The sequence below is a fragment of the Varanus komodoensis genome, unplaced genomic scaffold (assembly GCF_004798865.1).
Source record: "Varanus komodoensis strain SLA01 unplaced genomic scaffold, ASM479886v1 scaffold50, whole genome shotgun sequence".
NCBI classification, from domain to species: Eukaryota; Metazoa; Chordata; class Lepidosauria; order Squamata; family Varanidae; genus Varanus; species Varanus komodoensis.
The window spans coordinates 5,704,954-5,846,408 of NW_025336088.1; the positions used below are offsets into that span (position 1 = coordinate 5,704,954).

Below are 141,455 nucleotides of genomic sequence, written 5' to 3' on the forward strand. Positions count from 1 at the left end.
CCCCTCCCTGATCCTGTAAATGAATGTTCTGGGGACACCCCCTCAATTCTCCCCCTCTTCTAAGCAGGAACTTCCCTTTCTGAGCAGGTTCTCTTGTTTTGTGGACTGCCAGGAAGTCCCAACTGTCCTGTTGGTTTCTCGGTTTCCATCAAGTGGAGAGCACCTTGGGAAGTGGCAGAGCCAGAGGGAAATCCAAGTTGCAAGGGTGCAGGGTTATGATTTAAAGAGACAAGCCTTCCTCCCTGCGTGGTGGCTTTCCCCATCTTTGAAGTGCACCCACCCCACAGGGAGGAGGGCAAAGCTTTCCCAGCTGTCTCCAAGTGCTCCTTTGGCTGCAACAGCAAGTTTTCTGCCACCCTTGCCAAGAGGCACTTAGTTTTTTGACCTGACAACATCGCATCCTGCCGTTTGGGCCCAAACAATGCAAAAGCCTGGTGAGATTGTTAAACCTTAGAACAAGGCACAACGAGTTGGGGTGGCTTGTACATCCCCCAGCAGAAAGAGTGCTGTATTCAGAAAACATGCTAAACTACCGTGGCTTGTAAACCACCATGACTTAATGTGTTGTGTGAACCCAGCCTTGAGCTGGTCTCTTCCCTCTTTAATTCTCAAGAGAATCCTTTGAAGTCCAGTTCTGTCACTGAACGGATTACAGTCGGAACTCTAAGTAGCAACCCTGCCTGAGAAACTTTACTAAGTCATCTTGAACGTCAAAGTTGGCATCTCTCCTTCGGTCCTCCACCTCCCCTTCAGAATCAGACAAATCTCGTTACAGGCAGCCTGTAAGGAGTGAGAGACAGGCCTGCTCAGTACAGCAACTAATCCTCTCCACAAACCTACCACAAAATAACAGTCAGGACAGAGAAGAAACAACCTTGGCTGACTCTAGGCATGAATGCAAGAAAGTGATTTTCTTCCCTGTGTGTCCACACATTATACAATCCCAGTGATAAAGTGAATAGCTGGACTGTCCATGAATTCCCAGGCAGAATAATCTACCCTTCCTATTTTTGCGGGATTGGGATGTGACCCTTGAGTTACATGGCAGACCTACAGTGCCTTTGTCTAATAAATCTGTAGCGGAAAGAAATTTCAGAGGAGTCTAAACTTCCACAGGTGCATGAACATTGTTATCCTATAAATGTCCTATAAACTAGAATGAAATCCTATTAACTTCAATGGGACTTACTCCTGGATAACTGTATATAGGAATACACTTAGTATCTAACAGCTTTGTAAAGTGTGTGAGGCTTTTAAAAAAGTAGAATGCAAGAGACAAGCATATGGGCTCTGAGCTCGTTATAGTTAGGCTCACCGAAATGAAGGAACACATGTGAATGCTTGCAAAAGTAAATACATGATCAAGGTAGTCCCAGGCTGAAGAGCACATGTGTGAAGGAGCTGTTGCCCAGTGGTCGCAGCACTGTAGCGCTGTGGAGAGGAACTTAAGTTTGGGGAAGGGGCAGCAGGAGATCAGGAGATCAGGCAGGCCTGATGGGCACTTGCCCGTGGGCCCCGTACTAATCTGTGCATGTTAACCCTTGGGAAATTGGGAAACTTCCAACATTAACAGTGGTTGTAGTTGTCCTAGGGGCCCCAGTACACTGCTTCGCCCGGGGCCCATAATGCTGTTAAGACCAATGCCCTGCATGCAGTTAACTTATGCTGTTTCTCTAATCTTGGTCACAAATGCCCTGAGAACTCAAAAAGAGGATGAATCCCTTCCATTAATTACAGCTAAGGATAAAGTTTTCTTTTTCTAGGGTAATTGTCCATGGACCCAATTTGGGTTGGGTCCAGCAGACACCAGCAGGAGTGAGTTAAATCTTCCCTACCATCACCACTAGGTTCCTGAAATATGTGTCCATGCACGTACACACGCCCACACAGAGGGAGATGGGTTTTTTTAAGGAAAAAGGAAAAAAGCCTTCACGGATGCCAAGTGATTTTTTTCCTTCTTTTTAATTTCTCTCCGTCTCTGGGTACATGGTTGGTAGGCATCTTGGAAAACAAATGCGGGTTGCTTGGAGGTTTAATTCTCTCCTTCCAGTGTATGGTGGTCCTCATCCAAATTGGGATTGCATTTACCTATTTTAGAGTAAAAACCAGGAAAAAATAAAAAAGAATCCTCAGCTACATGTTGTGCAATTAACCTATTGTATGGTTCGACACTCCAGCCTCTCTGGAGATCATCTCAAATTGGTATCATTCTGATTTTGAGGCAGGGGCACCCTGATAAGCATGCAAACAAATTCAGTGGTGTCTTTCAGACTCACAAGGCGATTTCTGAGGAAAGTGCCACTGATATCAGAGATACCAACAGAGAGATAGTGACAGGGGTAGATAAAGGAGAAAGCATGCTCTCTGGAGGTGTGTCTTCCGTATCATCTGGGGAGCTTTTAGCAAGAGAAGATCTTCCAGCAGTTTCCCTCTGCAATGGTAGGTGGAGATGTCTTGAGAAAGTCTGGTGCCTTACTACTTCTCCAGTGCAGAGGCTTCTAAGTTTAGATCTTCTTAAGTTTTTTTCTGGTCTCACCAAGATCCAGGTGATCCTACTGAAGGTCCAGACCCAGTCAACCCATGTCAAATTGTTTTCAGTATGCAAGTTTTGTTTAGAGTGGCCAGGAAATACTGCATTGGCACAAAAGAGGGTAGATTTGCATAAAATATGTCTGTGCACTAATCTGTAATGATTGCAAATCTAGTACAGTTGTAATTACTGTTGCTTAAATACAAATACAGCATATATCACCAGAATGGGGGAAATTGTGAACTGTCTAGTCTGCTGTTCAGGTGCTCATTGTTCATGGGAGACTTTCAGGCTCAGGTTTCTTCTGATGATTTGTTATCTTTAAATCGGACAGTGCTTCAGACAGATGATGCCTACAAATAAAGGACTGTATTTCACAATGTAGAACACGTGGGCAAGTTGTTAAGTTGCCTGAGTACTTTCTTGTTGTCCAAATTCAACAGCATGTTTCCATCTGCTCTTCAATTTGAATTAGAGACATTTGTACCTTGAATGATTGCAAACAAATTATGCAGTAGAATTATGCTTATTGTTGTAAGCCGCCCCGAGTCTTCGGCGAATGGGGCGGCATAAAAATGTTTTAATAAATAAAATAAATAATAAATAGAATCTAGTTTCAGAATTTAAATTCAGCTCAATAATCCTTTGCTTTCTGTACTAGCCACTATCAGAGATTGGCCTTAGGGAGCAATTGGTCTGATTCCTTATTTTTGTTCTTACATTTTAATGAGACTGAAAGACACAGGAATGGCAAAGCACATCCAAATGAAGAAAATCATAGAGTTTTTAATTTCGCCACCTCCCAAATGGGTGAATGGCTCCATGTGGGGTGAAGTTCAGAAATGCACTTTTCTTGGCGATGGATTTTTTTTTTTATTGAGAACTGCCTGTTCTATGGCATGCAGGAGGAGAGTCTGCTGTTTTCAGCATGGTCCTAAGTAATTTGCAGAAGCTAATTCCAGAAGCCTTCAGAAATGACTCACTTAATAACAGATACCACAGGCTAATTAGGTTCAATGTTCCAGAGGGAGGAAAAGAACCATGTTGTGACATTATTAAACTGTGGGGCCTGCTTGCTTTCCGCAAATGTGGCAAGCTGTATGACCCTAATGTCAAACTGAACTAGGGAAAAATATATGAGGCACAGAAGTTGTGTAGGAAAGCCACCAGAATTCACAGAGTTCTGGAACAGACCAAAGGCAGTCCAGTCCAGATCCACCACCTCTCCCCTCTTGTCTCCCCTCTCTTGCATATAGCATCATCATCCAGGCCATAGTGGTCCACAAGGACAGAGCAATTGCCTTGTGGAGATACAGGAAGTGCCCAGCACACAGTCAAACCACACATCACAGAGGAAGGCAAAAAAGCAAAACTCAGATTAACCTGCAGGCCCTTTTTGTGCTTCAGGGAAGGCTGCTTCATATACTGCAAATTTTCCTTGAAATTAGAATATGCCTTGCTCATGTGATTCATAGTGTTTGTCATCCTCAAACATGCATATATTGCTACGTGCACTGGGAGACAACATTTAGATACAATGAAAGACACATGTAGACTTTCCATATAGGACTTGTCTGGTGGTTGAAATGTTCCTAAGAACATTTATAACATAGCACAGCACCACTATCCCAATGTCATAGAACATAATTGCAGCCACTGTGGGCTAGAGATGAGGAGAAATGACTAAAATATGGGACAGTGGAACAGTTCTTGTGACTGTGCGCCATCAAAAAGCAAGATGTTTTGGAGCCGCTTACTACAGGTGTTGGCATTTCCACATCAGTGTCTAATTACCCATGGTAGGTAGATGATGCTGGCAAGGAGATGAAGTCACAAAGGTATGGTCATCTTTTATCTTGTTCTCCAGGTGGTGGCCCATTTCAGTGGGGTGAGAAAAGCGTGTGTGTGTGCTTATCTAGCTATGTACCTATATATGTGGAAAGATCAGTGTATTTTAAGTGCTTTGTTTTATTTTTGGCTTATTTTAAATAAGCCACTGGAACAACAGATTATGAAACTCAAACACTGTTAGAAAGGAAGTGATCAGTTTCATAGTGCAGCCGTCCAAAAGTTGGATTGTACAGAGGGGTGAAGGTGTGAATGTTGAGGATCTGCATATGCAATAAAGAGATACCATGCATCTATAAACAAGTCTTGGTATCCCAATTCTTTGGTACATCTCAATCTGTTTGCTAGTTTTTTAAAGAGCAATTTTTCATATTCCATTCAGCCACTTTTCTAATGAGAATTCAGTTCAAGATTTCCAGTTTGATGGAATTTTGTGTCTGGCAACTGCAAACATTAACACAATCAAATCCTTGTGTAAAATTCTCATCTGTAAAGTATAGAAATTGGGCTCTGCAAGCTTTGATTAGTTGCCCAGTTATCTCACATACTGTGAAGAGAACCTTTTCTGAAAGCCATTAATTGATAGGTACAAGTGTGATATATGAAGGAGTCTGTTTGACCATAACTCCCTCCAGCACAAAGGTGAGAGAGGGGATTTAAAGTGTGTGTTTAATTGGGGTGAATTGTCAACAATGAACCACCGTCATACTGGCTTCCCTTAATTAAAGCAAGATGGTGTGAAAAGCGGGAGTTGACCAAATCCTAGACCATTGGTATTCTGTCACAGTCATATTTTAATCTGATTCTCATTTTAATTTTAGGCCCTGTGAGCTCATTTATATAGTCTGGATACTAGATCTTTCATAAAATATTTTCAAAACTTGTTGGTGATCAGATAGAAACTTTTCCTCTAATTAGTTAATTATTTTGGAGCAAAGAAGATCTAATACCTCGTACCTGCATTTCCAAAGCAGGAAGGGGCAATAAGCTGCTCCTTTGTGAAGAAGTCTCTCATATAAAGAGATCCCTTTTTCCATCCTGTCAAGGCACTATATGTTGGTTTACCTCATTCTTTGGTCCAAGATGGGGAGAGATACTGTTAATTAGAGGGGCTTGGGGTTCCCCTTTGAGGAGAGGTTCCGATCTTGCTGCCAGAGGCTTTGCCAAATTTTGCTGTGCTACCCTGTGCCACTGACTGCTATAATTGGTATAGTAGCCATGCGTATAGTGTATGGCTAGCTGAAGCTTTGTTATTTTGTGTCCAAGGAGGCCAACCAGGCCTGGAGGGCCTTGGGGGCTCTGATTGATTGTGAAGCGTATCAGTGCTCTTTTGTTGTTGCTAGTTGCAAAGTTGTCCAACCCATCCTGACCCCATGGGCAACACTCCTCCAGGCCTTCCTGTCCTCCATCCCCCAGAGTCCACTTAAGCTCACACCAACTGCTTCAGTGACTCCATCTAGCCACCTCATCCTCTGCCGTCCCCTTCCTCTTCAGCCATCTATTGTTCCCAGCATTAGGCTCTTCTCCAGGGAGTCCTTCCTTCTCATTAGGTGGCCAAAGTATTTAAGTTTCATCTTCAGTATCTGGCCTTCTAAACAGCAGTCAGGGTTGATCACTCAACTCCCCTTTTCCTCCCCCACCCATTTGAGTATATCCGGTGACTTGTGTGTTTAACTCATTTAGTACCCTCCACCCCTATCTTTTAACTTTTTAATGAATCCCCTTTCCCCCAGGCTGTTGTGTGCTGAATCCAGAGTCTGGTCTGGGTAAGGATTACACTCCTGGGTAGCTGTCCCCTACATTGAGTCTTAAGTTTTCCTTTGGAAAAAAGGGGGCTTTGATATTCCTTATTTCAGTCTTGATGGGCTTTTTTTTTAAAGGAAGTAGGAAGCTACTTGTAGTTTCCATAGAAACCCAGGGTATACTTATATCTTACGATGTTTGTTAATTGTTCAATCTGGAAGGGAGCAAAGTATAATGTTGACTGGGTACCGCAAATTCCCCACTCAGTTGACTGTGATATTGTACAGTTTCAATCAATCTAGACTTTTCCCCTTTTTGATAAATCTCTCTAAAAGTCATTGCCATTTTTTTAAAGTTTATGGCCTGCTGGAGAAATAGAACATGAAAGAAAAGCTTGGGCATGTTTAAAAAATGGGGCAGTATTGCTCAGAATGGATATCTCCATATTGGCCCATGATTTTTAGTTTATATTTCATCAGTACTGTTATTAATATTTAATTCTCTGAACCAGTGACTGCAAGTCTTTCACTATTGTAATATTTGAAACAATAATGCTTCAAAGTTCGATGGGACAGATTTTGACATTTCTTTTGAATGGGTGACTTTGGCAAACAAATCAGATTTTTCACAATTTATTTTAAGAGCGGTACGATATTAGAATGTAGGCTTCTTCAAGCACTGGTATAATCATTTTAAGGATAAAGAGAAAGGAAGAAATCCAGTGTAAAGAGATGGTCAAGTGGGTAACGGGGTCTGGATTAACACCTTTAACGCTTGGGAAGATGCAAACTGTTTGTACCAAAGGGTCTATAGCAATGGCCAATAGCAGAGGGGAGAGTTTGTCTCCTGCTTTGTCTCCCTGCCCAATTGTATAGGAAGGAATCTGTTTTATTTGTGTTGCATACACTCTTCCAAGACATCATAGAACTCAGTTACTGCTGCCTGGAGCCGCTCACCCATATTCATATTTTGTGCTACTTTTCCTAAATAGAGCCACTCCATTCAGTCAAAGGCCTTTAAAGTATCCAGGGATATGACAAAGTCTGGAGATTTAGTAGAATTCTTCTGGTAAACAATATTTAAAACTCAGTATATTGCATTGGCCATTTAATGACCAGGATCAAAGCTACTTTGGTCTGTGTGTGTGTGTTGTGCATTGAATTTATTTAGAATTGGTTCAGACAATTGGGCAGGATGGATGTGAACACTTTGACATCTTGATTACACAGTGTGACTGGGTTGTAGGACTCGGATAATTTAGAATCTTTACTTGGAGCTCCCTATAATTACATTAATGAGGAACATGAGATGCAGTGCCACTGAAGGAGCAAAAGTCTAATTAACTATCTCAGTAAACCCATCAATACTTGAAGATTTGCCCAGTTTCTTGTGTTTAATAATATCTGTCACCATCCATCCATTCATTCAAGTCTTCGATTTTGAAGACTTGAAGTTTTGCCCATTTAGTTATTATTTGGCATAAGTTTGTTTTTAAAATGTTCTGATTATTTGTGATCCCTCATGAGGAATGTCCCTTGTTAATTCTTTGTTTCTATTTTCTCCTCCCTTTTTGAAAAAGGGAAACTTGAAAGGGAGCCCTCCTAGATGAACAATGTTTGGAAAACATTTCTCATTTATCCCTCAAAATGGGGGATTACTCAAAATAGCAGATTACTTAATCCCTCAAAATAGCAGATTACTTATATAGAAATTTGCTCACCTTTTAATAATTCTCTTTTAAGGCTGCCTTGTGAACAAACTTGGATTGATTTTAAAAGTAGTAGAGTAGAAACAAGATCAGAAACTTGGATCAAACTTATACCCATATCTGTTAGAGTCAGTGGAAGAGTAGTAGACTAGACACTGAGTAGATTTCCATGTCACAACATCCCACCATGCAAATAAACCACACAGGGTGGGTTCTTTGTGAAATAACCCCGGTGCATCCCTTCTTCACATTCAGTCTGCCTACAGATATCCCAGGGAATCCGAACTTGGACCGAACTTGTCTGCCATGATTGCAAGTACTTTTCTGATCATTGTGGCTTTCCCTGCTTTTATCCATGATTTTTCTTTTTCTAGAGATTGCTTTTTGCATCTGAGCAGCCATACAACTTTACTTAATTATCAGCACTAAAGTTCATTTTACCTTAACGAGGACAACTAAATAAACCATAGCATCAATCAAACAACTGACCATTACTGGGAGAAGAGCAAACAATCTCAACTCCTTGTACCAAGACTTAGCATTCCCAGTAGTCTTGATGGAAGCGGTGGAGTCAAAGAGGAGAAAATATGTTTCTCTTGCCTGCCCTGGCTGCTCATATTTGAGAAATGTAAAAATGAACCTGACCCTGAACTTGTGCTTTTTAGTAGTATGAATTAGCAGCAGCAGTGGGTCCCTGTGTGTGTGCATGTGCTCTTTGCAAGATGATTTATCTGCTGTATTACATGAAGACCTAGGATGTTGTATGCAAAATAGTTGCCATCTTTACGTTTATAGGTGATGATTTCACTTCACTGGAATTAGTAAATTTTTCTCTAGCATTAGGTGGGATTGGCTTGATGTTGATTATTCAAGTGAATGTCTTGGCTTACTTCTGGGGTTTCAGCGGAGTTCAGTATTGCAGTATCTAATCTGTCACACATGTTTTCTGCTTGTTCCAGGTTTGATGCTGTAGTAAGAGAATAGTGGTTTGGAAAGAAATCTCGTTTGTAGTACCTTTCTCACATTGTCTATATAATGCTTCAGAGCCTTTCATTTGTGAATTGTTTTGGGTGTTAGATGACAGAATAGCTGCACCTTATTGCCTTTGTACTACAGAGAACGAACATGGTTTAGAGCTTGCAGAATTTGGAGCTTTCAGGGATATTTTGCAAAATGAATTATTATGTTCCTGGGGTAGCCTGAAGGTTGAGGCCTAGAAAACAGGGCTTGGTGAGCTCTTTTAATATCCTGGTTTATTAAGTAGAGCTCTAGGTATTTCTCCAAACTACTTACTGCAAAATGCTGTGGAAGTAAATAATCTTAACGGTTATCAAGAAGCAAAGTATAACCAAGGCCTAGGATCTTGCAATGATCTCTATAAATTAAGTTCCAGGTTGGGTTGCGGGACATTTTTTGCAGTTACAAGTTAATGCTTTGAAATCCCCAGACATAAGGCACAGTACAAGTCGCCACTTGACACCTATTTGTGATACCAAGTTCCTTCTTTCCTGTTTGTTTGTGTTTCAAGAAGAGAACAGATGTAACTAATGTGACCTCTAAAAAGCTGTGTTTGTAATAGAAGTGGAAGTTGCTCTTTCCTAACTCCTGTGAGCACTCTGCAATGCTGATGAGCTGGTTTGGGACCCTTCCCTACAACACTGTCGTATGAATGAAGTCTGTCTGGATTGTAACTTTCTCTTAATTGGACTGGAGTTCTTTACATTTACAGGTTTTTTTGCCTTCCACAAAGGTCCTTCTCTTTCTTCTAGCCCTCTGATACATAGGTTGACCTGTGACATCTATTCTCCAAGTCCTACACCTTGGCTTGTAGATTCTGAGTATGTACAGTGAAGTTAAGATAGTTCCTGTTCTGAGTTAGATATAGAAACAGAAATAGAGAGTCAGGGGGGATCTCCCGGGTCATCTAGTCTGACCCCTGGCTCTAACCAGCTCCGCTTATGACATGCCTACCATGTGTTCTGCAGTTTCATTTGTGGTAGATACTAGGTTGTCCAATTTCTTTGATAGTGTCCAGTGGCTGCAGTACATCTGAACAGCCTCTTGCCGTCCTGATCTCAGCTCCTGAAAAAGAGCTTTCTGATTATCTTCTGCAGGGTTTTCATCTTTGCTTTTGGCAGTTTGGAGGAGCTTGGCACCATGTCTCTTACAGCAGGAGTGGTGCAGAGAGCCAAGGATCAGATCAGTCTCGTTTTCTGGCTTGGAGGTTTTAGTGTAAAAAGCTAAAGATTAAATTAGAGTTTGTATGTTGAAGGGAGGGCAGGCAGAAGAGCTCAGAAACTAGGCACCCAGCTTAGTTGTGCACATACACTCCTTTTAAAAGTCTTCCTTATGCAACCTTTTTCTGCCTAAGAATACCTGCAAGCCTGTGGCATGTCTTTCCATTTATTGTTTTCATGTCAATACTCACTCAGCATGTAGAACCAGTAGGCTGGCTGAAGATATAGATGGTTTTGAGGAACAGTCACACATGGTCTGCTAAACCATAATTGCCTTTATTCTCTGCTCATTAGGGACATTCCACATTCATGGAATTGTTTTGTGCATGCTCCTTTTGCAGGATTAGATAACCAAGCTCCTGTCAAACCAGCCTTCCTGCTCTCTAGATGGTACTGACCCTGCAGGTAGGTGATACCAGAATTAGAATTTCTGCTAATTTTTCTCTGCTTCTTTTCCTGCAGGTCCCCAGTGCAGCGCTTTAGTGGACCTAATAGGGACTTGTTGGCCTTACAGTGCTGCAGGGCAGCTGGTGGCGCGTCCCTGTCCCGAGTATTTCTTTGGAGTGCGATACAACACTACAAGTAAGCCGGAAGAGGGCTGGGCCGGAGCAAGAGCTAGGAGGAGGGGGGGGGGGGGGGGGTCCTCAATCAGCTATGAGCAATTCACAAGAAAATTAAGTGCATTAAAATGTAAATGTATTCAAGTACATCATCATTGCTAAAACATCTACAACAAATATTAATCCAGTAATGCAAACCAAAGCAACAGTATGATTACAAGCAAGCAAACTGGGCAGCACATTTACTTAGGAAGATCTAGGTGGGACTTGCCCCGCTTCTCTTGCATATGGTGCTGGGGCGATTTTCTTTTTTGTCTGGGGCAAATGTCACAACTGAAGACTGGATGCTAGGTGTTGTACAGGTGCACAGGTGCACCCCCTCTGTATCTGACTGATCGCCTAGCTCTCTTTGCATAATGGGAAATCACGGCCATGAACACCAATTCCTGTGCCAGTTTAAAAATCAAACAATGCTTTGTGGCTTAAGTTTTTTGGGGTAGATTTTGTTTTGTGTAAATTGATGTCCCAAGGGTAGTACAACTTCCTGTGAGGTTGATAGATTTCCATTTCATACAGGTACATACACTGCCTTCCAGAGGGAAAACCTACCAATGCTGAAGCTATTCTGTTGTAAAGCTGCTCTCCTCCCACATTCAGTGAGGTGGAATAAAGCCTTCTGCCCCTGGTGGAACGGTGGGAAGGGCAGTGATCTGGGGTCAGTTATTGCTCTGCTGCCACTGCTGAGCTGTCCTTCCATCCTGACGGATTCGGCTGCTTTGTGGCATGCGCTGTGCTTATGGTGCAGCACTGGCGGGTGTGGGCATTCCAGCAGGATTCCCAGGCAAGCACAAGAAGCTGACCATTTTGGCCGGGCTGACAGCTCAGATTCAGAGAATGAGGTGTGTGAAGGGGAGTTGGCCTGTCCAGGCGGAGCTGCCAGCTCAGGCTCAGATAACGAGATGGTTGTTGAAACGGACTCAGCTGCAGCTGCCGTCCAAGGCCCTGGGTTCCGGTCTGTGCTTGCTGGGGAAGTAAGAGATTAGTTCCAGGGCAGCCGAGGGGTCCAGTCAACTTATCCGTGGGAATGAAGAAGAGCAACCGGGGGGTGGGGGGAGAGATTCAGAGATGGGGAGTCTATCGGATGGAGAGCTCCAGCCTCCTGAGGAGCTGGACCCAAAAGTCTGTCGTCACAGTCGCAGGGTGGCCCAGCTGGGGTCCCAGGGGAAGGAACACACGTGCCCATTTCCACAGCGGTCCTCCCTCCAGAGACAGGCGCAGAAGGATTCATAAGCAAAGCTTTGGGTAAAGGGGGCCAGAGAGGGTTCAACACTTGGCTTTGTGCATGCTCAGAGACTCACAAGTAAAATAAAGACATTTGGCAAGAAGTGCTAGTGAGTCCGTTACTGCTGGGAGGGAGAACTCAGCTCACAACAAGCATCTGCCCACTAGTCCCCATTGCCACCTGCCCCTAAGGCCACCTACCCAGTTGCCATCTCTACCTGTGGCCCTTCATTGTGGCACACACTTTCCTGTCATCTTCAGGTTTGCTTAACAGTGTTTCTTTATACGCACAACTTATTGTGCCTTACCACAAATCCCACTGTGCTCCTTTTTTTCAAGACATAAACATGTACAAATTATCATTTAAAACACATTAAAATGATAACGACAGTAACACAAACATATTTAAAGCTCCTGTTCCAAGTCACTCATATAGACTGAAGTAGGTCGACCAAGTGTCAAAATGTGTCTTAAATTAAAATTGTCATCGGTAGTATATTCTGTTAAAAGATGCCAATGTTATGAGGTCTTCAGACCAGGGCACAATTGATGGGGACACTTTGTCCTTCCGACCCTTTAATGTGAGTCTTTTTGCCACAATGAGACCTCATATAGTCCATTGATAATGGCCAAAGACAGCTTCCAGAGTGTGGGAATATAATTAAGCAATATATGAACACCCTTAAAAAACAATGTGTCCAAAGAGAAGTTGATGCACCTAATCACATATGTCCAGAAGGGAGCCACCATTGTATGCATCCACATCATACACACCAAAAATGCATCAGTTTTCCCAAAGGATACACATTTATCAGAGGGCAAGAGGCCTCTCCAGAACAGACACTATACTGTCCGGTACATCCAGAAGAGCAACTTTTCCCAAATAAACTGCAGCTTCAAATCAGGGTGTATAGAAGATACAGCTGTCTTCCTTGGAATGGTTGCATGTGGCATTCTGGTTCTGTGTGCCACTCCTCTCTGCATGCCTGGATTTCAAATTGACCATACGTTACGGGTGCTTTGCAAGTATGAGTCCTTGGCTTGGTCACCTGCATAGAGCTAATCGGATCCCCAGAAATGCTGGGGGCGCCGAAGCACTGGACCCAACCTTCCCCAGTCCTTCCCCACCCCCATGCACATAATCTTCAGGGGCTCCGACTGGTTGTCCTCAAGGGTTGACTCCAGACCAAGATCTTGCCTGTTCTGCAGGAGCTAAATGAAGGAGCCAGGCCAGGCCACTGGGCAGAATGAGCCCCCCCTCAAGTGGTCGATGCTGGTGAGGTAGGAGAAGTGCTAAGTCGTTGAAGGACGACCTTGTGTGTGTGTCCTTCCATCAGCCCCACGCCTCTTAAGGCAGCTTCCCCCAGTGTGCTGCCCCATGGCCAGCTAAGGTGCAATTGCCACTCCAGTTGGGCTCCGTATGTGCAATGGGGTGGGGAAAGGGGCATCTTGTCCTTGGCCTCAGGCAGCAAAAAGTGCTGGGCTGGCCCTGCGCCAGCTGGGTCTGCCCACCCTGCGGCTTTGAAGCCTGTCAGCATTTCAATAGGCTGCTCTCTGCTGAAACAGCTGTGGCTTATATCACCCTTCTTATCTGACCTGACAGCTTTGATTTGCAAGGAGAGGGAAGAGTGTCATCATTTCTGAGGAGGTAAACGGCAGTGATGAAGCCATTATGTGAGTGAAAATGATCCTGTCACACCATTTTAAAAAGGCTTCGCTTCCCCCTTCCCCTCATTCGTCCCAGTGAGGGGAGGCATCAGTACTCCCCCCACACCCGACTCGGCCCGCTCAGTCTCCAGGGGTGATGCCAGTGAGAGGCAGTTGCAGCTCACTCCCATTTCTGCTCGCATTATCTGCAGAATTCCTGAGGAAAATTGCATGTGCCAAGAATTTATTCTGAAGAGGAATCTGCTAATGCGGGAAGAAAGAAGTAAACAGAAGATGCTGAGAAGAAAGAGCAAAGGATTGCTCAAGAAAATAAAAGGCCATCTTTTCTATCCTCTTTCTTCCTGGCAACAGTTGTGAACAGTAGAATTGTGTATCTCAAGAATGTCATTTTAGGCTCATTTTTCTCCATGTAGATTACAGTATATCCCACTGGATCGCAGAGGAAAGGCTCATTGAATTCAGTGGAAATTGCTTATGAGTAGACATGTGCAAATTGCCAAAATAATTAATTTCTCTCAATTCGATTCTCTCAATTTGGCTTCTCATCCCTTTCTGCAGCCAAAACAGCTCCCTTGTCCTTAAAGACCCATCCCTTCTACATTAAGCTTCCTTGCCTTATTTATGCAACCTATTAGATCGAGTCTCCATCCCAGCGCCTTCCAGATGTCTTGGGTTACAGTTCCTCTCACTCCCCCAGCCAGCAAAGCAATTGGTTCGACTAAGAAGGCCAAGGATAATTTTCCTTGCATGGTCAGTGAATCTTACTCTGTGAGATGCCCGCCGGAGCTTCAGTCTTTTACGTTGCCCGCTTTGTGCTCCCAGCCCACTCAGTCTCCTCTGCATTTTTTCCCCTTTCAGACAATGTGTACAGAGAATGCTTTGCGAATGGAAGCTGGGCCACCCGTGTCAACTACTCCCAGTGTCAGGAAATCCTCAACGAAGAGGTATGGGGTGCCATCCATTTCAGGCAGCGAGGGCTGGGTTTTCTGGCGACTGCATGCTTATCAGATCAAACTGAGTATATGGAGCGTAGTCTGTGATGTTGTCTCTGAAGGGCCTAACACAGCAACCTGGAACCGCTTTGCCACTTTCATGGCTTCTGAGAATATGTTTATTATTAGAGAGCTCATCCATGAAATGTGTTTTAGCTTTACACTTGACTGAGCTAAAGACGGTTAAACCATTATGGACCTACTGACATAAAGCTGCCTTTTGACCTTAGCCTTCAGGTGTAATTTTAAGGGGGGGGGGCAGCTTGTACAGGAGACCTTCCTTGAATCAAGGCCCATAAGAGGGAATTGGTTTGTCTTCCAGCCTTCTGCCATTAATGCAATGCTGGGTGACCTCTTTCAGCTCTGAGATCCAAGTTCAATTTCAGAGAAATTCTCAGGGGAATGTATCATGGATGGATCCAAAGACAAAAGGAGCAGGGCCAAAGGCAAAGTCACCCCCACACACATGCATATGTGAATGTACAGATGATAATATTAGCTCTATGCCAACTTCTTCGGTCTACTTACTTTCAACCATTTGAGTGGGGGAAGAAATTGCACCTGAAAATTGTGGGAAAGAGCAAGGCATTTCAGAGGAAAGTTGCAGAGAATTTCATCAGGGTGCTTCAGTGCTTACCTTCCTGTGAGGAGGTGGCTGAGGGGTGAGCGTGATCTTTCTTTGACTGTCCTTTTCCCATTCTCCCCATCACCCTGCTCTCTTGCAGCCTCTTTTTGCAGGGCAGGTTCTTGAAAAACCTCCTCTGCATTTTCCTGTGCCGCTGCCTGATGAGTGTTAGAAAACTGAATGAGTTCTTCTCCATCTTCTTGTTGTTTAGAAGACTTCCAGTAACAACAGATACAAAACCAAAACTGCCTCTCTGATTTCAGGAATTCAGCAGGCAGCTGTATTGGAAACCCTGAGAGGAGGAAATTTCGGCTAAGTCCTCTAAGGCAGTGGTTTTCAACCTTTCCACAGCTGGGGACCAGCGAAAACAGGAAACCACCTTGGGGACTGCTGAGCCAGAAACAAAAAGCACCACACACACAATACAGTGTTCTCTGTGTTAGTTTCCAAACACAATTCCAAAAAAGTGAAAATTCTCAAAAACTATCAGAAACCGAGTAACAAAAAAAATGCCAACAAAAGAACGAAATACCAAAATCAAGGCTAGGCTAGACATGCACATGTTAGGCATGTCATGAGTGGAGCTGGCTAGAGCCAGGGGTCAGACTAGATGGCCCCGGAGACCGCTTCTGACTCGCTCTGTTTCTATATTTCTAAATTGGCACAGTGTGGCTCCTAGCTGGCTCCCACTGAGCCGTCTCTCCCCTCCCTGCCTGCCCAGGTGGTACCAGCGCACCCCCTGCAAATGCGATGCCAACCAGGGAAGAGGTGGTGGAGCACAGCCAGCCCCCACGCCAGTCTGCGGCAAGTGCGATGCACTCCCCCCCCCCCATGGACTGGCAGAAGATCACCCATGGACCAATGGCTTGAAACCACTGCTCTACGGGGCTTTCCACATAGTTTGAGCACCTGGGAAGGCTGTACCTTGTAAGGACAGAATGCAGGTAAGGGCAGAGGGGGCTGGTACAAGCAGGACACCCATGCACCCTTCAGCCACCCACCTCCTTACAGTAGGGCAAGCACTGAAGCCCTCCACCCTGTGAAAGTTCCCTGAACAGCCCAAGGGAAAAGGCAGACTGCTTCTTTCTCAGGGAGTTGAAAGGCCACATAGGGTTTTGGCACAACGCTGCTTAACACCACTGACTAAGTGGTCTTTTCCCATCCTACAAGGCCAAAATGCCTCTCTTAAGGCCACCTCATGATGGCTCACTGTAGGGGTATCTCTGCCTTGGGGTTCCATTCTAAATCAAGCTCCGTCTGACTTGGGCCACTCCTTTCAAGCCGGGCACAGGAGATCTGCCGTGGTTTGAATATCACCACCGTTCCAGCAGCTAGTCATTGGTGCAAACATTTCCTGGCCTCGCAGCTTAGGTGTGTGCGTGCGTGGTGGAAGGGAAGGGGCAGCAAGCAGGCATGCAAGAGGCATGCTGCACTTTCCATGGTGTAGCCATTATCTGGAAAATCCCAGAAGGCTGTCACTTAATTAGAATTTAGCAAAGGTTCCTGGAAACATGATATATCTGCAGCAGCAATTAAATTTGGATGTCCCTGGGGGCTTGGGTAGAAATCACAGGAGAGGATGGCTGACTAATTAAATTAGCCAGCTGCCTTGCATCCACCCTGTGACTTAGCAATTAATGGGGAGAGAAATAGCTGCCCCTTCCAAGAGCATTGCAGCATCTTAAATAGCAGAGGGCTGCACATGGTTCCTTCTCATGTAGCCTTACTTCCCCTCTCTCAGAGGATCTCTTCCCTTACATAGCTTTTCAAGAATTATCGAGCAATTCTGCACTGCTCCCGGTCAGCTTGCCCTTCCTGAGCACTGGGGTTGTTCCCCAAATGGCCCTTTTAGCAAAGCTTTGACCTCTTTCTGTGGTATGATGCCATGTATTTAAGCATGAGCCCCCTGTCAAATTTCACCAAAGCTTGGGATAATCCTCCAAAAGTATCGGTGCCTTTGGAAGTGGCAAGAGGAAGTACTTCTTGTCTTGTCACAGTGTGGGCCTTCTATTATCTCATGTAGTGAGGATGGCTATTAGCCTAATAGGTATGTAATGATAGGAGGGCAATTATTCACATTGCTCCTTATAAAAGATTGCCTGTAAAGGCACTTCAGAGAAGAGCGGATAAAAGGAGGAACATGGCAGCATTTTCTTAATGGCTCGCCTAAAGATGTGGGAGGGAAGCTTTCCCATTGAGAGAAGATAAAGCCGTAAGCTCAGGGCTGTAGCAAAGATCGCAAATGGGTATTGGAGAAGGTTCCTTCATGGCAGGGAAAACTGATTAGTGGGGAAAAACTAGTCTGGGCACATGGTGGCACTTTGGAGCATTGGCCATGGCTGAAATCTTGAGGGAATTAAACTGCAGATGTGGATTTCCATAGGTTTGCAGTGGCGTGGCCAAAGCTGAACCTTGCATGAGATAACAGATGCACATGACCCATTTGTCCTGCATCCTCAGCCCTTCTTTTCAGGCCCAGAGCATTGCCAGCCTCCCAGGGCAGCTGTGGGGCTTGAGTAGGCCTCACTGGGCAGGTGACTTTGGTCCCTACAAAAAGGGACCGTACTGTGAGCCACCACATTTAAATGTCCCAGAATGTCTTGGAGCGATGCTGTGGGCTGGATCCAGGTTTAAAACAGACTCACTGAAATCCACGGGACTTAAGTTAGTCATGCTATGTTAGCCAATAGTTAGAGTAGACTATCACAATCAATGAGACGGCTTAGTCAAGATCGGTCTTCCTCAATTTGTTGCCCTTCAAAATGTTTTGCACTACAACTCCCTGCATTCTTGACCATTGCTTAGGGTGCCAGAGCTGATAGCAGCTGAAATCCAAAATATGTATTTGTTTATTAAAAGCTTTTATAGGCCATCCACAACAAGCATCTTGGGACTGCTTACAGGAAAAAGAAATGTCTTAATTTGGGAATGCTGGTTGAGACTGTTTTTTGTTTATTCATTTTTATTCTGTTGAGGCACTCTGGGTGGTTCACCAAAGTTTTTTTTTTTTTAATTAGAACACACACAATCTAAATTAACTTAAAACAACAAAACCACAATAGCAATGGCCATTGGAGCAACATAGAAGCATGCAGCAGTACAGAATAAAATGCCATATTAAAACATGAAGTGAAAAAGTTAAGTTGTTAAAATGCTGGGAGGATTAACAGGTCTTCACCCGAAAAGAACACAAAGTTGGCACCAGACACACCTCTTTGAAGAGCTCACTCCACAACTGGCGTGCCACAACCAAAAAGGCCCAAACTTAATTCCATTTATTTCAGTGAGGCCACTCTAAGTATAACTGCATTGGGATCTCCAGACTGGGTGTTCTGGAGTGCTGTGAGAAATTAAAAAGCAGGCTCCTCTCCAACTGTACAGCAGAGTCGATGTCACCTCTTCTGCTATCCTCTTAGTGCCCTGAGAGTTGATTTGGCCGTCTTTGGACTACTGCGATCCCAAGAAGAGCCAGGGTCAATAAATCCTGCTTCTGCCAGGCTCTGCCCTTGGACTGTCCATTCCTGTCCTGCCCCCACCACTGATGCCAGATTCTTCGCTGTCTCCACCCCAAGGCTACAGGTTCCACCTTGGCCCACTTGCTTTGGCTCCTACCAGGGACCCAGCAAGTTTGCGGCAAAAGAGCCAAACTCCCTCCCGTGGGTTGGAAGCAGGGCCCCTCCCCCCTTCTTCTGCACCCTCCTTGGCCTCATGGGAGTCTCCTATGTCTTCCCCCCCCCCGCAGAAGAGGAGCAAGTTGCACTATCATGTCGCCGTGGTCATCAACTACCTTGGGCACTGCATTTCCCTGGGGGCCCTGCTGGCTGCATTCGTGCTCTTCATGCGCCTGAGGTAAGTGCTGCGACAGAGCTCACAGAGTGAGCGAGCACGAGGGAAGACCCTGCCCTGAGATGGGAATGCCTGGATGTCATAAGCACATGGGCTCTTCACGGCTCTTCACCAGGAGTCGTTTCTTTTCTCCGTCAGGAGTATTCGCTGCCTACGAAATATCATCCACTGGAACTTGATCACAGCCTTCATTTTGCGGAACGCCACGTGGTTTGTGGTGCAGCTGACCATGAATCCAGAAGTACATGAAAGCAATGTGGTAGGTTCCCCTGAAACTGGTGCAGACTGCTCGATCGTTGCAGGGCTGCAATTTGGATTGTATCTCTGCCAGATCTAGGGAAAAGCACACCAGGGAAATTAGCCCCCTCCCCTAAAGCTTTGAGGTCCTGGCTGCTTCGCCTGTTATGAAGGTTGAGCCTAGAAAATCATCATCGATCTATATAGTAAAGCACAAAGGTGTTTGGAGGTGATGGGGTGGATGAAGCCTTAGGAAAGGGGTGTAGCTCAGTGGCAGGGCATAGATCTCACATGCACATTCCCCCGGCCTGATTCTCTGGGCAGACCTGCAGGAGATCTCTCCCTGCAGCTGGTGAGAGTAAAAGGCAGTTAGTGCCTGGCAGTGCTGAGCTGATGCAGTACAAGGCAGCTTCCTATAATCTTAGGATTGGCTGGAGGACTCCTTTGGCTTAACGCCTCCCCTGGGGTTCTGTACCTGAGCCTGCAGCTTTTGCCCAGACAGCCTATGACCAATGAGATACAGCATTTCTGGCAATCAGTTTTCCCAGCCTCCCTAAGTCACTTCTTTCCTAGCCACTGCATCCCTCCCCCATCCCCACCTACTACACTCTAGGGATTAATCATACTGGGTAATGCAGGGACTCCTTCACAAAAGTTGCACAATTCCTATTGTAATAATGCTGTATTTTAGCACATTAAAATTATAGGCATGCCTTAGAAGGTAATATGAACGCCCATAAACCTGTCAAACTTTTGCACAGGAAAAGGGTCTAAAGTTATAAATGTACCACAGTGCCTGCTCTCAGAGCTAAAACAAGAGGAGGACAGAGGTCAAAAACTTTGCTGCGGAAATTCTAAACTTGGCATCTCCTGATTGTGCTTTCCTTTGGCCTAAAGGGGGTGCTTTCAACTCTGCTGGGCTGCCCAGACTAGCAGTTTGGGATTAGCAAAACTCAGTTTAGCCTGCATAGGAACCGAGGTGTCAGAAGAAGTTCTAGCAATTTAGGACACAATCCTGTGCATGTTGAGACAGCAAAAATGCCCTACGACTCCTAAACTTTTAGGATTGCATCTTTAAGGGTCATGCAAGCCTGAATTCATTCAGAGATGAGAACTCTGGCAGTTTGCTGTGCTTTGAGTTTGGGGGGCAGAGCTAAGGTCTGGAGCCTCAGGCTGACTTTCGTAGAGATTCAAGGCTGGCAGGCACAGGACGGAGCGTGCAAGCAGCTGGGCAGCCTTGCCGTTAGAAGGCGGAAAGGAGCACGGCTCTGCGTGGGGTTTGACTGGCTGGCCGGGCGTTTCTCAGTCCATGGTGCCTGCCCTTCACCCTGCAGGCATGGTGCCGTCTCGTCACAGCCGCCTACAACTACTTTCACGTCACCAATTTCTTCTGGATGTTCGGCGAGGGCTGCTATCTCCACACCGCCATCGTCCTCACCTATTCGACCGACAAGCTGCGGAAGTGGATGTTCCTCTGCATCGGCTGGTGTGAGTGATGCGGAGGGGGCGGGAGGCGGCGCAGCTACGCAGGGCTCCCTTTCCTCCTCTGATGGGCATCGCTCCCCTTCTCAAAGGAAGGTGCTGCTCTTACTGAAATGGGGCAGGAGGGACGGGCAGGCAAGGTCCCAGCTACTACGGCCATGGCTAGTAAGTGGTGAGGCACCTTTGTGCCTGCTCAGGGAATAGCTCATTTTTATTACTACATCACAAATCTCTCAGCCCAGCTTTGCCTTGTAAGGATAGATCAGACTGAACTCAGCCCTCTGCACATGTTCAAAAGCATGTTTTCTTTCCTGCCATACTCAGCCCTTTGCATCTGTTCAGAAGGGCTCTTTCGTGTCCATTTTTCCATTGCCAAGATCCAAAACTAAAAGCAGGTTCTGGTGCCCAAGCGATTTTGAAAGTAAGCCCAAGCAATTTGGTATGCTCAGAGACACAGTCACTTGAAATAGTACTGGAAATGGATCTTGGTCTGAAGTGGAGTGATCTCAGGACTGCAGATGTGCTCCTGCATTCTGCATAGGCATGTTCATTTGCACAGTCCTGCCATAGATTTTATAAAGAGACTGGGCTCTCACACAAAGAACAGGTTCTGGTTCTAAGCTCAGAAATAGTCTGGTTTTATCATCATCTGGGGTGTGTGGATGCAGCCAAAAACAGAGTGCCAAAAACCTTCTACCCGCTGCCTTCCCCAGCTCTCCCATTGCTGAGTCACAATCAGGGGAGCCACTGAAATCTGCATTTATTTTCATTCACAGGCATCCCCTTTCCCATCATCATTGCTTGGGCCATTGGGAAGCTCTACTATGACAACGAGAAGTAAGTTGGTCCCAGCCTCTCCCCGCCCTTCTGCTGCTATGGCGATGACTTCCAGAGCAGGGCTGTGCTTTGGAGTGGGTGCAATGGAGGGACCTGGAGGTGGAAGGAGGGATGCTCTCCTGGCTTCAAAGAAACATGAATTGTTTTGCAAATGCTGCCAGGAGCAGAGCAGGAAGCGAGATCAGCCTTCCTTATAAGCGCTTCCTTGGTCATTGCAACAAGCCCGCCTCCCACTCCCCAGCTGTTGCCAGGTGGCAAGCTGCCAGGTGCTTTTTGCAAGCTGCAAAAAATGTGGATGTTAAAATCTTGGGATACAGTGAAAACCAGGAGAGGTAAAGAGAGGGAGTTTATTTTCCTTCTTTTCTTGATGGATTGAATGAGCTGGAATCAGGATTCCAGTCCCGGTGGACAAAACAAGACTAGGGCTGCAGGGGCAGAGACATGTCTTCCCTAATGGAGAAAACAGAAGCTTCAGGGGCAATTCAACATTAGGAAAATGCATGGGGGAAATGGTTAATTCTGCTCCCCAGTTTTGTGGCCCAAATCCAGCCCCCTCCCCCCATGCATGCATGGCTGGTTTCATAAGAAATAGAAGAGAAATTCAGCTTTTTAACTGCAGTCTCTATCTACCTAACTCGGTCCTCAATAGCGGAGGAACAGATGCTTGCAGAGCTGAAGAGGTGTGTTGTCAGCATGCTGGCATGCTCCTCCTTCCCCTCTGTGGCTGGCGGAAGTGGAATAGATATAGGGAAATTCAGAAAGTTAGACATACGTGCACAATTTATCCATATAGTAGAATTCCACTACCTGGTAAGAAACTGCACAGTTTTTTATATATGCAGATCTGGCCTGTGATAACAAAATGCCAATGGGAGGCCCTGTCTAGCTAAACGAGGCTGGAGGTTAATGAGAGGGGCCAGAGATGCTTCCCTGCCCGGCTCCTGCTTTCCCAGGGACTTGCTAATAGACGACTTAGCAGCCCCCTGACAATTCCATCCCATAATCATTAATCATGCAGGCGAACGGGATCGATGTTGCTTCCATGCTAAGCCCTGGCTGTGGTTATAGCTAAAGCCAAAGCATACTTGTGCTTGGGGCTACAAATGCTTAAAAAGGGCTCCTCATTTTGGCTAAAAGGCTTTCTTTGCTGGGAAAGACCAAAAAGAAAGCTGAGCCCTGCACAGCTACTGAAGTCTTGGGGAATATCAGGAACTGAGAGGCTCAGGGCCAAACTGGGCAATGAAGGAACAATGTGACTTACTTCTGTGTCTGTTTTCCTTGTTAAATAGCAGATCAGAGGGCTGGGGGGCTGATCAGGGCAGTGGTGCATGGGAAGAAAGCAGCTTAACTCGTAACTTTCCTCTCCCCTCCCGCACTGCATTCCCCATGAAAATGGGAGTTGCCATTGTTGCAAAGAGCAGCTTCCTTCCTAGACAGAATAGCAGTGTTGGGGAAGGGAAAATGTTCATTGCTTGTATGAATAGTTTAGCACCCAGAAACCTTCCATTCTTGGACAGTATATCAATGAAGCAACTAACTAATTGTGGGCTCCTCCATTTTTAATTCCAGGTGCTGGTTTGGAAAGCGTGCAGGAATTTACACAGACTACATCTACCAAGGTCCCATGATACTGGTGCTGTTGGTAAGAATGGAAACCTCCCTGCCCCCTTCAAATTATCTGGCAGGTGCATTTGTGGCTAAAGGAACCCGAAGCAAACGAGAGCAGGAAGCAACTTCCTTCAAATAACTTGCAGTCGATTGTCAGGCAGAGAAAACCTGTATGAGAGCCTTTGGGCCAATATCATGGAATATAAGTCTAATCAATCAGTCAATCAATCAAACGAGCCAGAAATCCCTCCTCTGCAGAGCTAAGTACAGGAGTCCTTTCCTTCTCATCATCCTGGATGTAACTCTTTCTGCCCTTTTGCAAAATGGTAGCATGACCAGCCTTGTTTTGGCATGACCAGATGTGACATGAAACTAGAGACACATGAGGGGTTCCCGACCTGACAGCGTTCCCCCCTTTCCTTCCTTTTCTTCTGCACAGCAGTAGAGAGGCTTCCACTGTGGGCCTGGGGAGGGGGTGTGGAGAACTGCCTGACTCTACTTGCAAGCCATTTGTTTGCTAAGGGCCTCCCCCCCACCCCCGCCCCGCTGCTTCCTCATTAATGGTCTGAGTATCTTTTCCATTGAAAGGGAAAAGGGTGGCTTTATTTTGGAGGGGGGATTTCTGGAGGGCACTGTCCCATAGAGAGAGGGTTGAGCATCGCCTCCCGCACAGCGCTGCTGGTTTCAGGTTCAGTTGCATTAAGGTAAGACGATAAAAGAAAAGATCTCCTACATCGTATGCAGCTAGTGTCCTTGCTTGCTTGCTTCCTCCCTTCTTTCCAGCCACCCACCCCACCCATTTCTCCTCCCCTTCCCACTCTGCTGTTGTCCTGCTTGTACACTTTCCCCCTCACGTGTATGTGCTGCTACTACAGTCCGTGGAGCAACTGAATATGGCGCAAGTCACACAGTGCAATTCTCCTCCTCGGCAAGCCTTTTAATAACGTTCTTTGATGAGGTAATAGCTGCCTTATTACCCAGGCGCTGTCTCCCCTGCAGCCTTGGTTGATGCGGAGTCCTGGGAGAAAGTGGGAGGTGATTGGTTTGTCAGAGGCCGTGCTGCATGAACTTGAGATAATGCTACTGTTCTGCCCTTTGTGCAGCCTTATTTTTAAATCCCAGCAGCTCACTGTACTTGGAATGAGCATTTCCAAACTGGTGGAGGCCAGGAGAGGAAAGAAAGCAGAGGACTCTGGGTGTTCACGGAGGTCAGAGGAACCCATCTCTGGGGGAGCTTCCAGTCTCAGGCAGACTTGCTTCCATTCTTCCCAGCTGCCTTTCCAGCTTAGTGCTCTTCTGATGTGTTGGAGTACAACTCCCACCATCCACAGCCAGCATGGCCATGATCCAAAGAAGGCTGGGATGCAATTGTCATTATCTTGGATTCTCTCCTAGAATTTCTTTGTTCTGTTAGAATTGGCCATCTCAGTCTGGGTATAATAATATTGGGTTAGTATCATATGGAGCAAGGGAATGTATCAAACACATCGGACAGCATTATTCCCATGGTGTTACTGTAGATCCTGGGAAATATTGATTTATTTATTGTTTATTAATTTTATAGCACATATTTCCATTTAAAAGAGTGCTCAAGGTGACGAACAATAATAAAATGCAGATAAATATGAAATGATGAGTAAAACAAAACTATACAATTATAATTAAATCTATTGAAAGCACAATTAAAAGCACATCAATACAAAAGAAATAACAACACCTACCAGTTAAAACCTACTTCAACAAGCAAGGCAGCTTAAAAGTCAAAAGGCCTGTCTGAATGAAAATGTATATCCCTGTTAGCAGGATAACAGAGATGAAGGTACCTGGCCATGTCATATTTACACACTATTCGTTTTCACATGATTTGAGATATCAACCTCATTTCCAAAATTCAAGTTCTAAATTGTTTACTGTGAAGATGAAAACATACAGAGCATTTCAGGAGCAATAATAATGGGGGTTTTTTCCCCTATAATGCAAACTTGGCTTTATGAATGGCAGTGCAGCAACTTGAATAATGAGTTGATTCACATACCAAGAAGGTTCTCTCCTCTTAGGGCAGACAGAGCTATTTAAAATGAGGAAGAGTAAAACATGATTATGCACTGATCTTTCAACTGATAAAATGATATTGAATTTTATTTTATGTTTAAGACAAGTTCCAAAACTTCTGCAAGATAGGGAATAATGTGTATGTTGGTGAAATTGGCTGCAGTAGCAAAGAGGTACTACTCACCACAACCAACTTTTCCTCAGTTCAGTCTGAAAACCCGCAAAACTGGTTTTAAACCCAAAATATTTTGTCAGAACAGGCAGAAAGGGTTTCCCTTTGATGGCAGCCATGGTACTGTCAAACTATCTCCTTAACTCTTAAAATATGAATGTATCTTTACCCAAACCGTAGGCTGTAGCAAGAGGCTTGGAGAAATATGCTCTAAGATGCTGCAAATAAAATGAAAATTCATTCATCAGATGTATCATCTAAGCAATCAATTCCATCAGCTTTAACAAATTCTGTTGTAACAAGAAGCAATATCGTCTCTGTAACCAGGCCAGTGGAACAGCCTGTCCTTAAAGAGGTCATTCATTTCTCATCTTCACATAGAGTGGACAGTCTAAAATATAAGGAGAAAGGGAGTTTCTGCAAGCATCTCTCTCAAAGAAGCATATCCACAAGGTGTGGATTTGCACAACATATTAAGCCACCCTGCAACGGAGCTGTGCAGTGTGAGTTGTCTGTGGAATGACCATGCAGGGGGCCTGACAAACAACTAGCCTTCCAGTGGCTCCTTCTCCCCCTCCTTCCTGCTTGCTCTTCCAGCCAGTATCATGGTGTCCTTTGCCGCAGAACCAGTCTTATTTCCCCATCCCTGCCCTGACCCCTTTTTCTTTTCCCACAGGTATTTTTCTGGTGTCAGGCTGGGGGCTATGTTTGTATTATGATCATTATTATATTGGTCTTTTGCAAATGCGCCGTGTATTCTTATAGCTTTCTGATATGTGTCATCTTTCCTGGTAACTTTCCTTGCATGTTTCAGCTATTAAAGCGAGGAGGCAACATGAAGGCGAGACTGAATATAGACTAATTTGTGCACAGTTGCCAGGGACCAATTGCCAAGTTGTCAGTTGAAAAGCACCATTAAAGCAAAGGAAAACTCCAGAAAAAAAATATACCAATATCTCCCCTTGGCAATGTGATCCTCTGGCTCTTCAGTGTCGAACTGATAGTTCTTCATGTCCACCACATTTTCAGTGCTGTCTTCTGGTCCCAGATTAGATCATGAAGTGTGAATTACGCTGGTTGGCTTAAAATGTGCACCAAACAAAATTCCTTCATTCCTATCTGGGACCCGTTGGTAGTAAATGCCTTTCTTGATTACACATCTAGAGTTCTGTAAAATGTTTTGTCTTACAATAGTGATGGTACAAATGGAGGGAGAATGACAGGGTAGAACTACTTTGACTAGATCATACTGAATTGTAGGAACCTGCATCGATTTTCTGTTTAATCTGTCTTTGCACAGTTGCTGCTAGTTCTGATTTAGGAAGGATTCAGGAAGTGCAGGGAGAGAGGGAATAGTTTGTGAATACAGTACCTTGCAGAAATATTCATCCTCCTTTGACTTTTTCAAAGCTATTTGTTTTGCTTTACAACCTGGAATTGAAATAGATTTAATTGGCATTGTTACCACTTGGTGTACACAAGATACACAACACTGGGAAGCTGCAAAATATGGTTTACTGTGGCACAAAAGTTAATGAAACAAAAACAAACTGGTACTTGTTGGTTGAATATACGAGCAACACACCACAGGTCTCTTCCAGGTGACTTCCTTCCCGCTCCAGAGTGCCCTTTATCTAGTGAAAATAAAGGATACTGGAAAACAGGTAGACAAAGATTGCCTCTGCCATTCCCCCAGCCCCATTAGCTTTGCCCAGCAAGCTGCCGGAACCTCAGAAGCCTCAAACCTCAAGGGTTTCCAAGCAGCACAGTACAATCTATAGCAGTGTGATTGTGCCTTAAGTCACCCTCAGAGCACTCACTCAAATCAGCAGATTGCATTAGTCACAATTAACTTAAACCTCACTGATTTCATTGTCTATTCAGTGATTCAGTCTATTCTGACTAAATCTGGATCCAGCTCATTTTCAGTCTCTTACAATACTCCATGCCCTTGATCAATGAGTAGTTTTAGTGTGCGTATGTGTCTTTGTTCTCTCAGGGAAGCCCATTTGGGGGAGATGGAAATGATCTGAGAGCTTTTGTTGCATCTGCTGATTTTCAAATGTGGATGACACTGTCTCTTTCCACTCCTTATTTATCTTCTGCAATAGTGCTGAATCCTCTAGTTCAGCTCTAAAGAAAGGAGGAAAAATGAAGGCTCTGCGCAGTCCAATAGTTCCTTGTTTTAAAATACTTGAGAGAGTGGCTCCCCCTAGTGGCAAAAGACATTAAAGTTGCCCGAAAAAGTTACTTTTACTGGCTCTGTTTAGATGGCTCTCTACTTTAGGCTGACTTTGAAAACTGTTGCTTGAAAAATGGCTTTTTACCACCACTCATAAACAACATGCAAATCATATGTTCAGATGTTGACAACAGATCAAGTTTAGTATAGACCATTGAGATCAATGGGATAAGTAAGTCATGACTAATTTGAGCTCATTGATTTTAATGGATCTCCTGTAAACATGACGAAGCCTGGTTCAAATCTGTTGTGCTGATCTGTTACCAACATCTAAGAACGTTTATTCACAGAAGTTTTTGAATCTCAGTCATAGCAATCCATCAGGAAGTTGCAGGATGTCCAATGGAAAGCTGGCTTTTACCTAACCCCGCCCCAATCCACAAAACGGCCTGCGCTTGCACACAGTCAAATGTGTTTGCAGCTTGCCCTGGTCACTGTGAATCATGCAGATTGGAGTGGGCGACGCCATAACTGGAGGCCACTGCAGCACTGGGTATCAGATGCGCAGAAAAGCATGCGCCGGCCCTTTTAAAACAGGATTGCTGACCCCCTCCCAGCTGGCAGGCTGAATTCCATTTAAGCGAGGTTTTCAGAGCTGCGTTTGAGGGATGAGTGGCCAGAAGGGTGAGAGCAAATGACCAAATACATCAGTGCATTGTAGGTGAGAGCGCTTGCTGCCAGTCACTAAGCCCCAGGAAAGGCGTTTCAGTATTTCATAATGAGGGAAAACCGTGCAAAAGATGAGAAATGACAAAACAGTCAGTGGTCAGGTGACTGGGGCTCGGGGGGAAGGCTGGATCCCAGGAAGACTGAATGGATCCGCAAGCCTGAGATTCTGCGCTCCTGCCTTAAATGGTTCTGTGGGTACATCACAAAAGAAGAAGTTCAATTTCTGGATAAGAAATTAGTATTCATCAATATGCTGGAATATGCAGTGAGACAAAAATTAGACTGACGTAAGACCCATTGAGTCAACTCTAGGCATCCCTAAGACTGAAGCTGACCTATTAAATAAGTACCCTTGAATGGAGCATTTCTCACCTAATCCAACCCTGGCTGCTACTCTGCCTATCTGACCTGTTCACATGGCAAAGCTGTGCTCTTCCTTTTGAAGGGGGCATTTACTACACTTAATATGAACTGGTTATCCCTTAATGTCTTTTATTTATCCCTGTCGTATTCACATTCAAGGGGGTTGAACGCTTGCAGTTGAAATGGCATTAGCTGCAAGTTTAAAAACCCCACTCTTCCTCTGAAGAGTTCAGGGTGGTATAAACAGTGGCATTCCCGCCTCCCAACTTTATCTGTACAATGAACCTGCAAGGAAGGTTAGAATGAGAGAGTTACTGGTCTAAAGTAACTCAGTATTCTTCATGGCCGAATGCAGATCACAACCATTGTCTCCCCAGTTCTAGTCTGACATTCTAATTTCAAGTACATTAGATCTTCTCTGGTGTTTGTGGAGGTCAGGAAGAAGTTGATCCAGGTTAACCGAAGTCAAGGGAAGGGAAGGTACCTGTTTCTGCTGCAGAAGGCTGGGGGGTGGATTTTGCAATATTGAGAAGTGAGCTGTCAACTATTGCTTCAGTTCTGACTTTAATAGATGGCCTCTGGCAAGCCCCTCATCTCAGCTGTAAATCTCAACCCAGTTGAGAATAATAACATGTAATATGAGAATAATAATATTGGCCTACTTTTCAGGGCTATGGAAGAATGTTCCCTTTGTCTCTTAGCTTGGCATGGCAACTGACATAAATAAGACTTCATGGCTTTGTTTAATCTGATTTCTGTGTCTGTTGCAGATCAATTTCATATTTTTATTCAATATTGTCAGAATCCTGATGACCAAGCTTCGGGCCTCCACTACCTCAGAGACAATGCAGTACAGGTACCAACTTAAGATGGGGAACGGGCAGTATAGAAATGGAAGGAGGGACTGAGTCTTATGAGAATAGCTGTGCTGAAGCCCTGTTCTAATTTCACAAACCAAATGTAGGGTGCCGTTTTAGCAGGTGCCCTGTCCACATCGCTTTGCAGAATTTATTCTGATTCTGCAAGCAGTGAAGACGCAGCCTCCCTCATCCGTGCCTCGGAACGTCCTGTTCAGTCTTGGATTCCTGCCTGTCCTCCTGCTTTTAAAAGTCAAAGGAGCCCTGCCAGGAATTAAACAGGGCAACCCTGATGTGGGAGGAGAGAGCCAGAGCTAGATCTGAGCCAGCATTTAAGCATCTGATCTGAACAACTGGCTCCACTCTGTCATACAGCAATAAAAAGTGCTTCTGAGTATGTATATCAGGAAACCTGTTGGACTGCAGATACTGTTGGACTACAAGTCCCATCATTTCTGACTATGCTAGCTGGGGCTGATGGGTAGAGTACAGCACCATCTAGAGCGCTGCAGGTTTCCCCAGCCTTGATATATGGAATGCTGTGAGTCCCTACCTCCCATTATAAAAAGTCCTTACACTGCTAAGGTTTAAGCTACCAAGGCAGAAGGCTTGTCTTTTAAAAATACGGCAGCTGGACAGCTTTGATTGCTAGCTGGTTGAAGAAGCATAGAAGGTACCTAGGGAGATAGCTGCTACTAGGGTCACAAGAGAGAGTTTTTCTTCCATTTCTAAACTGAACAGAAGTATCTTGTGCACTGGAAGCTTGGCCTCTCCTCAATAGTTCCAAATGGGTGGGATGCATTGTGGTGAGGCATTTTGTATTTAGGCATTGTAATTATTCCCTTGCACATCCGGGAAACTGATTTTAGGTTTGATTTTTGGAACCAATGCAGGTCATAGCAGCACCTGCAGCAGAATGAGACAGGAGAGCGTATGAGGTGGTAAAAGATGCAGCGTGCCACTGCAGACTTCAAGTGAGGTCTATAAATTGTAATGTTTCCCTGCACTGAAGATTCCCTGCAAGTTAACTAGCACATCTGCATCGACACAAGAGGATTTAGCTATCCCCCTTGCTGTCCTGGCTTTCTGTGTGCAGGGACTGTTTTATGTTTCAGCATGTGAGGGCATCCACCTACAGCCCACACTTGACACTCTGCCATCTCCTTACCATTTCCTTTGCTGCATATAAAGATCCAGTCTAAGTGGGCATCTATGTGACAATCTGGATAGTAACACCCTTCCTGTGCCCTTCCTCCAGAAAAGCTGTGAAGGCGACGCTTGTGCTTCTTCCTTTACTGGGAATTACTTACATGCTTTTTTTTGTCAATCCCGGCGAAGATGAAATTTCCCGGATTGTCTTCATCTACTTCAACTCTCTCTTGGAGTCCTTCCAGGTATGGAAAACTCACAGAAACTACAGCTGAAATACAATGGGAAGTGGTGTGCAGAAGGTATTTCCAAACTTGAAATGCCTTGCAATAATTTAAATGCACATACTTATTTAATACATTCTTTAATAGATTTCCAGATTATGTATCCCTATTCCTTAGAGGGTTAGAAAGAACAAACACAAATGCACAAAGGGTAGAAACACTGAAGGGATAGAAACTGGCAGATTGATGCTTAATATCTCTCCCTTAACATTTGTTTTGTGATCATATCAATATGATTTTGGATTTGTTCTGCATTTGTTTTGGCTCTAGCAGAAAGCCCTGCACATACAGCTTGAAGGACCATCTACTAACCATGTTATCTCTCCCCATGAAAAGGCGATGCTCACCTTAATACTTCCAGATAAGGGGCTTTCCTTCAGCAGACTGCTTCTATTATAATTATATTACATTTCTATACTGCCTGTGCTTAGCTATGGAACCTGCTTTCAGAGACCACACTGAGCAGGGCCTTCTTAACGCATGGGCCTGATGGGCACTTGCCCGTGGGCCCCATACTAATCTGTGTATGTTAACCCTTGGAAAATTGGAAAACTTCCAAAATTAACAGTAGTTGTAGTTGTCGTAGGGGCCCCAGTACACTGCTTTGCCCTGGGCCCATAATGCTGTTAAGACGGCTCTGCACTGAGGTATGTAACATTCGAAGTAATTATTAAGAGCACTGATGAACATATGCAGAGTGTTCATCATAGCCCATCTACTAAATATAGAATCATACCATGCAATCCTATATATTTCTACTCAGAAATAAGTCCCATTGGGTTCAGGTAAGTGAATGCAGCCATACAATCACAGAACTGGATCTAAAGTTACTAATATCTATGGTAGACTCCCTGAAATTAATGGGGCTAAATTAAGCAGTGAGTTTACCCTAAGAATGACTAATCCCAAGTCCATCCTATAGTGCTCTGGGGGAATGAGTTGTAGGTCATTTTGTCCAGGCCCCTCCTGATCAGGAAGGTCAGAGCTACATCACCATGGTAGATGGCCGTCCAGCTTCTGCTTAAAGACCTGCAGTGACGGAAAACCCAACACTCTGCTAGGGAATTGGCTCCATTGCTTTTTCCTAATGTTTGACTGAGACCCACCCTCCTGTAATCTAAGCCCAAGAGATCTAAGCCCTCTGGCATATCGAAGGACAACACTTGTTTATAAGGCAGACCAAAGGCTTGAGCCCCAACACTAATTTTTTTTAAAGAGAAATTAGGAACTCAATGTGCCCTGCAGCAAGAAACCATGGGCAAGAGGCTATGGCTCTTCCTCTCCCTCCTTGCAACTCTTGACTGACACTATATTTTTCTTTCTTCCCCAACCAGGGCTTCTTTGTCTCTGTCTTCTACTGCTTCCTGAACAGTGAGGTGAGCCAAGGCTGGGTGGGAAGCTGGTGCAGAGACCTCTTGGGTCTTTTCTTACCTGTTGCCAGTGGGGCATCCCTTATGCTCACCTTTGAAAAAACAGATAAATCTTGAGCCCAAGGGTAGCATGTAGATAGGGGCAGTTTCAAGATAAAAGCCAAAAGAGAACACTAGAAAGTGTGCTTCTGCGTGGGAGCAGGAATGCTTTGAAACTGGCTGAATTTTTGAAATTGGAATATCAGATGTGTATATAGTTTAAGGATTCCAAGGAATATGTTAAATATATACTACAGGTTTAGGGCACAGTCCCATGCATGCTTAGACAGAGAAAAGTTCGATGACTTTCAACATTCACCAACCAGCAGGCTTTTTCAGTCTAAACGTGTGTAGGATTGTGCCCCTGAAGAGGTCTAATGGGGAGGTCTAGCATTGCTATGGGCTGTCCTCAGGTGCCCCACCATCACTCTTAGCATGGGAGGGCCAAGCATAGATTCACGGCCCAAGAGATCCTTCGAGTGGAGATTCTTTGACATGGAACTGTACGCACCGGTTTATACCACTCAGAATGTAAGAGAGATCAGCTGTTCAAATTGTCACCATATCAACATGGCTGTGCAAGTGAAAAACAAGGCAGGCTATGCTAGGGACTCTCCATCTTTATGTGATGGAGAGTCCCTAGCTTTTTTTTTTTATTAAAAAAAAGTTTTTTTGAGGCTTTTTTAACAGCATGATTTCATGTTGCTGTTCCCCTGCACCCACCTTTGCCATCTGGGGCAATCACATGAAGGGGTGTCCCTGGATGAGTTACAATGATTTTCTGGCTAGTGCTGACATTTCTCTTTTTGAAGAATTATTTTATACGTTTGCTTGTAATGATCCTATGGAATCCAGGAGGGTTGTCCGAGATTAAATTAGCAGGGTGTTGAAGGGTGTGTGAGCGCATACTCACTATTCTGCCAATGGATTTGTTAGAGGCATCCAAACTTTGTTTTTTCTTGGGGGGGGGGGGCGGGTAGCAAAACAAAGTGACCTGGTTGCTGAGGCTTTCTACTTTCTCAGCCTTCCCTGTCCTCATGCCCTCTAGATATTTTAGACTCCAGTTCCCAGCATTCCTGATTGCCATGCTGGCTGGGGATGATAGGAGTTAAAGTTCAAACATCTGGACAGCATCAGGTTGTGGAAAGCTGCATTAAAGGAACAGGAGCATTATTCTCCATTCAGTCCAGCAGCTCTTTCAGGTTACTGTTGTTGTTTTGTGATGTGTTCCCCAGGTCCGCTCTGCGGTACGGAAGAGATGGCACCGGTGGCAGGACAAACATTCCATCCGGGCCCGAGTGGCAAGGGCTATGTCCATTCCTACTTCCCCAACACGGGTCAGCTTCCACAGCATCAAGCAGTCAACGGCTCTCTAAGGCTGCTCCAGACTATGGGGCTGACGGCGTGCTACAATTATGGGGACGAGACATAACTTGCCAGCGGCAAAGGCGGGACATTCACTCCTCTGGAGCTGTGGTTCAGGACAGCCTACAGAACTCGTTGTCCACATTCTGCTGGCCTCTTACGGGAGAGACTGTGTTTGCGTTAAAGCAAGTGTTTGTGTGGCTGGAACTGAATCTTGGCAGGATTTGTTGGCTCCAAAACAATGGGAAGTCCAAGGCCTATGACCACCACATTCCATCCCTAGAAGGTGTGGTTTATTTCACTTTCTCATGCCAGCTGGAGCTCTTTGCTCTGTTTACTTAGATTTGGGGAAGGGTTATCAAATTGCAAGTGCTGTGGAAAGAACAGAGGGGACAGATGATTCACTCTCAAAGTACAAAATCCTGGCATGTTTTTCCCCCAAGCACAGTTGGTAGATAATAATCAGATTTAAACAGAGCCAAAGGAAGGGATTTTTCTTGAGCAGCAACGACCACCTTGGGCACTCCTCGTCACAATCTACCAAGTTGTCTGTTGGCATGAAGGGCGTTCGGAAGAATTCAGTCAGTTCAGGAAGGAGGGACGTACCTAATCGCTGATAAAAGCTCAAAGCACAAAATGTATTTGGGGCAGCTGATGACCCTCTGATGCTGGGGATAAAAAAAAGCAAGATTCACCATCATCATGCCCTGCTTTTGAACTCCCTTAGGACATCTTTTACTTAAGATCTTATGGGATGGGCAGAAAGCTGAGTGAATGCCAGCAATGCTGTTCCAGTGTTGTTCATCTGTATCAGCAAGTACCAAAGCAGGAGCTGAATGAAGTCTGGTATAATTTCTGCCTCAGCAAGACAGCAAACCATGGTCCTCTTAGTAGTTGCTTGGTTCTCATCAAATTCCTACTCCCAGGAAGTCCCCTTGAGGCCTAAGTGGAGTTCTAATACTTTGCGAGTGGGTGGGTGGGTGGGGGGCGATATTACTTAATAAAAAACACCACCATTCCAATCTCTGACAGCATTTTCCTATTCTTCAGTAATTTTATGGGGGGGGGGAATCTAGGTTAAGCCATTTTAATGCCCAGAGAAAGCTGTGTGTATTCTGTAATAGCACTTATACACAGAAAGATAGCATCAGGCACAGTACTTGGGATCCAGAGAATATTGGCTTTTCTTTCCTTAAAGCAAGTTTGGCAATGTGTGTGGCCCTCCAGATGTTGGACGGTGGCTTCCATCAGCATTACTCAGCTTAGCTAATAATGAAGGATGATGGAAGCTACAGTCCACACATTCCTTGTGCTAAGCCCTGTGCTTCCAAGGCAGATTTAAAAGCATATGAATTATTTTCGGGAAAACCAAAGAAGCCAGGAAGCAGGCTTTTTATGTCAAGAGACAGTACTTTAGTGTTCTTCCCCATGATAGCAAAATATGTTATGGACTAATTTGTGTAAGTTGTATAGGTTATGGTAGTCAAGAATTCATCTTGCTGCAGAATTTGGATGGTGCAGAAATCTTTGCACATATCCTACTCCAGGTTTCAGGCTAAGATCCCCACAAGAGAACAATGGTAATCTCAACAGCCTCTTAGTAGGGGTTCACCAGCATTTCAGATATTAGCATCCGTGTCTCTTACAGAATGCATTTTATAGAATGGTTTACCTTGGCACCCCTGAATGGGGGACAAGCACCCTTACCAAAGAAAGGCCTCAACTAGCTTGTTGGAATGGTTGATCCATTTGTAAGTAACTAGGGCAGTGGTTATGTATACAGTGAAAACCCTGATGCTGAGCCCTAAGAACAGTGAACCACCATCATGGGTATTTCATATCCATCATGAAACCATCTTAGCTGGGAGCGGGAAGTGACACCTACTCCATATTACCTACCCAGTTTAATTTGTGCAATTCATGATTCACCAAGCCAAATACACAACCCAGCAAGAGATTACCAAACTGCTTGTTTTTGCTGCTTGCCTGTGATTGCCAAGAGAAAGGTTTTGTCAGGCAGGTTTTCCCAATAACAGTAAGTTACAGTTTGCTGGTTACAAGTTGTACTGAAATATTTCTGTCACTTATCAAACTATTTAACTGTTGTCCAGCTGAATGCAAAACTCCTGGCAATAGCTCTGGGCCAATGGCTTTGTGGCAGGAAGCATTTGGTGAACATGATATAACACGAGGCTGTGAAAGAAAATATTCACCGGTGGTAATGGGTCTACACCCAATACCTTAAAACCACCAGAACTCCCAACAGTCTCAGTCTCTCTCACACACTCACACTCAGGAGGAGGACATGCCTGTTGACTTCAGTTTCTCGTTTTTCTAATCTGAAATTCCATTAGCCCCACACTTGGGGATTTTTAAAAAAGTCTGCATGGATACTCATACCCATCTTTGAGTGCATTTCTCATAACGCATGCACTTTTTATACACAACTTTGCTTATACAGTTTTGCAAGGAATTTCTCCTAAAAGAATGCAAATATGCAGAAATGCAAATTTTGCAATATAAGGGTATGGGTTTGAATTTCGGTTCAAGAGTGCAAACTTGGTGCAAATTCCTCCCCCTCCTTTAAATACAGTTCCAACTTTGTGATTCTACACCAACACTTGAAAAGTATTTTGTCTCCAAATACTCCACAAAGCTTAGGTGAACAGCACCAGTCCTCTTTTGAATGGGACTGTCAGCCATCACAAGTGGATCACAGTGGTGCGTTAGAACAAGTCCCAATTTCTCCTACTCTTGCTGGTCAATAAGCCCCTCACACTGCCTCCCACAAAGCTATCCCACAGAGAACAGAACCCAGCAGGTGGGAGCAGAATCTTAAGATTCACCTTTTATCCATTCTACTTTTCTTGCAGCCATGCTCAGGACCACTGCAATGTTACAGTTCCTTGTGCATGTTTTCTAAGACGTGTAAGGCAAGAAAAAGGATGAAAATGTGCGTTGAAAAAGCCAGATTGCAATTGCAATGGAAATTGTGACTAAAATATGGCATAAATTTAAGAGAGACACAAACTTCCTCACATTCATACATTGTCAAATAAAGACAAAGGGGCTCAAATCTAGCATAACTTGGGATTTTGAGGATCTTTCCTCCCCATACCCAAACTGCTTGCACAAAGTTCACATTTCAAGTTCTGAGAGGTGCAAAATATCTTCTTTGGGGCAAAGGAGTTGCAAAATATTCTATTTGATTCATTTCTATGTACAGTTTTGGATTCATCATTTTTCTATGTTGGTTAAAGAAACTCCATGCTAAAATTGGATAAAACAAGGTTCTACTGTATTAGTCCTAAATCAGGTATTAACCCCCTCCCTAGTCTAGAACCCAGGCCAAACCACAGACTTTTAGGCCCATCCCTCTGATCCCACCCCTAGTAATAAAGCACTAGTCCAAAAGGTACGAGGAATGTACAAGCGACTGGAGAAATAACACTGGTCTCGTAAACAACCATACAGTGGGAAACAGCCCTCGAGAGTGGTGCAGGCCTGGCGGAGGTGATCTACTCAGCACAATTCACTGCTCTCCTCAGGGATGGCTGAAGCACCAGTGGATACAGGAAGCAGGCTCCTGTCTACCCCTAAAGCATTCAGTCCACAATTCCCACCGAAGCAGACACCTCCTGCTTTTCGCCTTCTGCCTGCCTGCTTTTCTCAGAAGCTGATGGCGAAGGATGCACTGTTGAAGGCACTAGCCATGCAGCAGCCAAGTTAAAATCCTGCCAGAACTTACAGCACCATTCTGTTTCTGAACTGCTCGGAAAAGATCAGTGACTGTCCTTTGCTTCCTTCAGCTTCCCTCTTTCTCTGCGATTGCGGTTCTTGCGGTCCTTGGCCCGTGTACATTTACCAGTAGAAGGGAACCACGAACCATACTGGAACCTGAAATCCACACACAACCCACCCCAAAATTTATGCAACAGCCAGTGCTTGTGTTCCACTCAACAGCATAAGCATAAATTGAGTCTCCAGAACTGGATGCTAAGCATTTGGGAGCTGAGTTGAACTACCCACAAAGGCAGTTCAATCAAGGAGAGATCACTGGCCAAGTAAGGCAAGGGTTTAAGTGTGGGGAGCCCTAATAGAGTTTACTAACATGGGATTAAAGAGGGGGAAGGAGGAAGATAGGTGACCATGTGGTGGAAGATGCCAAGAAAACAAGCAATCTTGTGCACGTGTCTCAGAAATGCATGCCTGTATCATCACACTGCAGTTTGCAAACAATCAGGATTACTTGTACCTGTTAGCTATAGTCAAGTGTGGGGTGTTTGCTCCACTGTGCAAAGGCAGGCCACTTGACCCTTCCTTGCCAGACCTTAAATATTGTGCCCAACTTCAATCACACTAGTTGGCCATGGGAAGCTCAATCAACAGTCCGGGGAAAGTGGCTGATGTCCCACCTGTGGTCTTTGGCTGCCCATCTACTTCTCACCTCCCCCATACGGAGCCTACTGAGACGCCACAAGGTGGGGGCAATCTGAAGACTTCCTAGCAATCCAGGGGTGGGTCCAAGAATTCCCACACTCCATCAGATCCTGGTCCCTCCCCACCCTGCATCTGCCGAGAGCTGGGCCCCATCCCTGAAGGAGGCTCAACTGGGGTGCCCACTGGCCAAGAGGGACTGATGAAGGATAGGGACCCGGGAAGGGTACCACATGATCAGAGAGAGCTGGAGCAGAAGGGAAGGCGGGTGGAAGAGGACACGGCCCAGGGCAGGCCCAAGGATGCAGCACCCACAGACCCACGGGCTGCTGAGAAGACAGTGGGCCCAGTGGCTGGGGTGCAAGACCCTGTGGTGAGCGTGTTGGTGTGGGGACGTGCTTCTGCAGCGTCGGGCACACCCCCACGACGTTCGAGGGACAAGGCGTCTGCTGCAGAGGTGGCCAGCGAACGGGCACTCGGGTGACGAGAGGCAGTGGGGGCGGGAGGCACGTTGCCGTGGGTGCGCTGGTGGCGCTTGAGATGAGCCCGGCGGGCAAAGCGCTTCCCGCAGGCTGTGCAAGGATAGGGGCGTTCCCCCGTGTGAGCACGCTGGTGTATGAGGAGCTCTGAGCGCTGCAGGAAGCGCTTTGCACAGACGGGGCAGGCGTGAGGGCGCTCCCCGCGGTGCATGCGCCTGTGCTTGCTGAGATTCGAACTGACGCTGAAGCGGCGGCCACACTCCGTGCAGACATAGGGCTGCTCCCCAGAATGCGAGCGCACGTGAATGGTCAGGTCGGACCGCTGCAGGAAGCGCTTCCCGCACTCGCCGCAGCCATAGGGGCGCTCCCCCGAGTGCAGCCGGCGGTGCTTGCTGAGCGCCGAGCGCTGTGTGAACCGCCTGCCACACTCCCCGCAGGAGTACGGCCGGTCAGGTTCTGGGGGCGGGGACGGAGGTGGAGGGGGAGTGGCCAGCCCCCCGCCACATTCCACGCAGCGGCGAGACCGCCGGTGGCGCTCTAAGTGGCAGCCCCAGCGGAATCGCCGCCCACAGTCATGGCACTGGTGAGGCTTCTCCGCCGCATGGCGTTGCTGGTGCCGCTCCAAGTTGGTGAGGATTCGGAACCGCTTGCCACACTCCTCGCAGACATGGGGTTTCCGGGGCTGAGCTGAAGCGGGGTTCCCTGGTGAAGGCTGGGTGGTCAGTGACCCCACTGAGTTCAGAGGCAGGGCAGCAGACGTTACAGAGGCAGAATCTGCGAGGGGAGCCAAGGCAGAGCTTGCAGGCGAGTTAGACCTTGGTGGTGGGACCACGATGGCTCTCCTGCATGGCCCACAGCGGTGGGGCTTCTCTCCTGCAGGTGGACGTCGGCGTCTCTGGGTACAGCGTTGCTTTTGCCACCCTGAGAAAAACTGGGTTCTTTCGCCAAAAGGTGGCCAGACTCGCCCACCATCCTGGGCATCTCGACTCATGTTGTGGAGTGGACTGCAGCCAATGCTCTCCCGAGTCTCGAGACCTGTCCCCCATCTGGCTCCCAGAGGACTCTGCTGATGGGTGAAGCTGTTTTTACACCCTCTGGCATCCCCATGAACATTTTTTCCTGAAATGGCTTGCTTCTGCCCTGCCACCAACCCTGAACACAAGAGGGGTGCTTGCAGCTCATTCTCGGGTGGCTTTCTGGACAGATTGGCAGGTCCCTCCACTGTCCCCACATGAAGTTCCTGTGGGGTTGCCAGGTGGTTCTGCCCATCCATTCCATCACCTGCTGAAACAAAAAGGCAGGTGAATCTTTGTACCTTGAGAATAAACAACAGGGATGGGAACTAATGCCTGTCACTCCTGATCATGGCCACACTAACTGGGATTGGTAAGAGATGGCGCCTAGCAATATTGTTTTAATATTGTTTTTATTATTATTGTGGCTATGCCACAAATCAGTCTTCTTATAGTTGCTGTGGGTTGCTGATCTTACTGTATTGGTTTTATTGCTTACCATTTTATTTAAATATGATTATTTTACTGGTCATTTATATGTCTTTTAAATTTGTAAACCACCCAGAGAGCCTATGGGACTGTATAGAAGGGCAATAAATAAATCAATAAATATGTGGAGGGCCCTGATTCCGCCCGCCCTGGGTTTACAAGATGTATCATAACCTCCCTCCTCCACATTGTGTAACAGTTGGCAGCACAGTAACAATGTTGTGAGTCAGATTACAGAGGGGCTAAGTGGCCGAGGTCTGTTGTATCTGTAAAAGGGCCTAGAATCAGCCTAGGAATTTCCGTGAGATTATCTCAAAAGGCACACTTCTGGCCAAGAGCTGGAAAATCCACTGCCAACCAACCAATGCTCTGATTTAGTATGGGATAGCTCCCTTGGGAAAGAGCTAGGTTCAAGATATGCCAGACCAGAGCCATTTAGGTCTCTGTAGGTTAAACCCAGCACTTTAACCCATATTCAGTGTGCACTGCAGCTTCTCTACAGTAGTTTGAACACCTCAGTGCCTCATCAGGAAAGGTATTTCTACTGCCCTTCCTTGTATCACATGAGCAAAAAGAAAATGCGGATTCCTGAGACTATGTCCTGTGCTTAGACAGAAAAACAAATCCAAGTTCTGCTCCAAGCAAGCCAAATTCTACAAGTTGGGCTGATCATGCAGTTCCAGTAAGCAGGAATGCATCTTGTTAGGTTGCATTATTTATTGGGTGCTATACAGAAAAGAAGGGCTGTGGTGGCACGAAGCAGAGGGAAGAGGGAGGGAAGCCCGGAAAAGCTCACACTGTACTTGGGATGGGCAACTTTGAATGGTTACTGGGAAGACAGAGAGAAAAAGGAGCAGCATCAACTGTGCAGGGAGGTTAAGAAGCTTGGTGGGGTGAACAGGGTGGCTCTAAATGGTACATCATCATTTGAAATAGGGTCAAGACTTAAAATAGTGAGGCAAAAAAAAAAAAAAAAAAGCATTTTGTAGTGCAAAGCCAGCTTCTCCCTGCTATGCTTTTTCTGCTGCTCGGAGATAAGGCACACTGGCCTCAGTACTATAGCAAGGCCTTTACCTCTGTGCTGGGTGCTCCTGGTCACTCTTTTGCGCCGTCTGACTCTTCCCTGTTGCTCCTGCTCCTTCACCAACTCCCGCAGCATCTTTTCCACCTGAGCCTTGCCCACAGTCTGCAGGATTACCCCAAGCTGCCTCCGGAAGTTGGGCAGGATCCCTTCCTCACTTGAGCCAGCTGGACTTGCTGCCGTTGCTGCTGCTTGGCCCTGCAAAGGTGCCAGCTGCCCTTGCTCAGGTTCCATTTCTAGGCCTACAAGGGAAAAGGGGGAAAAAAACCAAGGAATGCCGGACCCTGCTGTGAACCAAAGGCTCTGTGGGCTGGTTACCCAAGGCCTGAACTAATTTTCATGAGGCTGGGGCTAAAATTCTGCCACATTTGTGCCATCAGAACCTTTGGATAATTTATAAAAATGTGGCTAGATTTGTTTGACCTAGGACTGCTTCCACTAACAAGGTCTTGATGGAATATAATGTATTTGTATCTGACAGAGCAGAATTCAAACTAGGAGACCTCTGAGCCAAGTACCTACTCCTGGCACCACCAGAATCCTAAGGGCCCCGGGAAGCAGATGGTTCCCAGTAGCTGATCCCATGTCACTCTGTTTTAAAGCTCCAAGATATGCCATACTTCTGTGGTGTGGACAACCTGCTGTCGAAGGAAGCTGCTCCTCAGCTTCCTGCTTTCATCTTACCATGCTGGAGGGCTTATGGGAGGCAGAGCTGCTGTCAGCCTGAGGGCCACATTCCATTTCACAGAGGCTTCCGGGGTCACATTCCAGTGGTGAGCAAAGAGAAAGGGAAGTGCAACCCCACCAAAATACTAGTGTGTTTTAATTAAAGCTCTTACTTTTATAACTGAGCCATAGCAAAGGCATTTCAAGGTGGGGGAAAGGGAAGAAAATTGCACAAAAGCTGGTGATCTGGTGATTGAGGGAAAGGGATGCTGCCTGGAGGCCTTTGGGCTTGAGGTCCTCATGTCTCTCTTTTTTTTTTTCCACCACTCTAGCTGTGATGGAGCAGGGGGGAGTGCATGGGATGCCACAGGCTACTGTGCACTGCAGGCCAGCATTTGAGTGTTCAAACCAGAGCACCTGACAGTTGGGAAATAATTACCTACTTAGAATTTTCTACAACTATGAATAAATATAAACATTTAGGAAAGTGGTTGGAATTAAACTCATAATAGAACATCAGAGCAAACTCTAATAACATTTTCAGTTCAGGCTGAGAACTGGAGACTTCCAACAGAAGAGGAACAGCTTAGAGCTAACTCTTCTAAGGGGCAACCTGTAGGATTGTGTCCTCAGTGATCATTAGCCCCTGAACTTGAGGGCTACGAGCTTCCTTTTCGTATACAAGGCACAGGAATATTTGCCTCTCCATCTTCCCACCCTTCATTTTTCAGTAGAAGGCTTTTTTGCCTGTCTAGATGAGACCTGCTTGAAGGGGCAGGAAAGAAACTAGAAAGCCTTTGGGGAATTCATATACTGGCTTTTCCAGTCTCCTGTCCTCCCTGCTCACCAAAATGCCTCCTTCCCTGAGGTCAAGTTCCCAACCTTGGAGAACAGCTGGTGCAGTTCTTTGCTTACTAAGAGGAATGTTGGCATTCCAACTGCCTCTCCTGAGGTCAAAGCACTCCAACCTTGAAATGGGGAATCCAAAATACTCCACTAGTGGTTCAACAGGGGAAGGAAAGGGATTTGTAGGCTGCTCTGCCACTTTACAAGGAGAAAAAAACCCAATAACTTTCTCAGAAAGGGCTTACCAGGAGCCAAGCCTCTACGTCCTCGGGTCTCTGTGAACGCAGTTATCCGGGGCCAGCTGATGGCAATTTCTTCCGCTGACAGAAAGAGAACAGAAAACACATGGATAAAAGCAAATAAGATACTGCCCAAATAGAAAATGGCTGGTCTTCTCTCCTGTGTAGCATCCAAAGACATAATGTTTAAATGGCCTTAAAAATAAGTGTGTATTATGAAGTGTTACAAAGTCCCCACTTCTTCTGTAGCACTAGAACTAGGCATGGGACATTGGGTGAGGCAAAGTTCCAACCAAATGCAATTTCTTTTGGGGAGACTCAAACTGATATAATGTTTAATGTTCTAATGGTACTTATGTTTTCCGGGGGTCAGAGGTGGATATGCTTTCTTTGTTTTTCAATTGTACTCCAAGAAATCTAGGAGTTCACTGGAAACTTACTTGGTCTTCCTCAATGAGAAGTAATGGCAGTTGTGTTGACTGCAGATGATAGGCACTGTAGTCCCTTAGCATCAGGTTGAGGAAAGCTGCTTTAAGCTGTGTCTTAAAACCGCTGGCAGGTGGGTGCTGCCAGGTGGGCAGTTGCTCGAGAGCCCCGCTACAGTTGCAAATGTGACCCAGAGTGGAAGAACAGCCAGTGGGGCTCTTCAGAGCAACACCCACTCTCTGTTGCTCTGACACCTGGTTCACTTTGTGGCACAGGCAACCTCCAGGGACCTACTTTCATGGCATCTGCTTCTGAGGAAGGTTAGTCTCAGAGCCAAGGATCTGGGTTAAACCAGCTCTTTGGAGAGCAGCATCAGCTGCTTTTTACAACCAATGTGGTCCTTCAGAGATCAGCAGCTCTAGGAAGGAAAGTTGGAGATACAGGGTATAAGTGTGGTGGTGGAGGGAGTTGGAATGGGAGGATGGATGCTGGGGGAGTAGAAAACATGGCAACCTGTTGGGTGGTGGTAGGGAAATGCAGCAGGGGCAAAAGGTGTGGGCAGGTGGAGGTGAAGATCTTGTGCTGGTCTGAGCAGTGGGATCCCTTACCCAATGAAATAACTGTTTCGTAGCTCTCCTGCATGTCGGCCCCCAAAGGTACTTTCTTGCAAGAAGTTCCTGAAGTCTTCTCCCTCTTGTCAAAAGAGATACCTGACAGTGCCTAAATCAAAAGAACTGAATCATTTGTGCAATGCGATGGTTACAGGAAAGCATTACAGGTAGTCTCCAAGTTACAAATGTCCAGGTGATGAACAACTCATACTTAACGAACATACGGACTCCCATAAACACTATATAAATATCTCTAGAAAAAAGCAGGAAATAGCTCTAGGGAGCTAAGCTATGCATTTGGCAATGTGTCACCAGTGGGCATGTAATTCCCTAGAGATATTCATGGCTTTACATAGAGATAGAGATTCACTGGAGAGATAAATGGCTTTTTGTTAGAGGTAGTCATGACTATCTCTAGGAAACTATGTGACACACTTTGTGATGCGTGTCTTTGTGGTTGTGTAGTTCCCTAAAGATACAGTATTCACGGCTTTTCATTCTGCAGCGTCCAGACCCTAGGCTCCAGTAGTAACCCCTGCTCCAACTCTCCAGCAGCACAATTAAACCCTGACTCCACTCCAGCACCAGGTCCATCACTCACCATCAGTTAATGTTAGGCTTAATGTAACCTTAAGAATGTTCTCAACTGTTTCAAAGAACTGTTGCTTTTATTTGTTTTTACAATACTGGATGCCTACATGCACACACACACACACATACAGTTTGTCTCTCTGTTCAGTCCCTGCAGTTACTTTATTCTTACTGTATTATTATCATTATTACAATGCTGCATTGTGTTAAGATGTTTTAGTGAATATGGAGGTGTTTCTTAAGTGGGCCTTCCCATTTAAGGTGTTGTGGCACAATTGGGTGGCATACAAATGTTTTAAATAAATAAATGTTTTATATGCATAAGACAGTAAAATATATACATATACTAAGACAAACTTTTGGCCTACTCACGTGCTCCAACTTACATACAAAGTCAGCTTAAGGACGTTCTCAGGAACAGAACTTGTTCTTAACGCAGGGACTACCTGTATATATCAACACAGTGATTTTCGCAATCAGCTCTATGTAGCAATGAGATGAGAGGGAGGCAGAAATTAAATGGAAAAAATATATATATTTTCCAAATGGGCAAATGCTATCTTTTTGTGAGGTTTTAAGAGGGAGCAGCTTTGCATAACGCTGGGGTTATATCAGCCACTATGTGCCTCCCCATTCCTGAAGGTACACAGGGAGGCTCTACTCAAAGCGATTTCCTTTGAGGGAGGTACTTGGCGTAGCAGAGCCTTCACAAGAGAGCAGCCGTAGTTATAAAAGAGGATTCCTAGCAGTATTCCCAGACAACAACACTGTTCTATTTCCTTTGCTAAATTAAATATTTTTATTTGCCCAAGCTTTTGTTAATAGCAATGTTTATAACTTTGGTGGACTAGCAGAATATATTGACTTTATGCTGTGTTTTATGCTGCTTTGTTGTTCCTCATTTTTTTTCTTATTATAACCATATAGAAAGCCAGTAATATAGGTCAGTTTTATTATCCCCATAATGCAGACTGGAATGCCGTAACACTGAGACTGAGAGATAGTGGCTTATTTAAGGGGAACCCAGTTGGCTTGTGGCTATGGATGGGATACAAATCCAAATTAATAACCATTCAGTAGGAGAAAGTACTGACTTTTTTTCTGAGCAGTGTGAGCATTGCTATATAACAAGAAGTTTGAAACATAAATTGAAGTGAAACTACTAACCAATCCACAAACCTGCAAAACTGTGCCAACATAGTTTACATTTATCTGGACCTGGATAAATATAACCTGAATGATATAATCACAAATGCCTGAATGATTTAATCACAAATCAGAACCTGAATGATATAATCACAAATGCCCTACGCAATTTGTTATATACCGTGGCAGGAGGCTAGCTATGTTAGTCTGTTGCAGCAAGAACAACAAAGTTTAAGAAAAGGGTGCCGGCCAATGCATTTTTAGAGAGAACAAGGCTTGCAGTTCCCGGCATTCCTTAGCTAGCCATTGGGCAATTCTAGAAACTGTAGGACTCCTTTCTGCCTAAACATGCATAGGACTGACCCTTAATAAATTTATTTTTTCATTTTATATGCAGGGCATCATCTAACTATGCTATAAAAGTCACTGTTCCCTCACAACCATACGGACTGTGAAAGCATCTGAACCATGGGCATTTTTGTAAGTTGTTCAAATATTAAGCCTTCGAAAACACAAACAAAGCAACTTTGCAACAAAATATAAGTCACTGTAGGGAGGAAGGTGGCTATCCAAGATTTGTACACAGTTCTTCACATCTGTAATACAGATAATGATTATCTAATAAAAACCTTAGCTGCTCTGAATACCGCTTTTCTGGTGTATACCAATAAAACCCAGTCTACTTCTAAACATGTAAAGTGTGATGTGATGAGCAAGCATTAAAGAACATCCTGTATCACACAAGCAAACAAGCAAACAGGCTGCAGAGCCCTCTTGAGTGTATATCAGTAGCAAATCTATGTTTGTTTCTGTAGTACGGCAACAGCTCTTGGCTTCTCTGTAACTGTACATAACTTAATGTTCCCAGTCGTGTTTGCTCTGTTAGTTCTACTTTAGTTCAGGGTTCAAACTCCTCACAGACTGGTAGGACAGTCTGGTGAAGAAAAACCACAGGTATAAGATACAAAGGATAAAGAAGTAGCACTAGCCATGAACAAATTCCAAGGGGTCAGCAGAGTTAGTCTGTTGTAGCCAAAACAACTAATTCGCTTAAACTAACTGTCATATTATGGCACAAAGCTTTCACCAGTTGGAACCCACTTCCTTAATTGTACGCAATGTTACACTCAAGGACCTGCCAGGTTGGTCTCCCCACCGGACATGTGGTCACTGACTAATATTATGCAATACAGACACAAATTATCATGTTAAGTGAACAAGCCCATGCAAAAAACAAAACAACAGTGTGAGCTACACAAATATGCACATGAAAAATTGGAGTAATACTACGGTGAGGTGGTGGAGCAAAAAATTAAAGGAAGAGGCACTTTGTTGGAGGAGAGACATATCTGTTCTAATCTGAGGAAGAGGGACTGAGACAAATGGGTGGAATGGTTACAAAAGGCAATTACAGGGAACTGGAGCCTCCGTCTCCCTCCCTATCAGATAGATCCTCCTCCATATTACATTACTATACTGCAGCATTCCCACCTCCAGCTCCCCACTCCCTGGCCACCTTCAGCCCAGTGCTTAAGAACCAGGCAAGAAAAGGAAAAGTGACTGGATTGCAATCACATCACCCCCGCCTTGCCCAGGGTCCATTTATGTCCTGCACAACCTCCATTGTTTCTTCCTTGTGCATCGGACCTTGTAAAGGCGGCGGGAGGAGGAAGTGGGAGGTGGGGGGAATGGAAGAGGCTGGGTCACTCTTTGTACATTCCTCCCCACCGCCTTAATTCCAGATCATTTACCTGCAGCTCGCCCGGGACTGCAGTGTGCGGCCTGCCCTGGGAATGGTGATGGCCGATTAGAGAGAAATCCTCGCCCCCCTGCAGGGAGCTCGGATGAAAGGGGGGGGGGGAATTTAGGGGAAGCAGCTGCAAGCTGCAAAATCCAGGAAGCTCAATTCCACATCCTGGCTAGAGAAAAGAATGAAAGAGGGAGAGAAAGACCTCTCTTTCTCTCCTTCAGCAACAAAGCAGGCCCTCTTGTGGCTGATGGGTCTCTTTCCTCTACAAGGAACTGTGTGCCTGGTTCTTGCATTCTCCCCACATTTCTGATATTTTTGAAGCAAAAAGGCTAAAGTTTCCACCACCTCATTTTGCTGGATATACATTTATACAAGAATAATGGTGCAAAGCATGACCCAGTTGACCAGAAGTCATATGGTAATAGCCCCTTAACACTTTGTAAAATGCATGTTACTAAACTGATAATGGAGCCAAGCTATAAGTAAGGCATATGTCTCCCTGTTTTTTAAACTGAATTTGACAAATGTAATGTTAAAAGTTTGAAATTGTATTATTTATAGTACAACTGGTGGGGGGTACCTGAGGCAGTGGTGACCCCTGTTTCAGTTCCTGTGGAGTCTTGTACATTCTTCATAGCTTCAACTCACAACCTGAAGATAGGAATAAAAGTCCAAATACTGAAACATTAATGTTCCTTATCTGAAGGCACTTATTAACATCAAGTGACTATTCTATTGTCAGAAGAGAGCACACCCCTGCCCCTGTATTCAGTTTAATGGAGGACAATTAAAACGGTTCACCTAGTGAAGTTCTACGATTAAAAAAACCACCACCACCACCTGCAATGAAGTGGGCTGGGCAGGGTTTGAAACATCACAAAATATTCAGTCCTTATTATAGCCAAATATTTGGAACATGAAGAGACACAGGTAGGTGGAGAAGACTTGACACTGCAACTGTTCTCACATGCCAGCAGTATTCAGCAGCCTGAATTGTAAGCATATGCTTACAATCACATGGGTTCATTAAACCACAGTATACATACAATATACCACTGCTGAATAGGAACATGTTCACAGATTTATTACCATCTCAGGAGAGGAAACCTCTCATTTACAAGGATGACCAACCTAGTTGGTGAAAGAGTTGGGCACCTTCCACAGATCCTGGCCTTGTGGTTTGCAGGAGGAAAGGAATCTCTATTTGGAAACACTGCCCTATGAGGAGAGACTGAGAGAACTGGGCATGTTCAGCCTTGAGAAGAAAAGACTGAGGGGGCACATGATATCACTCTGTAAGTACCTCAAAGGCTGTCACAAAGAAGAAGGTCAAAATCTCTTCTTGCTGATACCAGCGTGTAGAACACAGAATGATCAAGTCAAGTTGTGAGAACCAGGTTCAATTGGATATCAGGGAAAGTTTCTTCACTGTCAGAGCAATATGACAGTGGAACCAGCTGCCTAGAGAGGTGGTGGGTTCTCCCATATAAGAGACATCCAAAAAGAAACTGGAAAGCCATCTGAGTAGGATGGTGTAATGTGGTGTCCTGCAACAGCAGGGGGTTGGACCCAATGGCCTTCATAGCCCCTTCCAACTCTACTATTCTATGGTTCCATATTATCTTGGGATGGGAGACAAGCATAGGGGAAATCCCATGTTATTGGAGCTAATATGGGGAAGTTGTGGGCTTGACCCAGCTTTTGTAAGCCCTATTGAAGCCCCTTTCCATGCTACTTGTATCTCAACTGGGATGCAAGCAGCATGAGAAGGAGGTGCCCAACTTAGCTAGGGCTAGCAGGAGGCTCAAGAGCTCCATGGCTCTCCTAGACCAGAGGGGAGAGGAAGAGGCAAGGAGAGTCTGGATGAAGTCCTGGGATGGGTTCAGCAAGAAGCCCAGTGAACTGGTATCATTCTGCAAGAATGAGGCAAAGAAAAAGAGGCAGTAGAAAAACATGGAAGAGTCAAAAGAAGAAGAGTACAATATCTGAACTCTCCAGTATATTTCATAAATGAATGAGGCTGGAAAATATAATGATAAAGATCTCACCTTAGAGCCCCCAGACTCTGTATGTGCCTATGTCCAAATTCAAACTACCAAATGCTTTATTTTAAACCCCACTCTGCGCTGCAGCCCACAAAAAAAACACAACCTAATCTCAAGGATAGGCAACCTTTTCAGCCTTGCAGATACATTTCTCATTTTGGGGGGGACCTGACCATGCATTTGTCCCATGGTCATTTGGACCTTTGAACATTTGCTTTCAGGATTCTCTTCGGTAGTCCTTGGTCATTTGTTGGAGCTTCTCTTTTCTTTACTTGGATTATCTCTTTACTTGTTCCCCATGGCAGAATTCTATTTTCTCTTCCTTCCCTTAGATTCCCTGTCTTTCCCACATGTGCTTGGACTCTCTCTTTTCTTGCTCCCTGAGCCATCTTGCCCCACCAGGGAAAGAAAATCCTCCTCAGGGAAACCATTAAGAGTTTTCAGAGATGAAGAGCACCCAGGATCAGTCCATGTCAGAAGTCCAGGAGGAGGTTGGGCCCTGCTTGAGTGAAAGTAGGGAGGGATTAATATCCGTATGTGTATTTCTGTAAGGGGTAGGGGAATTTGCCTCTGAAGCAGAGGCTGAGTAATATTACCACCACCCCAACCTATAGGAGTATCATCAGCACATCAAGAGGCAGGTCAGCAAATATCTCTTGAGAAGAGGCACTCATTTACAAAGGAGGATACTTCATGAGAAAACATCTCCTTATGAGTAGGACCCTTTCCAGAGGTCTATAATGAACTATAGCTGATCCCTTGGTGGGGTTCTAGCAATACAAGCCTTCAGTTTCAGCTTAGCCATTGCTGGAAACAATGTTCTTTCAGCTTCCATGTCTTCTACACTGCTTTCTGGACCTTGCCTTCTGGTTGAACCTCCGTGCTACTGACCCTTGGACTCCTGCTTGACTCTGTTTCTGGATTATATAATGTATCTCACTGTTTACTTTAATCTTTGCTTATATCTTGATCCCATTCTGGACTGAAACCTTTACGCTTGATTGTTTGCCTGCTCTGCCTTTTGGGTTTGTTCAAATGCCGAGTCTGATTAAGTTAAAACTGGACACTGCCTTGGATTATCTCTTTAGCCTCACTTTAGGGCATTACTATCAGGTATTAGAAAAGTGATCAGATGGCCCTGTGTTGATCAAAGAGCAGTTAACCTTCAGATGTCAGATAGCTAATGCTACCCTGTTATTCTCCGGAAGAGTATTCTGACATTCAATGAAGAAACGATGAAATAAGAGTGCCAAAACTTAAACTCATTTGTGTCATCTACCTCAAGGCCCATACACTTTGATCATCTGCTATATAAGTGGAGGGTTTCAATCAGATGTCTGGGCATAATAGCTTTAAAATTGTAACAACTACCTAGATAGCTTGCCAGCTGAATGGTAGAGTTCATATGGTGTTACGTTTTGGATATATTGGACCAAGAGAAAACAAGATCCTCTAAGACTCTTTGAAAATTGCATTTCCTGGTTTATCACCTTCTATCCTCTGATTGAAACCACTGGGTAAGCCTCCAGACTTCTCAATAACTGTGTCCTAAGAATATAAACTGGAATAAGATTGCAATGAAATTGCTGCCTCAGGCTTTCAGTTTGTGTTAACAAAAATCTAATGCCATTCAAGAAGGCAAGAGGAAAGAAGGGAATGCTTGCTATTATCCCACACAGTATATACTTTCTTCATCAAATCTGCTTTGAGAAAAAAATGAGGTCTACTGCATCTGCTCAGCAACCTGACCTAAGGGTATATTATTGTAAAAACTATTTCCTCATCTGCCTCTCTGAACAGAAATGACTATGTAGATTATTAAAGGGCTATAATGACCATTAGGCATTATGCACCTGTTCTTCAATTCTGTATATTTAATCCAGGTAATGAAAATGAATGTGATGGAGAAACTTGGTAGTAGCTATAACAAACTGTATTACCAGGTTGGGGAACATGCCACACTCATTGCAGGTCATGATGAGCTGCTGTGTCCACAGGCACCAGATTGCATATACAACTCCTGCTCTGGGGTTGTCATGTTATGTGAACCTAGTGAGTGTAACTTATGTAAGAGTGAAACAACTGAGGGTTGTTTAAGCCTGACATAACATGACGACCCCGAGCAAGGTTTACATGCTCACACTGCCGGCTGTAGCCATCCCAGCCTCACTGTCTCTTAAATAATTCACAGTGGACTGTCATTGTGCAAACACCCCCTTTGCCTCAGCGATACGTAAACTGGTGCATATTAATTTCCTAAAGGTGCCCATTTTTATTTTTCATTGCGTGTGTCTTGTTTACTTGAGCTGAAGGTAATACAGATGACAACTACTTAAGCTCGAGCTTGGTCCACTCCTAGCTTCCTATCAAATGGAAAAACAATGGAAGGCTGCATGTGATTTCATGGGTCCCATTCCTTATGCACTTTTTTAACTGAAATTCTCAAGAAAGTGTGCTGTACTCACTTACTGGGCGATATGTGCAATTGAACAGAAGGGCAGTGAAGAAGTCAGATCAGGTCTTCCAGGCTGAGGGCCAGGGCCCCGCTCAGCAGCGTGAGGAGAGCTCCCAAAAGCCGCAGGGCTGGCTTAGTACTTTTGGAACGAGGTCCATTTTAGTTCGTAAAGCAGCGAGCGAGATCCGCAGGCCTGGGCATCCAGCAGCGTTCACCTGGTGGCCACGCCCCCTGTACCCCCCCCGCAGCTCCCCCCGCCCCGTTTTAAAGGGTTAGAATGCTCAGTTACCAACAGTTACAGCTTTAAAAAGAAAATATGCTAATATTTGTGGCCCCGCCCACAACTGGAAATCCCCAAACTGGGATTTGATTCCCAGGCTGGATGGGATCCTCCTCCCCGGTAGTAAAATAATCCACATTGTCCTCGAAACTTGAGGTACGATCGGGCGGGGGCGAGTAAAATCATTCGGTAGCAGTCCTTACACAACAGCTTGGCATAAGCCTCTCTGGAAACAATGGAAGTTCCTTCTGAGCGGAACCGTATAGGTGTGTACTGTCAGCTCAAAGAGTAAAATTCCCTAACTTATTCGTGCTGTGCATGAGCTTCGAGGCTCTGCTCCAAGGCTTCCCGCTCCCCTGGAGGAATCCCTTTGAACACCATGAGGTGCTGACTTCCGAGTCCACACGCGGAAGAGCGCCGCGTCCGCGTGTGTTTGCCCTCGTGACCAGCGCCCGATCGGCGTCTGAGGCGATTCTCTGGCGCCTCGGAGCGGCCACGCTGGGACGCCAGGCAGGCAGGCAGGCAGGCAGGCAGCCCGTCCCAAGAGGCGCTTGTTTGTCTCCCGCCCTCCTTCCCTCGTCCGCCGCCGCCGCCCCCCCTGCAGGGCCAGGCTGGGCTCTGGCGGTTGACGGGGCGGTCCCGGAGGAGGAGCCCCCCGCGCGTTCCGAGGCGCCCGCTTCGTCGATCGGCCAGTGCGGCTTCCTCTCCTCAGGCGCGCTCGGAGCGCCTGCGGCCGTTGCCCTCGCCGAGCAGCTCCCCCCGCCTCCCATGGCCGGCCGCGGCGGGTTTCCGCTTACGCCGCCGCCCCCGGGGGGACCCCCGCCGGCCGCCTCGATAGCGGCGGCTGCCGCCGTCCCTCCCCCCACGGCTCCCGGACCGGGAGGGGGGCTCTTGAGAGGACCCAGCCCGGCCGGGGCCACTCCATACCGGCCCATGGGGCACGCCGCTCCATTCCAAGTAGGTGGGGAGGCGCACGTGTGTGCGTGTGTGTTCGCGCGCGTGTCAGTGTGGAGCTAATGCTCATAGGATTGCGCTGAAGGCAAGGGCTGTAGAAACACCGAAGTGTTGCATCTTCGTGGCGGTGCTGGTGGGGCTTCGGAGGGAGTTGAGATTATCGCCAGGTGGGAATGAGATTAGGTTCTGGGGGTACGTGAAGGGAGCATGCCTGATCCTTGGAGGAACATCTGTTTAGAATCGGGTTTAGCAATACACTTCAGTAATGGCTTTCCTTGGTATGTGAGAACGAATGTGAGGAATTTGGTACATGTAAGGAATATATATATTTATGTACGCAGAAGGGTTAGATTTTAGCCTACTAAGGATATAATCCAGAATCGGATGGTCGGAGTCTGAAAGGAAGATGTCTGGCGGAGAAGAAAGCGAGCATGCAGGTGTGGGAGCATGGTAGATGTTGGGAGCGATTTTGGGGTGAGAAGTGTTACTATAAACTTTTAGGGGTAGGTCAGGGAAAGCATAAATATGGGGGACTTGAGAGCTGTGCAGCATCATTTAAAGGAGGGGATCCTGTTGGCTTGGAGCATCCCAGAATTAGTATGGTTGCTGAGCCCGTCAAGTGGGGGCAATAAGATTGCAAGACACCAGTAGCTCACGGTGGGGTGGGGATTGCGGGAGAAGAGCAACTGCCAAACTTATTTCCTTGGAGGCCTGTCCAAACCTGAAGGTAGCTATAATTCCTTTAAAAAAACCCTTAAATTTCACCGAAGTGATTTGTTTATATGGTACATTCCGAGTCTAACCCAGACCTTTAAAGTGGGGTTTGTCATCTAAATAAATGAAGATGTGGGGTATCTTGGAGTGGAGGCATCAAGGAGCACGGAAGTTTTGACTTTGGGTTCTCTTAGGCCTCGGTGGGTCTCTTGGTTTGGGGGATGGGGAAGATTTTATGATACAAACTGTGGGCCTGTCAGTGCAATTCTGCACATGTTTACTTAGAAGAAAGTTCCACTACATTCAGTAGAGCTTACTACCCTTGTTAGTATTCGGGATTTAGGTCTGTCACACTACGGCAGTGGTTTCTTGGTGTTAAAGGTTTGGATTGTAGTCAGAAAATTGGCTATGGCTGTTCTCTAAATGAAGAACTAGTATTTCCTAGGACTCTCATATCTGTACTTAAAGAGCCACATGAGTTAATAAGTCTGCTCTTTCAGCTTTCTTAGGTAGGTGAAGCAGAATATTGAAAGAAACAAGCCTGTCACTAGGAGAAGGCTCTAAAATGTTCCTTGAAGCCAATAAAATATTTTCTGGCTTGCAGATTTGTCTAGAGCAGAATGCTTACCCCTAGCCTTCATCATCTATAACTGCATATTAAAGTTGTCTTCTCATCAGTTCTTGAGACAGAGAGATAGTATAGTTCTTAGCTATTAGAGAAGGGAAGGGCACAACAATTATGACAAAACGAAAGGTGGACTTGTGGTGGTTTTTTCCCCCCTTGGCTTAGAGAAGCATGCTGTGCAACAATTGATCCTTTATAGTGAAACTGCAAGATACATTCATAATGTGCTTCCCTAAGCCAAGAAAATACTTTATCACCTGAAGTTCATTTGCACTTTTGTCATCATTATTCTTCTTGGAATAGTATGGAATAAATGGTAATAGGAAGTTCTTAAACAAAGCACAGAGTTAAGTACATCAAATGTATAGAACTAATTTCTGAACCACCAATTCACAAACAGATCATAAAAACACCTGTTTTTATTTCAGATGTAAAAACTGGCTACGAGTGGGTTGATAAGTTCCTAGCTATAGTGAGCAAATGTTAGTTTGTTGGTTGATTGACTGATGTAAGAGGTTTAAATCCTTTTTTCAGTCAGGTGGACTCAATCCCTCCCCCATGTTCCCCTCCATAGTTGCTCTGAAGGATTGGGTGCTGAGTGGGTTGTAATGAGAAGGTGAGCAAGGAAAACTCTGGCTGTGCAACAATGGATTAAAGCCATTACAAAAGAAATATAAGGGAATGGCATTGAGCACATGACAGGCTTGAAATGTTCAGCTGAAAGTCTTTGTGAACAGCCATGTTTTAGTCAGACACCTAAAGGAATACAACACTGAGGTATTCTTTTGAATGGGTCTCACAATAAAAAGGCCCTGCTTCTAGTAGGCACCTGCCTTACTGACAGAAGGAGTCTGGAGCAGCACTTTGATTACTCTGGACCAATTAGTCCAAACTATAAAGATATGGTTTGGGACATTCCTCTTTGTAAAACTATGGAGGTTTTATTTTTGGAATGGATAATTGTCCTCATTTTTAAGAAGACCATCCCCCAAAAAACCCCCAAACCTGAAATAATACATGGTGTCAGAAGAATGACAAAGCAAAGGAAAATTCAACTACTTGCAGTATATGGGTGGGGGGAATCTTTGTTGTCCATACGTTGAATAAAATACTTTTTAAAAGAGGAAGTTGTCATGGTTGAAATATTTCTTCCTAAGTTATAGGAACTGTTCAAAACAGGCAACACATTTAGGCAGTTAACTTCTTGGAGAAAATTTGAACTGGTTTGCTGCCTTATTTTATGAAGAAATATTTTGGCTATGATGATTGAGACCATCTATAAAGACAGTTTCCCTTAAAGAAGTTTTACTCAGGGCATCAGAAATATAACACATTGTTTTGTGCTTCATATTTGCTGTGTGTATGTTTCATAGAGAAATATATTGGTGTTTTCCTGCCCAAATCTATGCATATTCAGGCAAAATCAAGTCCTGCTGACTTCAGTGGGAGTTACTGCCTAGTAAACATTCATAGGATTACGGATTTAGTCTGCACTTCTGTCTTCACACTGCCAAAGTTAGTGTGGTCCAGTGACTTAAAAGCTGGCCTTTGTTTAGGAGACCTGGTTTTGGAGCTCCAAGCAACATATAATCTCAGTCTTAGTTTTTCAACAAAATGAAAATAAATACCTTTGAAGACCTGTCCTACATGTGAAGCACAAAAAAGTTGTGGAATTTGCCCATTCCTTCCTTGCATCCCAAATTCCTTTACTGTGCATGTAGAATGGTGCTTCTTTACACTTGTCTTGACACTTCTGTAGCCTATTGATATATCTCAAAGGCTTAGGTTCACACATAATAATCACCCAGAGTTTAGCATACCAAAGTTTACAACACAGCAACATACCATAGGTTATTTTCTGTGTTGTACATGGTTAACAAACTGTGGTTTGTTACCATGGCTGAATTTGCACAACACCACTCAGAAATTCAATAATTCACCCCATGGGTTAGTGTACATGTAGGCCTAGGCACTGTGTTCTTGGCTTTTAAAAGAGTATGTTGTGTGATGTGAAAATGAGTAAGTTTGGTTTTGTTTTTTTTTAATGTGACGAGAGCTCCCATTTAGTCCAAGACTACTTTTGCCTTCTTTCAGTTTGCTTCTATTCTGCATTTATGTTTCATTCATATAATAGGATGCTAAAAGTTGAAATAGGGTCTTACCTCTGGGCTGCTTCTTCATTTGTCCTATTTGCTGCAAATCTAGGAGTTTGCAGGAAATTGAGGAGCTGGGAATCTATGTCATTGCTGGGCCATGCACATGGATAACCAGTCAGAAGTGAAATTTCATTGTTCATCTATTGGGACAAAGATCTTAGTATGCTTGCCTATAAATTGACATTGGAAACAACTTTCAAAATGGGAAATCCATGCAAACAAGACATGGATTTTCAAAAAGTAGCCTAAGATGGTTTAGTGTTTGAATGTAGCAGGGGAGCATTTCATTCTCCAATGCTGTTGCTAATAGGACTGAAGAAAAGGGTTCAGAATAAAATATCCTTGTTTTGAACCTTCAAATATATATTTATATGAAATACAGATCTATTGGACACATAGGACTAGAGATGAAAATGATTGTTTTGGGGGGATTTGCAAGCAAGAACATCACTGATTTAACTTTAAAAGCACCGTGTCTTCAGACACTTCTCTGTAATAGGGGTTTTTATTATATTTTCTTCTGTTGTGGTTCAGGAGTGTTTTCAGTCATCTAAGATCACAGCATTCTTTTTCTTCTCATGTCTCACTACTTCTGGAGTAGCAGGGACTACAATTAAGTAGGAAGAGAATGTTGCTTCAAGTGATTGTACTGCTAAGAACATTATTTGGGAAGGTTGGATGATGTCTGAGATCTTGTTCTAAAAAGATTTTTTCCTCAAATAGGCTTGGATACTATTTTTTTTGTCAAATAGGCTTGGGTATTATTTTTATACAGATGGTGTTGTATTTAGTTTCTTTGCTCTAGGCATCTGTTCAGATGGTACAGTTTGTAGGACACTATATGTGCTTCTGTTTACTATCTGAATTATACAGTGTATAGAATATCCTGCCTTGGGGTAAGGGGCTGCATTTAACCTTTTGGCTCTGTTTTGTAACTGGGACAAACTTTTCAGCAGTCTCTTCCTGCATGTGATGCTCTGAAAGCATCAGCAAAAGCCAGCAGGCAACCAGCCTTAGAGATGTTTGAATCTGAGGGCGATGGCTTGGTTCCTGAGGTTATTGCATCACTTTCAGAGACTTTTAAAAATACATGTTTTGTGACTGTTGCATGCACCACATCTGATAAGTGTTAGCTTTGCTCTGCAGATGAAAAATGTTTCACAAGTGGCCTCTGTTTTCAGCACTAAGAGAAGCTGTGCCCCTGCATGTCCCTCCACTTCCCTTGGTAGTTCTGTAACAAGGAAGCAGGAAACAGAAGCAGCCAAGTATAGCAGTAACTTTAGCAATTATCAGCTTGATGAACCTGCTAAAAGGTGTCATGCACGTCTGTGACTAGATGGGTAGATGTTGACTCCTTTTTTTTCTTTTTGTACTTCAGGCAAAACAGCAAAGTTGGTGAGGAATATATTAGAAATGTTTTTCTGTACTTTGTCTCAAAATATGCATGAGAGAGAAGGTGCCATATTGGTCTCAAAGCATAGATAAAATTCCAGTAGATGCCAGTTCCTCTTGGTATGGGAGTGTGAAAGCTTTCAGGTTACACAGCACTCTCAATATACAGTATTGCTTCCTTTTTAGGGCTGTAACATGATATAAATACAATTTCATTGAGTAAGAGTTTTAGTTGATCAGTTGGTATCTCAGATATGATAATATGTCAGGTGGTAGAAGCATACTTTGCTTTTTAGATTAAAAATGCATGTTATTTCGGGCACCATCTTAGAAAAGACATTAATTTGTGGGAGAAGGAAAATTGGCTCTTTTAAGATAGTGCTTGTTGTTTTCAATTTTGAAGGCACCCATATTTTTTAAAAATACCGCCCCCATTGTCCAGCTAATTGGGATGTGAGCATTTTCAAGTCACGTTTTTTTTAAAGTCAGTAATCTAAATGATCCACTAAGGAAACGATCATGTGTCCCCTAGTCATTATCTGAGTGGCCATAGACTGGTTTGGATTCCTAACTCCAAGATCTAAGACAGTGCTTTGACCTCAAATCTTGGAATAATAGCTCCAACCCTTCCTCCCATAGCCCCTCACAGCCATTGGAGAAAGAACTGTGTTGACTGCTCTCCAAAGTCAGAGATGGGACCTCAGTGAGGGAAAAAGGGAAGGAGAGAACAAAGAGAGGATACAAAGTATCCTAAAGCCATTCAAGCTTCCCTTTCCATTCCAAAAGAACCAAAAATTAGCTTTGCTGTGGCACCTGCTTTGTATCAGATAAGTGTGAATTCAGAGGCTCACACTCATCTCCCTAAAAGTGCACCCTAATTTTTTTTGTTCATTCAGTCAAATTAGTTCTGTGGAACGTGAAAGTTTATATGCTTGTAAAAATTAAAGCCATTTAATTAATAGTTAATTAGACCACTCCAACAGTTGGTTTAGCCATGCCTTGTGACTAAGCTGATTATAACAGTATACTTCAGCCATATTGCTTTGTTGCATAACTTTGCTGGGTAGGGCAATCCAACCTGGAGAGTTGGAGTGTTCTGGGATTGGAAGCTTCAACATATGCACAGCCTTGCAGAGCTCCTGCTGTCAGATATAAGTGAGAGAGCAGCAATGTCTCCTTTTCTTTCAGCTCCAGGGATGGTGGTTGTGTGTTTTCAAGCTTCAGAGCTGGCATACATTTTACCTCATGTTGGAGTATAATTGGAAACTACCATACTTCCATCCACCCCTTCTTACCACAGAGAAATGGGAAGTCCAGTTTATCTTGTGTCTGCTGAGGTGTCCTGGGGGTGGGGGGGAGGTGTCAAAGAATTGAAGCCTAATTGATACAGTTTATATGGAATATAATGTTTGAATTGGGAGGAAGGCATTGTGATAGGGTTGGAACTTATGGTAAACAATATGTGAGGTAGGAGGATAAATGATGGGCTATATCCACAGTGGGCAAGCTGTGGTGTAGGGCACAGATACTAGAGGTAGTTGACAGGTAGTACTTGTATGTTTCATAATGTGAGCTAAACAACTCTTTTTTAATTTAAGCTGAAATTCTCTGCTTCAGTGTGTTCTGTACATAGAATCCTGGAAGATGAACAGTCCTGACGTATTCCTTAAGTGAATAAGATACTATGGGAAGAAGGGTGGATTTGAGTTAAATCAAATTGATTTAAATCGTGATTTAAATCACTAGTCAGCAAGACTAGATTTAAATCATGGTTTTGCATACATGCATGCCTTACCTGTAAGTAGAGGAACTTCATTAAATCATTCTTAAACTAGGTCTCTTTTATAGCCTGCTGACATTATAGGTTTTCTCTTCCAGGGAAAGAATAAAAAGATAAATATCAGAATATATGCAAAAAGATCCAAAGACTTGTGGAGTATTCTGCTCAAAAGGTTTCCCTTTGATTTTTACCACTTGCTCCTTCTTCCTCACACTTAGCTTCTTACGCAGAACTATTCCACTCCCAACAATCTTCTATTCATTGATATTTATTTATTTATTTATTTATTTAGGAAACTTAGCACTTGAGGTAGGGGGGTTGATTCTGGGTACAAAGCATTTTATTTAAAAAAGATCCAACTTAAATTTTTTAAAAAATCTCCATTTAGAATTTTAAAAATCTGCTTTTTTATTTTTTTCAAAAATAATTGATTTTTATCCATCCTGATGGGAAGTCTTAGAGTTGAGTCTCATCTACAAATGCTTCAGTGGCCTCATTTTCTATTGTCACATATTTTTTCCACTTACTCCTTGGTTTTTCTACATTGACTTTGAATTGTGTAAAATCCATCAAAAACTGTTATTGACAATTAAACACTGGCTTACTCAGAAAGCACTCCTGGCTTCAACAGCATAACTCTCAGGAGAACCATTACACTGGGTTTGGCATTGGACAAGTACTAACACACTTTCCATGGGACTTGCTTGCCATGAGACTGGCATTGTCTTGCTGCAAAGATGAGTTCTGCAAAAGAAGCTGAGCACAAATTGCTTTGTGTGGAGCAAGTATTTGTTGTCTTTTATGTTGTTAGTCGCAAAGTTGTATCCGACCCATCACAACCCCATGGACAGCATTTCTCCAGGCCTTTCTGTCCTCCACCATCCCCTGGAGTCCACTTAGGCTCACTCTGACTGTTGTCTTCTATACCCCAGAGCATTTCACAAATGAAAACAGGGAATGTCTTGTATATGTGCAAAATCCCTCTTTTTATACGCAACTTAAGTGCTCCCCCTCACCTTACCAAGGCTCCTCTATGTTCTTCTGTTTGCTGTATCTACTTGCTTGGTAACAGCCTATTCCAGGTTTAATTTCTCAGCAGAGCTGCAATTCAGACACATATAGCATCATTTACTATCTGATAAGTAGTGGAGATTGAAAACACAGTGGTGAATTGGCATTTTGTGTCCATGTGCTTGCATTTACAGGCATGTGCACTAAATAAGATGCATTTGCCCATCCTTTTTCTCTTAGTTGTAATTTCTAGAGACTAGAGGGAGAAAGGAACTAAAACCTGAAGAATTCTAGTGTATATGGGCACTCTGTTCCATGCAGTCAAGTCATCTCCAACTTAGGTTGAACCCATGAATACATGCTTTCTAAAATGTCCTGCCCTTGACAACCTCTCAGCTCATATAAATCCAAGGATATGGCTTCATTTACATAATCAGGATCATATTTGGTCTTCCTTTCCTTCTTCTACCTTTGACTTTCGCTAGCATTATGCTTCAGTGATTCTTGCCTTCTCATGAAGTGCCCAAATTATGACAACCTCAGTTTTGTCATCTTTGCTTCCAGGCAAAGTTCTAGCTAGATTTGATCTAGGACCCACTTGTTCATCTTTCTTTTGGTCCAGGGTGCCACCTCTGTTGTCCAAAATAAGGATAATACTAGGATGGGGCAGAAAATATCATCCCCAGAAAACCTTTTTTTTTCTTTTTCTTTTTTTTGCCCTTTAGATCAATCTTGCTTTCCCTCTAGCCACCATTTTACAAATAGTATTACAATAGCAGCACCATTTGTGCCATTTCAGATGCTGTCTTAAGATGGTATTTTTGTGTTTGTAATTCTACATAGGAGGAAGCAGACTATTTGAAATAAAGTTCACTTGCAGCCCTGTGATTTTGTAACTTGGAAGGAACCAGGAAGGACAATATATTTAAAGACTTTTTTTAAAAAAAGAATGACTTTTTAAAATATTCTATAGCATTTTCTGTAAACAGAATGTTTTAAAAGACTTAGCAGACTTTCTAAAACTTGGCAGCAGATGGTTAGGTGATACCTTGGGGAGAAAATGATGGCAGCTGAGGCTTCCACATGTATAAATTCAGTGTTCCTCTTGGGGCAAGAAAGAATAGGCCACAGGTGACCATGTAACTAAGACTGCTTCTTGAATAAATGTGTGTGGACTTGGGTAGTAACTATAAACTAGGCAGATGTTCAATTTCCTTCATGAGAGCTGATGTACATAATGATATGAAGTCTATAATATTCATAGTGTTAGGAGGCCAACAGATTCAACCTCCATAGTGAAAGGTAAAAGCATCCACATGCATCAGCTTCTGTATACCAATTTACACATTCCATATTTTGAGAAAGTAATGCACTACAAATGATTGAGGAAAATAAACTAAGCCACACATTGCTGGAAAAGATACATATGCACCCACTTGTATACATTGTCCTCTTACTTTTGGCAGGATTTATAATCAGTTTGACTAACTAGCATGAGTTGAGGAGAACCTTTCCTCCGTTATAGCAATTGGTGCCATTTTACACATTACACAGAATTTGCCATAGTGTATGCTCAGTGAACCTACCTGTATGGAACAGGTATTTGCAAGCATGTGCTTGTTGCATCGAGACTTTATGTGCACATTTAAATAATTTTAGTGTTGCCCTAAAATATAATTTGTGAAACCCTGACTGTGACAAAACAGTTCTCTAGGAAATGACTTATTTTATATTGTTAATTCGTTTTATATTTTTAGTGTATTATATTTTAATTGGTGTTTTGTGAGCCGCCCCGAGGCTTCGGCGAATGCGGTGGCATAGAAATTTTCTAAATAAATAAATAAAATGGTTTCATCAGTGAGGAAATCTTAGAGATCAGCAGGATTCCATAATGCATGACTCTTCTGTAGAAGTTTGAGGATCTTAATGTTAAATGTATGGCTAGTAGAAAATGGCACAACTAAGCAAAGTAAAGAAACTTGTTTCATTATGCCGGAGACATCTGCACCTCATCCCCTTCCAAAAAATATTTGGCCCGGAATAAATATTAATTGATCACAGGAAAAAGGGAAGACACAATAAGAGAGGAGACTCTTGTGAACCCTGACAATAAAATGATTCCATCCAGATTGGTAGACCTGGATGCATATTTCAGGTCACCTAGTTTAACTTTGGCTGCATTAAACCATTTTAACAGACATGTGCCCAGTCTGTGCTAAGAAAATCTTCAAGGAAAGATTCCACAACCTTTCTAGGCAACCTGTTCAATGGCTGCCATTAAGTCTGAAGCTTATCCTAAATTTCAGTTTAAATCTTTTCTGGTAGTTTACACTCATTGATGCTTGTGCTATATAAATGCCCAGTATTATTATCCAGATTTGTAATTGCTCAAAGCAATTAACATACGTTACCTTGGTAATTTTCATTATCATATATTGCAGATTAAAAGAAGAGAATAGCTGAGGCTGAGAGAGCAAGGTTTTTGCTTGACCACAGATGGAATTGAGCACAGTTCGGTGAACTGTCATTCTCTTCTGTTTGACAACTTTTTATATGTTTGAAAATATATATCTACTTTTAACAAGTTTTTGCTAGGTTAACATGCCCAACTATTCAAAGGTTTTTGTGTATGACTTTTTTAACCCTTTCTCATGCTCACAACCCTTCTGAATTGCTTTCTCTCTATTATTCACTGCTGTGGGCAATCCTTTCACTGTTGAGCTTGTATGGTGCTGCCCAACCCCCTTTGCCTGTGCTTTGTGTGGGAGTGGCAGTGAGTTAGAGGCAATGCCTGGGCCTGTTGGGGAGGGCTGAAATGTTGCCCTGCTGGCTTGGTTGCTTTGGCAGCTGCATCAGTTCCTTGGCAGCAGGAGCTTGTTTCAGATCCCACAGGGCAAGGGAGTGCAGATCTCTTCTGAAGCAGGTGTGTGCATGAGTGTGAACATATGTGCCCCTCGGGGGCTTCATAAACAAGATTTGTACATCTGTAACTTGAACTGAGGACAGCTATAAAAGATGCTAAATCCTAGTATGCAATTATCCAAATTAGCAGCCACCAGTAGACTTTGAGTTGCCCAGTTCGGTCATGAGTCTTTAACAATTTATGGACCAGAGAAATGTTTTGCAGCCTCTCTTGATAATGAGTTCTAGTGGTGGGAGGAATTCCTTCCATACAGGTAAGCATAGAACTATTAACAGTGAAAAGGCTGGTTGAGTAATAACCTGATGATCCTGGTCCTACTTCTTGGAGAAGTGGCTCCCTTGAACACTAAGGGGAAAGAGTGAGACTGGTCAAGGCTCTTGATTCCATCACTAGAGGTTTGTATAGGAAGACTATGTGTGCCTGTCCAAACTCAAAAATAAGAGGTGGCATTTTGCTTCCCTCCCTGCTTCAAGGCCTGGCAATCCTAGGCAGGGTGCAGCATGCCAGTGTGTAAGGGAAAGAAAGAATGTTCTCATCTTGCTAGTTTTCTATGTTGAAAGGACAAAGATCCTTCTAAAGCTAATGAGGTCAAGAAGACGTTAAGTAAGTAGTCTAATAGATATGTAAGCAGTATCCTGTGCAAACCTATGGAATGAACTGCCGTGAAAACTATAGAGTATATTCCAGCAGAGTCTGGCAGCTACTGTGGCTGCAAAACTAACATGCCAGAGGGTAACTATGCTAATTGGCCCCTAGGCAAAAGGATTACAAAACCCAGATACTCCAGATTTTGATGAAGAATGTGCTAGAGGAATCTATAACTAGAAATACACTCCAAACTGGTAAAACCTAATGGATTCTCACAGGTGTTTTAAAAATGTGTGGCAGCACAGAAGAACAGGTTTTCTTCTCCAAAGTAATAACTTTATGGATGGGCTGTTTATGGATGCAGTGTCAGCAGTCATCATGGAAAAGTTGTTACAAATACACAACCCACCTGCCACCCACCTACCTATCTTGCAGAACCCTCTTATTGAAGAGTGGGTACCAAAGAATTGCAGATATTTTGCCTCAGCCTCAGCGGAGAAGGAAGCAAGAAAGTTCTAACTCACTGGCTATTATTATTTTACATTACTACTACTACTACTACATTACGTTTATATCCCGCCTTTAGCCTTTAAAACTTTTTTTGTTACAAGATGCTTTTTATAGGTATAGTTAGTGCTCAATATGTAACTGTTCCAATCAGCTTTTCAGACATGTTTATAGATTGCAATTATGGCTAACACATTCTATATTTTCACTGTGTTTTGAGTTGCCTTCCGATAGTTGGTCCTTGGAAGAAGGCATGTAAGTGCTAAAATAAATACTATAAATAGTGTTACATTTATTGGGGTCAGACACAGTCAGACTACTGAGTGGCGGTGCTGGTACAGAATTATGTTTTTGTACGAGGTGCTAGATGGTCCAGTGTTGGTAATGAGCACCTTGATGTGATCCTGTACAAGGGCTCCTGTAGTATGCATTGGGAAGTCCAGAGAGTTTTGAAATAGGCAATTATACTATTTGGTACTTAATTCTGGAAAGGTGAAAGTACTTTGTGTAAGCTTCCAGAAATCCTTACAGCTGCCATTTAGATTAAATCATTACTATTCCCATATTGTAGATGGATAACTGAGACTCAGTTATAGTGATTTGCCTAAGGCTACCTGTTGACTTCACAGTTATGCATGTGTTACCTGGTTTACAGCTAATGCTCTTAGCTGTATGCTATACCAACAGCATATGCCTCTTTAGGAATTCTGTGGGCATAGCCAAGTGGCTAAAAGTTTTTGTAGCTGGAACCCTGAATGTGGAACAATTTTACGTATATGCAATGGGAGTGTCTTGCCTGTGGTTTGTCTCTGGTTTTGGTTCCTGTTCCATGCTTCAGTTCTTAAGATGGTAGAGAGTGTGACTGTGGTAAGCACAGTCAAGAAAAGGAAACATAATGCTCTTTTTATCTTGAGATGCTACTTGAAACTGAAATGGAGGGCTTTAGTCTGCCATGCCACCCAGTAACCTATTGCTTTGTCATACTTTAATCAGAGCAGGTTAATTTGAGGTTCTTAGATAAGTGTGAGTTAGAAGAAGACAGGCAGACATTGTTGCTTACAACTGTACCTGGTATAAAGCATATCTGGAACATCAGAATGGCCCTTCTGAATAGAGGAACATAGACCAGCAGTCCATTTTGCCCAATATTGATGACAGAAGGTGGTTTGCATGGTTGGAGAAGGAAAAGAAACCATGTTAGCTTGTCTTCTCCAGCTCGTGTATACTCATTGCTTAGTATGTCATTTCCGTAATTCTGAATCCAGTGAGCTGGGTGGGAGAGCTTGCTTCCAACCCACCATACAACCATGGCTTTCATACTGCCTGTTCTCATGGGTGTGGACACAGAAAATCAAGCATAGTACAGGGGATGATAGAAGTAAGGAAATACACAACTAGCACATGTGGGGTGGGGAAAGGAAGCTACCATAGCTCCTTGCTGCCCCCTAAGAGTGTGAACCTGCTCACTGACTTGCAGCAGCTCTCTGAAGTTTCAGGCAGTTTGTGCAACTCTGCTTGGAGATAACAGGAATTGAACCTGATACCTTCTGTATGCAAAACATGTGCTCTGCATACTAAGCTCTCTGGGAAGTAGTGACTCCAGCCAGGCTTCAGCCAGTATACTCTTCGTGGGTACATTACCTTGAATGCCTTTTGTTCTTTTTTGCCAGCGCGCTGGGATGCTGCCTATTGGCCGGATGCCCATGACAGGATTGCAGGTAGGATCACCATCAGGGCCACCATATGGAGCAGCTTCTCCACTGAGACCTGGAATGCCACAGGCCATGATGGATCCATTCCGGAAGCGCCTCCTTGCTCCGCAGACCCAGCCACCACCATCATTAACCCAAAGACGAGGGTAAGAACTTGAGGTTGGATTAACCTTGTGCATCTATTTTGGTGGAGGGTGGAGAGTAGAGCAAAGAAAAAGTCTGCCATTTGGGGGCATAGTATGACAGATTCAAATTGGTGAAATTTGAAAATGGGCCATTTCTTATCCAGTACCTCTTTATCATCTTCATCCAAGACCCTCTGCCATCATTGCCACGTATATACTAGCCAATTTGTATTCTTACTGAATCTGTTCAAGCTGTTTTATTGACTACCTTTAGGGTCACACCTGCATACACACACACATGTATACAATGTTAGGCCTTTGGAAAATGCTTTGGACATTCTGTGCAGGAAGATATGGTTTTGGGTGCCCTTGACCATTTAAATAGTATTCCCCTCTGAGTCCTTTTTGGAATTTGGTTAAACTATATCTGAGAAATTCCTCTCTGGAAAAAAAATCATTTGCTAATAAACAGTCTGTGCTTTCTCTTTCCATTTCAGAAACTATATGACAAATTTATCTTAAAAGGTGGAGCAAGATTGTTCATACATTCAGCTGTGATAAATCTTGATGAAAATACACAATCCTGACAACAGATTTGCTATGTTAAAAGGAGTTCAGAAAGCACAAGAACCAAATCCACTCCCTTGCTAAATGAAATTAAGCTAAAGTGAATGAAGAAAAACCTAATAAAAATGGCCAACCAAACTGGCAGGGAAGAGGCAGGTACTGGCAACTAGCTGGTAGGCTTGCACTAACTGAAGTTGAAGGTCTGATAAAGCAGAGACCTTTTCAGTGGGCACTTCTCGGTTCTGGGCTTTGGGTTGCTTCCATGCTCTGGATAAGGTTGCTTTACCTCTGAAGAAGTAGGTACATGACTTAGGTGTGCTTTTGGATCAATCTGATGCTCAAAAGAACACATGCAGCAGTGCAAGATAGTGGCACAATTTTTGCAATTATGATGCACATTAATCTAAGCCTTGATACTTTTCCTTGCAGTACCTTATATTTACCAGGCAGTGGTCCATGACTCATCCATGACTAGTATCCATTCGCCTCTATTAGTAAAAGAATCATGCTGGGATATAAAAGTCTAAAATCAAAAATCTTGTTTCTTTCTCTTCGGTTCTTTTTCATTTTATGTTTTTGTGCAGTTCTATAGAAATTCACAATAAAAATTAATCATAATAAAACAAAAACTTGCTTGCTGTTGGGAGTTGTTGTTATTTGAAGTGGTAGTAATGTTGGGAGCTGTTGGGAGTTGTTGTTATTTGAAGTGGTAGTAATGAGATCATTGTTTATCTGCCTGTGCAGTGAACCAGCAAAAGGCAGGTTGCAGCATCTTCCTAGGGAATGAAGTACTCTCAGGGCCTGGCCTGGGCTGGGCGGACAGGAAGGAATATAAGCAACATTGCTCCAGGAAACACTGTGTTGTGGTGTTGTGTGTATCCTTTAGCTGTTCTTCAGTCTTGACTTGCTCTTTGGTCCCACATCTTGGTCTGTCCTTCAGTCTGACTTGTCTGTGTGTAGAACTGCAGTCTCAACAACAAAAGAACAAATGGCACAGAGAAGCAAAATCAACATGTTAACAAATCTGATCCTTTTCCTGACACATTTTCTATATTTCTTTTCTACCCTTCTTCTAGAACTTTTTTGCTAGTTTTTCTTTTCCTTTCCACTGCCAGCTGGGAGTTGTAAGGTAGGCATAGATGCCCAGAAACAAGATGAACAAGCCCTCTGCCCATGCTAATTTAATCAAAGATGTACAAAGTAACAAATTTCACCAAAGGAAAATGCAGTATGTATGTGGAATATTTTAAAGCTGCTCTTCACCCTAAAGGACTTACAGAGCAGTTTACCTATAAACAATTACGGACAATCACGCCTGGTCACAGGCTTACCATCTAAAAATACATGACACGGTGAATGGGAAGGGAAAGGGGGATGGGAAGTAATTATTTTAGCAGTGCTATTAGAATTGCCGTGCTCTCCATCTCATCTCCGTCAGCTCAGCCTGAAGGAATGGCTGCTGATGGTGAGGGAAGAGGACATGCCTTCATGAGGTAGGCCTTTCATCAAGACTGATGTTTTTTGTAAAACTTCTGGAAAAGTTCATAATATAGAATGACAGTGGTTCAGATCAAAATATTAAAATAGGGGCGATAAGATGAGTAAAACACATTTTAAAACAAAAATAAGAATGCTGGAATAATAGTTCTCCAGTTTAAAATCTGATTTGAAGAACATTCTGAACTAAAACAGTTTTCATCTATCTAAAAGCCAGTAAGGAGAATAGCAAGCAGGCTGCACTGAGCAGAGAATTTTGGGCCACTAGTGAGAAATTGCTAGACATTGTATTTTAGACGTGGGGATGGAATATTAGCAGAAACATCTGTATAGATGAAGATGATAATTTATTTCATTTCTGCACTTCCCATAGCCAAAGCTCTCTGGGCAGTTTAGAACAAAGTCTAAAAACAACAAATTACAATAGACAAAAACATAAGAATTAAAAATAATTTAAAATAATATTAAAAGACAATTAAAAGGCAATAAAAATACCCAGCTAAGAGTAAAAGAAAGGCACCTGGCTAATGGTGTCCGGCCTCTGAAAAACCAGGCAGATCTTTAAAGGCCTTTGCAAAGAGGACTGTCATAATGTGGCACTGAAAAGATGGGAAATTTGGTGCCAGGCAGAAATATAATGTCATATTAATAATAATAAAGCATAGAGGACAGAACAGAATCCTGAAGAAATCCATGCTGGAGAATCCAGGGGCTAAATAATATTCTCCAAGGGATGAACTTCATACATGTGGAGGCATTTCTTCAGATGCTCAGGACTCAAATTATAGAGGTTTTTAAATGGCAAAACAGCACATAAGGGCATGGCAACAAACATGCAGTCAGTGTAAATCTCTTGAGACTAGTGTTGTGGTGTGAGTAACCTAGGCCAGTTAAAATTCTGCTTGCCACTTCTTAAAACAGTTGTACTTTATAAACAGCCTTCATAGATAGCTCTGTATTGATTGCATTCTTGTAGTCCAGTATAGAGGCTTCCAAAGCCTGTTATGCAGGCAGTGTCCCAGTGATTAAAGAAAGGATGTATCTGTCACATCAGGGCTCAGCTACCATCTGAAGTAACAGGACGGGGGCCAGATTCAGGAGTGCAGCCTAAAGCTGTAGACCTGTTTCTTCAGGAATGCAGTTGCAGTCCATGCAAAATAGTCCATTCACCCTTCATCCAAGGCCCATGCCTACATCTGTCTTGTCTGAATTTAATTTCAGTTCATTAAACTCAGTATTGAATCAAGATACTAATTCAGAGAATCTGTTCCCTTCCTGGGATTTCATTTGAAAGAGCAGATACCACTGTGTTCCTAATGAAACTACTCTAAAACCTCTCACGACTTCCTCCATCAATTTCCTGTAAGGTTAAGAAATAATATGCTCAGAATGGAACTCTGTGGTAGTTCCTATGGGACAGAACAGGTATCCCCACCTTTCTGAAAACTGCCAGATAGCTAGGATTGGAACAACTACTAAGTGCCATCTAGTCTCAACCATCCAAACAGTCCTGAAAGATACCATTGTTGATGGGAGCAAATGCTGCTAAGAGATCCAAAAAATTGATTAAGACACTCTCCTGCTATTTGTCTTTTGGCATAGTTTATCTACTAGCATGGCCAAGACAATCTTGGTCACAAAACCAGACCTGTATCTGTATTATTTCAAACTGGGTGGGAGCTTCAAGCCTAGATTTCTCCCTGATTTGTCAGTTGTGGCTGTGAAGTTCTATATTTATTCCATTGTAATTTCTATCTTTCTTTTTGCATGGAGGATCATTCCATTATAGAAACACAGAAACAGAGTGAGTCAGAAGGGGCCTCCTGGGCAGGCCATCTAGTCTGACCCCCGGCTCCAGCCAGCTCTGCTCATGACATGTCTACCATTTGCATGTCCAGCTTACCCTTGAACACCCGCACTGATGGGGCTTCAACCACTTCATACAAAGCTCTGCCTTGTGTCTGAAGTGGTACAGCCCTAACAGGTTTGCTATTGCAGTGAGAACTAGCTTGTGATGTGCTTTTCTAGTCAAGGGACTTAATACTCATTGGCAGTTCATGGTGGAAATGTTAGTTGAGGAATACCATTACGTTTAAGATGGTTGTGTGGCAGGGACCTTCCAAATATTGTGTATAAATTATTATCATCCCTGATCATTGATTTCTCTCCCAGGGTGCTCTGTGTGGTTGCTAGCTCTTGGCACTGAACAGCAGAATCTGTTGAAAACATGTGATGGGCCAAGGGACCTTGAATTCACTCAAGATCTGTTTTCAGTTAGCTGAAAAATAACTGAAGGAGGACACTTCCCAGGCTCTCTTAACCCCTTCTGAACTTCTTGATCTAACAGAGATGTGAAACTGGTGGAAATTGAGTGGAAGTAAGAAATACAGGCAAGTTAATGGTTTTCAGTGGTCTCCTAGAGCCAAGGAATGTTGAATGCCAATTTGAAAAATAACATAGAAAACAAGTTTTCTAGAGGAGGCAGGATTGGCTTACTTGAGTCCCTAACAGCTTCTAGAGTCTTTGGGGATGGCATAGTTAGCTGGAGTTCTGAAAAGGACTTGTGGGCTGGGATACCCAGAAACAATTTGTTGCACACCAATTTTCTCTACCAGTCTCCTGGCTAATGCCCAGCTTTCAAAAGCAATTTCTTTGCACATTTCTTTCCTTACAAGAATTTAACATAATATAATGCATTTATATGCTACATTTTAACTGTACAGAACGCTCCACATAACTTCTGTCAGTAATCTTTTTGAAAGCTTTGTGAGATATCATCTCCCTATTTCAAAAAGGGAGGCTGAAGGAAAAGTGTTTTGGCTGTGGTCATCCAGCTCCCGCTGGTCCAAATTCTAAGTCTCTTATAGGTGATTTGCTGATGAGAAATCAGGTGACAGTGTTTAAGTAGCAGCCTATTCTCTTCCAGTCTCATTTTGGTATTTCTTGTTGCTTTCCTCTGGCTTCAGTATATGCTGGGCTCTGCTTATATAAGCGTCTTCTATGAATTTGACTTTAATCTGTTCCTCTCATGCATACCTCTGGCCACTCATAGGGCCTGCATGGCCTGGTTTTACCAGCTGTTTTAAAAAACAAATAGGATGCAAATGACATTCAGTTTCTTGGCAAGTTCTCAGTCAGCTTGATCCAAGGGAGGTGTGACATGCTGAAATAAGCAGCTGCAAACATCTGGCAACCAGGCTTCAGGGACCAAGTTCTGTATGGTGGAAGAGAGGGCATAAGGAGAATAAGTCTGCAGCCTTGCTAGATTGCCCTTTCAGCTGCTAGAATTCATTCCTTTGGTTAGTGCTCTGTAGATGGATATTTTTCTTCTGCAGTGGGTTGAAGGTGGAGTTACTCTGTTTTCTGTAATGTTGCAGGGAGAATTTAACTTCCTGATGTATAGATCCAGAACATACTGTCTCTTGCTTTTTTCTCTTTACATTAGTTACTATAAGCCGAGATAGAGAAATAGAATTGGTACAAATATATGAAAACTACCATAGGTTATGTGAATGCTGAATATGTTAAAATTTTCATCAAAACATTCAGAATAATTGTGAATCATACACTACCAATTACTTTTTTTCACTGCTCCAATACTTTGCTCAACAGTTGATCTTCCCTTTGCTATTTCTGTACTTAAATAAATGCATATTAACCTATATTCAAGAGATTTGTTCATTAGTCTTCTGTACACTCCACATTATGTGAATGCTGCTCAGATAAATAAAAAGTCTGAAATGTATTAAAGGAAACTTGGAACTTTAAGCTGATGAGTAAATGTTTTTCCATATCCCATATTTCAAAAAACTGCTGATATCCCATTGGTTTTCGAGGTGTTTTCCCTCTTCTGTTGTTTTGCTGTTGCCACATTTGCTGCCATGAAAAGCTGAAGTGTAAGCTGCTCATATTTCTGTGGCAGATTTAACTGCCATGCACATTTAGGATAGATAAACAAGTTAACTGAAGCCAGTCTTCTCAGAATAAAATGATCTAGGGAATGTGGGATATTATTCTGTGCTGCTGAGTGTGGTCGCTCTTTGGGAGCTGCTATATGGCTAACTGCAATTTTAATGGATGCTTGTTTGTAAACACATCCCACTATATTCCTGGATAATTCTATGCTTCCTAGTCTTTGTGACAAGGTTAAAAGTGGGTAGAAGAAATTTCTGACATTTCTAAGGTGGGATCTCAGGTTTCTGATGGCTGCATTCAGGTCAGCCCCTTCCACCAACCCACTCTGGCCTTGTCTTCCTGTTTCTCCATATCCATTACCCTCATTATTTATATGGTGGTTTTTATTTGTTCAGCACTTGATCATCTTGTGTCTTTGTTCTGAAACTTTCCCAGTAAGTGAACTCTGGGGCTAAACTATATGATAAATGTGTCTGTTTCTGTTAAGATGTTGATCAGGGTTGGGTTTGCATTGCATCTGGGGTTTGGGTAATAACCCTTTCTTTCCACATGACAATTCCAACCCAAATGCTATATGCACCAATGATTGCTTGTCAAAAGAGAGAAACTGATATTGGCGTGGATAGCTGTTTCTCTCTGGAGCAAATGACAGCTTAAAGGGGAAGCTCTTGTTGGGACCACAGTGAAACAAGAAAGGTTAAATCCCACCTATGTGATGCACTGATTCTTATTCTTTTAATGTAAAGTGTTTTTTGGCTCTGTTACAGGACAGAGAGGTAGTGATGTAAACAAGGTGTAGAAACCAGGGTCCTTAGGTGCAAATCCAAATCTCTGTGCACTGAAATGCAGTGATGTCTTGTGCTTTTCTCACATTTGTGGGAAAATAATTGGAATTCGATATATTTACAGGCCAAACATATCATACTCCCTTTGTCCCAGTTTCCTCCACATAAAAATTAAAAATACAATCAGAATTCAGGAACATGATTTCTACAGAATCAGTGGATACACAGTGGATGTGTTTGCATGTCATGTCATATTAAGCCACAGTGAGTTGGTAGTTTGACAACCTGCAGTGAGCTCAACATACAGTTGGGCTGACTATAGTTTGTTGGCTCCCTCCTTCCCACTTGGTCCTCCGGTAGGTGTCATGAGAACACCTCAGGAGGAATAAGTCCTTCCCACTCACCCCCAAGTTGCAGCTGCAAACCATTTTGGGCTTTCTGTGGCTTTTTTTTTTTTTTTTTTTTTGGTGGCAGGGGGCAGGTTGGAGGAGATCACAAAAGCGAGCTTTCCTGATGCCCCTTTTGTTAGCTGTGAGCAGTCCCTTCAAAGTGGCCCAGCAGGATCTGGGGGAGAAAGGTTGCCCACCATTTAAAAATTGTTTTTGCATACTAACTTATGTGCAGTCTTAATTTTTGAAAAATTGTGCAAAATGATTAAAAATAATTTGCATGACTGTGACTTTACAGTAGCACAACCATGGAGAAATGCCCACAAAATATTTATATACTTTGCAAGCCAACTCTGAATCAGGTTGTGGGAAGCTTGCCTGCCATTTTTAGAAAAAGGGAAGACATTTTGCCGCTATAGGGAAAGTTATATCACATTCAGGGAGACCTAGGTAGAATGTAATAATTCCAATTATAAGGTTGGGCTTTACAGCACATGCAGGGGATTAAATCTTTAACACAGGATTCTAAATACTTTCGCCCTTTAAGAGCTTACTACTCTGCACAATTCTTTCAGGCTGAAAAGAAGGAAGATGGCAGACAAAGTCCTTCCACAGAGGGTAAGTGCCTCTTTTCTGGGAGAGCTCTTGGTATAAAAGCGACGGAAGCAGGCCATTGTGCATGTTTGGAGGAAGTGGAAAGAGACAGATTACAGAATTTGAAGCTATTCTTTATCTAGAATAAATTAGTTGGGCATGTAAGTGAGGAGAACAGAATAATGGGATGAAAATGAACCCCCTATTTCAGAGGAGTTTTAGAAGTTTGGCATGTCTTTTGATTAGTCTTTCCCATGTGGAATGCTTGCAGCTACCATGGGTTGCCAGGTAATTGACCTGAAGCAGCCTTCTCCAACTTGTCCTACAGGGGTGTGAGACAAGAACCATCATTCCCTTCTAGCATGACCAATTATCAGGAATTCTGGGAAATTGTATTCTAAAACCTCTGTAAAGCACCAGTTTGAAGAAGGCTGGTCTAGAGTGTCTCAAGCAGTTCCAGTCAAGTCTGGAGTAGTTTCAGTCATTTAATTTGTTAATCAGTTCTAATTTACAAAGTGATTCACTATCCTTACATTGTTCATCCACCCAACAAGAGGACAGTGGCATTTCTTAAGTGAGGTTGAAGCACATCTACCCTTGATTAAATTGGGGGAAAGCTATATTTCCTCCTCTTTTCAATCATACATGAAGCAGAAAGAGGCTTCTCTGTGCACTTGGGGAGAATGGAAATCCTAATGTAAATCCTGGAAAATTACTCCCTTGAAATTTTCTATATGTGAGTGCTCAGGGGCATTAGAACATGAGTCCTCAAACTACTGCCCGGGGGCCGGATCCAGCCCACCATGGCCATTTATCTGGCCCGCCTCAGAGGTTTTCAACGCTCCAGGGACACGCGCCACGCATGCACGCCACCGCCCACCTTGCCCCCTGCGTGGGGAGGCGGCGGCTTGCTCGCAAGGAGATCATTTTGGACTCACTCAGAGAAAATGATCTCCAAGCGAGCAAGCCGCTGCATCGCGTGCCCGCTGCTGCATCGCGGCACATGCCCACCCCCGCCTCGCCGTGTACACCCGCCCGCGTCTCACTGCCTCAGCGCACACGCCCCACTCCCGCCCCTGCCTGCGTGCCCCACTGGTACCACCTTTCCAGCCCGTGCCCAGCACTGGCACCTTTCAACTGGTCCTGGTGAAAAAGTTTGAGGACCCCTGCACTAGATCCTTGTCCCAATTTAATCTAAAATGCTTACTGTAAAGATGACTCTTCCACAGATTCGTGAGCTGGTCCCAGAGTCTCAAGCTTACATGGATTTGTTGGCTTTTGAACGGAAGCTGGATCAGACCATTGCCCGCAAGAGGATGGAGATCCAGGAGGCCATCAAGAAACCTTTGACGGTATGGAATGGGGGCAGGTTAGCCACATCCGCTATGGATGGAGGGAGATAGGAACAACTAAGCTCTTCAGAGTGCATAAGGCTGTCTGACGCCCCTGAAGCAACATATTCTACCTGTATAGGTAGTCTTGCAAAGAAGGGTTCTGTGGGCTGGAACTGCTCCATAGATCTGGAGTGTGTGTGTTTGACTTGATCCCTAGTTAATGTTTTTCTTCAAATCTTCAGCAAAAGCGGAAGCTGCGTATTTACATCTCTAATACGTTTACACCTGGCAAGGAAGAATCTGAAGGTGGCGAACGCATAGCCTCATGGGAACTTCGTGTGGAGGGCAAGCTCCTGGATGATGTAAGACTGAAACACCCCTGATAGGTAGCTTTGTGGCTAATCTAGGGTTTGCTGGATATTTGTTGAAGGCAATTTCCCCCTGTCCCCTGCAACTGGCCAGCCCCCTCCTTCAGCTTTTGATGTCTCCTCCAAATGGACATGCACAAGAGAAAGCCCATCTTGTGTGTCTCATGCTCCCTTGTTGTTTCTGTACATCATTATTGTTTCCATACTGAGTTATAAACTGCCCAGAGAGCTTTGACTATGGGTAATATAGAAATAAATTAAATGATAACAATACCAATAATTAACATGAGCAAGGGTCTGTCTATAAAAACTAGGCTGGATCAGACAAGTCCAGCATATCTGATCCAGCATTCTGTTTTCCATAGTAGACAGCCAGCACGCACAGAAAATGCAGGCAATAGCCCTCTCCCACTGTTTCCCAGCAACTGGAATACATAAACGCATTGATGCTGGAAGTAGCTTTATTTAATTTCTATGCTGCTTAACAGCTGAATCTCTCTGGTTGGAATACAGTGCAACTGCATACCTTACAACTTCTGTAGCTGTCATGACTTATCGTCTATGAATTTTTCTATTATCTAATTCCCATTGGTAGCCATTACCACATGTTCAAATAGCAAATTTCACATGTGCTGTGTGAATGATTCTGTTCCTAGTCATTTCTATCTGTGTGTGTGTGTGTGTGTGTGTGTGTGTGTGTGTGTGAGAGAGAGAGAGAGAGAGAGAGAGAGAGAGAGAGAGAGAGAGAGATTTGTATTTTCCCTAATATGCAAAAAATATTTACCTACATTAAACCACATTATCATTTTGCTTAGTTTACAATATTTATGTGCACACATTTTAATTAATAAAAGTTAACTACATATGCCATTTAATTGTCTAGCTATCTACCCTGGAGAGACCCTTTTTGGATTCTTTGCAATCTCTTTTAGTTTTTTATCAGGCTGAATTATTTGCAGAGGGGTAGCTGTGTTAGTCTGCTGTAACAAAAACAAGAAAAGTATACTTTTTCACAGATAGTTCAGGCTGATTAAAAATGAAAAGATTGCATGATTGTAAAATAATTAAAATGGCAAATGTAGTTTGTTTTTGCTGAAACTGGCCACCTCATGCTCACCCCCCCCCCCCCCCCCCACATTAGGTTAGGAGAAATGAGACTCATGTGCCTGAAGATCAGTTTCATTGCAGAGAAACTCTAATATTGCATGCTAATAGTGGGTGGGGCTACAGGCAAAAAGGAATGTGGTGAATGGCAAAAGTGCAGGTCCATAAACTCTACCATATTTTAGCTTAACGCCCTTACTGCAAGTAACTAAGCCTTGGGAAAGGGAATTCAACTTTTTAGGATGGGAAAGAAATGCACAAAACCTGGCAAACTACCAAATTATTGGTGGTTGGGGAAAAAGGGTCGGGCCTGTCTCCAGAACCCTGGAGGGCCAGAATATGACCCCAGGAGATGGGCCTGCCCTTGTGCTTTATGTCATTTATGAACAAGTTTAAAAGGACCAGTCCCAGTGCAGCTTCCGGTTTTGGTGGTGGTGGTTGTTAAATAAGCTAACAATTTGTAAGAATATTTGTCATCTTATACTGCTAACTTTTTTTTAATTTTATTAAAATTGTAAACTAATACTAAAAACATCACACATCACATACATAGGATTTACTGGGTCAACCCCCTACTACATATTTTTTAACATTCTGTAGTCAAATTCAAATCAGTTTATAATAATTTGAAAACATCTCTAAGTTTACGCCAAGTCCCGTTTCTCCAGCCAGTTATAGAAAAAACCCCAAGTTTGATAGAAGTTTTATACTGCTAACTTTGATGAGGGACTTTGTCAGAGCATTTGAAAGACCCTCCTGTCCTCTTAAGAGAAACATTGAGGAAAAGTACTGCACAACTAATAACGCTCGCAGTGGCAGTATCAGTCCAGATGATGTTCTTCCTTTCTAGAAGTGGCACAACTTGCTTGTCCTGCACTTCTAGAGATGTATCTGGCAACCGCTCTTTCTGTGTGCTTGCGGGAAAGGCAGGGCTCAGTCCCTCATCCATTTTTCTGTCTCAGCCAAGTAAGCAGAAGAGGAAGTTCTCATCCTTTTTCAAGAGCTTGGTCATCGAGCTAGACAAAGAACTGTATGGCCCAGACAACCATCTGGTGGAGGTATGTACTTTAGCGCATGTTCACGCTGTGTGATGGGAGGCAGCCCAGGGCAGTTTCAGTGCTCGAAAATGTAGATGCCTTGCCTGGCAAGCTGCCATGCTGGACCTTGCTCTTCTGGGAGCTGATGCATTTTTTGCCTTCAGAATCACCCTGACGCAGTTGGAGTAAGGAACTGCAAAAGGGGTGGTGATTCTGGTGGTGAAATACAGAAATAGGGCTGATAACAGTTCTCGTAGCTCCCAGAAGAGGCCAGAGGAAGATGAGCTGTGTACTGGCTTATTCAACCTGATTCTGATAATAGCTTGTCCAAGACATTGGAGAGTCAACATTGCAAGACTAAACAGAATTAGGTCTTCTATCCCCCGGATTTAGCTGATGGCATATTCCCACAGCAGGATCTCCATAATAACCAGTATTCTATCCATAGCACTATATACAAAATGCTTTACAGTTCTTATTTCAGTTGCCTTCACAGTGAATCTGTAAAGTAAAATAGTTCTGTGCTGTCTTGGAAGCTTAATGGCTAGGTTTCCAATTGTCACTTCATCCACAAGTTATAGGGTCAGATTATGATTGGTAGAAACCACATACCAATATTATTGGATAATCCTTTTAGTGACTATCACCTTTTCCCATAACAGAGCACTTTTCTTGCAAGTATGCTGGTACATGTTCAGATATTGCCTGTGTCTATTTTGTGAATATTCATTCTTAGACATTTGTGCTTATGAAATAACTAAATGAAACCCCACTACAAGAGGAGTGAATCAGTAATTGGAAAACTGTCCATTTAAAATATAAGATACTGAATGGAATAATGGGTTTGCACTCCATGCTTGTCTTACATGAAAAAGATCTAACTCGGTACTTGTCTTCCCTGCTCCCATCAGTGGCATCGAATGCCCACAACCCAAGAGACAGATGGCTTCCAAGTCAAACGCCCAGGTGATGTCAATGTGAAATGCACCCTGCTGCTCATGCTGGACCACCAGGTAAGAGGGAAAAGACTCTAGCACTTGATCAGGGCAGGCAAATTGTAATCCCCTGAATTTTAAGGTTTCCAGTTACATGAATCAATGAGCTACTCAGGTTTCAGAAGGCATGCAGTGCATGGTCAGAAGCTTCATTGTTGTATCTCACAAGTCTTGTGGCTTTAGTTCGCTCAGCTAGAGATGGGGTGGGTGAGGGATGTCTGGCTGCTTGCCTACGTACACAGCTGTACCTCTTTTTTTAACACATCAGAACGTTCTGCAGCATTTGGATTTTTCATAATCAGCTTTTGTGATAAGAAAGTACATTTCTGGCCTGTAAGCTTTTAAAGACACAACTGAGAATGAGTTCGCACTGGGTTTGGAGGAAGCTGCTTCAGCAAAAATTCTGTTGCATTTCATAATTAATTTTGAGTATTGTTGCAAAAAAAATCTTTTTCCTGAACTATTCCCATGGTTTGTAGAATTAAGACACCTGGACAGAATCTCTCTGAGATTCCCACATGACTTTAGAATGGTTTCTCTTGCTTGCTTGCTGTTGGTTGTTACTGAGATCCCGTTTCTTCCAGATTTTGGAGATGGGATTAAGTTGTTATATTTAACATACTTAGCATGAATTGGAACTGATGAGATGGTCATGTCAGAGTGTATGTTAACTAGATAGCATTGCCTTTACAGCCTCCTCAGTACAAGCTGGACCCTCGTCTCGCTCGCCTGCTGGGTGTTCACACACAGACCCGTGCCAATATCATGCAGGCCCTGTGGCTCTACATTAAACACAACAAGCTCCAGGATAGTCATGAGAAAGAGTACATCAACTGCAACCGTTACTTTCGCCAGGTACATTTTGCTTCTTTTTCTCTCCACCTCACCTTTTGGCAAGTTGGATTATTGTCCAGTTTTATGCATACTTGGTCCACTGTCTGGTACAGGATTTGAGTCCTTGAGTATGCTAATTTAAAACTATTTTTCAAACCACTTTTGTTTACCTACCTCATCTTGGACTTCAATAAGCCCCAGGCAGCATGAAGATGGTTAAGAATGCTCGGGATTCTAAAATATTGGGAGGGCACCAGGTTGCGGAAGGTTGCATTATACAGTCCTTTGTACACTGACACCAAATAAATATTAAATAGTAGAAGGACTTCAGTGGGCTGCTTCCCCCTTTTCTAATGCTGCAAGATTGAGGAAGAAATCGGCAGATGAGGTCTTAACCAAATTCAGGGATGGGGTGGGAAGGGACTTAAATAATATGAGGGTTGGGGGTTAAGTACATGTACTCATACATTTCATCTTCTCTATCCTTTTCCCTGGTGCTGACTTTCTTATCTTGCTTCATAGGCATTTCCACCCCTTATTTTAAAACTTGCATCATGGAAGTAGAATAAATGCACACAATGCAGATTATATTATTTGGAGCTTATATGTACACAGTATTGCTGTTGGTTCCCTTCCTGTCTCCTTTGGTCCTACTAAAGATAGAGCAGAGGCACTTGGAAAGCGCATATTTCTCATCTGCTCCAGGTTATCGTCTGTGAAGATAATAGTATATTAGTGTATAATATAATTTAATGTTATAATTATTTTTTTTCTTAACGTAAGCCGCCCCGAGGCTTCGGCGAATGGGGCGGCATAAAAATGTTTTAATAAATAAATAAATAAATAAATATTAAATTAGGAATCTAGACTCTGGTGTTTCTCTTTGATGCCATCATTTCCCCTCTTTGTACATACCGTTCTGATAGTATTTGAACGTAATGTTTTTTGAAAAAAAAATTCTTAGGTCATTTGTATAATCTTAATTTTGGTGAAAGAACAAAGAATCAGGTTAGTTTGCGTCAGGCTAGTTGAACCATACAGTTGCCAGCCTGGTTGCCTGGCAGTCTAAAGGTCTACAAATTAAGAAGCAATGCAACATTTTACTCCTTGTGATAGTGTAAACTGTGACATCTTACCTCTTGCCTCTGGTTACTAGCAGTTTGGTCTGTGGGCCTCCAACTTGCCATGGGAGGTTTCTTCTTCTCTGAGTCCGTTAATGGTTCGTGTCTTGCTCCATTGTAGATCTTTGGCTGCACCCGCATGCGATTCTCTGAGATACCCATGAAGTTGGCAGGACTGCTGCAGCATCCAGATCCCATTGTTATCAACCACGTGATCAGGTAGGCCTGACATTGGCAGAGCAGGAAGGGAGTATGTGTTAATGATTTACACTCTCTCTGAACTATCTTAACCAACTGGATTTGGGGGATCCCACTGTGATTTCACCTCTGCTATTGGCCTATGACAAGTCAGGTGCTTTCTGATAGCTCTGTGAAAAGGGAATCCAGTTGATCTGCCTCAAAGGAACTGTTTGTCAAGATAAACAAAATTTATGAAGATGGCATCCAGGGAGGGAGGGAGGGATTCCTTACTGTACAACTGGAAGAAGATGCTGTTCTTGATGTATCTAGAAAGCCATAACTCTTTCTTTATGCCCTTTTTGAAAGGGCTGCAGAACCCATCTATTTCAGGTGCCTTTCAGGGGATAATGTAATGAAAGGTTGATTTCATTGTTATTTTTCTGCTTGTGAAATGCTGTTGTATGTACAATGATTTTGTTGTCTGCTTATATATATCTACTGTTTTATAATTGTTGCATTTGTAAATAGTGTTAGGTCTAGAAAAGATAGTACATATCTTAAATATTTTTGCTGGCATAGCCTATTTTAGTTTCCTTGGATTGATTTGTATTTGCAATGTGGATTTGGGGACACATACACCCTACAATTCAGAGTAGTCTAGTGCTGTTTCTCCTGAACTGAAGATTTCAAAGGCAGTTTGATGTGAAAGCATCTAACCTTGTTTTTGGGTGGTAAAAACATAGTTCTCAGAATTATGCTTATTTTTGGCCCTCATCCTGGTTTCTTGTCCCCACCTCTTCAGTGTGGACCCTAATGACCAGAAGAAGACAGCCTGTTATGACATTGATGTGGAAGTGGATGACCCCTTGAAGGCCCAAATGAGCAACTTCTTGGCCTCCACCACTAACCAGCAGGAAATTGCTTCCCTGGATGTCAAGGTAGGGTCCTGCCAGCCATGGAGCAAGAAAGTAATTCAAGCATACTATCTTACATGACCAGGGGAACAGCGAACAATTCTGGCTAGGCTCCTCAATCAGGATAGGCACCCAAATTATCCTCAAAGTGTTAATCACCCATGGTTGATACAGCAACCCCCTTTTTTAATGGTGGTGCTGTACTGTGGTTGACTATAGAAGCCCAAGCTGGTTGTTGGAGTTCCCTGAGAGCTGCTGGTAGGAAGGTAGATGCTTCAACTTGCAAGCAGTGACACATTTATCCATGCAGCCTGACTTTGGCAGCCTGAAATTTTGTATACTGCTTATAACGCAAGTTTATGGCAAGTCATCCAAATGTGAAAGTTGCATAGCATATCCTATTTTTCTGTGGAAATTGTTTTGCCTGATTTGAAAGTCTGTGTTCCATTTTGATTTGCTGGAGCAGCTCTAATTCCTTTGGGATGAAATTAAGGCAGGAAAAGGAGGGCAAGCAAGACATGCTGTTAGATAGGCTGTGTGAAGTCCGCAGCTTGGAAATCCCAAAGAAAATGGCTATTTGTGAGAAGAACCAACATGAACTCATTGCTTTATTCCATGCTTCCCCAGGCTGATGCAATTGGCCATGTTGGCTGGGGATGGTGGTGTTTGTAACTAATACTGTTATTTTGGAGGACAACAGGTTGCAGAACGCTGCTTTACATCAGTGCTTCCAACACCCTTCAGTATCATATCCTTACTGTAGTCAGCCTCCATTCCTTTTTTCTTGTATTATGCTCCAGAATATTATCTTATTAAAACTTACTGATCTTTAAACTAGCAGCAGCTGTAGAAATTCATAATGTAAGCTTCTGTACAGCCTTTGGTTGGTGGCATCCACCAGTGTACTGTGTACAATATATATGCATGATGCCCTGCATCAGTAGTTCCATCTCTTGCATCTCATCTCTAGGCTTCAGTCTTGAGTGCACTTCTGTCCCTGTCTAACTCAGACTTTACCCTAATATGTAGATCCATGAAACTATTGAGTCTATCAACCAGCTGAAGACCCAGCGAGATTTCATGCTGAGTTTCAGTAGCAACCCCCAGGACTTCATCCAGGAGTGGATCAGATCTCAGCAGAGGGACTTGAAGGTAAATCATGGGACTTGCACATACCTAACAGGACATGGTCTTCATGACTGGAGTTCCGAGATTAGAACTGGGACTCTTCATTACAGAGTGCCCTCCACTCCCTGAGGCCATGAAGTCACAAGTACAAATAGGAGCCTCTCTGGGGGCCTGGGAGCAGAGAAGCAAGGTTTTGCCCAGATGCAAAGAATTTTTGCCCCTTGTGAAAAAGGGCAAAGGACATAGATAAAATTTGTCTTTGTTTTTTGCAGTGTGGGAGAAGTACGCAGGAGTGCTTGTTTCTGCGCTAGTTCCATGCTGGAGTGGATGCCCATAATCCTCCAAGTTGAGAGGGTTACAGGTAGCCACATTGAATGATGCCCTAAGCCGTGAAAGAGCCATGCGGCAGGATGCAATGGGACTAACAGTACAATGCATCTTTATGAGAACAGATGTATTTTTTTATTATGGGTTGGATAAGAACTGGCTTCTGCAAGAGGAAGGGTTCTGCTCATGGAAGGACCCTCTGCGAGGATTTGCCCTTCTCTGCACAGCTCACTGCATTCTGTAGACTCAGAAGATTCCCTGTGGAGCACTTTTAGGAGGACAGAGGGGCTAGGAAGGAAGGGGGTGGGGAAGTCCGTATCTGCCAGCTCATCCAATCTGGATGCAGATCAAGAAGTTCTCTACTCTCTACTGGATCATAAGAGAGTAAAATACAAAGAAAAAAGCACAATGAAAAGAATAATCAAAGCATACATAATTAAAATAGTGGGCTTACTCTCATGCTTTTGTGCATACACAGGTAGGTTAAGTGTGGCCTTGCTGGCTTCCTCCTTTGTGGCTTGGTTTCTGTTGGTGTCTTGGCAGCCCCTGTGAGGTTGAGCTGGGTGATTCCTCCTTAGAGCGACAGTCCAAGGTTTCTGTGTGTGTTGAATGCTAGTCTTCCATATGTGTTGTGAAAGTTCAAATTAAGTTAAGCTTCAGGTTAGAAGTCTCTATGTATCTCAAGCTCCATACACATATCAAACACTTAAGCTTTCCGTGCTCTTCCACTCGAGAGACTGACTGGATCTGCAGCCACTTTGCTGCAGCTTTGAATGCTTCCAGATCACTATGTATGTGCTCTGTGCCCAGCATGTTTCTCTATACGTATCCAGTTAACATATACTTTGGCTCTTGCTAGCCTATTGCATCTGTTCCTTCTCAAAAAATTCTAACTTACTTTAATTCTTGGAGACAGGAAAAAATGTGATGAATTAGTGTTGATTTATCCCAATCAGGGACTGCAGTATGAAGGGTGAGAGAGGATGCCAGATGGTGCTGGAAATATCCTGCTATGTTTGTCAACTCTTCAGAGACATCTGACTGGCCATACGCCGCTTGTATATAAGGACATTTGTCAGGGTACACAAAGGAAAATGCGTTCTTACAGAGTCTTCCTCCTCCCTCTGATCTTTGCCCAAGTGTTTTCCTTTGCTGTCTTGCTATTGCCTCTGCCTGTTTTGGATCACTAAAGAATAGCAACACAGGAGCTAGTTTTCTCTGAATTCTCTTCTGCATGCTCATTTTGCTCCAGATCATCACAGACGTGGTTGGCAACCCAGAAGAGGAGAGACATGCAGAGTTCTACCAGCAACCATGGATACAAGAGGCTGTTGGGAGACATGTCTTTGCCAAGGTTTGGAGAAGCTAGTTTAACACAACCTTTAGAAAACAGCCCCTGGCATTTTGAGATTGAGCAGCATCTTTTGCCTTGACTTAGCTATGGGGAAGCAGGATGCTATGTGCAACAGTCAACTTTTAGTGCAGAGCACTGAATAAAAGGCACTCTTGGAACCCACCTGCTTCTCAACCCCCTCAGATTCCTGTGTGAAGGGACTCTTCTCTTCTTAGGCCTGGCCTCCTTCATGCTCATTCCTCACTTCCCCTGGATACCCTCTATATTGCTGCTTGAACAAATGCCTCCAGGAACTATTGTGGACCTTCCCGGTCCTTTCGCCTCCCTACCTCAGGATTATGCCTTTCCTCAGCTGCCCCAAGTGTATTATGAAACAGGATTGAAAGCTCTGAGGGTCTGGTCCTTGCACCTGGAGAATAAGTGAGACACTGTTCCACGTTGAGGGGGATATATAGGAGTCCAAATGCTTTCTTGCTGCACTTCTCTCCAACCCCATTACTATCTTGTGTCTTCCAGGTTCAGCAGCGCAGGCAAGAACTGGAACAAGTGCTTGGTGTTCGCCTTACCTAGTGCTCTCCCCTCCACCAGCTCTTCTGCACCTTGTGGTACTCTGGAGTGGACCAGCAAGCAGACCATGCTTGTTGAAAAAACCTCAGCCACTGGCAAGGCTGGGGAATCCTGCTGTCTGCCCCCACTGTTGTCAGGGGTGGAGGGTGCTTATTCAGTAGTCTTCTGGAACTATTCAAGGCTTCAAGCCTGCTTTTTATAATAGGGGAAAGTGAGTTCCTCTCCCTCACCAGACCCCTATCCTTCCTATGCGCTTTTCCTCTGGGACACTGGGAACTTTTTTGTTTTTGAGTTGCCTTCTACCTCTTAGCTGAGTCTCATCAGCCTCTGTTGCAATGCAGGAAGGCTGCTGCTACTCCTTTTTAACCAAAGCTTTGTCCATTCCAAACTGCCAGCATTGCTGGCATTTAGTCTTTGCACTATCTTTTTTTTTGGGGGGGGGGAGGGGGTGAAAAGTAGAAGTTTTGTTTTTGTACAGAGGAAGGTTTGTAGTAGGTAGCTCCCCTTCCACCATATGCAATGCAACAACAGTTGTGTGGGATCAAAGGGGAGGGGTTTGCTGTTCTGTTGATGACAATCAATTGCTATTTCTTCCCTAGTTCTCCAGCATGTGAGATGTAGAAGATGGACATTAGGGACCAGTTCTTTAGCAAGGCCACTTGGTGCTGCAGGAAGCATTCCTGAGGTTGCCAGTCAAGGGGAGATAGGTTACATTTGCCTCAGCCTTCTTGGGCCCCTTAAGTGCCTTCACTCCCTAAGCTCCTGGACCCTCGCAGCACTTAACTTAGAAAATTCCCCTCCTGCTTTGGCTCATGGCTTACGATGTAGTTGGCCAAGCCGGAGCTAATGGGACTTTCACTTAAGAATGTTGTTACCTGTTTCTATGTTGAAGGTTTTCTAATAAAATTATTCTTAATCAGTAGTATTAAACTTGTCTGTGTTTTAAGCTTCATAAAGGGAGGACAAAGCTGCTGCTGTGAGCGAGCAGTGATGAACCTTTTACAATTACCAAGGATGGTATGGTAGTGTAGACTTTATACTTACTATTAAAAACAGCTTACATTTTGGGTCAAAGTGAGTTACATTGTGTGTTATATACAGATTATCTTAAAATAATGTAAGCTGCCCAGAACCTCTGGCTAGTGAGGCAGCATATGAATTGAATAAATAAAATAGCATGGCAAGAGGCCTATCAAGGCCATCAAGTCCACCCCCCCTCCCAGCCTCTACTTTCATATATGGCCACCCATCCAGCTGCAGGCCCATGCCTTTCCAGCTTAGCTAAGGTGACTTGACATGCTAGCTCAATGTATAGCTATATTCAGGCACATGTTTTGTTTGTTCATATGGGAATTCCACAGTTAGACGTAAATCCAACTGCACTAAGATAAGAATTGTTCCACCTCCTAGTTTGATAGTTACTGACCAGCAAGGCAATTCTACTGAATACCTTGCAGTATTGCACCATGGTTGCTTTGGCCCTGGCTAGGAAGAGAACAATGATCTTCACCTATTGTGAATTAAGAGCAGTAGTGGCAAACTTAAAACATAGCTCGTTCCAGTTCATGTACTCGATAATCTTAGGGCAAACTCTGCTGGATATTAAGTTCATGTGGGACCAACAGACTGTGTCTGGAGAGAGCTTAAACTGTGTCCTAGAACCCACTGCAACATATAGGTCAGCAGAAAGCTGATGTGTTACCTGAAGTCAGAGTTTAAAAATTATTTAATTAGTATGTTCATACTGCTGCTTACACCTTAAGTACTGTCTTTAACTTGCTCTCTGAAATAAGCATTCCAAAACTTGAGTATCTTTGGTATGTTCTTTCTAGATAAACATTCTGGGGGTTTTATAACACTTGGACATGGACTGCCTAGCACATAGCAACCATTTGCAGCCTTTTGAGCATGTTCAGAAATCAAAATCCATCCCCTCAGGTACACATTGTAAATAGTTGTAACTATTTCTAGAACCTTCCAGAAATAGAATGAGGACTGGGAAAAGTAAACCTCGCAGCTTGATTCATTCAGCTAAAACCACACATGCCCTAGTAGTTTAAGAAAAAAAATGGCTGTCACTACAGTCTTTTTCAATGCTGTTTTTCTCATTAGTTCAAACTAGCAATTCAGCATTATGCACAATGCTAGCCCTATAAGTAGGCTCCTGAACCATTTTGAGCTGCACCCCAGTAACATTTAGGACTTGGCAACAAAGCTTCATTACAACTCTGCTAAGGTGCTTACACAGTGTAAGACCTATGAATACATGAGAGAGAGAAATTTTTCAAATACAGCTTAAGATGGTGTCTATCAACTTCTTAAGAGCTTTAAGAGGGCTTCAGCAAGAGTTCAGAACTAGATCTATTCTACCAAAGGGCGTATTATGGAGCTAGTTTAGGAATCATTAAATATAACCCTCTTTGCTTTTTTTCCCCCCTTCTACAGCAATCGGGACCATTAGTACACAAACTTTATTAAAGGAAAAAGGAAACCAGGCATAAAGATTACAGGAAAAATTGGGTGGCCAAGGAGATAGGAAATGGCTCACAGGAGCAGCAGCTTTTTATTTCCAGAGTTTCTTGATGGACATATTCTTCTCACTGTCCTTTTGCATCACCTGTTGAGGAGAAAGAATATGAGAAAGGAGGCAGGACAAAAAGTCCAAGCAGAAGAGTAAGTAAAGTGACCCAACTTAGATTTTTATATTGTGAAAATTCTGTTATATAGTGGTGTCTCATAGTTTGAACAATTCTAACTTTGAACGATCCAGAGCTCAAATGTTAAGAATCAAGATAAAATTGTTCTGCAGTTCAAAGGATGCTTCTACGTAAGTTTGAACTTCGAGCAAGGTGAAAAAAATTGGTTGCAGTGAAATCATTGGTTTTCCAAGTAGGGAAAAAAGCCTCGATATCCTGAATCAATTCATCTTGAATTATTTGTCTCAAATTGATTCATCTTGAATTATTGTCTCGACTTGAATCAATTCATCTTGAATTAACTCAAAAGCAACTTGCAGTTCTCTCTGGTTGGTTTAGCCACCTATCAATTCATTGTCTGGGTTTAGAAGTCATTCTTATAACCTAGAAATGAATTACTTGTTTACTGAAAGTGGAAGTATGCCAAATGCAGTGGCATACACATTCACTCCCAAGAAACCAGATCGTCTTTGTGCAAACTGAATCAGTGCCGTCCACTATCCACCCTATTAAAAAACAGATGCAGGAACCTGGTTTTAAGAGTGATGTCTTCTGTCACTAAAAAGTCCCAGAAGCCTTCTCAACTAAAGTCTAGGCTTCATAAAAGACAGAATTGTAAGATCCCAACTATTTTCTGCTTTGGTCTCTGTAGCCGTTCAGGATGTCGTTGCCTTCTGGCCAGCTCTGATACACTGATGGAACAACAAAGGTGAAAACCTATATACATGCCCCACAGTAGCCCTTTCCTCATAAGCATGCCCAAAACAGTACCTTTGCAACAGCCATTTCAAAGTCTTCTTGAGTTACATGCACCCTCCTCTCTCTCAATGCATACATGCCGGCTTCTGTACACACACCCTGCAATGCACAATTACAAGACAGAGATGTGAACTGGCCCACAGTCCTAAGGACAGACAGTTCAGGCAGGTAACATCTGTAGTGCGTTCAAGTATAACAAAATAATTATTTTTAATATAGATGACTTCTTTGGCAACTTTACATACAGGTTACGACAAAGTGTAGTTTTTGATTCAAGCACTACTTTGGAACAGTTATTTCTTTTGAAACATTTGGCAACTGTGCTTTCTTATTTATGTTGATATATATTCTGATATTAAAAAAAAAATCACAGGTCCCATGCCTGTGGCACCAAAACTTGTGGGAACAGCAAAGAGTATCAAAATAATATTTGAATAGGTATGTGTGTGTACATCACAGAAGATCTGAGAACATCTTATATTGATTGATGCACATTACAAACTTCAGAAACAAATTCTAGCAGCTGATAATGATCAAATACTCATTAATATTAAAAGCAATAGTCAGAAAGTCTTGCTACCGAGGTTTGGTGCTCTTTGTCCAACTGTAACTTACCTTAACTTCAGCCCCTGAAGCCCCTGGCATTAGTTCAGCAATTTTCCGCAGATTGATTCCCCGTGTCAGGTTCATCTTGCGAGAATGAATTTTCAAAATGTCCAGCCGAGCCTGACAATACAGTATAGAAGATGAAGCCAAATTTCCTCAGACTCTTTCTACAGAACAAGACCAGCAATCAACAGAAGATACAGAGAGGACTGCAACTCTTGTCCTCCATCAACATTACCTCTTCATTGGGGGGAGGAAATTCTATTTTTCTGTCAATGCGACCAGGACGAAGCAGGGCTGAATCCAAGATGTCTATGCGGTTGGTTGCCATAATTACCTGCACAGGAAGGGCAGTAGAGGCCTACAGTCAACACTGCATCTGATAAATATCTACATGCATGATTTTTATTCCCCCTACTACCACTACTGACCATGGGAAAATAATGCTCTCAGGCAGGCCTTTCCCATTTCTTGCACAACGCTATTCCAAACTCCCATCTTCCCATCTCTCCCTCCTAATCTTCCATCTGGTTTGCTGCATGTGATGCCAGTATCAAGGCAGTATAACCATGCAATCATCAAGGGTCAAATATATTCAACCTTAAAACCCAGATTGTACCAGGAAAAGCAAAAGATGCAAACTAAGTTTACTTTGTGCTATGCATACCATCGTGAGAGAGTGGGAAATCACACTCCTCCTCCAACCTACCTTGATGTTTTTAGTGGCCTCAAAACCATCGAGCTGATTGAGCAGTTCCAACATGGTGCGCTGCACTTCACTGTCCCCACCAGAGCCACCCTCCAGACGGGAGGAGCCGATGGAATCGATCTCATCCATGAAGATAATAGAGGGAGCATGCTCACGGGCCATGACAAAGAGTTCACGCACCATCCGTGCACCTGCCACCACAAAACAAGCAGCGATCCCCCAGTGCCTTAGCAAAGACTGGCATGTCCTCAAAACACCCCCGCCACAAACATGTGTCCTCTTCTAAAAATGCTATTCCAGTTTCTTAACCATTTTTCATTCACCTGAATTTCCAACCCCACTTCAGAGAGCTTGGTCAATACTGAGCTACATTTCTAAGAGATGTGGTAATCACACATCTCGGTGCCTTGCTCAAGTGGCAGTCCCAATATTCCCACTCAGAAATTTGCCCTTTCAAGACATTCACTGAAGGGGCTGCATACCTGCTAGCCCTTTCCTGGAAAAATGAACACCCAGACCTTTCCATTGCATTTTTCCCTTCTTGCTCACCCTCTCCAATGAATTTCTGCACAAGTTCAGAGCCAGAAACACGGATGAAGGTGCAATCCGTGTGATGAGCCACTGCTCGAGCCAGCAAAGTTTTTCCAGTACCAGGGGGTCCGTACAGCAGCACACCCTGCAATAAAGAACACCAAAAGATCAGTACGAAAGTTAGGTTAATACAGGATTCGAAACAGTTGATGGAGGGGAGGAGAGAATCTCATGGCACTGCAGCCTCAAGCAATGCATTTCCTGGCCAGGTGTCCACACTCTCTTGACTGTACTATTTGAAACAAGGGGCGTCACATGCCTGAAATGTGGGGTGCCCTACTCTCTGCCAAATTTGTATGAGAGGGGAAGAGTCATGGCTCATCAAGAGTTAGCCCTGAAATACATGAACAGGGTCCCTGTGATAACACACAACAAATGTTCTTCTCATTACTTAGTAAGCACAGATTATTTGTTAGTCTTATATAGGTTAAGTGCAAGCAAACATACATATTACTACAGGCTGGCCCAGTAGGACACGGTGAAGGAGAGCAATTTTGTGTCGGAGTGGGGGAGACAGGACTGAGATTCTGAAGCACCCTCCTCACTTGCCTTGGGCTGAGCAATGCCCAGAGCTTCAAAAAGCTCTGGATGTTTGACAGGCAGCTCAATCACTTCCTTGATTTCTTTAATTTGTTTGTCAAGCCCACCGATCATCTCATACGTGGAATCTGGCACTTTTTCCACCATCATCAATGACACCAGGGGGTCCACCTTGTTCGGCAGGATCTTGTGGAGTGTGTAGCTGTCGTTCCGTAGAGCAACACGACAGTTTGGGGTCACCTGGATGTAAAGAGGGGAGAAAGCTGAAGACAGCAGCCCTAAGTTTCCAAGGACATTTCAAAGACAGCACACTAGACTCAAGAAAAAACAAAAAATACCACAAAATCCTGCAGGTCTAAAGTATTGTACTGTCCCGTCCCCACCTCTGAGAGCCAGGCATGGCCTGGCAAATACTTACATCATTTATATCTATGTTTTTATCAACGTCAACCACAAACTTGCCTTCTGGGTGAACCTAGAATAAAGGAGGGGCCACATACCACAATGAGAACAGAACATTTCCAGCACCAACAGCAAAGAAGCCAAGCTAAACAAAGTAAGTGCCAGCACAGTTCACTGAAAAATAGATCACTTCACTGCTGCCCCAGAACTTGTGTAACATTAACGCTTTCACTGCTTCTGTCCGGAAACTGTTTACAATGCCTTGCAGAAGGATTCACCCCAACGCTTTGCCTTTTCCAGATGTTGCATTACAACCTCAGATCAAAATGGATTAATTGGCATAAGATGCTCAACATTGTGAAGCTGCAAAATAGTGGCACACAAGCTAACAAAAACAGGCATTTATTGCTTGCATAAGCATTGACCCCCCCTTTGCTGTGACATACCTAAGCAAGCTCTGGTAGAGCCCATTGCCTCCAGAGTGCTTTAAATAGTCCAATGGATGCTACCTGTGTGCATTTCCAGTGCCCCATGATTTCAGATTAAATAGACTTGTTTCTGGAAGTTCCCAAAGTTTGCTGAAGAGCGCATCTAAGCAAAAGAGCATCATGAAGGCCAAGGATCTATCAAAAAATTCTTGGATAAAATTGTGCAGAAGCACCAATCAAACTGATTATGAAAAAAACTGAACTGTGAACAACCACTGCAGCACCACTAAACACCACTATTAAAAAATGGAAAGCATATGACTCAACTGCAATTCTGCCCAGAGATGGTTGTCCACCAAAACTCAGTGGGTAGGTAAGGAGGGCATTAGAGAAGCAACCAAGTGCCCAATCAAGAAAAATGAGGAGAGATGCAGCTAAGATGGGAGAAACCATCCATAGGAGGACTATTACTCAGTGTGGAGAGAAGAACGCTACTGCTGAAACAAGCCCATATCAAAGCCTGTGCATAAATGTTGCAAAAACACATGTGGAAGACACAACAGGTATGTGGGAAAATATCCTCTTGTCTGATGAGAGCAAAATTGCAGTATACTATGTATGGAGCAAAACCAACAGTGTGCAATGCCCAGAAAACATTACCTTGGTGGGTTGCAGCGCCAATATTTCCCTCAGCATGGGCTGGGAAACTGGTCAGGACTGATGGCAAGATGGATGGGCAATTCTAAAGAAAAATCTGCTTCGACCTACCAGGAGACTGGGACTGAGGTGCCTCTTCCAGCAAAACAATGGCAGTAAACATACAGCCAAGTTAACACTGGAATGGTTGAAAAACAAGAACCTAAATGTTTCGAAGAGGCCCAGTCAAAGCCCAGATCTCAATCCAATTGAGCATCTGAGGAAAGACTTGTAAGTTGCTATTTTATCAACAGTGTCCATCCAACCTGAGAGAACTGGGGCAGTTTTGCCAGGAGGAATGGGCTAACACTGCAGGATTTGGAAGCACAAAGCTGATAGAGACTTACCCAAGGAGATTCTCAGCATTTAAATAGCAGAAATAGAAATACGAATGCAGTATTTCTACTGCATTACTGACTCAGGGAGGCAAGTATTTATGCAACCAGCAAATTCCAGGAGGTTTTTTTTGTTGTTTATTTAACTTTTGTTCCACAATACAACTGTACTGCACTTTCACAGTGTTGATTTAAATTCTAGGCTATAACACAACAAAACATGGAAAATCTGGAAAGAATTTAATATGTCTGCAAGACAGTGTAGCTAAGAGAATGAGCTGTGAAATTTCAAAGCCCTGCCTGAAATTTGAGTTTTGCCATGAACTGGGGGGCCATTTTTCTCAGGCTCAGTCTCACAGCACCAAATCCATAATATGGGGATAATAATGGGTTATCTTAGATAGCTGTTAAATTACTTAGAAAAGGTATTTTATATATATCCTAGATTTATATCCCACTTTTTATTTTTTAAAGAACTCAGAGCAGCTTACATCATTCTCTTCCTCCTGCTCTCAATCTTATCCCCATAAAAACAACCCTGTAAGGAAGCTTGGGTTGAGGGTCTGTGACTGGCCCAAGGTCACCCAGTTGACTCCATAGCTGAGTGGGAACTAGAACCCAAATCACCTGAGTCCTAGGCCTGTGCTCCTAACCACTACACCAGACTGGCTTTTATATTATTCCACTTATCCTTCAGGGTAGCACATATGCATCTCCCTCCCTGCATTTTATCCTCCCTGCATTTATGTACTATTGTATTTCAATGTATTTTATCATGTTGTAAGCCGCCCCGAGGTTTCGGCAAGGGGCGGCATAGAAATGTTATAATCATCATCATCATCATCATCATCATCATCATCATCATCATCCTTTTAGTGAGGTAGGCTACAGTAAGAGATGGTGACTAGCTCAAAGTCACCTCAGCTAGAAAGCTCCATAGCTGGGGTGGGATTTGAACCCAGGTCTTCTTAGACCTAATCTGACTCTAACCACGACATCACACTGTAATTCATGCATTCAGAAATGCTATTTAAATGCCCAGTGTTGCTATTTAAATGTCCACAAGCCACCCTCTCACTGCACTGCAGACCACAAGTATCTCATACAAACATACAGGGAATAACCATACCTTAACAAGCACCTTCTTTTTGTCCATAGCCCTCACCACCTCACCTACATAGGAGCCTTGTTCCTGAAGAAGCTGCAGCTCCTCACGGAGGAGGCGTACTGGGGTAGGCAGGGAAAACAAAACAGATCTCACATTAGTGATGGTGGGCGGGGGGAACAGTCTCCCCGCTCATCAATAAGACACTGCTAATCTCTCCTTCCCTGGCAAAGATGTATTTCCAGAGGTTTTGAAGTTATGGGAAAATGTAGTTTTCATTAATACATTAAGAAGGAAGTGTGAATATACTAGTATCACATTTCTAACCCACATTTTCTGCCTGCTGCAGGAACCTAAGGCAGAAAGTTTACATAGCCTTCCTTCATTTTATCCTCACAATTCTGTGAGGCAGGTTCCGTTATACATCCAGTGACAGCCCAAAGTCACTCAGTGAGCCCCATGGTTGAGCGGGAGACTAGAACCCCACTTCGGTCTCTCAAGTCCCAGCCCAGTTCTCTAGCCACTATACCCACACTAGGAATCTAGGGATATATGTGTTACCTGCCTTCTTGACATTTCCAGAAACTTTGAAGGCACATACAATGTTTTGTGTGTAGTATGTGGTACTACCTGGCATATTTAAATATAAGCATGTAAAAATGTAATCCTATGCATACTGGGACAAAAAAAGTTATATGCTTCCAGCATTTCCCAGCCAGCAAGCGGTACAATGTATTACACCAGTGTGGAATAAAGGCATTAAGTGTTGGAACAAGAAGCTGCCACACATATCTTGTAGGGTTTTTGCCATTTGGGAAAATAGGGGAACAAATAGGATTTTTATTTTTATCTCTTTAGAAAAATCAACAGTATAATAAGCAAAAGGAAATTTATATCATTTGAGCTTAACAACAGTCTCTGGTTAGCATTGTCAAGAAATACAATCACCCCACTTGCAACTTCATGCGGGTACTGTAACAATCACTCATTCAGGCTGCTTCCAACTTCTTTAAAAATTAATGTTTGCCTTCAGCCCAACAGAGTAATTTGAACACATTTTATTTATTTATTTTCCATACAGCCCAACAGCTGAAACATGTCCACAGTGTACAGCTACTGTAACTACCTAGTACTGCAAGTTATTTCATTTATTAATTACATTTTTATACTGCCCGATAGCCCAAAGGCTCAGTTATATGATATAGTCATAAAAGGGAGTAAAATGCAGCCAGGAGTCCCATCCTATGGGGATGCCCATAATCCTCCAAACAGAGGATTATGGGGAACCTATGAAGGCCAAAAGCAGCATGGAAGTGAAGGTTGTCTTCACCTTGCTGTGCAGCTGGAGAGGTGATTTCAGCTCTCTAAGTGCCATACTTCAGAGTGGGAGGGAAAAAGGTTGAGATTTGTTTTACCCTGGCAATGCCAGTCTCCTTTCCTTTCCCCATAATGCCTTCAAAAGCCTTTTTGGAGGTCTCTTATGACCTTGGAGAAGCAGCCAACACGGTGCTTTCCATGTTGGCTGCTGGACTCTTAATCCTATGGCTGTTCGGAAGCTATCTAGCAACTATACAACGTTCTGCACCACATGTATTTAAAATCCTGGTTTAAAAAGTATTTTATTATTTCCATAAAATATTTGTAAGAGTTGTTCCTGTTTTTCCACTAAAATCTGGGAAAGCCTTGGGGGAAACCATATACCCATTTCCTCTTTCTACATGAACCTTCACATCTGTATAACCATACCCCAAACTCTGCTCTGCTCCTAAGGTATCTGAACACAGCCAGTTATCCCCCTCCCCCCCACTGCCTTGTCACAAAAGAAATATCGCAGAGTGCCAAGCTGTTCACAACTTACCCTTGGCATTGAGCTCATTTCGCTGAGCCTGCAGCCGCCTGAGATTCTGACTTTTATCATTGACTATCAACTTAGAATAGGAAAGGAAGAAAGATAAGTCAAATTTTCTATAAACACCATCGCAATCAAACAAGGGCTGCTATTGGCCACATCACAAAGACCTTGCCAGCTATGGGTAGATCAGCCTGAACATACCCATCAGCTAGACAATGAATGCTTCTCCTTCCCTGCCACAGAATATTATCCCCAACTGATTATCCCTAATCTGGGACACTAAATCAAAAAATGATGGGCAGTTGCACTATTTTCATCCCAATTGGGGCAAAGAGGAAAAGCTATAACAGCCAGTTAACAACTTACTTCCTTGCTCTGGCATTGTCAGAATGTTGCTCCTGTTTTTCTTTTTCCTCCATCCCCACCTCCTTTCCCTTGTATGCCTGCTCTTTTAGAATAGTAAGTCATGCCTTCAGTGTGTAGTATGCCAGGCTTGAATGTACATACTCTGCCCTGAAACTAAATACCTCAAAACACAACAAACATATGTCAAAACAGTTTTAGAATACATGTCTGTTTCCACTCATATTTTTACAGAGCTTTAATTTAATGTGTCCACCAAAGAAAAAAATGATAAATGATAGTCAAGGGGAAAACTATATGGCTGAAGATTACCTAAACATCTCCTAGTCCAACCCCACCCCACATTAGACAACTTTAACTGACCCCTGCTTCCCATAAATCTGTGAAATTTATTATTTATCTACAGTATTTGTACACCACTGCATAGGTAAGCAGTTTCAGGAGTAGTAAACAGTATAATGCTAAAACAGGTAAAATAAAAACACGTTAAAAACAAGCTAACATTAAAGTCATGGCTGGACAACCTGATGTCTTCAGGCACTGAAAACGGCATATCATAGCAATGGAGCCACTACATCGACAGCTTTTCTCCTGGTGGACTCCAATCAAGTTATGGGTCTTCATGGAACCACCAGAAGAACATCCTCCATGGCTTCAGTAGCCTGGCTGTGAGGAAGTGCGTACAACACAACAACTTGTATTCATTCTCCACTCCAAGAAATAGAAAAACCTCACCTGTAGTTCCTCAATCTTGGACAGGTAATACTGGCGCAGCCCAGTCCCACCCTTGCCCTCATCCAACTCCATCTGCAGAAGACATTTAGGAGAGAAAAAAAGAAAAAGCAGATCAACTCAGACAAAATGACAACTTACATGCCCATCTACATTACAAAATTCTACTAATGGCATTCCATCTCCCACCCCCCACCCTTTTGGTTGGTTCTACACCTCTCTCCAGCTTCTAATGCAATATGCCTTCTCTCTAGAAACAGACATGCTATAACCAACCTATAAAGGTACACTCCTATGGCCTGTCAACATCGTGCAGGTGAGGGCAGAGGATTATTTGGAATGCAAGTTCTGAGGTTTGGATTCAGAACTGCAAAACTGGGACTCAAATGCAGAGTCCCCAGCCCACCCTTTCACAGCCAACACAGAAAAAACCTCAGCAGCTGTGAAGAGGGCTAAAGGGACATGCCAGAATGGGGCGGATCACTTACACCATACCCAAACAGCACACCACACTCCTTTCCTCTATCTCTGTGGCATTTCTTCCAGACTGCAATATAAAACACAAAATGAGGGGCAGCACTGCACCTAACACCTGATGCCAGTTTGTCTCCGTGGCTTTGTTCACAACAGCGCACCCTAAGCCACTATCTGTCTCTGATTCCACTTTCCTTCTCATTCAAAACATTTCATAAGTGACAACCTCAGCAACCCAATAATACCATCCATTTTGAGGGAGATGACAGAGGGAGGCAGGGCCATTCCACTAGCCCTGCTGAAAGAATGAACCTCCCCTCCCTCTTTTTTCTTCCTCATGCGTGTCATTTCTTTTAATATGGTAAGAGAAAAGCAGAGCCTGTCCTGTTTTACTGAGTCATATCCAAGTTATTCTTACTCAAATGTAAAGCTGTTCTAGAAGATTTTTGGCTAAGAAGCTGAAAGAAAATGCTTCACATCTTTACACATGGCCATAACCTCTCCCTTTACTAATCAGAGATGCCTAATAATATGGACATTTGTAAGGGGGGGGGGGGAGGGCAGAGAGGGGAACAAGGTGTGCCTGCATATACACGTCCATACACACTTGCTCTCATATCTCTTGGCAGTATAACTCCATCTCCCGCAACCCAGTAGGTTTGACAGAACCCACGTTCAAACGCCCGCCTTCATGAAGCCTTTGGCGTGACCGTCCTGCCGGTTTTTTAAAAAAGCCCTTCACAACCTCCCTTATCCTTCCAGTTCGGTTCACCCACCACAGCATAAATAAATACCCCCCATGAATTGCCACCCTTCCGCTTCTCCTACCCACCCCCCACGTCGCCACAGAGAAATGAGGGACAGGAGAAAGATACAAGAGTGACTCAGCATCCCCCAGAATTTGCCTACTTGCTCAGGACCCTCCACCGCCATTTTCTCCCTCGCCGGCATCAGCAACCACAGCTACGCGCATGCGCGACGCAAGGACGGGGCACTACCGAAGTTCCGCTTCCGGCTTCTGACGCTACTTTTCCTTCTCTTCCCGCAGTCGCAGTGGAATTAAGCGGCGCGTGTTCGCTTTCGGCTTGCAGTTCGCGGAATTCTTATATGTATGAAACAAAAACGGTGGAAGTACATCAGGATCAATGTTAATGTTGCTATTATTACAGGCGCAACCCTATATAAGTTTAGACAGGAAAAAAGCCTACAGTTCCCAGCATTGTAGAATAGCCGGGTGGGACATCCTGGGAGCTGCAAGCTTTTTCTTCTTCACTTACATAGGGTTGTACCCTAAATTACATTTATATTCCGTCTCCCCTCTAAGCAGCCCTAAGTGGTTACATGATCCTGCTGTTTTTCATCTTATCCTCGCAACAACCCTGTGAGGTAGGCGAGGCAGAGCGTTCATGATCGGCCCAAAGTCAGTGAGCTTCATGGCTGACTGGAAACCAGAGCCAGATCTCCAGAGTCGCAGTCTAATGATCTAATCACTACCCCATGCCAGCAGATTAAATGGAAGCGAATATGAGGTTTTACAATAAACATAATCCTCCGCTGCTCCACGAGCTCCGATACTGCGGAGCAGCAGCCGCTCTCTCGTTGGCCGTTGGAAAGCAGCCTCGGGTTTCTAGCTAAAGAAAAATAGCGCTCGCACCTTTGCATGTTAATACAAAAATGAAGCCCGCCTACTTAACCGAACTGAATTAAGTCTGCGGACGTAACCAAAACGCAGGCGAGCGGGAAATAAGACTGGGGAAGGCAAAAGCCAACATTCCGCCAGCACAAGTAAGGGAGTTCGCAAAGATTAAGAACTGGATTCTCGTTTGGACATAGTTAGAAGACCCACTTAAAGTAATCATGACTAACTTAGGCCCTATTTCTCTTTATGGACGCACCCAAAGTATGACTAAATGAAAATGCAGTTCGAAGCATAATTAGACAGAAAAAAGTCCTGCGCCCACTCCCTGATAAGTAAGCTGGACATTCTTGTAGGGCTTTTCCCAGCTAAACTTTGCATTCTTAACGGCAGTGCTTTTTTTGTAAAAAAAAAAAAAAAAAGGTGCCGGCACTCACGTCGCCGGCAGTAAGCGCGCGACCACACACATTAGCCCAAGCCGAGCAGCGCCCCAAGCCGAGAGCAGCGCCCTCACTATCTCACTATCAGATAGCAGACACAAAAGCAGCCGGCAGGCACTATCTTAATGATGTTTGCTGCTGATCTGCTACGATTCAAAATCACTTCGTAAAATCCATTGGAAAAAAAGGTGCCGGAACGCCGTTCCGGTGCATTCTATGACAAAAAAAGCCCTGCTTAACGGTATACGCTTTCGTCTATTTTTATTTATTTGCTTAAAGTTTTTATATGCCGTCCAATACCACAGACTCTGGACGGCTTACAAGCAGCAACAATAGTCCACTTCATTGAATAAATCCAGGCATCCGATTGCCAGCCTGTTTTTGCATTTCCTCTTGATACCCATCACTCTAACCCCGCATAAGGAGAATGCTGCGTACTTATAAGTAGGGACCGGAAGTGAAGTGTTTTAGAAGTTTTTTTTAATGATCGGTTTTCTAGTTATACAAACAGCCTGTTGCGCATGCGTTTAGGTTCAACGTGTATACTTGGCGACGGAAACTCAAGCTGTAACTGACAAGAATGTTGCTGCCATCTTGGTAGGGTAATTAAAAGTGTTTACGACCACTGAAGGAAGGGAAGTGTGAAGTGGCAATATGACACCACCTTCTTTCAACTTCCCTAAGTTCTGGCAGAAAGGAGAGGTGCGCTCTGCGTACTCTCTTTTGTATTTCGGGGAAGGGGGCGGGTGGAAGTTATGCCACACTCAAGATGGTTGCCCCGATGCAGACGTATGTATGAGAGAGAAAACAAGGAAGAGGAGGGACTTCTATGAGGAAAGAATCATAGCTGGTTTAGCGCACGTGTGTGGCCGGTGGTTATTTCTTGGCCCCGGAGGAGCCGCGTAGCCAAGATGGGCAAGAAGGGCAAAGTCGGCAAGAGCCGGAGGGACAAATTCTACCACTTGGCCAAGGAGACTGGTGAGATGATGGGGTGGGCAGCACTTGCGTTTGTCTTGCCCCTGTTCCCAGGTGTACGGAGAAGTGCTCCTTATTAGAGAAGAAAAGTCTTTATGGTCGCAAAGGCACTCTTCTCTTCGTGCTTATCTAATAGGAATTACCAGCCTTGGCCTTTATAAAAGACCCTGGGATAGAGCTGCTTGAGGATTGACTGAGGGGAAGTCAGATAACTTCTGGGGAAGAGGTAGCCTTAAGGCCCCAAAGATAGGTGATCTTTGGTAAATTATTAAAGCAGTAAAATGCATGCATTTATTTAATATCAGAAAATATCAACCCTTCCACCATTCTAATGTATACTGTTAGACCAACACTTCCTTTATCCTTATCATTCCCCAAGGTTAGTGGAGAGGTCTTTCTCTACGACTGAACAATGATGGATGTACAGTTGATGGGACAAGAGAAAGAGGCTTCTTTGGTATCCATACCTAAACTGCAGAATTCTCTGACTTGGTAGGCTAGGCTGCATTTTCTTTAAAAGTGTTTTACTGCAAGACAAAGGCAAAACCCTTTAGGCAGACATATATTTTATCAGATATGCTGTTCTTTGGTGTTAAAGTATTTTTATTGGTTAATTGTTAGTTACCCTGCGTGGTGTGTATATAGCCAGAAAGGTGGGATTTAAAAGTTTAAGGGTGAAGTCTTATGTATGTTTAGACTGCAACAAGTTTGACAATACCCAGCATTCTTCAACCAGTCATGTTGAAAGTTGTAGAACCATTTTTTATTCTGCTTTGAAGACATAAGAGTCACACAGGATCAAACCAAAAACCCTTCTAGTCTGACATTCTGATCGCATGCTAGCCAGTAAGATGCCTGTGGGTGACCCAGAAGCAGGACATGAGTGCAACAACATCCTTCCATCTCAGTTACCCAGCAACTGGTGTACCAGAGGCATGCTACCTCTGATACTAGATTTCTCATTAGCTCTCAGAACAAGTAGTCATCTCTAGCCTTCATGAATTTGTCCAAACCATCCAGATTTTTGGCCATCACTACATGTTGTGGTAGTGAATTCCATAGGTTTATGGTGAAGGGAGTGTACATACGTATGCCTGTCCTGAATCTCCCACCAAGCACAAACCTGCCTCAGGTTCTCACTGTATTTCTCATAGTGGAGAAGTACAAAGTCTCAAAGAATGAGCAAAGCTTTGGGGCAGACTTGCATGGAGGCAGGTGATTTATGAATCCCAGTGCATTGAGAGCTTTACAGAACAATCCTGTAGCTCCCATACAGTGCTCAGGAGCCATAAGAGGGTGCTGGTCTCTCTTCTGTGGCTGCAGGCAGAGCTCCAGTTGTGGAGGAGGAGGTCCAGTTATGGCTGTGGAAATATCTGCAGCAGCTTCTCTCCTGAAGTTGCAGCTGCAGGCTTAGAAGGGATGTTGAGAAGGGGGAAAGGGCACAGATAGGTGGGCAGGGAGGGAGGTAAAGAATTCTGGATCTCGATGCAAGAACCCTTTTGTTGCTCTTCTCATGTAATCCTGACAAGCCAAACAGGGTGAGGACCCATTTAGCTGAACTAATAACATAATGGGAAAGGCTGATATATCCTTGTTCCTCCTGCTGCTGTATTTTGCTTTTGCTGTCAAACATTAGTAGGAATTGCTTTACCTACTGGTTCTTTTCCCTGAGGAGAGAGGCCATAGAACAGTAGAGCACATGCTTTGCATGCAGGTCCCAGGTTAATCCTTGGCATTTCCAAAAAAAAAAAAAAAAAAGCCTGAGAAAAAGTCTTGCCTGATACCCTGCAGAGCTATTACCAGTCACTTTTGTCCTGTATTAAACGTGGGTCCCAGACCTCAGAAGGCTTATTTATTTATTTAAAACCTTTCTATGCCGCCCCCATCACAACAAAGCCTCAGGGTGGCTCACAACATAATTAAAATATTTAAATAACAGTACATTAAAATTCATTAAAAACTTGGTAACATCTCGGCATAAAATTTAGAATCCTAAAATACATGATAAATTAACAATTAAAATAAGTTTTATATAAAAAGGTCTTAGCCTGGCACCAAAAAACAAATAACGATGGCGCCAGGCGGGCCTCTCTGGGGAGCGCATTCCATAGGTGGGGCGCCACCGCAGAGAAGGCCCTCCTCCGGGTACTCACCCTCCTAATATCTTTCACAGAGGGTTCCCAGAGAAGGGCATCTGTTGCCGATCTCAAGGGGCAGGGGGGCATATATGGACGCAGGCGTTGCTTTAGATAACCAGGTCCCAAGCCGTTAAGGGCTTTATAGGTGATGACCAACACCTTGAATTGGGTCCGGACTTCAATCGGGAGCCAGTGAAGCTGACGGAGGACTGGGGTTATTTGAGAACAACGCCCAGTCCCTGTCAGCAACCTGGCAGCTCTATTCTGCACCAATTGAAGTATCCAGACCGTCTTCAAGGGTAGTCCCACGTAGAGCGCATTACAGAAGTGTAATCGGGAAGTTACCAACACGTGTGTCACTGTCGCCAGGCAGTCGTTCTCCAGGAAGGGACGCAGCTGATGTATCAGCCGAAGCTGAAGGAAGGCGCTCCTCGCCACCACCGTCACCTGAGCTTCTAGTGACAGCTCAGGATCGAGGAGCACTCCCAAGCTGCAAACCCTGTCCCTCAGAGGGAGTGCAACCCCATTTAGGACAAGGCCCAAGTCCCCCATCCCGAGGCCCGAGCCACCTACCAACAGGACCTCCGTCTTTTCTGGATTGAGCTTCAGTTTATTGGCCCTCATTCAGCCCATTACCTCGCCCAGGCACTGGTTCAGCGCAGCCACTGCCTCACCTGGATTGGTGGAAAACGAGAGGTAGAGCTGGGTATCATCTGTGTACTGATAATTCCGCAGCCCACACCTCCTAATGACCTCTCCCAGCGGTTTCATGTAGATGTTAAATAGCAAGGGGGGCAAAATGGACCCCTGCGGAACTCCATGGCATAACTGCCATGGCGCAGAGCCATAGTCCCCCAGCGCCACCTTCTGGAATTGGCCGTTGAGATAGGAGCGGAACCATCGCAACGCGGTGCCTCCAACCCCCAGTCCTGCTAGCCTATCCAGAAGGATACCATGGTCGATGGTATCGAAAGCCGCTGAGAGGTCCAGGAGAACTAACAGGGACGCACTCCCCCTGTCTCTCTCCCTGCACAGGTCATTGTACAGGGCAACCAAGGCAGATTCAGTATCATACCCAGGTCTGAAGCCGGACTGAAATGGGTCCAAATAATCAGTTTCATCCAAGAGTGCCTGGAGTTGTCCCGCCACCACCCGCTCTAGTACCTTGCCCAAGAACGGGATGTTGGCCACCGGTCTATAATCGGCGGCCACCTCTGGATCCAGGGAAGCCGCCTTTAGGACTGGCCGGACTACCGCCTCTTTTAAAGGGGCAAGTACCCGGCTATCTCTTAAAGAGGCGTTGATCACCTCCAAGATCCAGGTCCATAGCCCATTTAATCCTACTTCTCATCGTTCCTTGTCCTGTATGCCTATAGCTCCAGTTCTGACTGTATTTTGCCTCCGTTTTCCAGGCTTCCGCTCCCGTTCATCCTTCAAGCTCATCCAACTGAACCGCAAATTCCAGTTCTTGGCAAAGTCACGGGCACTGCTAGATTTGTGTGCTGCTCCTGGAGGATGGTGAGTGACCAGTAGCGGACGGGGATGTGATGTGAGACTTGAACATGGTCGTACAGGATCACAGCAGTCTTGCTGTTGACACAAGTAGAATTTAGAGGTCCTTATGTTACTGAGAGCTGGGAAGACACTTTGGATGAATCACCAGTACATGTATATGCTACCCCTTCCAGTGAAGAGTTATGTGTAACCTTGAAAACTTGTCCATACAACAGAAGTGGATTCAGGTGTAGATCAATTTTACTATTGAATACTTTTTTTTTAAATGGTGCAAAAGATTTTGCAATCAGGGTACGCACATTTGTGGCAGTCTTAGTAGCCAGCCAAAATGGGAGTTTTCCAGGCCTATGAAGGGAGCAGCACGGTTTTGCACTAGCCAAAGTGTGAGCTTGCTTTCAATGGGAGAACCATGGTTGTGTTTGGGATCCTGCTTTACTGGGGTGGGAATCTCCTGTCCTCTGTTCTTTCTCTGAGCTGGGAAGAACAGGCATGAAGCTCTCATAAAGCAATGAGAAGTTTCCCTGCTTAAAGTATTTATATTATCATTATAAATATCAACATACTTTATGGAAAAGATAAGTTTAAGTGTATCTAATTATGACTGAGATAAGATTTTTTTCCAAAGGGCTCCAAAAATGCAGTCTTTTTAAATATTACGCATCTCTCCTTGTTCTAAGTTACTGATATGCAAAGAGTCTGCTAGTGTAAGAGCTTGATCAGTTTTCAGATAAGTAGAATAAAAGATAAGCTCTTTTCTCCCATCAGCAAGGATGTTCTTTTATGCTCTTTGGTTGTAATTGTTTGTACTTTGTTCCTGACAGTTGTTTGTCAAATTATCCAGGTGCTGGTCCTTCTGGGGTTTGTGGCCCTGCTGAAAACATATGTTTCAGCACGCATTTCCAAAAATGTTGTATTGGAGAAGTGCCAACATCATGATAAATCACCCTGAGTATAAGCCATGAGCAGGACGCATGGTACTTCTGACCAGATGCTCAAGTTTGCAGTGGTCTGGCATGGCTTCTTTTCTTCTCGGTCTTCATTCCCACTTCCGATGTGCATCTCAGCTGCCTTTGTGGCATAACCTCTCTCAGACCTTTGTTTTCCCACTGGCCAAGAGCTCCCTTCTCTTCGCCATCACTACATAGCTCTCAAATGGATAAGTTACAAAGTGCCAGCACTTTTCTCTGATATATTTCCCTAGGAGCAAAGCTACCCACTCATTATCCCTTTTCTGTCGAAAGGTAGCATTAGTAAGCCTCTTCCCCCCAGTCATTCATATCTGGATTACTATTTTTTTTTTCTTCAGATGTGCTGTGGTCCTGCACATATGCGTTCTTGCATGGAATAGAAGATTTCAAAAAACGCACCTATTTGCATGATTTTTTTTAAAGAATCAAGAACAGGCGTGCCAATAGGATGGGGACATTGCCAAGTGTCTGTGCAGTGTTGGTGAAGGGGCAGACCTGGCCAGTTCTGGTGGCAGAAGATCAGGGAAGATGGCAGCAGCGCTCATGAAATCAAGAGGGGCAGCTGGCAGGGGTTCTGGCTGGTCTTGTCAGGCAGCTGCTTCACCGTTTTAAACATCCCATGCTGAAGCAATCCTGCTGCGTTTGAATATCTGAACAAGCCACAGCAGGCCAACCTAAACAGCCCAGCTAGAGGCCGTGGGTTCTCAGGGAGGCTTGTTTGCAAAGCGCAGCCAACACTGGGAAAGCCCTGCAATCACCATGGCAACCACCCACCATGAAGTTGCGTCCCTGCCTTCAATATACAGCAGGGCTGCATCACATGTCTGCCAAAGTGGCCCAAAATGTATATTTGCATACACGTGTGCATATTCAACTCCCACACACAGCGCAATATACCAGCTCCTGCCTAAGAGCATTTCAGAGGCACAGTTTTTGAACAGGTAAAACCAACACACCTCCCAGAAGCCTCAGTTCTCAGACCACCCAGCCATCCAAGATTCCTGGCTCCAAGCCCTTCTCCTTCCTTAATCCACTCCCTTGCTGAGGGATCCTGGCATCCCTCGCTTGGTGTCCTGGAATGTTTTCAGAAAATGAACAAAACAGAAGCTCTATACCTAAAGCATCTGAGGAAACAGACAGGAGACTTTGAGCATCTCCCAGGCAGCTTTAGAATTAGGTATCTATAGCAGATCTACAGAGTGTTTTTCTTTCCCCTTACTCCCCTAATACTTTCTGGAAGGCTGTTAGGGCTTGGTAGGGATTCCTGTAGCCTGTGGGCTACACTTTTAACACCTTCATATACAATAATACTGCAGCATAATTAATTATGATCTTATATGGTGTTGTGCATTAATTAGAAAATTCTCTTAATAAAAGCAATTCTTAACTGTCAAATCAATCAGTGTTGGCTCATGAATGCTCAGAATTAGTCTTAATTTCTTTGCTCTTCCAACAGGCTGCAGGTGGCCTCAAAATTTATGCCAGTGTCCAGTCTTATTATTGGTGAGTAACCCAAATGGAAAGGGTATAAGACGAGCCCTGCTGCGTCAGACCAAAAGCCTGCGTTGGCAGTCTCCATTCTGGGGCCCTCTAGATGCTATCAGCAGACACCACTCCCACCCCCATCAGCCCCAGTCAGCGTGGCCAGTGGTCTGGGATGATGAGAGTTGCAGTAGAGGATATCTGGGCAGAACCCAGTTGGAAAGTCTGGCCTGGGGAGTCTCAAGCATCTTGTTTCCATCAGCCACGGTTGCATGCCTTCCCATGGCATTCAGGGGCACACTGCTTGGCCAGCCTCCCACTGGGTGCCCTTCAAGTGTGGTGGGCTGCAGACTGTTGCCTCCAGCACCCGGAACTAGTTGGGGGCATGGAAGAGAGCAGGGATGAAGCTGGTGCCTCCTCCTCCCTAGCCTCCAGCTCTTTGGCATTACACTTTGCCAGCTGAGCAAGCTGAAAGGTGGGGAAAGGGGATCTGTGGTACCTCTTGCTAAGATTATCTCAGGGCAGAGCCCCGTGTGAAGCATTGGAGAGCTGCTGCCTGCCAGAGTGGGCAGCACTGAAGCAGCTGCGCTGATGGTGTGAAAGGCAACTTCATAAGTAATAGAAAAGAACTGCCCTCATGATGAAGTTGCATGGTTTTTACTTCCTTCCCATGCTACACCCAATTCCCTCCTCTTCTTGCCTTCAGGAGTTGACCTGGTTCCTATAAAGCCCATTCCTAACGTGGTAACATTGCAGGAGGACATCACCACAGAGAAGTGTCGCCAGGTAACTGCTCTTTTTTTTTTTTTTGGTACCTGCATACAGATGCCTGTGTAGCTTCGGCTCGGTCTTTCATCTCTACTGCCAGTGAGACCTCCAAGTTTTTTTCCTCCTTGGCTCTCCTTTTTTTCTTCTCTCCTCTCCTGTTTCTTTCTAGTATTTACATCCCAATTTTCCTAAAACAAAACCAATATGGTTTCCCTTTAATCTATCAGTTAAATATGTCAAACTCAATCGGTGTAAGAACACCAGAATGAAGTACCTTTGAAAACAACAGTCTGTGAGAACTCCCTGCCTCCACATCCTCTCTACAAGCAGGTGGAAAGGTTTTACTCTTGGTGAATTTTATCCCGGATGTCCTGGCATGTGGTGTGTGCACCTGTGCTCACAGTGTGTCCCCACTTCTCTCTCTTCCCAGGCTTTGCGCAAGGAACTGAAGACATGGAAAGTAGATGTTGTGCTGAATGATGGGGCTCCTAATGTTGGAGCCAGCTGGGTGCATGATGCTTTTTCCCAAGGTATGGGACCCTCTTCCACAGACGTTGTTAGGATGAAGCAGGGAGAGACAGCTTTCCACCAGTGGGGGTTTTCCATTTTGAAGGGGAAGGGCTTGCCAAATGTCTTCGCAAGAGCTGTATTCTAGTGTATCCATCCAAAGTGGGACACCGGAGTAAAACCGAGGCTTCTGCAGTTTATTCTGTGTTAGTGGCCTATTGTCAATGCCTTGTCTGTTTTGCACGTCCATCCTGTCCATGTGAGCCAGATATACACACACGGCTGTCAAATCATACTAGAAACTCTGTACATGGTGTGATTCCTTCCAAGCCTCACTGCATGCAGCACCCAGGACTTTAGCAGAGGTACAGTCTCAGATGGTGTTGCAAAATGCATTGTGTAATGCATTTCTTTCCCCGGGTTCTGGGCAAAGTGGCAGGGAGGGGGTGGGTACAGGCAAAACTGGAGTCACCTTCCAGGTGTGTTTGAACTCCAGTCCGCCAGCAGCTCCAGCCATCATGGTCAGTGATCAGGGAAGATGAGAGCTGTAGTCCGCTACAGTCTGGAGGCTGCTGGGTCCCCAAACATGCTCTGAGCTAGGCAAGTTGTGACAGAAGAAGAGGAAGGGCTTTTTAGTCATAGTCCCTGACTAGTGGAAACACCACTGCAGGAGATTTCCTGGTCCCAGGACCAAAGACCCCCTTGTTCGCCCAGCATTTCCACTGGCTGGTTCCAGTCTGCACTGTTTCAGGCCTGAGCTGCATTTTATTGGTTGTTTTACTCTTCTGTATCATAGCAAGTTGAACTTTGTTAGTTTTCTTGCCTTATAAGCCATCCTAAGTGCTTGCTATCTGAAGAGCAAGGATATTTGTCTTTTAATGCATGAAACATTACACTTGATCAAGGTATGCCTCTCAACTTGGGACTTTGCTATTTCTCACTAAATACTAGGACTGCGTAGCACTAATGGGACACTTTTGACCTTTTGATCTTTAAATCTCTGCATTCCTTTCAGTATCTCGTAAGGTGGTGCTATGCCCACGTTGCAAATGTAGGTGCTTGGATGTGTGTCCAGGAGCTGGTAGCTCATAGTGACTGCTGAGTCTGCAGCCCTGGCTGACTTTCTGCTGTGCTCTGTCCCTCTGCCAGCTAACCTTACGCTGTCAGCACTCAGGCTGGCCTGTGACTTCCTGTCCAAGGGTGGCTGGTTTGTCACCAAGGTCTTCCGTTCCCGGGACTACCAGCCCCTGCTGTGGATCTTCCAGCAGCTCTTCCGCAAGGTGCAAGCCACCAAACCTCAGGCCTCGCGCAATGAATCTGCTGAGATCTTTGTGGTCTGCCAAGGTAAGTCCAGAGGTGGGGAGCAGTGGGCACAAACCAGGTGACGAGCAGGGTAACCTGGGGGCCATCGGGCAGTGGCTAGATGTTGCCAAATTCACAGTGGCGGCGGCAGCAGCATGGAGTGATGCAGCTGGAGGGTTTTGTCACATCTGGGGCATAGCCTTGCATGCCATGTGAGGCCACCCTCTGCTGAAGGGTGCTGATGGCAGAGAGTTCCCTTTTCTTGCTGTTGAGTAGCCACCATGTCTGCAACCTGCAGAGAAGTGTTGAAATCACAGCTGCACACAGGCTGGATTTGAGCCTTGGGACTTTGCATTGCTACCAGTTAAAGGATGCTGGCAATAACTTGAAAGTTAATGATGAGACCATAATGATTAATGAAAGTTAATGGGAGGCAGAAGACAGGCGCCTTCACATTCATGAGGGGGCTGGTGATAAGGCAGCTTGGATGTGTTAATGGCCTCCTGCATGTATTATCGTCAAGGCTGTACCAGCGCATCTGTTCCCTCCTTCCAAGAACAGATGCAATAAAAAAGAAACTTAAATTATTTCTTCTCAGACTTACTTCATTATCTCTAGGCTGAAACTACTGTGACTTTCTTTCTGGCAGTTATACAAACAAAACCCCATACATGATATTGAAGTAGACAATGAGAAGCTGAAGTCAACACGGCATTCGTCAAGTTCGCTTCCACAATATCAGGCCCTAGTCAGCTATAATAGGGATTCTGCAATTTTATTGAGTGAAAATACAACAGAGGATACCCAGTGTTGGCTTGTGATAACATTGTGCATTCTCTTCCATAAAAGAAACTATCTTTTCCTTCGTTTTTTTTCTTGTGATTCTGCATATTTTTTACTGCTTTGTTTTTGTTAACAGTAGAATTTTAGGTAGTCTCAGACCTTTTAACCTGAAAGAGGCAAACTTAGTTAACTTATCTCAAGATCTAAATTTAAATGCCTAAATGTTGTGGTTTAATTGCAGGTAACTTTTTAATAATCAGTTGATAACACTAGTCATTCATAATCTTGTAGTTCCAGGGCACAGAATGCAGGCAGTTTGTGGAAGCTAGAAGCTAAACAGATTTGGGCTTCATAGAAGCTGGGCTGCAAGACTGCCTAGGAAACCCAAGTGCACTGCTTGAGCTTCTAGGAAGGAAAAGGGCAGGATATAAGTTTAATAACAAGTTGCCTTGTTACACATTTCTTTTCTCCTCTTACCAACCCGCTCCAGGTTATTTGGCCCCAGATAAAATTGATAACAAGTTCTTTGATCCCAAGTTTGCATTCAAAGAAGTGGAGGTGCAGGCCAAGTCTGTGACTGAACTGGTGTCCCAGAAGAAACCAAAGGTCAGTGGGGAGGAATTTTTAAGGAAACTGCTTTTGTTTCTAAATGTTTGTCTCAAATTCTGACAGAATCAAGAATTTCATGTCATGTTCTCATGACATAAGAATGCCTTCCTCTTATTTCAACTGGCTTGTGTAAGTAACCATGGGAGAAAGAATAAAGAGCTGTAAAGGGAATGGAGTATTTGTAATTTTTTATACTTCCTTCCAAGGTTCGCCTTTGACTATCACTGCCACTTTACTCTTTACTTCACTTTATTCTTTTTGGTACCAGACTAAAACCTTATTATTTTCCCAGTGTTTTAATATTTGATTGTTTTAATAGGGGTTTTATTGTTGATTGGAAAATTTTTATTAGGATGTTGTGTTTTATTTTATTTTGTCTTATTGTTAAACCATCCCAAGACCACGGTAAAGGATGGTCTAGAAAAGTTTTCAATCAATCAGTCAATATCAGGCACAGATGTCTATGTTTTTGCCTGGAACTATGATGGCTTGATTCAGATGCTTAAAAATGAGCCCAGTGGTACCCTGTGAATTTGGAGAAGTGGAGGAGGCTTGGCTTCTGGAATGCTGAGAGAGAGAGATTTAAGGTTTAGGCTTGGGTAGTGAATGTGTGTGACTCAAGCTGAAGTCTCTGCTTCATGGATTTTCTCTTCATTCCGATTGTCTTTGCTTCAAACAGGCAGAAGGATATGAAGATGGTGCCACAGTTCTGTATAACCGTTGCAAGCTGACTGACTTTCTGAAGGCCTCAAATCCTGTTGACTTTCTGGCCAAGGCCAGCGAGGTGAGGACAGGGCGGCAGGGATGGTGCTGGCTCATCAAGAGGGCAGGTGTGTTAGGCAAGGCACAGATTGGCCAGGGCAGTGCTGGATGGAGCTAGGAAACGAGGGAGCTGGGTCAGACCGAAGACCCATCCAGGTCGGCATTTTGCTTCCCCAGCAGCCAACCAAAATGCCTGTCTGCTTGCTGCTTGCGTGTTCTAGCCATTGCTAGTGAGAGGCATGCTGGCACTGGGGGTACGGTGCAGCCAGAATTAGGGTTGAGACAACCGGAGTCCATTCCTCTGGCATCCACAGACTTCTTCTTGTGCTTAACTTGATCCTGCAAAGCGAGCCAAGCCAAGAGGAAGCCCGTGACATGGAGGAGGGGCACTGTTTGCTCAGTGTGTGGAGCTCAGTTCCTGGCAAGTGGCCATGAATGCTGGGAGCACAAAGCAGACAAGAGTCCCAGGAGCTGAGCCCAAGGAATCTGACGAATCCCCACCCCAAACAAATTCCTCGCCCATCCCTTAACCATAACGACCAGCAGCCCTTGAGAGATTTGTCTGGTTTTCTGTTCTGATTCTTGCCACCTAGATTGTCTTGGATGATGAAGAACTGAAGCACCACAGTGCCACCACCGAGGAAGTGCGCCACTGCTGCCAGGATATCCGTGTTCTGGGCCGGAAGGAGCTCCGGTATGGTTGGTGGCTTAAATCACACAGTTGGGGTGTCAGGAACAAGGGAGGAGCGAGATTCATCTTCAGGTCTTAACTGCAGGAAAAGCCTACTCTGAGCTCCTGCACCCCTAGCAAGAGCATGAGATCTGTCATGCTACGTCACAACCAGTGATAGCTCAGCATTTTTAATTGCAGTGGAGCTTATGAACTGTTCTTGAGACAAACAGGGTGGTGTCCTTTTCCTGTTGCTGCTTCCCACCACCTGGGCATTGACGTTGTATTGTAATTGAACATAGATGTTCTTTTCCAGCTCTTATGGGTAATAGGAATTGATAAGCAAATGAATAGCTGAGAGGCCTAATGCTCGTTTTTCAAAGCCGTGATGTGACATTTAATAGCCCGGCTGGGGGCTAGAACAGGAAGGTGAATATGGAGGGTTCCTGCTCACTCTTCCAGCCATGCCCACCTCTCTGGTGCTCCATTCCATTCCTTCCCTCCACCTGCATCCCTCCAAAGTCAAGTCAGCAGTTTGTAGCTACTGAGTGTTCTCAGTTCTAATTTAGCAGCTTCAGGAGCTCTTTGTCTTTTTCCTAAAGGTTTCTGGGTTTCTTGCAACCCTTGGAATTTTTGTGAATTTATGAATGTGTGAGTGGTGGTGCTGGGGCTATGTAAACAGCCACTCTTATGCCTGAACATCAGAAATAGAGAGAATTATGTTGTAATCATGTGGGCCAGATGTGGGGGGGGGGGGGTGAGCCGTCAATAGGTGAATGGCCGGAATGTGATCCCATAAGATGTCTTTCTACCTGTCTGTTTAGTCGCATATACTGAGGTCTCAGGGAGAACCGTTCTGTAACTTGACATGCCAGGAATAGAACCTGGGGATAGAACCTTTTATACTCTGCGGGCTGAGCAACGGGCCCTTTCTAGGAGGGCTGAAATACAACCTATTTGTATCTTGACTGTGCTTAACAATTATATCTGGTCAGATGCATAATCAAAACTCCCTGCTAAGAAATGCTCTGACTTCCATATAGTATGCAAATAGAGCATTGACCTAATCTCTCTTTCTCTCTCCCCCTGCAAAGTCCTAGTGTTTTCTTTAGTATTTTTGTATTCTGGCTTTACCTATTATGGTGCAGGACAAGCCTTCGTTCAACCACCAAATTGCCAGCCATCAGAAACTTTATGCAGAATGCCTCTGGTTTCTAAGATATGGGCCAACATTGTTCACGTGCTTTGAGTTTGCAGCCAAAGGAGCTAGAAACATTTAAAAAAATAATTCTCTGCCCAATATTACATGGTGCGCTATTTCTGCACTCCTGCCAAATCATGGCACACATGCAGGCTTCAATATGGGGACAAAGCAAGCGGTGGGGGCTTCTAACTCGTACTGGTAGCTGATCAGAGCTCAGTGTTTCTTTAAACCAACTCCTGCTGCATCAGGAATTTGTTACAAAATGGATGGAGAATCACACAATCTCCTTGTGCTCTTCACCTTTTTCAGGGCTTTGCTGAATTGGAGGACAAAGCTGAGGCGGTTCCTGGTCAAGAAGCTAAAAGAACAAGCCAAAGAAACAGATATCAAGTAAGAGAACTCGGCTCTACTCTGGATGTTCTACCAGCCATAGGCTTGGGGACATGGGGAGATTTCCACTCCATTCCATTCCAGCTGGTTGATATCAGAACTGGCATATAAAAATTGGTGCCTGTATTTCTTTGTCTTCCTGTTGCCCCCACATCCCTCCTTTTTTTCTTTTGTGGCTTGTTCTACGGTTGTAAGCCTGAGGGCAGGGACTCTTAGTTTGTTATTGGTCATACATGAGCCACTTCGGGATTCTTTTTGGCTGAAGAGCAGAGCGAAATGCTTTAAATAAACAATAACTACAGGGTCTTTCTCCCTATTTGCAGCTTGAGTTCTGGTGAGGAAGGTGAAGAAGAAGAAGAGGAAACGCAGCCTAGACGGACAGATCCAGGGAACCAGGGTGAGGATGAAGATGATGATGATGAAAAAAAGGAGGCTGAAGAGCTGGAGTTAAAGCTCGCTGAGCTCAAAGCCGAAGAGATTGCAGAACTGAAGAGGTAGGCTTGGAAGCATGCTAAGAGTGCCTTGGTGACAAAGAACTGTAATGAAAGGAATCCGATTTGGGGCTTGTTTTTAACCACCACTGGCTTAGGCCACGTAGAATGCTTTGAAGGTTTTTGTCTTGGCTTTTTAATGTGGATTTTTGCTGCCAAAGCAACCCTCTCCAACCTGGTGCATTCCAAAAATTTTAGACGTTTGACTCCTGTCGGCCCTAACCAGGGTGGCTGGTGGTCAGGAATGCTGGGAGCTGTAGGCTGGAACACCTGGAGCCCTGCAGGTGAGGGCAGGCTGTTCAAGAGCCTTGAGGGACCAGGTGCAGCAGGTGCAGAAATTGGCTGCCCCTCAGACAGTTAAGCCTTCTGTGGTGCCTCGTGCTGGGGCTGCACGGTGGTCACCGAGGGTGTTGTTGGAGTAGCTTGAGCCCAGAAAACCCGACCAGTTAATTTGTTGTGCTCCTAACAGCATTCTCTACTGTACAGAGAGAGGAAGGGTCAGAGAACCGCCCCCTCCCCCCGCCAGCTGTTTTATGAGGTCTTTTTCAGTTCTTTCATTAGAAAAGCTAGAAATTTGAGCAAACAGTGAAAAAGCTCCCCTGAAATACTTTTCTGCTTTGGAATGAATACGTTTGAGGCAAGTTTCTACTAAACTAAAATGGGCCTTGGATAAAATGTCTTGATGCTACAGCCTGCAGCGTTAGGGAATAATACCACCTTTTGCATACACAACACTTCAAAGCCAAGATGCATTTTTACCCTAGGACAAGGGTGAAGAACCCGCCCCCTTTGTCCCTCCCTCACATGCAGCAGTTGGGCTTGAAAAATAGTTTTCATTAGCACCAATGTTAGGCTTTTCTAAAAACACTTAATTGCTGTGGAAGTGTTGCAGTTTGGGGAGGCAGATGCCGCAACTGGAGAATGAACAATTTAGTACTTCCTGAGTGCTACAGCCCCTTCAAGTCGTTTTCCAATGGGAGGCTTTTTCTAATGCTGGCTATGGGGCTGGAGGAAGGGGATGTGTGGCTGATGTTCACATTTTTATCATGAAATATTAACAAAAGGAAAAATGTAGCTACCTTGATTTGAATTAATCCATTTCCGTGTATACATATGAAATACATGTGCATGTATGAAAATGCACGTTTCTAAGAACTGTACATAAACTGTGAGAAAGCAGACTGACTATCCAAAGAAGTACCCATTCACATGTGACTAGCACCTCCATTTTTTCATTTATTTCATTTTTATATCTTCCATTAGCCAGTTTTTGAGGCAGCTTATAACCGCATCACATGATAATAAAACAATATAAAATTCTGGACATGCAAAGTGTAAAATAATGCAGGGCACAGGCTGGTGTCCTCTGCCTTTGATGTAGGTGAACCTCTGAACTGAGGTCTTCTTGCATGCAACACAAGCCCCAACAGAGGCAGATCTACACCATTCTGTGTTTCCTCTAGTTGGCTGTAGAGAGGATGGGAAGGCAGTCTGAGGGGCGATTTAGAAACAGCATAAGCCATTATCCCCAGCTCTTCCCTTCCTTTCCTCCCCAGCACACCCTTTTTCCTGAATAATTTTATGGCTCCCCCACCAATAATGTTAGGAGGCCAAGAATTGTATTCTTAACACTGTTAAAACTTGAATAATACAATGATAGACCTGATCAAAGCAACCAATAAAAGTGTTTCAAGGTCTTCAAACCATTGCATTGAAAGAGAGGAGCATTTATCCTTCCTTTGTTGTGATAGTTGTCTTTTCAAGTGCAGTCCATATCCAGACAGAAAACCTTTAAATGACTCCAAGCCATATTTGCACTGACTCTGCATTAATTTCCAGGATAATTTAAAAGAGTAAATATTCCACAATGTTCCAGTACAAAATTTATCTGTGTAATCATCTATTCCACATAATGGGCAACAACCAGGCATTGCCAAAAAATATGGTTACAAGAAGCATTTAGCTGTGCCACACCTCGAACAGTCAGCTGACTAAGACAAACCTTTACTTAAAGCAATGTTGTGTCATCCAATAGGCATAAAGCAAAAGTTTTTACTGAGCATGGCTCAGCCTGAGATCTGTAGGTGCATCAGATACAGATACCAAGGTGGAGGTCCATTGATTAGAAAAAATGGGCAATCTCATTCCCTGTTCCATTCCAGGTTAAGACCCTCTATATCATATTTATTTACCAAGAAGCATTTACAGACATGGAGCATAGGTCGATTTGCCTCAGTGGCCTCAATAAGTACTTCTAATAGCAAGGGGGATGGTGAAGCTGTAAAAACAGCAGTACCAAACCTGGATATTGAGATGCATTGAAATTGCAAGTACTGCCATTTAGCCCGACATGGTAAATCATGTTAGGCCTGCATAATGGAGAATAGCAAAAACTCATCTTTGGCACCAACTAGTTGATCCTCGGTAAAAGTCACCTTATGTGCTCATGTCCGCCACAAAAACATTTTTAAATCTGGATTTTCCCATAGCATCAGAATGAATTAAAATGTTACTGGCATGACATTATAGATCATACACTTGTAAGATGCAACTGTGGGAAGGACCTTACCTGTTGATATGCCTAGAACCTAATTCCATCCATTTAGAGAGTGGGTCCTACCAGGATGATTCCAAAGCAGACCAAGGTGGAAAATTTGATCTAAGGGGAATATTGAGATCAAAAATTAGTACAAGTATGGCTGGGGGTGCACTTAATGCTAACCCATGGTATGGGTTGTTGAATACTGAGTTGTTGTGATGTACAAACCCAGCCATATTGTCAAACCATGGTTTATGAAGCATGAACAATCCAAAAAGAGAGCTCGTTATTTTTTCTTAGGCTATGAACTCTGTGTAATTTAAACACTGGATTGTTGTTTGTGAACCCAGAAACATGAGTTGTTCAAGCATTGTTTCACCAGGTTAGAGAGGTGGCAGGCAAGAGTAGTAAGGAAGCCCAGCTGCTCCTTTTGCCAGCACTACAGCTCTGTAAAGGCACTTGGGCTACAGGGAGGGGCTAGGTGGAGGAGGAGGGAAACAAGCAAACCAGGGATTGAGAAAATCATAGTCTGCCCACCAAACCATGGAAAGGGCAACAAACCATGGGTTAGCATTATGTGTGAACCCCGTCACTCTGTGACCAGGTTTGGATAACATGCATGGCTCATTGTGGTTTGTTTAATCCATGATGAACTCCAGGGCCCTCAGGCAGCATATAGCATATCCAACCCCCTCTTGAGGGTTGTCATACCATGCAAACCCTGTCAGTGAGCATATCTTATGCAAGGGTTGTTGAACATTTGCATAACCAATGCTTGTCAGGTTCACATGACACAACAGTCCCCGTGGAGTTGCATATTCAAAATGGTGGCAGCATGCTTCCTACATCTGTGGGTTAAACCTTTCTGGAGCCTTCACTTGACGGCACATTGTTGCTTCCCCAGGTTTTAGGAAACTCCCACAATTCCTTTCTGGGGTTCAGCTGTTCTGGATGATTCACTTTTGTTCTCCCTTGTTCTGGTGTACTTTTTTTTAGTGTTCTGCAATATTGTGTGTAACGTAGAACTACATTGAAGTCTTCTAAGTTACATAAAAATGCCCCAGCTGCTTTTCCTACCTTGTTATATTAAAGGATAGCTGAAGTATTAACAAAATGCTACAAGAACAAAGAATGAAGATCACATTAGAAAAACTGGATTACCACCCTGAATGCTTAAATATCTCTGGAAACATAAATCAGTTTTTGATTTCCTATAAACCAGTGTTTCTTTTTTTTGCAGGGGGGGTGAGCTCCTCAGCTGTTTGGCATCAGTTTCAGAGCAGGTTCTTTTGGTGCATGAGCAAGCTTTACCTGGAAGCTTGATGTACTCAGAAAATGTCTGTTCTGCTGCCACTTGGCAGATGGCTTGAGTTTAAGCTGCGGAAATTTATCTTCTATTTTTTTATGCCTGACCAGAAGCCAGTGTGGTGTTACGATAACCCATTGTGGACAGAGGAGACCGGGTCCAAGTTCCACCCCTCCCCAGCCATGAATCCTGCTTTGGGCCAGACTTTGTTCTCAGCCTAAGTTACCTTAAAGGTTTTGTTACGAGGAAAAAATGCGGGGGGAGAATCATGTCTTTTCTGAGCTGCTGATGTCCTTGGAGGAAGGATGTGTTTAAAGATATACTTAATACAACTCAGAGTGCGAAAAGAAGCAGTCACTCTTTAACGCTAAAGGTTTTTTGTTCTGGCTCAGCTTGGCCTGTTTTGCCACTGCTTTTATGATTGTTGATGTATAAAAGCACCTCATTATATCTGCTGTATTATGTTTTTATTACTCTGACAAGTTAGTAAGATTTTTTGATGCACTGCCTTGGATGCGTAGTGTGGCAGAAAAGCAGCAAGCAATTGATTTTTTTCATTACATTTCTAAATTGGCTAGAGATTGAGTGCTCTTTTCGCACATTCTCCTCCTGACCCTGCCCTGCTCCCAGTTTTATGAGCCCATTTGGGAAGCAAGAGCTTGATTCTTGTGGCTTGCCTGCTCCCTTTCAGTGCCTTTCTTCTCCGGTTTATGAGCATAGCTGGGAAACTGCCGTGAGGAGAGAAGAAATCGGCTGCCCCATGATGATGGGGAAGAGCTCCCCACTCAGGCCACGCACAAATGCTGGACCTCTGGCCTGTGGCCATTGGTGGTGCTGACAGCACTGTCAATCCACTGGAGGCTATGTGAGGGTTAAACAGCCTTCACATACTCCAAAAGCAGGCCATGGATTATGTATGGGTTGTTTAACCCTCTCATATCTGATGTTTCTCAGGTTTATGCAGCACAACAACCCCTCCAATGGAGCTTGTCTGTTCAAAATGGCAGCTGTAACCCCCTCATGTACCGCAGCCATGCTCAGTGTTTAAATGCTCTAGAGTGTATGGCTGTGAAAGCTGGACCATAAGGAAGGCTGAGCACCAAACGATTGAGGCCTTTGAAGTGTGGTGCTGGAGGAGACTCCTGCAAGTCCCTTGGACCGCAAGGCGATCAAACCAGTCAGTCCTAGAGGAGATCAACCCTGACTGCTCTTTAGAAGGCCAGATCCTGCAGATGAAACTCAAATACTTTGGCCACCTAATGAGAAGGAAGGACTCCCTGGAGAAGACCCTGATGCTGGGAACCATTGACAGCAAAAGGAGAAGGGGACGGCAGAGGATGAGGTGGCTCGATGGAGTCACTGGGGCAGTTGGTGTGAGCTTAAGTGGACTCCGGGGGATGGTGGAGGACAGGAAGGCCTGGAGGAATGTTGTCCATGGGGTCGCAATGGCTCGGACATGACTTCGCGAATAAGAACAAAGAGTGTCTAAAACCTTTCTGGGCCTTCTTCGTGTGGTGCATGGCTCCTTCCTCAACTTTAATAGGGAGGGAGCCATGTGTAATGGGCTTTCTATACATAATTGGAAATGGGGCCCAGTTGCACCAGTTTCTCCGGCACGCAGGGGAGCTACTTTCCCACATGTCATCTCCCGACCGATAGACATTCTTTAGAGGTCCCTTCCCCATTTTTCCTCCCTAGATCAACTTGACTGATCCACCTCTGTATCCTCAGAGCAGGCCATGACGGTTTTAGAGTGGTCCAGAGCAGATCACCATGTGGTCCATCTCTGAGTGCAATAAACCTGCTTTTTCTGCATCTCCAGGAAGAAACGGAAAATCTTGCGTGAGCGGCGGCGCCAGCGGGAGCGTGTCGAGCTCAAGATGGATCTTCCTGGTGTTTCTGTCGCCGACGATGGTGACACGGGGATGTTCTCCCTGCGGGCCATTGGCAAGAGTCAGGTAAGGGGGAAGAATCGCAAATGTGCACGGGACGTGGGAACAGTCTGCATCATCCCTCCTCAGCCTGCCTCCCTCCAGATGCAACAGACTGCAGCTTCCCTGGTCTCCAGCCAGTGCTGTGGGTGATGGCACATTGCAGACTCGTCCAGATAATGCCAGTGGCTCTCCACAGTCACTGCCCTGTACCCTGTGGTTGTACCTTCCTGCAAGAGGTCTCGACATGGGCACTCCTCTGCTTCCAGCTCCTGCATGAAGTGGTCCAGGGTGACATGGCAGCAGCAGATACCTTCGTGGAGACAGCAGCCAGTGCAGACAATGACCTCTCACTCTCAGAAGGAGACTCAGATGACGATGATGATGTTTCTTTGGCTAGCGAGTTGGATGAGGAGGAGATGGCTGAGGTGGAGGAGCGTTCCAGCCAGATGAAGCGGGCCCGTGCCCCAGAAAGGTACGCGAGGGGCGGCGATGCCTCTGATGTGGTTGACCTGGAGAGGGAGAAACGGCTTGTGAGAGCAGCATTAAATAGGAGCTGCAAGGAGCTGGAAAAAGAACTGCAAATCAGCCCTGATGCATCCTCTTAACTCTTTTGTGATGGGGGTGGTGGAGGAGAGGACAGAATGCAGCGGGGACCGGAGACAGGCATTAACCTGAGGGGCCACTCTGTGCACGCACACCCCCATCCACTCTGCAAATACAATTATGCTCCCTTAAGACAGTTAAAAATGGTGCTAGGAAGCCAACTTGCCCTTGCTTTGCTCCCATCACTGTGGAGATATAGGAAGTTTGGAAGCTGCCTTCTACTGAGTGAGGCCATCGTTCCCATCTAGCTCCATGTTGTCCACATGAACTGGCCGCATTTCAAGGAAGGGTCTTTCCCATCTCTCTGGAGGTGCTGAAAATAGAACTTGAGGTGTTCTACATGCAAATCGGGTGCTCGGCCACTGAGCAATGTCCCTTCCCAAATGTTAGAACAATATGTGGCTTGCAGATACTCTGCAGGTGCCCCTCAATAAGCTCCTTTGGTGGGAATGTGTTATTCCTACCAATAAGCAGCTCCTGGCCCTTGGAAGCAGCAAGAATATACCTGGATTTCCAGTCCCGGCTCATGCCAGACAGGTTCCTATCCATGCAGGGCTGGGGATGTTGACTGCACCTTGACCGGTGGAACTCCGATTGTTGTGTTGTAGGGTTGCCTGTGAAGAGGAGGAGGAAGATGACACTGAGGCTGGCAATCCACTCTTGGTGTCGCTGGAGGGCAAGGAGGAGCGTGAGCAGCATCAGATGAGCTTGTGGTTTGGCAAGGTGAGGATCTTTAATGATGGGTGTGATTCATTCTCTTCTCTGTAGCCTGGGAGGATTGGCCCTTTGGGGAGTCTGCTGCCAGGATTCGCGTGCCCCGCTGTTTGGCATGGGCGGCCATTTGGGAAGGGATGCTGGGCCGTGATGATGTTTGTGTTTCCTCTGCCCAGGAAGCTTTTGCTGGGATCGATGACTATGCTGATGAGGCACTGGAGATTGGGCAGGCACAGGTCCTGTCCCAGAACCGGGCAGAACCACCGTCTGGTAAGCTATACTTGCACCCATTTGACCAGGCATGACAGTAAATCAGAATGCAGAGTTTGGGGTGGAGAGAGGACGCACCAGGTTTGATGGGACACAACACACGGGGCTGCCAACTGAAAACAGCAGCCCCACTTCTTTTTCCCCTTGTAGTTCAGTTACTGAAGCAACTTTCCATTTAAGACAGCTGTGTTGGCTGAAATTTCTTCGTTCCAGCTGCCCAAAGCCTCAAAATGGGAAGCATAGGCCGATGCCTTAGCAGATAGTTCCCCCATCACTAATAATGTTGTGTAACATCACCAGTTGTGCTTGCTCAATTATCCCCCATGAGCCACATTTTCCCTGGACTTTCAGGCAGAAATCCAGATGGTGAGGATGGAGTGGCTAGAAATTGTAAAGATGCCCCATATGAGTCAGACCCTGTATTGCCTTATGAAGCAGCTGACCCTGCACCAAATTGCTGGAGCTAACCCATGCCAGTTCGTTGCTTATATGCCAGCACAGTTCGTGCTATTGAGCAGCAGCATCACTAACAGATGTGGGGCACATCTGTTAGGCATTGGCCACAGCATCGCATTTCTGGGCTTCGTGGCGCTTGAGCCAGCATGAGATAACCTCAGCCCTGGTCTTAAGCCAACAGGTTTGTTGCTAATTGATTTTAGAAAGGAAATATATTATTGCAGTGTTCGAAAAAAGAAGCACCAGACCACAGAAACTGAAAAACAAAGCACAAATAAGTTGTTAACTCAGTAGTTGTGTACAGATGAATAGATATGTCCTTGTTGGTTGAGAATAGGTTTCTTTTGGGCAAGCCTGCCTGGGAGTCCTGCATAGCTTTCCTCCCTCTCTTCCAGCAGTGATCTGTCAATGAGTAAGTGATTCCCTCTGCCTTTAAACTGTATCACTGTCACTGGCAGTTCTGGTTGCCCTGCCCCATTGTCAGGATGCTGACAGGAACCACGGAATTCCAATCACCGGCAGCCTTCTGGCTTCAGAGTGTGCCTGAGCATGCCCAACATAGCTCTGCCAGCAGCTGCTGTCATTTGGCTTTCACGAGACAGAAACAACCCATTATTTTTAAACCACTGCTCATAATTCCACAAAACTCAGGAAAGGCACATTGCCTCTCAAGAAGCCTATTTAAAATGCTCCAGTAGTTCTCTTCCAGGACTTGAAAGAAATCCATGATATGCCAAGCCTCAGCTTGACGAAAAAGTGCAAATGTGTCATTTTGCAGCACTTTTTAAGTTGCGGTAACTCCGGCAATTTGTATCTGATTGGTTTGGAAGTTTGCATGACTATAGAGCCTCATCAGGAAGATTATGGGTACAAGTTTCAAGTCATTAACTCTCGAGGTGTCTCTTTATAAGCAGTAGAAATGTGAGGCTTATAATAGCAGAAATCTTTGTCGTGCGAGTCAGCTGAAGAGGCACTGCTGCATCCCTTTCAGTAAGGAAAAGTGTGATGGGATGTCATTGTGCATCACTGGCTGCCACTAGTGGGCACAATCAGAGCTGATGTGAGGCAGGGAAACACGAAATGCAAAGACCACCAATTCACACATTTTCCTTGCTAGGTGCGACTGAAGGAAGTGGGAATTGATGTGTCAATTGTCTCTTGTGCAGCAGCTGCACAAATTGCGTAGATCTATTTCAGCCCATGCGTTTAAGGACCTTGCTAAGTTGTTCTTGGTAGGAATCATAGAATCATACAATTGGAAGGGGCCTAGAAGACCACTGAGTCCAGCTCCCGGCTCAGTGCAGGGCTCAGGTCTTTCATACACTGTAGACTCTCTGGCCAGGAGCACACTGCTGTGTTCCACACCAGTGTTTGTGCACCACGAGCACTAACAGTGGTGGATGGTGAATCTCAAGCGTGCCCCCACCCCCCCCCCCACCTCAGCGATGTCAGCCTCTCTGGGAGAGAGGAGCTGCCTCAGCTTAAGGAGGTGATGCGCAGAAGGAGCTGAACAGCTCGTTGCCAGGTTGCTGTGGCTGCCATTCCAAGGGATGTGATCCAAGGGCCTGCCGATCCATCGGTTGTTTGGCCCTGTACACAGTTGTGGAGGGGAAGAAGTGTGTGTGACTTTGTGCATGTTGGTGGTGGGGGAATCAACCCTCGTAATGCTGGTCAGCTCCTTTGATACAGCATTTCAGTCCTGCTCAACATGCGGAAAAGCACCAGGAGAGGTAGCGACACTTTAAATTCTTCCAAGGTGGTCCAAAAAACTTGGACACAACCTTTGCTGGGCAAGTGGCGTGTATATCCCTTCTAATTTGGGGGTGGGACAATTCTATATCCTGGGACAAGGATATGAAAAACCCCTTTCTCTCTCCTCTCTACTTCCCCCAAGTAATTGTAGCTTAATAAATTCTATAACTGGTGGCCTGCTTGCTCACTCTCATGGTTTGTGTGTGTTTGAGAGAGAGAAACTTGAAGGATGAGTTGAGTTAGCTCCTTCCCCCACTTCTCTTTGGAATGAAAATGAGTGGAGTATCCTCCCTGTTAATACTTGGTCTTCTCCTATATAGTCTCCAGAAATATGAAGAGGAAAAAGAAAATGTCTGAGCATGAGGCTGCACCAGAGGAGATGCCCAAGGAGGGCCAGCAGCCCGAGGGAACCGGAGCCCCAGCTGAGGAGAAGGGCTCGGACACAGAGGAGAGTGACAGCAGCGACAGTGAGGGGTAATCAAGCCCTTGCAAAGCTTCCTCAATTGTGTGTGTGTGTGCGCGTCCTGCAGGGGCCAGAGAACATATTTAATTTTGTGTATTGCAAGCCCATTTGGTGCTTCTCCTTGGAAAAGGATGATCTGAGTAATGCTTCAAGGAGTAGTCTTCCCTGGCCCGAGAGTTGATCACAGCCTTTGAAAAGCAGAAAAATATCAAGATGGCTCTTTCTGTATATAGTTAAAAAATAGCTTGCCCTGCAGCCTTTTGTGAACTGCCCAGAACTAGTACTGTTGGGCAGTATAGAAATGAAATAAATAATTGAAATGAACTCCCATTAGGTCACATGACTGGCTGTGCAGGGTTTCATGGGTTTCTCATGGGTTTCAGGCCGTGAGGGGTCAGTCTCTCCCCGCTCTTTCCTCTGCCCCTTTCCCACCCCGCTCCTGGAGAGACTAGCAGTGTGGAGTTATTCTTGTCCAGGCCATGGAATAGGTTGGAAAGGGTTACTTTTTCCCCATATCGCTGATCCCAGGCCCTGCTTCCACTCACTGTTGTTTGAAGGAAAAGAAAGATATTGGCCAAACTGATACGTACGCTAAACTTCCCTTCTGATTCTGAACATGGAAATTCATCAGTCCTGAATGCAATTAGAGCCTTTCCCTTGATGATCCAGGGAATGATTTCAGTCTTTCGTCTATCTTATGTAATAAAGTACTACCAAAACAAGTGCTTGGTTATACTAGCTTACAAAACATTTGCTCCAGTTTCAGAGAAGGTCGTGCTGCCTGGCCTGGAAGACACTGGGCAGGTGTTTTCTTTATTTGTTCTATTTCTCTACAGCCAAATAGTAAGAAAAACCTCAAGGTGATTTCTGTGGACATTGCAAGAAATGAACCCCAGAGTTGGGGAGCAGCTGCTGGGGATTCAAGTGCCCATGTTTAAATGTTGACACACGGATGGTGCACCTCATGTGGTGTCCCTCGTTCTGTCTCTGGCATCTCGGTGGGGCAGAGTGAAGACGGTCTCTTAGCTTCCCTCTCTTCCAGGGAGCAGTCAGCCTTGCGTGTGGGACCAAAGCGCCCCCGGGAGGAACCAAACAGTATTGAAGTCGTTCCCATTGAAGACCCAGGCAAGTGAACTGCAAAAAGCGGTGGGCTTTTGTATCCCAGCTCTCTCACAGGAGGGCACTTGCCTGGAAGACCAGCTGATGAAACTTGATCTCTCCACAGTGAAGCGAGCGCGTGTTCTGGACGCGGAAGGACTGGCGCTAGGAGCCGTCATCGCTACCTCCCGCAAGGCCAAGAGAGACTTGATTGATGACTCTTTCAACAGGTGAGAAGGGAGGCAGTGAGGAGGCCTGTCGTGGCTCCAGACGGAGTTTGCCTCCATTTCCCTTCTTGTGTGTGTGAAAGCCAAGGGGGGCTCCCATTGTCCTCTGATGGGGAGAGACCTGCCTCTGTGGTCGGGCTTGTCACCGTGTCCTCTCCTCCCAGATACGCCTTTAACGAGGAAGATGGGGAGCTCCCAGAGTGGTTCGCCCAGGACGAGCAGCAGCACCGGCGCAAACCGTTGCCCCTGGACCGGCAGGCGGTGGAGGAATACCGCCAGCGCTGGCGGGAGATCAATGCTCGGCCCATCAAGAAAGTGGCAGAAGCCAAGGCCCGCAAGAAGCGCCGGGTAAGCCAGCGAGCGCGCCATCCTCGGCTTAGGGCCTGGTTACCTGAAAGAGCATCTTTTTCCATATGTGCCTGCCCACCCCGTAAGATCTGGGGCAGACGCCCTTCTCGGGGGCCCTCCCTGAAGGAGATTAGGAGGGCGACTACCCGGAGAAGGGCCTTCTCTGCGGTGGCACCCCAATGGTGGAATTCACTCCCCAAAGAGGTTTGCCTGGCGCTGTCGCTTTATTCTTTTCAGCGCCAGGCCAAAACCTTTTTATTTTCCCAATGTTTTAAGACCTATTTTAATTGGGGTTTTATCGTTAGTTGAATTTTAGGACGCTGTGTTTTATTTTTAACCATGTTGAGACTTCGGTTAATGGGATGGTCTAGAAATGTTTTAAATAGATAAATAACTCCCCATGCCAGCCAGGGAGCTGCCTTCCTGTCCACGTGGACCAGTGTTGCCGCCTCTGATCGCAGTTACCCCTGCCTGGGTCTTCACCATCATCAGTGACGTTGGGGGGCAAGGCATGGAACTGGGGCAGGAGAGGCACATGCGCAACTCCAGTCACTCCCTCCCCTTCTGCCCTGGGACCTTTTCCTCCATGTTGATGATTCGGTCCCCTCCCACAGATGCTGAAGAAAGCAGAGCAGATGAGGAAGAAGGCGGAATCCGTCGTGAACACTGTGGACATCTCGGAGCGTGAGAAGGCTGCTCAGCTGCGCAGGTAAGTTTTCAGCTGCCTGTGAAGTTCCCATATAAGATGATGATGATGATGATGATGATGATGATGATGCTGATGATGATAACATTTCTATGCCGCCCCTTGCTTAGCAGCGGGGATGTCAGGGAAATTTTATTTGCAGTCAGGTCTTGGAAAGAAATAGGCCTAAGCCATGGCCTAAGGCTCCCTAGTGGCTTAAAGCTAGTGCTAGATGGCTGGTCATTGCCTTCATTCAAAAGATTGCATTGTAGACAAAGATCTAACAGATTTCCCCATTTTCGTGGATCCAGTTATGTCTTGGGTTGGAGTATCTGAGTCACTCCAGATTACATATTAAGCTTACTTAGATGAGCTGTAAAGAAAGGCTGGAAGAGTTGTGTATGCTGAGCCTGGAAAAGAGACAAGTAAGAGGTAATATTTGGCATAGATGCGAGGACTCATTTGTTTCCAGCAGGGAAGGACCCAAAGCAATACATTCAAAATACAAAAAAGAAGCTTCAGATTTGTGGAAACTACTCTTTTTTGCACTATAAGCCCAAGAGCCACAGTGATGCAAAAGACGTAAAATGAGAGAGTTCAGAATCAAGGAAGTGACTTTTGAAAATTAGTATTGAACAGAGCTCATGGTTGTTCCCCACTCACCCTCTAGGGTTTCTGCATTCCTGCAGTGTGACTTGGGGAATATTCATATTCCCCAAATTTGATAAATAAATGCAAGCCAGAACTTTGCTTATCTGCTGCAAATCACCCAGAATATTGCCAGTGAATCCAGATCTACCTTCTGCCAAAGCCTGATGTAGAATAAATACAGAAGAAGTTACTGAGGCTACAGGCTGTTGGGCAGTGGAAGATACTGCCTAGCAAGGCAGAGGATTCTCCTTCGTTAGGAGATTTTTAGCAGATGCTGAACGGTCACCTGTTGGGGATGTGGTTGTACAGGGTTTCTTGCATTAGTACATTCAACCTAATTAACTTTTGGCAGCTTTTTCAGCTATATAATGGAAAACAACAGCGTGTAGCAAATACTGTTACTTAACCATCTTTTAATTATCTTTTGCGCCCCTGCTAAGCGCACACTTTTCCTTTAGTGATGTTAAATGGCTTTATTTGGGCTGGACTGCTGTTTTCAGTGGAGACAGAGGGATGGGACGGGCCTTGGAGGAGCTGGCCAGGACATGATGGAGGGAGAATGTTAGAGTGACAGCAACACAGTTGATGAGAGAGGGAAGGAGCGGGTCAGGGGCTGAGGGCTGTGTGGTAGAAGAGGCTTTCTCGGAAAGCCAGGGTGGAATTTGAGAGGATTTTTAAGAGGCGAGCTTCGCATATAACTTCTTCCACAACACGCACCTTCTTTTCCTCCCCAACAGCATCTACAAGAAAGCAGGGTTAGGCAAGGAGAAGCGGCAAGTGACCTACGTCGTGTCCAAGAAGGGTGCAGGCCGCAAGGTCCATCGCCCAGCCGGAGTCAAGGGCCAGTTCAAAGTGGTGGACAGCCGTCTCAAGAAGGATATGAGAGCCCAGAAACGCAAAGAGCAGAAGCCAAGACGCCGGCGGCAGAAGTAAACTGCTGTCATGGTACATGGCTCTTGCAAGGGAGTGGCACCTCCGGCCTCTCTGGAACATCTCAGGATTTCACAAGAAATACGCCCCTGAATCCACCCCTGATGCAGGCACTGAGGGCAAAGCCTTGTCCTATAGACTGCATTTGTGAGGTAGCAATGAATGTACCAGGCGTTTTGAGAGGATCACATGCCCGGTGTTTGCTGCCTTGATGTATGCAGTTCAGACACTGGTGCTGTAAGCTGTATGGGCATCGGACAGTTTGAGATATTTGCCGTCCTGGTGGTGTTTATGTTCCTGAAGTTCTCCCCTTAAAGATCTCTGCCCTTCATGTTTGTGCTTTACTAAACTCTTTTTCTCAAATGCTGTTCTCCAGGCTATCTTTATTTTTCTTGCCAACAAAAAAGTGCCTTTGGGTTGCTTGACAGTCTTCAAGGGGGGTGTGGGGGGGTTGGGCTGGCAGTGTGATGGCCAAGGTTGCAAGCAAGGCTGAATATTCTTGCTGTAGGAGGGCTGTGAGCAGTCCATGATCACACAGCAGAAATTGCTACTGGGTGCAGAACACAGCAATATTTAAAAGCTTTATTAACTCTCTTTCTCTTCCTATTTTTAAAGAAGGCTGCTAGCCCTTAATGCTTGGGGGAGCAATTTGTGTTCTTCCAGGCATGTTCTACAACATCCATCAGCCCTAACTAGCAAAGCCAGGGGTGAGGTTGGGACTGCTTTTATCTGTTTTTGATAGTATTATTTATACTCTATTTTCTTGATCTCATAAGCCACCGTGAGGGTTATGGTGGGAAGCTGAGTCGAAATTTCTTAATGAAGATGGATTTTGAAACTCGTGGACTAACTCCCCAGTAATATCTTTAAAGATGGGTCATGGGACAGCAGCCACAGGAGGGTATCCTGTGTTTGAAGTGTCACTGCTGAGCTTGCTCCTCGATCAAGGACTCGGCTGCCCCCAAACTACAGAACACTCTCCTCCAGAACTGCAATTGCCTTCCATTCTCATGGCCTTTAGAAAGGGTGTGAAGATGCATCTTTTCAATTTAATCTTGTCAGATATGTGCTTTAAATGTTCTTGTTTTTCTTCATTTGAGATTTTATCAGATTGTTGTCTCCCACCCTAAAGGCTTTTTAGCAAGCAGAGGGCAGGTTTACATGACACATGAATCCCCCTGGGAGTTTTACCCCCGCACTGCTAGTAAAATTCCCCTGACCTGACAGGCATGGCACCAGTTGTGTCCCTGCTCCTTCCCCCCTTTCTTTTGCCCCTCCTGTCAAGGTCCGTCTGTGATGTCCTAAAAGGGCAGCGCCTTTGAGAGCAGGAAAGATGGAGGCACACAGGGAGGGCAATGGGAAGGGGGCCTCCCACCTAATGTCCCTCTTTCTCCCCTGATGGGAAAGGATCATGGGGCTGGGAGTGCCCTCCACTGGGTTTGCCTTCATCTCAGGGGAAAGCAAGCATAGTGTGGCTTTCCCTGCTGCCACAGGCGGGATCCAGTTGCTTGGCCTTGCTTCCTCGCGCAGAAGATGGCCCAGCAGCTGCTTCTGCCACTGGGTGCAGATTTCTCAGACCCAGTAGCATGCTGTGGAAAACCACGGGTTCCCCTGGGCTCCTGCCAAGGTGGGGAGGACAACATGTACGAGTATTTAAATGCATAAATATTCATCAGTCATTATAGTGACATTATTTTGGCTGATGCTGTTATCAATGAACAAGTCGTGGCAATACTTTAAATTCACAATTTTAAACTGTTCTTTTAAAAAAGTTTTTTTTAAAAAAAAAAGCCATTGTAATGTAATGCCTTTGTAATTATTTAAAAAGTTGTGATCTCTAAAAAAGTAAATGACATTGTAATTAATACTCTGGTTTCTCTTCAGATTGTATAAATCTTTAAACTTTTTGACATTGTAATTGAAAAATGGAACTGGATTTTTTAAGCTATTGTATTTTTAAAAGCATTCCAACATTTGTATTGTTAAAATACATACACTTGTCCTTTTATGCCTAGAAGTGCCATTTTAATTTTTAAAAGCCATCATTTTTTAAAAATATACACCATCAAAAACTTAAACTGTAGTATCAAAAGGTTGAAAACAAAGAAGGCAGAGTAAGAAAAATGCAAGTAAATTTTCTGAGTCTGAATTAAACAAAATTGCAGGACCCCAGGTTTTCGTGCTGCAACTTTAGCCTACCTTGGTATAGAATTTACAGTGTATTGTGTGCAGTGTACTTGGCCTTCGGGTAAGTGAGATTATAAGAATCAAAATATTTATTTGATGGATCAGATAAAGATCTGCCTATTCTATTCCACGAATTCATTTCCAGTGGCTGCAAAGCAAATTTACATTCACAAGTTGGATCACAAAAGTGCTGGTCTTTTTCTTACTGTAGGGTGGAGGGAAGACATGGCCCTCCAAATGCTGATGGATTCCAACTTCCACCAGCCGCGCTCAGCATGGCCACTGGCCAAGAGTGTTTCCTCCACCCTGTAATAAGCTGTATTGGCTAGAAACACTGGATTGACTGCTTCATCATCCGTGCACTTGCCTTATTGTTGTTAGTGAGAGCCAGCGTTAGCTGGGTCGTGTATCAAAATCTAATCCACCTGCAAAGCCTTCTCTCACTTACTCTAAAAGGTAGACACACAAGGGGAAAGGAGCCAAGGGGAAAAGAACTTCACCTTGACAGTGCTGGAACAAAAGAGGTTCTAAGCCCAACCATCCAACCTAGTGGATGCAAACAAAACTTGTGGTAGAACTATGCATCGTGTGCAGTTTTGTTTTAGTTTTAAATTTGTATGCCACCCACTAATCCTGATGGATTCTCTCGTTTTTTTTGTCGGCCAATCAGCTTTGTAGGGCCGTACTGAAATACAAGAGAGAGAGAAACTTCCTTTCCCCTCTGTTGCTAATGCTAAATATTGAGTCAATGTGGAGCAATTTCAAAAGGAAAGATAAGGAATTGGAAAAAAATAAAAATAAAACCCTGCCTCCCTTTACATAAAACTCCAACTGTGTCTGGAATCCTGTTTCCAAAGCTTGGGTGTGCCATCTCACTGAGGATATTGTGAGGCAGGAAAAGAAACAACCAAATTTAGGAAAGGGTTAGAAGACTCGCCCTACCAGGAAAGCATTTGGAGGTTTTTTTTTTGTTTTTCAAAAAGGCGCTAGTGGCTGGGTGGGAGAAGAGACAACACATGACAGATTTATAAAAAGTATGAATTAGTAGAATAGGGAAAGCAGACAGAAGGTTTTTCTCCCTCCCATAATACTAGAATTTGAAATCTCCCAGTGAAAACATTGGCAGATTTCAGATAGACTGTAATGTATGGAAATCATGGTTACCAGAGGTTACGGCCAAAATTATGACTTCGATGATTTAAAAAAAAATTGGTCATGGACAAAAGGCCTATAAAAAGCAGTAATTGACCTGTATGGGGAGCAGAAGGGCTTCCACTCACCCCCTCTACATTTTGAGATATCCCCTTAGCTGCTCTTACAGGAAGGGTCACAGCTTCTAAAATGGAGAAATCGGGGAGTAAGATTTATGATGCTTGTTGTGGGCTTCCTTGAAGCAATTGGTTGTGGGGAATACAGCTGAGTAGGGACTGAGTAGTCCTGAGGCACCTAGCTTGATAATGGGTGAGCACCAATTTGCCAATGGACACTGCCTTAGGCATTCATCTTGATGTGCCCCACCTAATTTTTTTAATTTAAAAAACTTAAAATCCTAGGAGGCCAGGCAGATTGCAAAGTGAAGTACCAGCCACCAGCACCATCTTTATTTCCCAGAATGCCTCTGGTCCTGTTACAGGTCCCAGAGGTGGGTTCTTACAAAATAGAATGGGTGAGCATTTTGTGCTTTGTCTTAAAGCATGCCCAGAAAATGCAATTCAGAGGATGATAGGAAGGGTTCTAGGAGGTGGCAGCTGGAAGCTTCCCAGTGTACAAGCAGGTCTCTCGTTTTTGTTTTGAATGTGGTGTTTGTGTATTGTTATGTTGCCTCAGGTTTTGCATTGTTGTGGCCATTCCCATTCTGGCTGGGGGATTTGGGGAGCTGTAGTCCAACATGCTAGCAGGACACCAGGATGCGGGAGGCTGATCTAAAGCCCACATTTGCTCACTGCATCACCAACAGATGCATGCACGTGTGTGTGCACACACAAAGGTGAGGTAGAAATGTAATGCAGTAACAATAATGAGAAACAGAACACACTACCTGGGGGGAGCATCCTTTTAATTACACCTTCTTAGAAAATTTGACACACCAGTTATTTCATCTGTGTTCCTTACAATGGGAAGTCTCTGTTTTGCCTTTAAGAAATGTTATTCATAATGTCTTTCCTTTAAACAGTTAAATCCTGATAACATATGGGAGATGATAATGTGCAATATTAAAACAATGACAAAAGTCAAGAATTTCATTGAAGTGGACATGGCTATTAATGCTCAATGATGTGTCTGAATTCTGCCTCTTCTCTTTCCATCTTGCGTCTTGTATCAGTAAATGGCATAGCTGGGTGTGAATGCAAAGTGGTACTTAGTGCTTTTCTGCCGATACCACCCCCTAAATGCCTATCCACCTACTTACTGGAAGTTGCTGTATGTATTTTTCCAACTGTTCTCAACAGAAATTGTTCCCAGCAACATCTAGTAAAACAGCACATATAAATGCAGTTGCTGCAATTCTTTGTTTAAATTCTGCAAATAGATCCATAGTGTGAAGAAGAAAAAATAATTTCCTCTTACAAAAAAAGGTAATGTGTTGCTTTTTACGCACCGGCTCCCAGTGTGACTATACAAAACAAAAACACAATAAAAACAAACACCAGGGCTGTGAGAGTGAGCTAAGTAAGGAAGAGCTGGTTTTATGTATTTCCTTGTTATATGGTTTTTTTTAATTTGGAGTGTTGTAAACCACTTAAGAGAGTCCTGTGGGACTATTTGAGTTGTATACAAGTTTAATAATAAATAATAAAGAAATCAACAGCAAGCTAGCAACTCTACAGTTCTTGAAGCTCCTAAAAGGCCTGAGTGAGGCCTAGTTAAAGCAAGGCAGGTCTCTCTGGAAATGGCCAAGCAGCATCGTCCTTATTCATCTCGCTTCTGATGGATATGGAGTGACCAATGTGGGGTCAGAAGAGTCGGGAAAAGGACTTTGGAGAAACAACCCAGTACACAGGTGAGTTCATGTGGGCAGGTGATTCTATGCAGGCCCCCAATTGCTTGAAAGGTTACAATCGGTATTTTGAAACATGCTCAGAAATTCAGTGTGGTTTTGGTTTCAGACCTGATGAGATACATCCCATGTGCTTAGTTTTAGAAATTCCCAAAATCCTTCTCCCAAAATTGGTCATCTGTAAGAGGAACTAAATGTTGTCCTGGTGCCAGATTTACATCAGACACCAGCCTGAAATGAATTTGGATAATAGTTGTATCAGTTTATTTGCATTCTGTATTTTCCACAAATGCATTGTGCTCAAAGTAATTCACAGAACAGGCAATACAGATGCCAATATTTTACAGAATTATAACATAACATAATATTGGTAGCTCACCAATTCATAGTTCATTTGAAACCTATCAAAAGCTAATGCGAGCAAAAGCCATACCCAGTAGGACTGTTAATATCCCGTACCAATAGCATTGTAACTAAAGAGGAACGTGCACCGATTTCTGATAAAGCCAGTGCAGAATTGGGTCACTTTAGTGCAGTTCTGTCCTTTCCTAAATCAAAGCGACCTTCCATGTTAAGGGAACAGAACTGAATGCAATCCAGAGCGAGATTTTGCCAGCCTTCACATTTTAGAAATGCAGATACCTTTCCTGTATGAAAATGTCTCTACATCCTCTAAAACTCCTGACAGCAGGAGGGGAGGGTATAGAAGGAGCACAGATCCACCTATAAGTGATAGGTTCACTTCCTAACCCTAGAATAAGTTTTATCAGAGGTGCCAATGACTGTTCTGTGGGAGAGCAAGGACAGAACTGTGAATGAGACACTCTTCCAACGTCAGTGTGAAAAAAAGCCTTAAGCAGGTTTTCAGTCATCATAACTCCCTAGCCCTTAATAGAATTTGGCAAGTAGCTATGCTTGAAAAACTGTCTAATCAAGGCACAATATATAAAGGAGAAATAAAACATGATTATTTTAAGAAAATGTGGCAACCATTATGGAAACATGGTACTGAGCTTAACTTGGATGAAGATATTATAGATAATAATGTGGACTGTCAGTCTTTAAGTTTTTAGGATAGATAATGTGAGCAGGGGTTAGATAATAGTATGATACGAAGTTAAGGATAACATAAGGCTGCATTCAAATATATATGTGAGTATATTTTACGCTATCCTTGTTACTGGTGTTAGTAGGCTATGTTTCTGCTGTAATGAAAGGATTGTTAAAGATTATTTTTATGCCGCCCCATTCGCCGAAGCCTTGGGATGGCTTACAACGTTAAGTTAAAAAATAATTATAACATTAAATTAAAAAATACAAACATTAAGTTAAAATGCAAAAATAACAATATAAAATAAGTTGCCCTGGCCAGATAAAATATATATAAAAATCATAACTCCCTAGCCCCCCTGAACTATCCTTCTGAAAGGTTTCAGGCTTCGTGCCCGGGGATGCATCTCTAATGTGTGCTAGTTTTATATAAAATGCCCAAAAACCAGTGGGAAGGAAAGGGGGAGCTGTATGATGCATTCTATTGCTTGGATCTCCAATTTTGTGGAACTACAACCCCCACCATCCTCAAGCAATATGGATGATGGCCAGAGCTGGTACGAATTGTAGTCCAGCAACATTTGAGGACCCACATTCTCCATTTGAAGAAAGCCATTTAAACGTTCTTCATTCTTTTAAGGAAATGATTATGCTAATTCACTAGCTCAACCTGTTTCAGAAGCCAGTCTAACAGAGACTGCTGTAAAGCCAAGGTATAAAAGAGTCTCCTACTACGTGGAATCACGGAACAGGAAACTCTCAGACAGTGATCCGCCTGTGAGAACAGATGTCCTTATTTTTATCTATGCAATAGGAGGAGATACAGATTTGTGATCCAAACCTAAAGTGTATTCAGTAGCCTCTGTGCAGGATTGCCAATGTACTTAAGCCTATGTAATCTGTACCAGGGTGGCCATGGACCCTTTTTCACAGAAGCCAGTCCTTTATCTGAAAGAAAAGCAAGGAAGGGTCTTGTGGTACCTTAACTGGCATAAGCATTCATGGGCAGTAGACCTCTTAATCAGGCCCATGGAGGGTTGCCCTGAGTTCCAAGTGAGCACAGATGCATGCACAAAGTTGGAGGGGGAGAGGGAATGATGAAGAGTGAGATCAGAGGGAATTGAACAAGAGTAAGCAAAGAAAGAGAAAGGGAGGGAGGGAGAGTTACCTTAGATTTTCAGTTCGCATGTGCTAATCAGCTCACAGTTGAAAGGATGCCTCTGTTATCACCCAACAACTGTTCTGGGAATGGCCACTGTAAGTAAGACAAATGGAAGGCGCTCTGATGCCAAGTTCCAGTTCTGTTTAGAGCCGTGTTACCCAGACAAGTTTGTTTGTTTCAAGCATTTGTATGCTACTTCATATCTACATGGATTCCAGAATGGTGGACAACAACAAGATAAAACAGAGACAAGAACAAAAGAAAGCATTAGAAGCAGGATTACTTTAAATTCATGGCTCAGACGCAAGCAAGGCTTCCCTGAACAAAGATGACTTGTGCTTGTGCCTTACACAGCTTACGATTCACAGAACGGCTGGGTCAGAAGGAACCAGGAAGGCCATCGAGTCCAACCCCCTACTAGTGCCAGTTACACCATCCCGATCAGACAACTGTCCAATTGCTTCTTGAATGCATCTAGTGTGGGAGACCACACAACCTCCCTTTGCAGTGGGTCCCGCTGTTGTATTGGAACCATAGCCTGCTCCTTTGTATGCTTGTCCAAATGTTAAGACCAAGCCCAGATGCATCTTGATGGCGCCACATCTGCTTGGTATTTAATCTGTTGCAATCTCTGAGGGGGGTGCTGGAACTCCCCCTTCCCTCATGTACAGCCAGTACAACTTCTGGTACTAATTTGTTGTTCATCCAGGCTTTGGACTGAATTTATATTGTTTGGCTGCATCATGTAAACTGCTATATGCCCCCACCCTTTGATTGGTTTTTTGGCTGGTGTGTGATTTTATTCTGCTTCATTAGTTGCAGACCAGGTTGGGATGGTTTTATAATAAAAACAGGTAATAACTTTTACAAATAAATGGATACATAAATAGACCACCGTAAGAAGGGAGACCAGAGACCTTCTGATTGCCCATCTGCAATTAGAACCCAGGCAAGAGATCCACTGTTTTCCTCGCTCACCCTAGTGAGATGTACTATTTTTCTTTTATATTACATCTTTTGTATTTATATATATAAATGGATATATGAGCATTTTCTCCAGATATATGTCTGGTTTTTTGCCTTCCTGATGATTATGAAGCATGAGTGGCCACTGCAAAGCTAGACTGTGTTCTTAGAGGCCAACACACACAACCCCCAGTGTGCATGATCAACATAGCACAAGATGAGGGTGTGCAGATATAGGGCTGTGAACGCTGGCTTCTGCATCTTGAACCTCTAGTCAAACATTAAGTGAAGTTGAGTAATCTCCTGGCTGAAGTCTTTCGATTGTAAAATCTTTTCCCTAGCCCATGTGTCCAACTCCAGTTATGTCTGCAGGTGTGTTCACACAATATGGCACCCCACTATGGAAATAAGCCATGCCTTCATATGCATTCATGAAACAAACCAGATAGTAGAACTACTGTGCATTATCCTCCCCATCTCCTTCCTCCTTGGTCCTCCAGGAGGTATCTCAGGGCACTAGGCAGCTGAAGTAACCTCCTTTCCTGCCCCTGCCCCTTTGGTACTCACTTCAGGTTTACGGCTCTTTTTGGGGGGAGGCGGAATCACTTTCTATGATTTTCAAAGTGCCCAGGTGGCACATTGAAGGAGCTACCTGTAGACTTTTTAAAGCTATCAAAAGAAAGGCTTTATTAAAAAAAATCTCTTGCTTATCTCTGTTTTTGGACAGAGAACTAGGCAGCCATGCATCTGTGTATATTTACCTGTCAAAAACAAAAGCAGAGATTTTCCCAAGAGTTTTAAAAAGAAAAGTTTTTCTTCTGACAGCTCTAATAAAGAAGCACTAATGAAAAGCGGGGGGAAGGTGTCATAATCTTCATTTCTCTGATAGCTGGTAACTCAAGAAAAGGAGGAAAAAGTGGAACCACCAGGACTTATGGGGTGAAACACCAAAAGCTTCACTGTGAAATGAGAAAAAAAGTTTCCACCTTCTTTCATGAGCAAAGATCTCTCATGGTTTTGCTTTCATTTGACAGTTCTTCATCTGACAGCTCTCTATGACAGCTGTCAGGTGAACACAAAGTGACAAAGAGAGTATTTGGTCATTGTCTATGGCTGGTACCTCCTGTTTTAGATAGCTGACATTTGCCAGGACATTTGTTCAAGTAGGTCTTCCCATTTCAGCGATTTGTAGTTGCACAGTTGTGCCACTCCAGAAAACCAGCAAAAGAATAAATACTTTTTAAAATATCTTCTCACACATTCAGTTGTGTGAGAAAGAAGTGGCAAACAATGAGCAACCTCTCCAACATGCTGCTTCAGCACTTTAGAGAAGCTGTTACTTGGAAATTGTGAAAAGGGATCTCTGCAAATACAATGGAGAAAGCTGCAGTAAGTGCGAAAAGCAGCCACGGTCACAGTAAGAGAAAGTGAGCCTGTGTCTGGAGCAACCACCACTCGGGTGCTTGGTGGAAGAGCTGCCACTGCTGGTGGCTTGTGCTAGCGCAGCAAAAGCCACAAGGGGTTTTGTTGCTGTTGCACAAGTTTGCCCTCTACTTTTCTGGATCCACAATGGGGTCATTTGCCTGGGTTCAGATAACACAGCAACCTTTCCACCAAGGGTGTTCACAAACAAGCTATCCTGTAGGAAGTAGTCCAGCTTCAGACAACACACAAAGACACCCTTGCTAATTACCCATCATGGGTTCCCATGTTCTGCAAACCCAGTCTGTTCCATAGCATTTTTTAAAAGTCTGAGTATTCTTTGAACAACTCCCTTTGCATGCTACTTGGATCAATATTTTCCTCTGTAAGGAAAGGAGTTAGTAAGGAGTACATAACTCCTCCCACTGCAAGGAGTTATGCCTTCCTTTTTGTTTAGCATCATTCACAGCCCGAATTGCCAGGTCCCATCTTGGGAAATGCATTCAGAGGAGCTCACCTGAATCTTTGGCAACATGGAGCAATGCCCTGCCTGTTCATAGGAGGAAGACTTCCTGCTTCAGTTTCAAGACCAAGATGCTCCTTTATATCACAGATAGGAAGATGCTCTGATAAGAGCAACAACAAGCTCAAACAACTGTGCTGGCCTTTCCGGAAATGTCAGCTTGTGCCCTATTCTGCCACTGCCATCCATTTCTGCTGTAGCGTCTAAACAGAAGCTTGGACAAAGCAGATCCCAGGTCATGTATCCACCTGTAGTTCATTCACCACTGGTTTCTCTGGAAGCCTGTAAAAGGTCTTTCTTGGTGGCTTGGCTTCCAGTATGAAAGGCCTGGGACCTCAAACCATGTAGCTGAGGACTGGTGGACTAGTTGTGGTTACAGCTAAGCTACAAGGAGTGTTACGGTTGCTTGACGTAGGCTGCCAAGTCCACGCTGGTGTTTCTTGTGCCCGTATAACGAAGCCCCCCATCTGAGGTTTGCTCAGCTTTGCTTGCTCTGTTTGTGAGAGAGTGTGGGGAGCTGGAAGGGTCACCACTTAGAAGGGTCCAGGTTATGTTGTAGTGTTCTCTGTGTTTTATTGTCCCTTTTCCCCACCACTTGGCCTGCAAAAGGTCTCCAAAGCAATTTATAATAATATCCCGAATAAAATGCCATCCTGCATAGATATCTCACCACATTTAATCACAAAAAGAGTGCAAGAATGACAAATCAATAGCCAGTAAAAGCAACCAATTTACACAGCCGCCATCAGCTTGTCCTCTAATTCTAGAGACAAGTTGCAGACTTAATGATGAGGTCTTGCGGTGGTGGGGACCGCTGGCGTCATGGATGATGCCAGCCACTGGATACAGGCAAGCCTGCAATTTCAGACCAGTAAGTGCTTCTCGGGCAGGGGAGACAGGACCATGGTTTTGGCCTTCCATGCAAAGGGGACACTCACTCTTTAACCTTCTTTTTCCCATACACCTCACTGGAGATCTCATCAAAAGTTTCCTGCATTGTTTTGCAGACATTCTCAGCAAGTTCAGGGACATCTTTTGGGCCAAGGCCTTGCGTTTCTATCCTGGGCAAAATCCGGCTGGTCCAATTCCCTGTTGGGGATGGGGGAGAGAGAGGGGGAGGGTCATACTCTTAGTACCACAATATCCTTGTTTGTTTAAAGTTTTTATATGGTGTCCCAGTACTAAATGATGCAATGATGCCTGTACAATTTTAGTCATTGCACCTAAAAAGGGATAAGGAGGAGAGGCTGCGCTTTAGGCAGCTGTGCAATATCCCTTTTAGGTGTGACGATCAAGGGCATGGAGGACTCACCATATTTGGAGCTCTTAGCTTAGAAACACGGTAAAGAGACTTTATAAAGGTGTATAAAATTATGCCCGGAGAAAGTATAAATGAAGAAAACTGTCTCCCTCTTAGCTAATATTGAAACCCAGAGTGATCCAATTAAGAGGAATGGTAGGGGATTTGGGATAAATAAAAGCACAATTAAGCTCCCAAATTCACTGCCGCAAGACTTTCTCCTGAGGGCTAGGTACTGCTTCAACAGTCAAAGGCACTGTGGTCTGAGTAGCGGTTGCTGAGAAAGGAGAGCCAAAGAGGGGTTTTCGAGCACAACCGCTTCTCAGGACTAGATAGGCCGTGGGTCTGGTCCAGGGTTCTTATGTGCGGTCTTTGCAACTGAATTCCTGTATGTACACATATAGCAGAAAAGTGGGAGTAAGGAAAGAAGCCAATGCTACAAAGCCTTCCTAGCTGCAGCCGATGCTGCTAATGCAAGCATTAAAGCCATGAAATATGCTTCAGTGCCTCCTACACTCGTTTTGAATAAATTCTAGGGAGAGGGCTGGACAGTAGGCAAAGAAAGGGCTCTCTGGAGAAGGTGTGAATGGTTGCTACTGGTTGCAGTGCTACTGTGCCCTGCAGTGCAGACAGGCCGGGATAGAGGGTTGCCACGTTGCAGGGAGTGTAGCCCAGTCTAGCCAAACCATTCGTCGCTTGTTAAACTGGTCTTTGACTGAACCATTTTGAAATACCAATGGGTGACCTGTGCGTTTGGTCGCAGCACTGCAGATTTCGTTTTAATCCTCACATGGAGACAGCAAGGGCTTTTCTTGCTGGGGAAATGCGCAAACTCCTCCCTCCAGAGAGCTTGTTTTCTGTCTGCAGATCTTCATGTGCGTGTGTAATAATTCAACCCATATTCATTTTAGTAAAGTTTCAAAATGAAGGTGATATACAATTTCTGATTCGCCGTGCTTGAACTCTTGCTAACCTGGCGGAGGCCTCGACCTGAACAGTAGCTTTAACCGGTTCTGATCTGCAGAAGAGCCAAGAGAGCCCTCAAGCTGCAAACCTGGTTTATCAGTGATGGACGGGGGGGAAAACCCACAATTTTTGCATGTATGAATGGAATACTAGTGTAATAGA

General features: G+C 44.3%; 6 protein-coding genes across 10 annotated transcripts in view; 3 read left to right on the forward strand and 3 right to left on the reverse strand.

Annotated features, from left to right (window-relative positions):
- The first annotated feature begins 18,913 nt into the window (after positions 1–18,913).
- LOC123031771 (corticotropin-releasing factor receptor 1) lies at positions 18,914–34,280 on the forward strand. Its single transcript, XM_044447082.1, has 9 exons — positions 18,914–19,041; positions 19,177–19,297; positions 20,610–20,763; positions 21,534–21,594; positions 23,164–23,236; positions 29,471–29,556; positions 30,816–30,951; positions 32,325–32,366; positions 33,635–34,280. The coding sequence occupies exons 1-9, from the start codon at positions 18,914–18,916 to the stop codon at positions 33,773–33,775; spliced, it is 942 nt and encodes a 313-aa protein (XP_044303017.1). The 3' UTR covers positions 33,776–34,280.
- A 2,640-nt stretch (positions 34,281–36,920) lies between these two features.
- LOC123031826 (zinc finger protein 397-like) lies at positions 36,921–52,221 on the reverse strand. 3 transcript variants are annotated; one of them, XM_044447193.1, is made up of 7 exons: positions 52,053–52,221; positions 48,119–48,189; positions 45,029–45,088; positions 44,049–44,160; positions 43,021–43,095; positions 41,257–41,505; positions 36,921–39,961 (listed from the first exon to the last, which is right to left on the reverse strand). In XM_044447193.1, exons 2-7 carry the CDS (start codon positions 48,164–48,166, stop codon positions 38,439–38,441), a joined length of 2,067 nt encoding a protein of 688 aa, XP_044303128.1. In that variant the 5' UTR covers positions 48,167–48,189; positions 52,053–52,221; the 3' UTR covers positions 36,921–38,438. The 3 variants fall into 3 exon arrangements, with proteins under 3 accessions (XP_044303128.1, XP_044303127.1, XP_044303129.1); XM_044447192.1 differs by having other exon boundaries at positions 36,921–39,964; XM_044447194.1 differs by lacking the exons at positions 45,029–45,088; positions 48,119–48,189; positions 52,053–52,221 and having other exon boundaries at positions 36,921–39,964; positions 43,455–44,979.
- An 821-nt stretch (positions 52,222–53,042) lies between these two features.
- On the forward strand, positions 53,043–86,740 carry SMARCD2 (SWI/SNF related, matrix associated, actin dependent regulator of chromatin, subfamily d, member 2). Its single transcript, XM_044446932.1, has 13 exons — positions 53,043–53,275; positions 66,639–66,826; positions 74,534–74,576; positions 75,782–75,904; positions 76,129–76,248; positions 78,321–78,416; positions 79,307–79,408; positions 80,084–80,245; positions 81,467–81,564; positions 82,328–82,463; positions 83,469–83,591; positions 85,147–85,248; positions 85,765–86,740. The coding sequence occupies exons 1-13, from the start codon at positions 53,087–53,089 to the stop codon at positions 85,816–85,818; spliced, it is 1,536 nt and encodes a 511-aa protein (XP_044302867.1). The 5' UTR covers positions 53,043–53,086; the 3' UTR covers positions 85,819–86,740.
- Positions 67,048–99,200, reverse strand: PSMC5 (proteasome 26S subunit, ATPase 5). Of its 2 annotated transcripts, XR_006416377.1 has the most exons (14): positions 99,013–99,200; positions 97,633–97,704; positions 96,541–96,610; positions 94,707–94,804; positions 92,135–92,191; positions 91,726–91,956; positions 91,135–91,261; positions 90,586–90,776; positions 90,115–90,213; positions 89,886–89,996; positions 89,283–89,369; positions 88,364–88,432; positions 81,361–81,570; positions 67,048–72,317 (listed from the first exon to the last, which is right to left on the reverse strand). XR_006416377.1 is itself a non-coding variant. In XM_044446933.1 (12 exons), the coding sequence occupies exons 1-12, from the start codon at positions 99,052–99,054 to the stop codon at positions 88,379–88,381; spliced, it is 1,239 nt and encodes a 412-aa protein (XP_044302868.1). In that variant the 5' UTR covers positions 99,055–99,199; the 3' UTR covers positions 88,273–88,378. The 2 variants fall into 2 exon arrangements, 1 of the variants encoding a protein (XP_044302868.1); XM_044446933.1 differs by lacking the exons at positions 67,048–72,317; positions 81,361–81,570 and having other exon boundaries at positions 88,273–88,432; positions 99,013–99,199.
- A 1,805-nt stretch (positions 99,201–101,005) lies between these two features.
- On the forward strand, positions 101,006–130,733 carry FTSJ3 (FtsJ RNA 2'-O-methyltransferase 3). Of its 2 annotated transcripts, none has more exons than XM_044447076.1 (21): positions 101,006–101,157; positions 104,705–104,810; positions 107,232–107,278; positions 107,964–108,043; positions 108,456–108,555; positions 109,682–109,876; positions 111,108–111,223; positions 111,906–112,010; positions 112,582–112,682; positions 114,172–114,252; positions 114,576–114,746; positions 120,411–120,546; positions 120,789–120,994; positions 121,734–121,848; positions 122,016–122,109; positions 124,638–124,791; positions 125,823–125,905; positions 126,006–126,108; positions 126,270–126,453; positions 127,068–127,162; positions 128,527–130,733. In XM_044447076.1, the coding sequence occupies exons 1-21, from the start codon at positions 101,091–101,093 to the stop codon at positions 128,720–128,722; spliced, it is 2,535 nt and encodes an 844-aa protein (XP_044303011.1). In that variant the 5' UTR covers positions 101,006–101,090; the 3' UTR covers positions 128,723–130,733. The 2 variants fall into 2 exon arrangements, with proteins under 2 accessions (XP_044303011.1, XP_044303012.1); XM_044447077.1 differs by lacking the exon at positions 101,006–101,157 and adding an exon at positions 101,530–101,646.
- Positions 130,734–139,961: 9,228 nt separating this feature from the next.
- LOC123031741 (1-acyl-sn-glycerol-3-phosphate acyltransferase alpha-like) overlaps positions 139,962–141,455 on the reverse strand; it is a 16,381-nt gene continuing 14,887 nt past the window's right edge. The window contains exon 7 of the mRNA XM_044447009.1: positions 139,962–140,116. Coding sequence (XP_044302944.1) covers positions 139,962–140,116 — 155 coding nt within the window. The remainder of the gene's footprint in view (positions 140,117–141,455) is intronic.

What these genes read in the sequence shown, in the direction of transcription:
- PSMC5 (XM_044446933.1), bottom strand. Translation starts at nt 99,054, where the DNA reads ATGCCGGCGAGGGAGAAAATGGCGGTGGAGGGTCCTGAGCAA. An exon ending in CTTCAGGGGCTGAAGTTAAG is followed by an intron (nt 89,370 to 89,885) that starts GTAAGTTACAGT and finishes TGTGCATTGCAG; the next exon opens with GGTGTGTGTACAGAAGCCGG. An exon ending in TTGAAATGGCTGTTGCAAAG is followed by an intron (nt 88,433 to 89,282) that starts GTACTGTTTTGG and finishes TCTCCTCAACAG; the next exon opens with GTGATGCAAAAGGACAGTGA.
- SMARCD2 (XM_044446932.1), top strand. Translation starts at nt 53,087, where the DNA reads ATGGCCGGCCGCGGCGGGTTTCCGCTTACGCCGCCGCCCCCGGGGGGA. An exon ending in ACAAAGTCCTTCCACAGAGG is followed by an intron (nt 74,577 to 75,781) that starts GTAAGTGCCTCT and finishes ACTCTTCCACAG; the next exon opens with ATTCGTGAGCTGGTCCCAGA. An exon ending in GGAGACATGTCTTTGCCAAG is followed by an intron (nt 85,249 to 85,764) that starts GTTTGGAGAAGC and finishes TGTGTCTTCCAG; the next exon opens with GTTCAGCAGCGCAGGCAAGA.
- LOC123031826 (XM_044447192.1), bottom strand. Translation starts at nt 48,166, where the DNA reads ATGTACAAGACTCCACAGGAACTGAAACAGGGGTCACCACTGCCTCAG. An exon ending in AGGGGTCACCACTGCCTCAG is followed by an intron (nt 45,089 to 48,118) that starts GTACCCCCCACC and finishes TGATATATACAG; the next exon opens with GTAGTCCCTGCGTTAAGAAC. An exon ending in CGAAACAGTTATTTCATTGG is followed by an intron (nt 43,096 to 44,048) that starts GTAAGGGATCCC and finishes TCTTTCTGTCAG; the next exon opens with CGGAAGAAATTGCCATCAGC.
- LOC123031771 (XM_044447082.1), top strand. Translation starts at nt 18,914, where the DNA reads ATGTCTTCCCCCCCCCCGCAGAAGAGGAGCAAGTTGCACTATCATGTC. An exon ending in GTGCTCTTCATGCGCCTGAG is followed by an intron (nt 19,042 to 19,176) that starts GTAAGTGCTGCG and finishes TTTCTCCGTCAG; the next exon opens with GAGTATTCGCTGCCTACGAA. An exon ending in CTCTCTTGGAGTCCTTCCAG is followed by an intron (nt 30,952 to 32,324) that starts GTATGGAAAACT and finishes TTCCCCAACCAG; the next exon opens with GGCTTCTTTGTCTCTGTCTT.
- FTSJ3 (XM_044447076.1), top strand. Translation starts at nt 101,091, where the DNA reads ATGGGCAAGAAGGGCAAAGTCGGCAAGAGCCGGAGGGACAAATTCTAC. An exon ending in TGAGCTTGTGGTTTGGCAAG is followed by an intron (nt 121,849 to 122,015) that starts GTGAGGATCTTT and finishes TCCTCTGCCCAG; the next exon opens with GAAGCTTTTGCTGGGATCGA. An exon ending in CCGGGCAGAACCACCGTCTG is followed by an intron (nt 122,110 to 124,637) that starts GTAAGCTATACT and finishes TCTCCTATATAG; the next exon opens with TCTCCAGAAATATGAAGAGG.